Here is a 144,179-nt window from a genome sequence, read left to right on the forward strand (position 1 = left end):
GCGATAATCTCCAAGAGGACTTGGGTAGTGACCACTACGTTCTCGATATCGCGGTGCGGGTCAAACCCAAACCTCCGGTCAAATACGAATACGTCGATTGGGACCTTTTCCGCAAAATTCGAGCCGAAACTGCCCCCTCAGGCGAATCCTTCAAAGAACTAATTACCAATCTTAAACATGCCGTCAAAAACGCGACCAAAGAAATTAGCACAGAACTTGAAGTCCCCAAAATGGACTCGTGGTTAGCGCATCTTCTGGAGGCTAAATACGCTCTTGGAGAGAGGTGGAAAATACAGAAATTAAATCGCCGACTACGAGCAAAACTAACGTCACTAAACAAGGAAATAGAGTGCTATTCCAAGCAACTGGCCCTGCAACAGTGGGACGAAACGTGCAACGAAACGGACGGTCGCATGAGAAGAGGTAGTAAGTGGAATCTGCTTAAAAGCCTCCTAAACGATAAACAGCCCCGGAATGCGCTAAATCTCGCCGTCGATAGGCTCATTCATAAGCAGGTTAACTCGGGCCTGACAAACGAAGTAGTTTTCGACGACCTGGCGCCAACTTACCTACCCGTCAAGGAAGGAGATTCGCAAGGCATAAGCATTAAAGAGGTTTACACGGGGCTAGACAGGCCAGAATTAGACAAACCTTTTACGATTTCAGAAATCAGAGACGTACCCTTGAACCTAAATGGAAGATCGGCCCCGGGGCCAGACGGGTTCACCAACAAGCTCCTCCGGAACCTGGACGAAAAGGCCATCGAAATCCTAACGGCAGAGATAAACGAGGTGTGGAGCTCGGGGCAGGTCCCGTCGGAAATGCGCACCGCCAAGGTGGTGCTCATCCCCAAACTAGGGAAACCTCCGCACATAAATAACCTGCGTCCCATCTCTCTAACATCGTGCATTTGCAAAGTGGCAGAACATGCAGTACACAATCGAATCGACGAACCCGTAGAGAACCACGAACTATTTAGGCATAATCTAATAGGTTTTAGAAAGGGACTCTCCACACAGGACGCAATGCTCCTCCTGAAAAGCTCTATATTCGATAACGAGACGCGGGACGTACGAGGTATCATTGCACTCGACCTCGCTAAGGCCTTTGATAAGGTGGCTCACGAACACATCTTGAACGAAATTTCTCATCTCAACCTAGGGCGGAAATTCTTTAATTTCACTCTCTCGTTCCTATCGGAAAGGAAAGCGTTCCTTCGACTGGGCACGATCTCGGGTGGTCCTTACGAACTGGGCAACTGCGGAACCCCTCATGGCTCGGTCCTATCCCCGCTACTATTTAATATCGCCATGCATAAACTCTCCGAAAGGCTGGCCGCACTCCCAAAAATGGGCCACGCAATCTATGTAGACGATATCACAATCTGGTCCCCGGGGGGATCTCTGGCCGATCTAGAGCAATCTCTCCAACCGGCCATAGATGTAACGGAAGAATTTCTTACATGCACGGGTCTCAAGCTGTCACCGACCAAATCCGAACTCCTCCTCTACAGACAGCCGAGGCAGGGCGTTAGGAACCTCGAGCCTCTGGAAACGCTGCCAGTCGAAATTACAACACGAGAAGGGCACCCCATTCCGAGGGTGAACTCCATCAAAATTTTAGAACATTTAATCAACGTCAAAGGCTGTAATGCAGAAGCTCTAAGCAAGCTAGGTGCGCAGGCGAAAAACATACTAAGACTCATTACTAGAATCGCAAGCAAAAGGGGGGGGGGGGGGGGGGGACTCAAGGAGGACAACCTACTCAGGGTCTTCCAAGCTTTCTTCATCAGTCACATTACTTACATGGCACCGCACCTCAAATGGAGCAAAATTGAAAAGAACAAACTCGACACGCTCATCAGACCCGGCGTCAAAAGAATGCTCTGTATTCCGCAATCCGCTAGCACAGTAAAACTACTTGAACTCGGAATTCACAATACCACAGACGAATTAATTGAAGCGCAGTTTATTGCACAGATCTCCAGGCTTTCGTCAACTAAGTCGGGAATCAAAATTCTTGATGAAGCTGGTCAACTCCCTATACAGGCACCGCTCGATAGACACCCCCTGTCTAAATTAGCCCGTAGAGGTATAAAGGTTGAGCCTGTACCGAGGAACATCCACCCAATATATAACGAAGGTCGCAGAAGAGCGCGGGCTAGAACCATCCTTCGACGAATCGATCCTTACGGGGCAGATGCATTTTGTCGACGCCGCCAAACATGGCAGCGAAGACAGGTTTGCAATCACGGTCGTTGACGCGCGCGGTACACTTATCAGCGCCGCATCAATTTGCGCTAAACACGCGAACGAGGCGGAGGAAACCGCGATAGCCTTGGCTCTTCAAGCCGCAAAAGGCCCGGCGACCATTTTCTCCGACTCGCGCACGGCGGTCAGGGCTTTCTCGTCCGCACTATAGTTTGTAAACACGCAGCCGACATCGTCAACAGATCCTTTCGTATTACTACGCGAGAAGACACTGGAGGTCATACCATAGCGTGGTTCCCGGCACACGTGAACGATGTAACTAACCAAGCAGGTTGCAACCCTATCGAGCGGGCCAACTGCCTGGCGCGTGAATTCACGAACCGCGCCCGAGCTAACGGTCCGGCTCCCCCGCAGGATTCCCCCTTCAAAGATAATCTTACGACCTTTCACGAAATTACGTCACATTACAGACACAGCAGGAGGAAATTCCCTCCCCCTAGCCCGAACTGAACAGGGCTCAGGCTGTTACTTTCAGGCTTTTACAGACGAGATCCTACCTCACCCCGAGAGCGCTTAGTTGGAAAGACCCGAACTACCCGCAGTCGTGCTCCAAATGCGGTCACGCGTGCTGCTCCTTCGACCACATGCTCTGGCTGTGCCCGTACAACGCGGGCTCAGACTTTCATAACAAGTCCAAGTGGGACGCCTTGCTGAAGAGCTCGGATTTCACAAACCAACTACAGGCCGTCCAGAGGGCCCGCGACGTCGCGGAGAATCACCACCTCCCTGTCCCGTCGTGGGCGGAGCCACCAACTTGACCGGGGAGCCTTCGGTTCCCCCCAATCGAGTTCCTCAGGACACTCTAATAAAGTTCTTGTCACTGTCACTGTTATTTGTGATTAGGTGCTTAGTAGAATAATTTTGTCATGATATTTCTTGCGGTTATGAAATCTTCATGCGTGTGATTTTCTCGTCCCAAATCTTTCGTGATGTCTTTTCGCTGAGTCATTCAGAGTAGAGGAAGAGCGGCTTTCTATTAACTGAGCTCTTCGTTCTCCGTCTCTCTATTACGTTGCCAACAAAGACAGGATACTAGCGTTTTGGGACACCAATATCTGGAAAAAGCTCAAGCGGCGCAAGTCGGGTGGCTGTGCCGCTTCTCAGCTCCATGTCGAGGGTTCAATTACAGCCGCGGCAGTCGCACTCCGATAACGGCCGAAATGCAAAAACGCTCGTGTACTTAGTTTTAGATGCGCGTGCAAGAACCCCAGGTGGTCAAAATTAGCCCGCTAGTGCCCCTGCTACGGCGTGCCTCATAATAAGATAGGGTTGTTCGGGCAAGCAATTGAAGGCCTAGAATTTCAATGTTTATTTTTCGGGGAGAAACGGTGCGGCAGGAGCAGACGACTGCGTGTACAGACAACGCGCAACATGTCACGACGCGCGCTCACGAGTTGCAAGTCATGCTCGCTGCCGGAGCCCAACGCGAATGCGAAGGCGGCCACGGCATTTATGACGGAACCGCGAAGACTCCGTCGACGGGTTATAATATCGCTAAAACTACGGCGACAACGCGTATACGCCATTACGTGTCCAAGAACCCAGTGGAAGCATGTGGAAGCTTCTAGAACATTCCGAGCTCGGCAACTGTACGCAGCCTCTAACTTTTTTTTTTTGTTCCTTTGTCTTTACCATCACCCTCGCGCCGATCACGGTGATAACAGCGGCACGGCGGCTAGCGAACCGGTGACGTAGTTCGACATTAGACCAATGAGACAAGAAAGAAAATTGACCGGACGTATCAACGCCTGCGCCGAAGAGCAAGGCATCGCGGTCGTCGTGGCCATATAGAGAGCATCCGATGGCTTGGGTCGCCATTTTGCCTTTTCTGTCCACTTCGGCGTGCCTCGTCTCGGCTGCCTTCTGCGTCGCACCGTACCTCGAGCCTCTGCTGGTCTTAATTACGCGCTAACAGTGGCAGCGCTTGTCAAAGTTGCATGCTGCGCACCTTCCCGCCTTCGGCCGACTCTGGAAGCACTGGCTTGAAGCCCCGGGCCTGCAAAACGTGAGGCACGCCTCGAGAGACTTGTAGCCCGACCCGCCTGCCGCCTCGGAAATTCCTGGCCCGGCTTTCGAGCTCCCGGAGTGTAAGTGACCGCCAGCCGGCATAACTACGTTACGCGAACGACACTCCGGTCGAGCCAGCGCAGCGTATAAGCCGCAAGTCGTTCCTGCCGAGTACTCCTTCTTTCGTTTGTGCGCGTTCCCACCCCCCGACGGCGCCTGGACTATTGAACTGTGGATGAACTCTGAGCGTGGCCACTGACCCCAGGACCTGCGCGGCAACCCCTCGTCGCGGCGAGCGTCGTCTCTACGAGCTTCGCATCGAGCGTCCTAAACGCTCAAAAGGCCTGTGTGTGCACTTTGTGCATTTTTTCTAGATGGTCTAGCTGGCGAGGGTGGCGCATGCCTTAGAGAAGTTAACTGTTTGTTCAGTTGCACCAGCTAGCTCTCACTGAGATGCATGGCAAAATAACGCGAAGTTAGTTTTGTTGCTTAGCTGTAAGCCCGAGGTTTCGTGGGCATGGCTTGCGGCCACACGGGTCTTCTCCGTGCCGGAATCGAAGAGGACGGGCCACGTGTTGCGGGGTGGCAGTGTATAGCTTCAGGTATTAGCTGGCACAGAGGGTTAGCTAACACTACGCAGGCAACAGCTGATAGCCGTCCTCTTACGACTGCGTCAGGGACATGGACCCATCCGAACGGCCTTGCGACCCGACCCCACTATTTCGTGACGTAGGTAGCCCGCGCGCGTGAGTGCGCGTGCTATCGAGCGAAATGTGGAATGACGGAAGCAAACGGCCTTCGGACACAACCTCGCCAGCTATTAGGCACTAACCCGCTCTACGCAGCACCTCGACGCCGGACGTGGCCTGCTGTTTTCGTCGGAGCTGGGCCGGGCAGCAGCTACAGTAAGCGGCCTGTTTCGTTGCCGCTGTTGCTGTTCGTTTTTCGATGTGGGCTTACTGTCCTCGCTATTTTCCAGAGCATCACTCGTACCGCGTACGGCCTACAGTGTTCCCTCGTCGGTGTGGCCTTGTGGCCCTGCACCGGGTAAATACCGCGTACAGATGAATAGCAGTACTACATCTGTGTTCTCGAGTGCTTAAAAAAACCTCGTTGTCGTTTCAGGATCCCGAGGTCAGCTTTCCAGATTGCGGACCACGAGTCGGAAGGATATCCAGTGTGCTGCTCCACGTTTGCCATCCTCCCAACGTCCCCCACAGGAGATGGCCTTGAGCACCTCTTACCGTGGCTGACCGCCTTGGCTCCTTTGCATTTCCACGTCAATGGCGTCCTTCTGCTACGGGGGACTTCGTTTGCTACTACTGGTAAATATCGCTTAAACACGATTCGTACTGTCGCTGTGTCCTATTATTATTATTATTATTATTATTATTATTATTATTATTATTATTATTATTATTATTATTATTATTCATTGTTATTAATATGGTTGTTAGTGCTTTTCCCAAAACTGCCGCTCTTGACTCGGAGCACAGCAGGTGGGACTACTTCAGGCACAAACGCCCTTAGTAGGAGCTGCAACGTGCGGTCGCTTTGCCAGTTGCTCGCATGTCGTAGGTGATACTGAACGCCATAGCGCATAAAAAATACGCGGCTCCCACGCGCTGTTCGAATCCATGTAAGCGAAGCTTTCTGTACTGTTTGCGTTAATTGACGGCAATTGGTGGCGATTTTTCACGTCGTATGCACTCTAGCGCCGAGTTAGTGTGGTGTTGCCTAGCGTACACGACAGTAGCACCTATTTACTTGAGATATTCGCGATGCCATCTCATCAACCAAGCTTTTCCGAGTTCGCATCTGCTTCGCCGTGTTTCTTCGTCTCCGTTGTATGGCCTTGTTTGTCCACTTTGAAGCTGTTCGTGTCCGCCTATGTTGGCAGGTATCAGTGGCATGGGCTCATTAGGTTAGCCATGCACGTATGTTAACGGTCAATTGTTGAGCGCTCCTTCAACTTCTGCTACAATTGTGCGTGGCTGCTCCCCAGTAGTTGTGCTTCTTGAGATTATTTTTCGCATCGATGACTTCAGGCTTCGTGTGAGGCACTCGAAAAATCCCCCCACACCTCCACGGGGCGCACTCAGCTATTTTCCATTGATGTATACTGCAGTAATCCTTCGCTCATTCGTGCCCAACAGCTTCAAGCATTTCCTTCTCGGCCTTAGTTAAGGTACTGGCGTTGTACGAACAAATTACGGCAGGTATACCCCGTCGTGCGGTGAATTGCCGAAAAGCTTGAAAAAAAAACTGGATATCGACATGTCATTGGTCATCTCCAAGTGTACTCCTCTCGCTACCGCCCAGGTGAAAATTACTACATATTGTTCCACAATGTCGTATTTGTTTTTCGCATGAAGTGTTCCGGTGAAGTCAGCTCCTGCGACTTGCAATGACCCCGGTTTGTTGGCTCTGTCGGCCGGGAGGGGAGGCAGCAGTTAATTGGCCGGTCTTGTTACGCCTCTTGCAGATTATGCATTTATTTAAAACACTTTTTACAGCTTGGCGACCTTGCAATATTCATAACTTAACGCGCAGTTGCGCTAGCATTCCTTGAAATCCGCCGTGCAATATTTGATGAACGTGACGTATTGGCGGTTCCATGAAATACCCGTCCTTTGGAAATACGATGACGTGCCAGCTTTGATTCTTGGCTGTAGTGCAAACGTCCTTTCTGTCTTGCGAATCCTTTGTTTTATCGATAGACTTGTCCATTTATTTTAAACAATTTAGCGCTTGAATCAGCATTGCCACTTGGCTGCCTGAGTACTTTCGTCGTATCCAATATGTCTCTGCAAATCTCTTTTCCTGTAAACGGCCTTTGTCATCTTGCGTTGTCTATGAACCTGAATACCCATGCTGTTACTCTTAGATGCCGCCTGTAGGACGAATTTGCCGCCTGTAGGACGTGGTGCAGTTTGCACCGTCATCGCCAGCGCCTCACGGGCGAATCTACCTTGTGATGACGGTGCAAACTGCACCACGCGCACCGCTGTTCTCGCCGACAGCACTTGCGGCGATCTGTGCGATAAGACTCGCCCTAAACTGCAATATTTTAGCTTAATTTTTATTTTCTCCCTTTCAAATGTAATAACCAGAACAGAAGCGCAATTATCTCACTACTGGGGGATCGCGCAGTGTGGCCAAACTGGGTGTGCGCGCACTATATCTTCACTTATGCTTGGGCCACGCGCTCCGCTGTTCAACTTTCATTTGACGCTGATAGTACATTCGTGTGAATCACGCTTGCTCTTTCCGGCTCCACGGATGTAACTCATTCGGGTCCATGCCACCCTATTTTTCGAGTCCGTCAACGTCTTTGCGCTTATACCACGTGTGTGTAGATCGGCCAGATTGTTTGAACCTTGAATGAACGACTCGCTCGTTTGTGGTGTTTACTCTTCTGCGACTATATTAACAAATGTACCCATTTTGCTTGTCCATCTGATACAATGAAGTACTATCATTAAGCCGATCAAGCAGGCTGCTTCTTCAATTCTTGCGGTGAAGTGACTTCTGATGTCGACGCCTAGTCATGATGCTATCACCGCTGCCATTAGCTCAAGTCTTGCTAAACCTGGCTTTCTGATTGGAGCTACGTCGCTTTTCGCTGTCGGTACGCTTGACTTCCATCGGTTTGCACGACTGCCAAGTGTACTGCCGCTTCGCATGCTGTTGCACTCGCGTCGACATAACAGCGTCTATGCTTGTTCAATTTGATCTTTGATTGCGTAGTATCGGAGAACTAGAACTAGCAGCTTCTTTTTTAGACATCAGGTCCCTCCACTTGTCGCCTTCTTTAAGGAGTGGCTCATCTCACGCGATCGTCCCCTCTTTAATTTTTTGAAAGCCTCTCTGCGCGTATCGTAAAAGGGGATGGCAAACCAAGCGCATCAAATCTTTCCTGCTGCTTGTGTAGCGTGGTTTTTTTTTGGTTAAGTACGCTGTTGCTGGTAAGGATGCACACTTGTCCACAGGAAAGGATGGCACGTCTTTTGAATACTTCCATAAAATGGCAAGTAGCATTGTGTATCCTTCCAATCGAATCTCTGCGTGATCGTCGCCCCTTCTGTTTTCATCTATTTTACTTAGCATCTGTTCCTTAGGTGTCCATTTTCTGAAGTTCATCGCCGCCTCTTTGATCAGTTGTTTGCCGTTTTGTACCACTTGACAGCACCTTAAAACGTTTCGGCCCGTAGGATTACATCATCCACGTAAATCTTTCTGTGCTGGTTCTTGCATCTCCAGATTGCTCGGCCACTTGTTTCAAATGGTGCTTGATTGTAGCTGCTACAAAAAACGGGCTCAGGCTTTTACCGGAAGTTACTCGTCATGCGGCAGGTTCGTACTTCATTCCGCAGCTTTTCCTCGTATCGTCATGCTCCCACCAGAGAAATCTCATGGCATATGTCCTCTTAGTGTATCTGTTGCATAGGTTGTCAAACGCGAGCGACGCTTTCTCGTTTCTCTTACGGATTCATTAGTCCCGTCCCAAGCTTCCGTGTTTTCGTGCTTTTCCTGCCGTCTTCCTCGATAAACCATATCCGTATTTTTCAATTTGTAACCTCATTGAAATATCCTTAGAGAATTCGGGAGCTTACGTATAGCACGGTTTGTTTTGCCTTTCGTCTTTTACCTTGCATTAACCGTGGATGCGTTCAGTAGTGACCGCTTCCTGACCGAGCATGTCCCGATTGTGTAAGCCGAAGAGAGCTCGTGTGTCACTCTTGCCTCTTTACTGCAGAGATGATGGAAGGTTCGGCGCTGCAATTCGCGCTTGCGTCTGTCGGGAATGGCTCGGCTGTTCTGCGCACGATTCCACGTAACTTGGCTTCCCGCTGTCAATAAACCTCGTAGCAACGGGATCTTCTACTTGCGTACTCGTTTGCCATAGACTCCTTGTGCCACAAGCGATAAAATTTGACAACCTACTGACATTTTCTAGATGGTCCATTATTTTGTTTCAATCATTCCATTCATACTAATAACCTAGATTTCGCAAGCATTAAATTTTCTTGCAAAATCGTTAATGCATTTCTCTTATTCAACCAGTCTCTTTTCCTTAATGTCCTTAATATCGACAGCCGTTTCCTTGAGTTCCTTAGCTATCTGCTTAAGGTCTAGTCCTGGGTTGGTTTCAATGTATACCCTCGCATAAGAAGTCAGCTGAAGTACAGAACCGTGTCGATCACAAAGAATGGTCGTGGGGAGCCAGCGCTAAAAAGGTATTGCTCGCGCTAACACACGTACCACAACGTTTACCCATTTTGGGCTAAGGGTTCATTTGAGACCCGAGTGCAGGTCGCGCTGCCATTCCGGGTCACCGCGGCGTTGACGGTGCGAAGTTTTCAAATTCGCAGGTATGGTTGCGCTATGTCGATATATGCAGAGGCGGTCCACACGTGTAGCCGTTCAGAGTCGTACCACTTAATCCGACAAAAGGTGTAGGAGGGAGCAGCATGTGGCGATGTGCTCCTGCGCAGCCAAATTCGCATCGAACCGCACCGCTTGTTCCACAGGCACCAGCACATCCGGCGCGAACATCCTTTCTCATCTTTCCTTTTCCTTTCTCATCGGTCACAATTCGTATGTTATAATTCAACTAATTCTTCTTCTGTTGACGTGTCATCTGGTGTACCCCAAGGGTCGGCTCTTGGTCCTTTACTATTTCTGCTATACATTAATGACTTACCTCGAAACGTCACTTCACACACACGCCTTTATGCGGGCGACTGTGTTTTGTATCGCGTGATTAACACACCAGAAGATCATCTCGCACTAAATTCCTCATTTGTCAGCTTCTGTACTTGGTGCAACATTTGGCAAATGAAAATAAATTTTACTAAAACTGTGATGTCATTTTCTAATAGTGCCTCTCCTTCATTGACCAATTACACTTTCAACGACTTATCCTTGCACAGGGTCTCAGAATACAAGTATCTTGGCGTCATATTTACCACTAACATGTCCTGATCAAAACACATTAATTTCATTTGCACTAAAGCACTCCGGAAGCTCGGGTATTTGAGGCGCAATTTTAACAATTCGCCAAAGGAAACTATGTTACGAATGTATAAAACTTTAATTCGCCCAATCCTAGATTATGCTTCTCCTGTCTGGAACCCTCATAAGCAGTGCGACATTAACTCCATTGAGCGCATACAACGAAAATCTATTCGGTTCATATATCGTCGCTATGATCACTATTTTTCACCCTCTCGTGCCTTCTTTGAACCTAACCCCTTTATCCATATATGCCGTCACATTCAGTCATTGAAGTTTCTGCATGGCATCGTCAATTTTTCTTACCGTATCTCACATCCCATATATATTCCTTCAGACATTCCTCGGTCAAGTAGGAGTCACCATAACCTTAATATTAAGCCTTACTTTGCTCGACCTAATAAATTTAGGTACAGCTTTTTCCCACGTACTATTGAATTTCGGAACTTAATTCCCGGAACCATTAGGTCACTGTCATTAAACGATTTCCTTTTAAAAATTAACCACACCTGATTTTATGTATTTTCTTGCTGTTACAGTGTATTGATTCATCCTCGTTTTTGTACTGACTCTTAGTATTGCTGTTATTTTGAGTTTCATTTGTGTCATCTGCCTTATTCTTGTGAATTTTTAATATGTTGTTGTTTACTTGTTTTTTGTATGACTTATTTTTGTCTAACCCACTCCTGCAATAGCCCCATAAAGGGGCTTCAGTATGTATAAATAAATAAAATAAACATTAGCTGCAGAACGTAGAACTTGGCAATTACGAGGTGAGTGCTGGTAGCAATGCAATGTCCATGCCTTATTGAACAAGCAACTAAACCAGCCGTCAAGATGCATACACAGTGCAAATAAGTGCACAGGACGATGCTAGTTGAGTCGCTTGATAGAAAAAAGAGCACAGTCCTATGCTCTGCTTTGGTGTGTATGCGCCTGTTTAACTGGTTTAATTCCTCGTTCGGTATGCAGCAACTCGCCCCAGCACTTAGCCTTACTGCATCCTTTCCTTATTGTTCCGGAATCTTGACCTGTGCTTTCGATTGCAGCCCACGTGTAAGATGGATATCCAGTGCGCTGCTCCACGTTTGCCATCCTCCCAACGTCCCCCTCAGGAGATGGCCTAGAGCACCGCTCGTACCCTGACCGACCGTTCCCCTTCGCCGGTGCGGTCTCGCTGGCAGACGAGATTGCTCGTCGCCCTGCTTTGCTACGGGCAAGTACCATGCGCAGACCACTCGTACTACGGCTGTGTCCTCGAGTGGTCGAAAAATGAGCCTTGTTGCTTCAGTTCGTTTTAGATTCGCCTTCCCTTTCGTTACATAAAGTTGTTTGATCGCTTGGACAAGTGTACGACGAAGGAAATAGAATGAGGAAAACCAGGGAATACAAGTGCTTGTCGGTAGCTAAGTCCCTGTCCTCAATATTTTGCATTCGAGCAAAAGCGCTAACATATCATTGTCACCAAAATAAAAATAAACGTAAATTTTTATGCACTCCATCAAAATTCACTTATCTGGGCTACCATTTCATAAGCAAGCATGAAATGCATTTACTATGTAGTAATTAAACACATCACAACACTAAACAAAGCTTAACGTTCTGTCGGCCATTACTTACTTATTTATTGATTCAGTTACCTCACAGGCTCCCGAAGGAGTATCGCGTGGGAGGAGGATACAGGGAATTAGCAAAAAAGAAAGGAGTACGAAGAAAGTATGCATCGTTAGCGAGTAAACATGAAAGAACAATTCTCTAACAATGTTAAGGCAATACAAAACATTTTTTTAGGCGAAGAAAACCCTACTAACCGTTTGTTGCGTAAACTTGGATAGCCCAGAAAAACCTGGCATCTAAAAAGCAAAGAGAAAAAAAAACTTTGTACTACCTAAGCGTACGGGAAAAAATGATTGGTAGCTTGCTGAAATGTCTCTAGGACTTGGCTTGCTGAATTTCAGTTTCAATATTACAACCATTCCCGACAGCGGGGTTCAAGAGGTCAAGGCTGTCTGCCGTAATTTGTCCTTGGTTTTACATCTCCTAACCTCAGCATTAATGTCGTCAGTATGCACGTGCGTGGTTAGATTGCGAATAGCAATTTATAACCATCTCGGGAATCCCTAGTAGTCAGTTTTTCGGCAATTTAAAGCGAAAGGAAATGCTTTATTTCGTCGTTCGCCTTTTAATTTTAGTAATAGAAGTTGTGCCCCACATGGCAATACATACTGCATCTGTGACCGTATTGAAGATGGGCTTGACCTGCATTTAAGTGGCATTTGGTCTCGTCCTTCCCAAAGCACCTATTCTACCAGATCGCTTCACGTTTAAATTGCCAACGTGGTCATTCGAAGGTAGTGATGAAAAGCATCCAATATTATACTGTTTGTCCGCTCTATATGATCAATGTCGCTAGACCTTAAGGGTTTACTCACATGCTTCGAAACCTTAAAAAAATGGTCACGTTGCTTTGCTTTATGTGCTTCCATTCAATTGAAGCTCGTTCACATCTGGCAACTTTGACAACTCCCTTAACCACTGGTTTGATTTTATCCGTCAAGTCGGCGCTAGACGAAACAATTCATGTCATCCGCGTACAAAACCTTTTTTTCTATTGGTGGAATAGTAACGATATTTACTTATAAAGCAAAAATAAAAGCTGCCGTAAAATACCCTTGTGATACACCTTTAGCCATTGACATTAGCTTGGAGATATATGCACCCATGAAATCCATTGCTACTATTTTGTAGACAGTTTCTAATTAAGCCCCCACCCACTAATTCTGTAAGAAAACTCCCTGAAAAGCGCTTAGTATTTGACTTCATCAAAGGCCCATCTTAGGTACAGAAATATTCATGCTGCATTCAACTACCGTTGCAAGTTTTATTATTGCTTCCTTTGCAACATTCGTAGCTCAGTTAACATGTCCCGTTCAAAACTCCACCGGTGTCGCGAGATCACTTTCATGCTTTTTCAAGAAACCGAGAAATCTTTTTTTTTTTTTCGTGCAAAACTCTTTCGGATGTTCTAGTGAAAATGCTCAGTGCGGAAACTGTCTTTTCAGGATCCCGAAGTCTGCGTTCCATTGAGGTCCATGATAAGTTAACCAGTGGGCTGCTCCCCGTTTGCCATCCTCCCAACGTCTCTTTCGGGAGATAGCCTAGAGCACCACTCGTACTCTGGCCGACCGTGTTTAATTACCATCCCTCACCCATGGCGTCCTGCTGGCAGTCCGAACCTTGCTCCTCGCCCGCCACTACTGGTTAGTATCGCGTACTGACCTCTTGTACTTTGGCTCTGTCTTCGAGTGGTCAACAATAAGCACGCTGCTGTTTTCGTTTTGCAGATGACCGTTTTGGATGGCGGTGAGCGAGGAGGACGTCCGAGGCAGTTTTGCCAAAAGGTGGGCAATTTTACGTATTGTGGACAATTTGTCCGAGATCTCGAGGGAAATGTTATTCTGGCAATGAAAAACGTGTTAAATTTGTTTGACGTCAGAAGTTATTTTTTCGCGTAATTGTGCTGCAGTGTACAAAGGCGTGGCAGTTTGGGCGAGTTGGTATGTCATGACTTTTTAGGCTTGTAGCGCAGCTCAAAAAGGGCAAAAAAGATGGAAGGGGTAATGAAAGGGAACGTTCACTCTATTCTCCGTTCCCTTTCTTACCCCTTCCACCTCCCTTTTTGCTCTTTCTGAGCTGCGCTACAAGCATAAAAATTGTAGTGTACAAATATGGACAATAGTAGTTGTTTATCTTAGGAGACAACTTAAGTCCATGAGGCATGCCTGCATTATTACACGGACGCTATTTTGCGACATTTCTAATGTCATCTTACGGGTGGCCAGCTTCGGTTGCTCTTTCTGCAGCCGACTGCAAGTTACAATGACGCGCATTACCAAAGGCTCACGTAAGCGAGCTCGGCCACTTTTTATTGAGTCTCCGGTGCGAGTAAGACTAAATTTTGGAAGCGGTTTCAGCAAAGCAGGTTAGAGCGTTCGTTAAGGCGCTGAATTGCTCCACTACGCAGTTATGACCACCAGTTTCATACGTTTTGGGTCATCATGTGTTCAGACAAAACGTGGCCATGTATAACCAACTGAACATCGTGTAATTTTTATTTTCTAAGCCAAGTATGACGCTTCAAACATGCCGATGAGGAGCGTGAAGTGTAGCTTCTTATTTACAGATAGCTTTCTTGATTGATATATATTGCTTGGACGCGTGAATAGCTCACTACAACTCGATGTCCGAGGTGTGAAAGGCATTTTATCAAGGCGCTGTACTTAGGTTCGAAACTCCTCCCCCCCCCCTTTTTTTTAACTGCCGGCCATTCAGACGCACATATCTTAGACTCCATCGTGCTTGTTTAGCGTTTCCTTGTCGAATGGGTTTTAGTTGAGTCAGCTCCAGTGAATTTGGCCACAGGTTCTCAGCAAGCGACTTCCTCACAGCGTATAGATGCTTTTCTGAATAAATTTGGTCCTGGCGTGTGGAAAATTTTCGCCCGCATATGTGGCAAAATTACACGTGACAATTTGGCAGCACTGGTTTTTTCTCAAAATTCCAAGTATTTTCTTGCCTACGTTCCAGATCAGATGCTTCTGAGCAACAATCCCTTCCACGGCTGTGGCCGTTTGGACATCCAAGTCTGAGTGTGGCCACTAACCCCAGGACCTGCGCAGCAATCCCTTGTCACGGCGAGCGTCGTCTCTGCGAGCTTCGCATCGAGCGTCCGAAACGCTCATCAGGTGGTCTTTGTGCATATTCTAGATGGTCTAGCTGGCGAGGGTGGCGCACGCCTTAGGGAAGTTAAATGTTTGTTCAGTTGCACTAGCTAGCGGTCACTACGATCGTATAGCTACATAAAAAAATTGCTTAGCTGTAAGCCTGAGGTTTCGTGGGCATGGCTTGCGGCCACACGGGTCTTCTCCGTGCCGGAATCGAAGAGGACGGGCCACGTGTTGCGGGGTGGCGGCGTATAGCTTCAGGTTTTAGCTGGCACTGCGCAGGCTACAGCTGATAGCCGTCCTCTACGAGTGCGTCAGGGACATGGACCCTTCTGAATGGCCTTGCGACCCGACCCCACTATTTCGTGACAGGGTAGCCCGGGCGCGTCAGTGCTATCGAGCGAAATGTGGAATCACGGAAGCAAACGCCATTCAGAAATTGCCTCGCCAGCTTTTAGCTATTGCGGCGACCTTAAGTCGCGTACGGTCTGGAGCGGAGCCCGGCCGTGCAGCAGCTACGGTGAGTGGTCCATTTCTTTGCGGTTCCAGCTGTTCTTTTCTGGTTGTTTACTTTCCTCCTTGCGTCGCAGACGATGACCTTGATCACCACTCGTGCTGTCACCGACCGTCTTAACTCTCTTGCATTCCCTCGGCGGGGAAGTGTTGCTGGTGGACTACACTTTGTTCCTCGCCCGGCACTACTACTGGCAAGTACCGTGAATAGTAGAATCGTAGTATGGCTGTGCTCTCGAGTGTAACTTGCCCTGCCTGATTTCAGGTTCCTACCGTCTGCTTTCCATTGCGGCTATCCACAAGCATAACCGGCGGGCGGTTCTGCACATCTAGTCTCCGGCCGTGTTACGTCTATTTTTCTCGCCGGTGGCTTTCAGCTGGGAGATGGAGATTCGTTCAACTCGCTGCACTTCTGACAAGTACCATGTATATACACTCCTATGGTACTACGGATGTTTTCTCGTGTGGTGTGTAAGTCATGTGGCATTTAAGGTTCCGAACGTCGGCTTGTGAATGAAGCCGTGTTTTCCTCTGACGGCTATGGTTCGTGGTCTCTCAGTGATCCTTTTCTTAATCCTGTTGCTACACCTTGCCGGTACCGCAAGTACACATACTTTGTGGGCTTACGATGAAATTTGCTGTCAGTTGTATTTACTATGCAGACCTTCGAGGTTAGGTTTGTGCTTCGGAAAACTTCGCCACAATGTTTCCGAAAGGCTTTTGTATGTCGCTCTCGGAGTACAACGACGTGGAATTTCTTCCGTTCCTGGTTATATTTCTTAGCCGATTTAATTTCCTTATCCGTAATTTATTTCGTCTAGTCAGAGCGCCATATTTTTCCCAATGCTTTTGTAACACTACGTAGTCTTTTGTCGAAGGTTGCCGTCCTATTCTTTAATGTTTCCTCCCAATTGTCTGGTTGCACTCGTCGGGTCCGCAGAAGTTACAGGAACAGGTTCACCAGGTCCATCGTGAACTTGTGTGAACGATTGTTTCTTAATGATGCCACCTACTTCGTATACTCGGGTATATAGTTCTCCATTATGCAGTACACATCCACCGATCGCTTTCCGCAGTAGACTTGAAAACTACGAATGAGCCTTTCACAGAAACCGCCCCCACACGGTGTTTTGTGGAGGAAATTTCCACTTGGTGATAGGTCATAAATTGTTCAGTTGTTTATCGACTTCATGTTGCTGTGACCGCATTCAATCCCTTATTCGTTCTCCTGAAAGTCTTGCATTGTTGCTGAGCACATTTATGTTCGAGCTAAGAAACGCCGAATATACTGTAGAAAACCGATGTGAAGCGTCTCAAATAGTTTCGCAGTGTACACCTCTTGTCATGGCACTTGCGAAAGTTGCTACACAAAGTTTGGCTATGTCTCCTTACTTTTTTTGTAGTTGCTCCCAGTCCACCGTTGAAACGTAAACCAGCTATTTCCGACAATGTGGTCTTCGTTACTCTATCCTCAACAGGAAGTGCATCCTCTTACGACGATCTGGAATGGTATCTTAGCCACATAACGCACTGTCGTATTATTTCTTTCACGTATATGCGCCAGTGTAGCGCGTACTCCACCGTGAAGTTGGTCCATATAGGCGTCGCACTAATAATCAACGAATTTCTTCACATTTACATGTGATCAGGTGCTGCTCGTCTTGTGATACGGGCCCTACCGAAAGCGCCCTCGAAGTCTCATTTGGTCTTAATATATCGGGTATTCACCTACTGTCTGCACATTCGCTTGCTTGCTGAATTTCTGCACTTTTTTCAATATACACACTTCGTTCTAGCCAAATGAAGCAGGTGTCGGCAATATTTATTACTTCTGCTTTTAGTGGACCGTTGAAATTGCCCTTTAATATTATTCACGGAACGAAACATTCACGTTGTTACTCTCCAAATATTCAAGTAACTGCCTAACTCGTCAACTTCAATGCCTCGTCTCGAGATCCTTTTCGACGTATACCTTACGAGAATCATCTCCTTTCCTTTCATTATTATCCGGCATTTTGTATCGGCTATTTGGCCTGTAGCAACTGGGATCCCTTCTACAAAATTGTTACTGCGACTTCTTTTCTACGGTGACTCCTGGTTATACCTGCTCGATTTTTCACTACTATTCACGTATCCTCATTCTTCTACTGAGCAATTCTTTTTCTTGTGTGTTCAACGGGTGCTTTATACATTTTCTTTCTCCAATGCAGCACGATTGCACAAGTGATCCGATACTTTACTGTTGCTCGCAAGTTCTAATTTGCGAGACTGACGACGGTGTTCATTAGAGCTACTGTTCTTTGCCAGGACCAGCAGTATCTCCGCTCTGATATAACAGTACCATGAATGCTGCACTTGAATACACCTCAGGGCTTGCATCCGATAAGTGTTGGTGCTTACGTTCCGTTTTCTTGTCGATGCGTTCTTGAGGCATCTGGTCCTTTATGTTGCTCGGTATATTTATCCATAGATCATTTATGTTCGTCTGGGAGAAGGTTGTCCCAAGATTCCGGTTTTTCCCGTCATTGAATACCGATATTAGCTGTTACAGTGCAGGAAGTTAGAAATTCCAGCCAACCGAATATTTTTTTCCTGGCTTGAAGTACTCTTCCCTTCGTGAGCATTTCACTCGAGTCGGCCGTTTCCCAGTTCATTCCTAGAATACCGATCTGGCTTGACCACCCAAGAACGGCACCTTGATGCGCATTTAAATTCTTATTTCTTCACTGTTTGGTGTCCCTTTGCAAATTATCATTGCAGCTCGGCGTATTTTTTTCTTGCTTCTATGTACACGCCTTCTGCCTGGTTTCTTATGATGTTCCAACCATAACTTCATCAACGCAAACTTATTTGTTTGCTGTCATTGCAAGACTTCCTTCGAAAATTCCTTAAGTGTTGGTACATCGGCATTCAAATTTTCTCCTGTCTGAAGATAATTCAGAACATTCCTGATCTTAACCGCGAGGCGTCAAATACTATGCTTACTTCTTGCTAGTCAGTCTTTTCGAATTGCTTGATGGCGCGATATGCTAGTTATTGTTCAGGTTATACCGGGCAGGCTCGTTCTTTCATTCCAAGCATGAGCGATCCCGCATTGAACAGCCGTATTTTTATCTATTTACTGAATTTGAATGTGCCTTCGAGATCGTCTTCTGATTGCTATTTAGTTGATTTCCACGTTAACTTGCTCTCTCCATCCTTCTGAACGTACAAGTCCTTGTGACTACATAGTCCACTTCATGCATCGTTACTTTCTGAGGAACTAAGCCAGTATATTCCGCCATCAAAAAGTTCAAAATGCAAGTCGTCAGTTTCTGCGGCGTCAAGAACCATGGCGAGTTTCGCGTTTCGCACTTCTACACCACATGGGTCAGGCACGATCCAGTCGGGCATTTTCTATTTTCCATTGTATCTTCGTTTCGTCTTTCTACTGGGCTTTCCTCCTCACCTACACTACTACTGGTAAGTGTCGTTTAAACGGGACTCGTATTACGGCTGTGTCCTCCATTGTTTAACAAATACGCACTGTGTCGTTACAGGTTCTAAAATCCTGTTTCCAACTGCGGTCTTCAAGCGTATCCAGCGTGCCCCTGCACTACTCTACGGTCTGCGCTCCAAAAGGTTACTTCGGCCACGAGCATCAGCTGTTCCAGGAGCGACCACTACTGCTTCTACATTGCCTCGCCAGTGGCGTCCTGCTGGTAGACTGGACTTGTCTCCTCGCCCTGCACTACTACTGGTAAGTGTCGTTTAAACGGGACTCGTATTACGGCTGTGTCCTCCACTGTTTACAAATACGCACTGTGTCGTTACAGGTTCTGCAATCCTGTTTCCAACTGCGGTCCTTAAGCGTACCCAGCGTGCCCCCCTGCACTACTCTACGGTCCGCGCTTCAAAAGGTTACTTCGGCCACGAGCATCACCTGTTCCAGGAGCGACCACTACTGCTTCTACATTCCCTCGCCAGTGGCGTGCGTCCTGCTGGACACTGGACTTGTCTCCTCGCCCTGCACTACTACAGGTAAGTGTCGTTTAAACGGGACTCGCATTACGGCTGTGTCCTCCACTGTTTAATACGCACTGTGTCGTTACAGGTTCTAAAATCCTGTTTCCAACTGCGGTCTTCAAGCGTATCCAGCGTGCCCCCGTGCACTGCTCTACGGACTGCTCTCCAAAAGGCTACTTCGACCACGAGCATCACCTGTTCCAGGAGCGACCACTACTGCTTCTACATTCCCTCGCCAGTGGCGTGCGTCCTGCTGGTACACTGGACTTGTCTCCTCGCCCTGCACTACTACTGGTAAGTGTCGTTTAAACGGGACTCGCATTACGGCTGTGTCCTCCACTGTTTAATACGCACTGTGTCGTTACAGGTTCTAAAATCCTGTTTCCAACTGCGGTCTTCAAGCGTATCCAGCGTGCCCCCGTGCACTGCTCTACGGACTGCTCTCCAAAAGGCTACTTCGACCACGAGCATCACCTGTTCCAGGAGCGACCACTACTGCTTCTACATTCCCTCGCCAGTGGCGTCCTGCTGGTAGACTGGATTTGTCTCCTCGCCCTGCACTACTACTTGTAAGTGTCGTTTAAACGGGACTCTTATTACGGCTGTGTCCTCCACTGTTTAACAAATACGCACTGTGTCGTTACAGGTTCTAAAATCCTGTTTCCAACTGCGGTCTTCAAGCGTATCCAGCGTGCCCCTGCACTACTCTACGGTCTGCGCTCCAAAAGGTTACTTCGGCCACGAGCATCAGCTGTTCCAGGAGCGACCACTACTGCTTCTACATTGCCTCGCCAGTGGCGTCCTGCTGGTAGACTGGACTTGTCTCCTCGCCCTGCACTACTACTGGTAAGTGTCGTTTAAACGGGACTCGCATTGCGGCTGTGTCCTCCACTGTTTAATACGCACTGTGTCGTTACGGGTTCTAAAATCCTGTTTCCAACTGCGGTCTTCAAGCGTATCCAGCGTGCCCCTGCACTACTCTACGGTCTGCGCTGCAAAAGGCTACTTCGACCACGAGCATCACCTGTTCCAGGAGCGACCACTACTGCTTCTACATTCCCTCGCCAGTGGCGTCCTGCTGGTAGACTAGATTTGTCTCCTCGCCCTGCACTACTACTGGTAAGTGTCGTTTAAACGGAACTCGTATTACGGCTGTGTGCCCCACTGTTTAACAAATACGCACTGTGTCGTTACAGGTTCTGCAATCCTGTTTCCAACTGCGGTCTTCATGCGTATCCAGCGTGCCCCCGTGCACTGCTCTACGGACTGCTCTCCAAAAGGCTACTTCGGCCATGAGCATCACCTGTTCCAGGAGCGACCACTGTTGCTTCTACATTGCCTCGCTAGTGGCGTCCTGCTGGGAGACTGGACTTGTCTCCTCGCCCTGCACTACTACTGGTAAGTGTTGTTTAAACGGGACTCGTATTACGGCTGTGTCCTCCACTGTTTAACAAATACGCACTGTGTCGTTACAGGTTCTGCAATCCTGTTTCCAACTGCGGTGCTTAAGCGTACCCAGCGTGCCCCCCTGCACTACTCTACGGTCTGCGCTCCAAAAGGTTACTTCGGCCACGAGCATCAGCTGTTCCAGGAGCGACCACTACTGCTTCTACATTCCCTCGCCAGTGGCGTCCTGCTGGTAGACTGAACTTGTCTCCTCGCCCTGCACTATACTACTGGTAAGTGTCGTTTAAACGGGACTCGTATTGCGGCTGTGTCCTCCACTGTTTAACAAATACGCACTGTGTCGTTACAGGTTCTGCACTCCCGTTTTCGACTGCGGTCGGTACCTAGCAGGCTCCTGCACATCGAGTCTCCTTTCTGCACTCCAAAAGAGATTACTTCGGGCACCCAGCATCACCCATTCCATGAGCGACTGCTTTTGCTTCCACGTTTTCTCGCGGACGGCGTCTTGCTGTAAGACTGGACTTAGCGTGGCGTCCTTGCACTTAATTCTGGTAAATATCGCGTACACACGACTGTACTGCACCTGCGTGTTTTTGCATGACCAACAAACTGGGCTTGTATCGTTTCAGGTTCCCAGTGTTTGCTGTAGCTTGCGGCACAAGAGAAATGTCCCAGACGCTCATTTACAAGAACATCCCTGACCTTGCCTCACGAGCAACCACCTTCAGCTCGGTCGTCCTGCCGTGTCCTCTATTCAAGATTCCTCATACTCGTGAACGCGTCGCACGTCTCATGGCTGTGTCCTGCACTGTGTGGACGGCGTGTTCCTGCTCTGAAGGACTGCGTGTCGTCACCGTCCCATCAGCATCGGATGTGCTCCTACACTTCGGTGTTGCCTTTTTGGACAGGCATATTTAAGTTTAGCGTAGCAAGCTTTTCTGCTTTGGAAGAGGGGTACGTTGCTCTGCGAATGGACGGCGCTTCTAGGAATCGGGGTAATACGAAGCAGAACAGTAAAAAGGTCTGGTTACGTGGACACCACTCGGTCCTTAATAAGGGATGTCAATGTTTTCATGACCCGATCGGTAAATTTTTGGTGGCGAGAGTAATGGACATTCATTGACGTTGTGCACTTTTATATTAACACGTGCGTGTGCGTGTGTGCGTGTGCGTGTGCGTGTGCGTGTGCGTGTGCGTGTGTGCGTGTGCGTGTGCGTGTGCGTGTGCGTGTGCGCGTGTGCGTGTGCGTGTGCGCGTAACCTATTCAATGCTCCCTTTTTCTTCGATCGACAGCGTATGATATGGGCTCCGCTGCTAGCTGGCGCACTTCGAATTCTTTATGTTGGTAGCGTTTCCAGCGTCACAGTTGCTTCACTTTTCCCGGTTCATTCCTGTTGAGAGGTTCCTGGTTTGATGGTTTACTATCGTCTATGGACATGCGCTTTTGGATTGGTCGAACCGCTGGTTTCCTTGACTTTGGCCATCGGTTGATCTCTATGGTCGTTTCAGCATTCAGCGGTATTGTTCAGGCGCCTTTCTCGTGCCAGAAACGGTCTTGACACATTCTCGGTTCTTCCCCGTTGCTCATCACTGGCTCGAAAAGATTAACATGCCACTACAAAAGGACACAATGTCAGTGAATGGGAAAGGGGAGGGTAGTTATTCTCGCCAACAAAGATTTCCCGATTTGCTCATGATGATAATGACGTCCATCTTTAAGACTGGTTGGTGGCAAAGGTCACCGGGCTCGCTGTTTCTAGTTTCCGGTGTCCTTGACTCGTCAAATGCTCTTATGGATCTACATGGTCCAACTTATGTATTACCTGTCGTTTATCAGACAGTGCTACCCGCTGTCGTCGCTTGTTCACCGTTTACACAGTGCCGTAGTTTGATATTCGTGTCCACAACTATCGCGTACTCTGCAAGATAGGTAAGAATACTGAAGCGCCATGGCGCCCTTCACGCTCCTGTGACGTCGTTGCCTGCTGACTTGATCAGATTACGCACACTTGTGTAATCTCGTGATTAATGTGCACCGCGTGAGCCATTGTCAAACAGCTACTTCGAAGGGGCTACATGTACTACGCTTATGCGAAGTCGTGTGTAAACGTCTAGAGAAGTCACGAGCACGCTCAAAGAAATCTTGATTAGAAAACGGGATGAATAGTGATTGAATTTGATTGATTGATAGTGATGAATAGTGATTGAATTTGCACATGCTACCACTGTTGTCCTAATTTCGATATAAGAAATCACACTTGATTTATTACGAATTCCATTGTTCTCAACCTGTAATAACCTTAACTCTGCGTTGCTCGATGACCAAATATAAAATGAGCACTGTCCGTGGTAAATGGTTACGTATGCCGCATTGCTCTGCCTTTTTTCTCGCTGGTTTCATACGCTGTAATGAAAGTCGAGCAACCACGCATGCGCGGTTGTGCTCAGTCGAATGCATTTTTTTAACCTAACATCCACACAGCGTAGTGGAGCCTTACTGTAGAAGGTGTACTTCTATTTTTCGTCTTCAGTTAGACGACAGTCCTGCAATTGCGCCGCAATACTCGCAATCGGTTTACGATACGACCAGTGTGGCGATTTGGACTTCGTATGCATCCGCCGTGGTTGCTTTGGGGCTATAGTGTTGGGCTGCTAAGCACGAGGTTACGTTATCAAATCCCGGCCATGGCGGCCGCATTTCTATCGGGGCGAAATGCGAAAACACCCGTTTACTTAATTTGGGTGCACGTTCAGCACCCCCCGTGGTCCAAATTACCAGAGTGTCCCACTGCGGCATGCATCATCAGATCGTGGTTTTCGCACGTAAAACCTCATAATTTTTGTTGGTATGTGTCATTGGAGGCTTTCTTTTTTCTGTGTGTAACACAACTGGCACGTGTTCAAAGAATTTTTCTTATTGCTCTGTTTGCTATTGTATGAGACACTCAAAGAACTTACAAAAGCAAGCGCAATGAACCACGTAATTGCATTCCAGTGGATACCTGGGCACTGCAGTATTCCTGGTAATACTGCAGCGGACGCAGTTGTGAATCGGGTGCACAATAACGCGGAGACAACCAATCTTCCTCTATTGCGTAGTGAAGTCCGTCTGCTCCTGAGACGGATTTCTTGTCGCCTCAGCAAAACTACCTGGTTTGATCAGCAAACTAAAAACTGAGTTATACTTTATAGACCCATGTATAAACTTAACAATGCCGGAAAATCTAAGAGAACAGAAAATTTGAAACATTGGTACACCGCCTGCGTCTTGGTACTGCATTCACTAAACGCTTCTTGTACAGGATAAAACGTCTCTAGTCCAGTGTTCTTGTGGCCATGCAGACGAAGATGTGCATCATCTTCTCCTCGAGTGCACTAAATACAATCCACAAAGGATACTGCAAGCAAATTTGTTATTAGACAGAAGACCATTCACTCTAAAAAAAAAAAGTACTTGGCCCATGGCCAACTGCGGGCCTTCAAGAAAGAGCGCTTCTTGCTCTGAAGTTTTTAGAGGAGACCAACATTTTGGGAAAATATTAGGTATCAGATGATCCGAATGCGCTAAATGAGTAACATAAACGTTGTTCGTGATTCCTAATTGGTTTGTGGCGATCGCAACTTTTATGCAATATGTATAATTATGTTCTGTACTTGCAGTGCATTACATGTGTTGTGTGTTATGGCTGTTCTAAATATCTGACTATATATGCATACGTGGACTGAACTTGTGCACAGAACTTTGCGACTCATGTACTGTTGGCATGTATATTTTTCATTCATCTAGTGTTCTACTGAGTGCCATATTTCGTGTCGCTATTCTCCCTTTTTACGCAAATTTGTTTCCTTTGCCAAGTGACAAGGAGTAGCCGGTGCCACCATAAAGGCGCCAACCTCTCATAATATTCATTTCAATAAAAAAAAAAACTGGCACGTGGACGCAGAGAAAAAACAAGAAACCCACACAGCGCTCAATAGTTCGCAATACGACAGCGATGCACGAAATAACTGCACATTGAGGTCATGATATTGGTAGATGCGACGCGGTACATATAAATCGTTGTCTAAAAATGTTTTAGTCCCTTCTGTGCGTTTCGCATCCAACTGGGAAAGTTCGAATACTTGCGCGCTTTCTCGTTTACTGAAAACATGCCGGAATCGTTTTTTTTTTTCATCTCCCAACGAAGGTGCTCTACTACGCTTACTCATTTCAGACAAGTTTTGCAGCTTGCAGCTATTTGAGCTTTAATGTATGCAAATAAGTCTGTTACTGCACATTGACTTATGCTGTTATTTTCGGTTTATTGATCTAAGAAAACTGTTGTCGGTGTACATTGTTATATGGCAAAGTATTGGGAAGCTGAGAAATTATCTGTGCTATGTAAATTTCGGTATGTATTTGACATGTATTCCTGTACAAATGCATAAATGTATGTCATGCACTGTATATATGCTGCTGTTTGCAGCATCTGGGATTAAGTCCAGTCGTGTAGCATTAAATCGCTTTTAATTCCGTTTAGTCGTGTTTTGCACTGATTGTACTGAGTATGCATTGCATTAAACTGCACCTTGCCCAAATCATCTGTCAAAATAAAACTTCTTCTTCTTGTTGCCCGTCTCACTAACTCCATGTAGTGAAAAGACTCTGCCATACCAGCCAACCGTAATGGCACATCCGCTGTCTGCAACTGGTCAAGCGACACCGACTGAATGGAAGCATCACTGGGAGCCATTCAGAGTATAGGAAGACTGGCTTTCTATGAACTCTCTTCGTTCTGCACCTTTCCGTTGCGTTGCTAGCAAAGGCAGAATGCTGGCGTTTTCGGACGTTAATATCCGGAATAAAAAAAAAAGCAAATCTGGCGTAAGTGATAGAGATCGAAACGTTTGTTATGCGTATTTCTTTAATGGACGGCAAAACCCGTGTCACTATAACAGTCCGAAGCAGCTAACCCGTCGTAGTAGCAAAGTGGCTCTGGTCTTCCGCTGCTCAGGTCAAGAGTTCGACAACGACCGCGGCGGTAGCATGTCGATAACGGCCGAAATGGGGGAGGAAAAAACGCTCGTTTCCTTAGTTTCGGATGCGCCCGAATGAACCACAGGTGGTCAAAATTGACCCGGAGTCCCCTGCTACGGCGCGTCTGATAATGTGGTTCAGGCACGCAATTGAACGCCTAGATCAAGTTTTTTTCAGGGAGATACGGTTAGGCAGGAGCAGGCGACGACGTGTGCAGACAACTCAAAACATGTTGCGACGGGCGCTCACGAGTTGCAGGTCATGCGCGCTGCCGGAGCCCAACGCGAATACGAAGGCGGCCACGGAACCGCGAGGGTTCCGTCGGTGGGCTGTGATTTAAAACCGCGGCGACAGGACTAACACCATTGCTGTCCAAAAACGCAGTGGAGGCATGTGCAAGCTTGTAGAATTTTGCAGAGTTCGACCACTGTATGCAGGCTACGACTTCTTTTCCCCCTTGTTTTACGATGAACACTAGCGCCAATTGCGGTGATAACAGCGGTGCCACGGCTATAGCGAGCGAGCCAGTGACGTAGTTCGACATTAGACCAATGAGAGAAGAAAAATTCCCGGGCGTATCAACGCATGTGCCGAGGAGCTTAGCATCGTGGCCGTCGATGGCATATATGGGCGTGTAGCGAGCATCCGGCCTCCATTTTGCATTTTCTGTCCACTTCGGCGGCCCTCGCGTCGGCTACCGTCTGCGTCGCACCATACCTCGAGCTCCTGCTGCTCCTAATTACGCGCTAAAAGTGGCAGCGCTTGTCGAAGTTGCACGCTACGCATGTTCCCGCCTTCGGCCGACTCTGGAAGCACTGGATTCATGGCCCGGGCCTGCAAAATGCGAGGCACGCCTCGAGAGAGTCATTGCCCGAGCCGTCTCCATTTCGGCGATTCCTGGCCCCGCTTTCGAGCTCCCGTAGTGTGACGGCCAGCCGGCGTTCCACTCCTTGTGCTGTATGCCACGTTGCTATATGCCCACGACACTCTGGTCTAGCCGGCTCGGCGCATAAGTCGCAAGTCGTTCCTGCCGAGTACTCGTTTCGTTGTTTGTGCGCGTTCCTGCGGCCTCGTCGGGATGGGTACGTGCTCCGCTGGATGTCAATTGTTCGACCTCTGTGCTCTCTGAAGTGTACAGGTTCTGTATCACTCTGGAAATGACCACATAATCTGGTGGTCGTCTGTAGTGTCTACAACGTATGCATCGAAATGCTCATCAAAGCATATGGTACGGAATACCGTTCCCACCACCACAAGAATCTTGTTTACAAGAAGTATCTCGCGTATTCGCAAAAACTGTGGACGGGAATCATCATGGACCCTGCTAACAATGGCACACCCTCTTGCACAGCCCGCAGAGACCTGCTGAAACTAAGGCTTCCTGATAGCTGTGTGTAGGTTTTTTTATTATGACATACCCGGGAACTGCAGTAAGTCCTACCACTCAGATGTCTAACACGGAGCAGTACTCATATCTAAAAGGAAACGCAGCTGGTAATTGGCGCTGTCTAAAGTGAGTGGCCCGGGGGCAGCCAGGTAGCGTGCGTTTCACGTATAGTCAATATAAATGCGTAACCTACCAATATTCATTTATCACACTATAGCCTTGTTAATTTAAGCTCATAAAATTAGGGTGTAAATTATGACTGGTGCTCTAAGGGTGTTTTCTTGTGGAACACCCTTTTCTGAAAGAAAGGGCGTTTCATAGGTGTTTACAAGGGTTAAAAAACCGAAACACTCCTATTACACCCACAAGGTTGTGAAAATTTTCAGTGATAGACCTGCCATACCTAGGGATACGGCCACACCACAACCAAGGGCAAACAGTTATGGCAGGACTCGCAAGACTTGGAATACGCGCTCATCACGGATTCCAGCGCCCGAACGCGAATGGGCAATTCGGTCGCAAGAGATACCACACCCGACTTAACAATGATCAAAAACATCGAGAGGGCTACTTGGAGAAACACCCTAGAAGACCTAGGTAGCGACCACATGATGATCGAGATCACGATCCCTCGAGCGGGAACCACCCCCCTGGTCAAAAGCTTCAAATGGACAGACTGGGACAAGTTCCGCAAGCACCGGGATATCAGGCTGGACGACGAGCCGATCGGTGACATTGACAGATGGATCGCGGACCTGACCAGGGATGTCGGGGAGGCCACGCAAACCATCACTCCCGAATTCCTGATGGAGAAGACGGACAGTCGCCTCGCGCACCTCTGGGAAGCCAAGAAATCCATACAAAACCGATGGCAAGGCCAGCGGCTCAATGGAAAGCTGAGAAAAAAGATAGCCGAACTAAACAAACAAATCGAAGAGCACTGCGATACCTTGAGCAAGCAACAGTTGGACGAAGTCTGCAACGCCGCGGATGGCCAACTCCACAACGGAAGTACGTGGCGACTGCTGAGGCACCTGCTGGGCGAAACCCAAAGCAAATCCAAGCAAAGAGCCGACATGCAGAGACTTCTGCACAAAGAGAAAGGGGCGGCGAACGAGAAGCAAATCGTCATGAAACTGCGACAAGTGCCTCCCGCAACGACCGACGGTCGAGCACGGTCACTACACTGGCAGTCCTAGTCCCAAGTTAGATGAAGACTTTAATGAGGCGGAAATCAGAACGGAGCTCCAAGGACTCAACGGCAAGTCTTTCTTCTTTTCTTTATTAATACTGTTAACCCTCGCTTGAGGGCTGTCACAGGGAGGGAAAATAGAACACAAGCAAATTTGACATTTCATAGCATCAGGTTGGGTGCTCACGATGGAAAATATCAAGCATTCAAATTTATGCACATCCGTCTGATCTACAACATCAGGTAAGGCATTCCACATTTCAATTACATCCGGGGAAAAAATAACGAAAAACATTAACACGTGTGTTATAAGGCTTGACGGCTCTGCTGTGGTTTATTCTCTCGCTACGATTAGTAGGGAACTCGGCATATTTTTTGCTTTCTTCAAAACCCGTTGAAGTATGTGAAAAAAAAATAAGTCTGGCTTTTTTTCTTTGGGTTTACAGCAACTCAAGCCCACACGAACGCAGAATTGTTGTTATCGAGTCCGTCCTTCGGTACCTTGAAGCAATAAAACGAGCGGCCATTCTCTGAATTCTTTCTAGTTATTCTATTACAACTTTTTGATAAGGGCTCCAGAGAACGCAAGCGTATTCTAGTAATGGACGTATGAGAGTTTTATAAGCAATTAATTTGGCATCCTTCGTTGCTTATTCCAGCTTTCTCTTCAGTTAATACAGTTGCTGTGAAGCCGTTGAGCACAGGTTATGGATATGTTTACGCCAGTATAAATTATGTGAAATTGTGACCCCTAAATACTTGAATGTATGTATATTTCTTAGTTTGTTGCTTGCACTATTATAAAGGAGTGGTTCCACACTTTTTTGTTAGTAACATGTGTAAAATTTGTTGTGATCTCCATGTCTCGTTTTTCGCACCAAAGGTAAAGGGATGAAGAACTCGGTTAATTCTGATTTGGTCGTCAATGTGTGTTACCGTACAGTAAATTAAACAGTCGTCAGCAAAAAGCTTCAATTTCACAGGGAACTCTACAATCTCTGTAACGTCGTTAATATAAACCAAGAACAGCAACGGGGCAAAACAGACCCCTGTGGAACCCCAGAAAGCACTTCTGACGCAGGGGACAAGCACTCGCCCACACGCATAACCTGCCTGCGATTGTGTAGGTAAGCTTCAATCCATTTTAGAATAGTGTCATTTATTCCTGCTTTATGCAACTTGAAAAGTAATTTATTGTGTGAAACTTTGGCGAAGGCTTTCGCAAAGTCTACGCAGATGACGTCAATTTGTTCTTGGGCGTCTATAGCTGAAGTAAAATCATGAATAGTTTCTATGAGCTCGGTTACTGTAGAGAGTCCCTTTCGGAAACCATGTTGGTGCTGATAAAAAAAAAAAGTCGTTATTTTCAAGAAAAACGAGAATGTGCTTACTTATGATATGCTCTAAGATTTTACAACAAACGCTAGTCAGGGAAACTGGGCGATAGTTATTTATTAGCAATCGGTTACCGCTTTTAAGACCAGGAGTTATGACTGCACTACGCCAGTCTTGTGGCAACGAGTGAGTTTGCAATGACTTAACAAAGATTTTATTTAAGGAAAATGACACCCACTCCGCGTATGGCTTTAGAAATTGGGTTGGTATTCCATCCGGCCTGCTAGCCTTCTTAGAAACTAAAAGCAGCAGTTGGTTAAACACGCCTGCTTGAGTGACAAGATTTTCCATCCCACATGAAAACGAAGACGGCAGGCAGGCGCTGCTAGGCACTGAAAAAAACTGATTGAAAGAAATTATTAAAATGACTCGCAATATTTGCTTTTTGCGTTAATATTACATTGTTAACTTGAATCTTGTTTATTTGTTCTTTTTTGTCATTAAGATAAAGTTCTCGCATACATTAGGCGCGAGCAGCGCATCCATGTTTCATGAAACCTTGCCCTATTACATTCAGGATGGGTGAGCGAGCACGCCATGGCGTGAGGCTATTATGTTTCATCATGTGTGGTGTCCTGAATGATGGTCCGCTTCAAGTTCTTGAGTCCCAAGAAATTCGAGTAGAAGTTCACTACGAGGCAGTAGAAGAGATCGGTCCCGACCACTTTCCATGGGTTTTTCGGGAGTATTGGGCAGCATGGTAGTAGTGTCAGGCTTACGGTGCAAGCTGCTGACAAACTCGACATTTAAAACATGGCTCTCGATGTGTTGGTTGATGCCTGGCCACCAGACTGATTTGGTGGGCATTGTGAAACATAGTTCCAGCGCACAATTGAACAAGGACGAGGAGAGAAAGACAACACGAACGCCGGACTTCAACTGAGTGCCGGACTTCCGTGCGCTGGAACGATGTTTCACAATGCTAATCATAACCAACTAGCCCAGCTGTCCATACTTAGTGATTTGGTGGTTTCAGCTCTTAATTCTCTGATCTCCTGCTAACAATCATTCCTGACCATTGCTAATGCGGGATCGTTCTGTGTTTCCTTTATTCTATCAACAATGCCTTAGGAGACAGGGAGTTCTGCTGCGAGCACTTCGTACTCTTCGATGACCTCGTTGAACTTGAGCTGCTGCTCTCTGTATCTATTTGTGGTTTCTTTAAAAGCACATCAGTCGTGTGTACTTTTTTTTCAATCATATGATATATAGATGGCGTAATCAAATTCTAGTAGTATGATGCTGAATCGTTGCAGGCGTATTAGCAGCTGCATTAGTAGCTTGTGGTCGCTTTCGACGTGGAACTGCAAAAATGGCAAGTAAGAGTTGAAGTCATAGTGAAACGTTTAGCGCGCACAATCGACAAGGACACAGTGAAGGGGGACACACGAGCGCTTACAACTGTTTATTTTCGGAAAGATACAAAACATAAATACCACAGCTATCAGCGCTGAGCATGTGCAACAAGAGTCGTCAGTATAAACAGCAACAGATTAAAAACAGAATGAAAGGGTTCAACCAGTACTTAAAAATGCAAATTCATTGTCAGTGATTGCAACTGATGGTTGGCTTATGCATTCTTCAGCACACTTTTTGATATGAAACGCTTCTGTAATTTCACATGTTAGTTTGTTTTAATTACAGAAGTGTTGTACTTTTACATGCAATGTACTTTTTTTTTGCGGGCACTTCTGCTTTTTTAGTGCATTGTGGTCAGCGTAAAGCTTCAACCATGTCAACGCAGAAGGTAAAACAGTTACTTTTCTACGCAGCGTGGTTACAGAAACTTCAGACTTCGTAAGTGAGTGGAACTCTGAATTGCGCGAAAGGTGAGTCTAAAGAAAGCTTTAAAATGTCTGAAGGCATTTGCTGAATTTTTCATACTTGGAGCCAGGAGGATGTGCTTCCGAAGCTTAAACATACGTATTTGTGCGCTACATTTCGCATTTTTCGGTAAAAAAGGAATTTATAGATATGCGGAAACATTGGATGTTTCTCAACGTTCTACGAACTGAAGCCTCGTTTTCTTTAAATCTTGTTCCCTGGTTCCCCACGCCTCCATGGAAAGAAGAGGGCTATCGCTACCCGCAGAATCCGTATATGCACCAATGCATATACGTTTCTGATTGGAATGACAGATAGCGCCGACTGTAATGCCTGCGCTGTCGAGGAAACTATAGAACATCTACTGTACTACTGCCCATCTTTTCAAAACGAAAGACATGACCTCTGCACAGCTCTCGATCAGCTAGATAGAACACCGTTCACCTTGAAGAAGATCTTGGGACCATGGCCTCGCATATCGCAGCTACAGAAGGCCACAAAAGCTCTGCTGCGATATTTGAAGGCTACTGGATTGAGTCAGCGTCTGGGATCCGGACTGAGTGACCGAACGATATACCCAGTAGACTTTCTCTTCTTCTTTTAATCTTTCCGTCCCCTTTTCCCTTTCCCCAGTGTAGGGTAGTCAACCGGGCTCAGTCCTGGTTAACCTCCCTAGCTTTCCTTTATCACTTGCTCTCTCTCTCTCTATCCACGCCAAGTGACCTAATAACAGGAACCCGATGACCTCGCATATGGTGTGGCGGTTCGCTATACAAAAGAGACAATGAGGAAGTCAGGCACGACGAATCACTTCCGCGTTTAATAAGCGGAAGCGCGGCCACACGCGTGCGGCGCGATTTCCCTTCCCCATTTTGTACCACCGCGCAGAACCTGGGGTGCAGAGCCTGTACGCTGTTATACGAAACGACGTATATACCGAACGTACTTGGACGGGGCCCTCAGGAATACGGAACCCGAAGGAAAACTGGGCGGCTTACGACAACAAAGGCGTGCACGTCGGTGTCATTTACATGCACGCGAAGCTCTGTGCGACAAGCATACGCAAAGAAGAAAAATTGGGGGAAGGAAGAATGGAGAAAACTTCGGCGCGGGCGGGCCGGGTAACGGTGCCCGTCTAGGGAAGGTGCGACAAAAGGAGCTCAGGCCCCCGTGCCACTGCGACCCACTTTTTTTTATTGTTACCAACAGCGCCAGTGACCGGGACACCGAAGTATACGGGCGCGTCCTTTGTGACGGGACCTCGCACACCGGTGCGCCGCGTCGCTCTCCTGTTCTCGAAGGAAGGAGAGCCGAGCGGATTCCTTTCCATCCCGGCTGGCCGCTATTGTGCGTGCATGTAACCTCCGCACACGGAAGTCCGGGCGCTCGATTTGCCGGCCGTCGACCTCGTTTGGCTGGGGGAGCATGAGGCCACGGAATATGTCGCTCCTGTCGATTCGCCGACGCGGTTTTTTTTTTTTTGCCTGTTTTCCAGTTGCAGGCTGTGTTACGCGCTTAGACCCCGATTTTCCACCGTATAGTGTTTCTATGGATGAATGAATAAAGTATCTGAATTATTGAAAAAAAAAGAAAAGCTGCGCAGTACAGGTAACAGTCTTTTCTTTTTGTTTGAGACGTTATTTGCCCCGACGCACAACAAGGAATGGTCAGAAAATTTTGAATTAAGTATTCAGTTTACTAAAGCTTAAAGTAACTATGCGTGTATTTTTCTTAATTAAGGTACAAATTGCAACTGTGGCATTGGAAACAGTCGCTGCCCAAGCCTTCAGTAAGAATCAGGTTGATGTCCCGTGAATGTATACGTTGGTCTCTGTGGGACAAAATACGTGGGCGCTCCAGCTACTCTTGTGCTTCAACGCATAAAACAGCATTTTGTTAAAAAAATCACCGCCCTAGCACTCCGTACAGATGGTTAACCAGCGAAGCTGAAACATTCGGCCCCGGTGTTTATCACTGGGTTAATCCCGATAGTTTATTAAACGACGGCTTGGTAGGCTGCCGGATCCTCGGTACGCAGTTGCTGCTTGCGCTCGGCTGCACGAGCCTGTTGCCGTGCCCGGGCTGCAGCATCGGCACGGCATAGGCGAGCTCGTTCCCGGTTAGGTTCGCGGCGTTGCTGATCTAAAGCTGCCTGCTCCTCAGGAGTACGTATGACGCATTGCCTACCGTTTTCGGAGCCGGAGGGAAATTCCTGCGCGCGCGCTCGGCTGCGACGTAGAGCAACGACGTCACTATTGGCGCAGCCAATCGCGCGTCTCTCTCTCTCTCTCTTTTTTTTCCCGCATGCGCATGCTGTTGCGCCGGAGGAGGTTTCGGCGTACACGTGACAGACGGACGGACGAGTCGGCTAGCCATATACAGCTTCGCTTGAAATAGAGCCAGTGGATTCTGAGTGTAACAGTAGTGCATTTATTCCGGCAAGTTTGATGGCGCACACCTCTAAACTGGTGTCATTCTGGAAATTCATGCCAAGTTGATACTCCTTGGAAACTAATCGCTTCAATTCGTAAATTGCAATATGTACCGTAAAGTAAATCATTAAAAAGTAAATTAGTGTTTTTTTGTTAATTGGTTGAATATGTGTTTCAATTTCTCGTGCTCGTAATGTCCGCCTCTTTGAATAATCCAGCTTAAGGACTAGAATGATGTTATCTGCAACAATCGGTTTTTAAGGATTCTGGAAAACTAAAAAATGATGACCGCGTATATAAGCTGAGCATGGTTCGCTCCTTAGTGAGACGAAACAAGCTTACTGAGCGAGATTGCTTCCAAGAAATGAAAAAAACAATATATATATATATATATATATATATATATATATATATATATATATATATATATATATATATATTGAGAGAGAGAGAAGACAGTGGTGAAAAATCTGCTCAAAGATATTATCTTCTTATTATTCCATATGCCATCGAATCTGATCCGTTAGAAAATTAACTTTCTTTTGAGGTTCACATCAAAATTTCGCTTTCTTTTACTATTGTTATCATCACTATCTACTACAAAGTCACTTATACGAGTTTGTATGCCTTCTTAACCAATCTCCCGCATTGGTTGTATGTGATATCTTTAGCAGGTATAGGTCCAAGAAAACAACGGCGAAGGAGGAGGTCAACAAGAAGGAAGAAAAAGTTCGTTGTCAGCTATATTCGGGTTTCCTTGGCAGCTGTGCGTCCGCCCCTTTCTGCTAACAAGTAATATTATTCATAGCTTAAATTGGTACTACGTCTATAAGCAAAATACAAGGTGACCTGGTTTGATTGTGCATTGGGTGATTAAGACGACTTATTATAGGCCAGGCCGGTTTTAGTACTGCACTTAAGATGCACGCTCACGTCAGCAACAAGTACACCGCGCTTTTTACAAATAAATGTTTACGTTACTTTATTTATTTATTTTTTATTATACTTTTTTTTACAAAGAGGTATTCAGATTTTTTGCATCATGATCGAACTCCACTTGTTATGCCGAACAGTTTCGGTGACACCCTCTTCCTGTAGTCGTCCGCGTTGGAACTTTCTTTTACTCTGATTTCCTAGCATACAGGGAACTGAACAGAAAAGCGCACAGACGAGAAATGCATACCTAAGTACCTTCTCTTGTTCTCTTGAGTCCCTGTCAATACCGGCAATATGAGAGCAATACGTGCACGTCCCGTTTTTACACCCACTTCTTGGCTGTAATATCAATAGCGTTACAAACAAAGGACATTTTAAATCAAACAAGTAATAAATGGATAAACGAGTAAACGAGAGAGTGCCCTCAACCCGTGTGAACGCCACATATGCATTCGCACGTGCGCGTGCTTTTTTTTTTTTTCGTCGGCATTATCCGCCTGTCTTCGTATGTATAGGGCGCTTCGCTTCTCCTCTCTGACGAATGTCAAAGGCGTAAATGACAGCATCGAAAGCCTTAGCACGCATGTCGTTTCAGCAGGGCTTGCTTGGCAGCGTCACCTCGTAGTGATTGTCGTGTATATGAAATAATGATTTATCGAGCACGTATTCGGAGTGTTAAAACAATCTGTAAAATGAATATTTCGAATACTCAGCTGTGATATCACGTTATCCTTGTGCAACGCAGGAAGTTTTCAAAACAACCGGCTGCACAACCTAGGCTCCTCTCCACGCTTTTGCATTCCAGCTGGACTCTGCCATCGCGAAGCTACCCTGCTTTGTCGAATATGGCTAGTGGTGGCCTTCACCAAGTCTTTTGCTTTCCGAATCGGATGGGCCGATGACGCCTAGTGTGATGACTGTGGTAACGAGCAGACTCTTCAACACCTTTGTGACTGCGCTCGCTATAATTTACAGAGACGATCGCTAGCAATCGCGAAAGCGCGCTTGCAACGAAGACCTCTAACAGAGGAATTTATTCTAAAATGCCGCCATCACAAGCCATCGCAGCAGAGGGCGATGAGGGCACTGTTGCAGTTATTAAAGGCAACAGAATTGGACAAGTGGTTGTAGCCTGAACAGATGTTTATAGTGCTGTAAGTGCTACTGTGCTGTGCTGTGACAGTATGCGGCGACGGTGACCGACTGTGATTGTATGTCTGTGCTCCTTTTTTTCTTTATCTCTGCTTTGTTATCACTTTAGCTCCCCCTCCCCTCTCTCCCCAGCGTAGGGTAGCAAGCCGGATCTTCCCCTCTGGTTAACCACTGCCTTTCCCCTTTCCTCTGTATCTCTATCTGTAAAATGACTATCTATAGCATCACGATGGTTTACTAATGTGTACTCTTTAATGCACTATTGATGGCTTTGCAGTTGTTGGCTAGCGATATTACCAAATGTTTTGGGATAAGCGACAATCAGTAACACTCAATGCATTTTTGAAACTCTCTCTCTCTTCTTTTCCGAATGAAATAAATTTTTGTCTTCAAAGTATATTTCATAGCCACTTCATATAATGGCTTTGTGGCTTGGCCTACAGAATTCTAAGAAGTTGCTGTTCCCTGCTCCTGTGGTTGCAACCCGAGGCACTGGTGAATTATGTCAGGTGTCACGAATTCGTGAATTCCACTGTGTCTGCGGCAAACGAGGGAACAATTCTCAGCGTTCGCAGGCACCGGCGCGCCGCGCTTCTCGTCTCGGAGGCCATACGCGGACTTCTCAACAGTGCCACTAGATGGCGCAGCGTCTCCAGAAAGACGCGCAAGAGGGGAGTCCGGTAGCCGCATGGCGCGTTTTTCAGACACTCATTTTAAACAGCGCCAAAGAAACACACGGACAAGGAAGATCACAGGACCAGCGCTGACTTCCAACGCCATCTTTATTGAAGCCCGCACAAATATATACTATCTACAATAGCCTGAAAGAGAGAGAGAGAGGGGAAGAAAGGGAAGGCGGAGTCATCGTCAATCAACTACCGCTTCGCATGGGTCACAAACGTAAAACTATACAAATGTATAATACACAATATGGAACTTAAGTTTCTTATCGCAAAGAGCTATGGAAGGGGCGCTTACGCAAGTGGCTCCTAACTCAAAAATTGAGAAAGCCGCGTGGGAGCGCTTGAGTAGTGGCGTGCGAGCGTGTATCTACTTCGTATTTTGGATGCTTCGAGTGCTTTCTTTTTTTTTCGGAAAAGCCAACGAGGCAAAGCTGAGCATGAAACAAATGCGTTATTCGGAGGTTATTCGAGGTGCCCTGCAACGTTGTATTTGATACGTTTGTGATTCAAGCAATCATTAAAGAGTTCACCAATTAAAATCAATTCATTAATTAATACTTCGTGATTTAAAAAATACTGGCTGTAAGTACACACGGCTACGGCTGCTATGCAGTCGGTATGATTTCTCTAGAGCTCTCGGTCCTTTTTTTTTTAAATCTTGGTCCAAGTTAATCCGGGCACCCGGTATACCAATCTTTCGTGGGAACGTGTGTGTGTGTATATATATATATATATATATATATATATATATATATATATATATATATATATATATATATATATATATATATATATATATATACACACACACACACACACACACACACACACGTTCCCACAGAAATTTGATCGGTTGTTTCTAATCCCCTCTACAACATAACGTAAGCACTCGTCCCTAAGTTGAATAATAAAAATATTGCATAATTGATCTCAGTTTACTAATTAAGCGGAATATAATGGATGGATGGATGTAAGGTAGGTAGGAGCGTCCCCTTTGAAACAAGGTGATGGCAGTTGCCACAATGCCCAGCTTTTTATTTTTGTTTACCTGTGTTGTGTGTTATTCAAATTCGCCATTTTCTTTAAATACGTCTTCCTACCCTTTTAACCTTATGTCACCTCTCTGCTTTTGAGCCACCAATCCTCCGATCGCCTTTTGCTAATTTCCACCGCATATTTATTTACATGACTATTGTTATCTCTGAACCCTAGGGCCTCGGGAAGCGTGACTGTGGCCGCATCGACATCGGGATTGATACCATCAAATTTTAGTATGAGGTGTTCTATTGTTTTTACATATTTACCACACACAGTACATGTGCCTTCTTCCTCATTAAATTTCTTTTTATAGCTCCGCGTTCCAAGACACCCTGACCTAGCTTCAAAGAGTAAGGCACTGCCCTTGAGTTATCATAAAACGCTTCCTTCCTGATCTGCTGTTTCCAGTATCGATATAGTTCCACACTATGCTTCTTTTCCATTGAATTTATCCAATTTTCACCTTCCGCGTTTTTAACCTGTCGTTTAATGCTTTGTCCTTCTTCGTCCTCCTGTCTGGCATACTTACTGGTTAGCTTCCTAGTTCTTATCCGCCATTGTGAGTCAACGCTCTTTCTGTATAGGTATTTAAATACCTTAGCTGCCCACCTCTTATCGTCCAATTTCCTCAGGTGTTTTTCGTATAGGATTTTACTCTGAGCTTCCCGTGCTTCGAACGATGCCCAGCCCATATCCCCCTGTACTGCTTCGTTTGTGGTTTTCTCGTGGGCACCTAGTGCTAATCTTCCCACAGCTCTCTGATTTACTTCTAGTCTCGATGAACCTCTGCCCTTAAACACAGGACCGCATTCCCGAAAGTAAGCCCCGGCACTATTACTCCCTTCCAAATACCTCTCAGTACCTCATACCTGTTGGACCCCCCCAATTCCCTATGTTTCATTATCCCGGCATCTCTTAGCCCTTTTGCTATGAGAGACTGTTCGTGCTTTTCCGTGTACATCTGCCCTTTGTTTATCCATACCCCGAGATATTTGTATTCGGCGACTCGGGGTATTTCATGGCCTTGTATCGTCGAAAAACATCCCACCGGACTTAGCTGCATTTAAACTGAAACCTAAACTGTCTCCGTCTCCACAGTAATTAACCAGAGTTTGCAAATCTTCCTGGCTATCTGCTAACAGCACAATATCGTCCGCATAAATTAAACGCGGTAGTCGTTGCTCAACAACCTTTCCGCCTAATCTGTACGACAGATTATACGCTAGATTGCTTCCTTGTAACCTTCTTCCCATACTTATCATATAAAGCATGAACAGCAGTGGTGATAGAGGACAACCTTGCCTTAATCCTTTGTGTACCTCGACAGTTGTCATATTCTTAATTCCTTCCCATGTTATTTCAACATTATTTTCTCGATATATTTCCTGTAGAAAATCAATTACATCATGACCGATACCTTCATCTTTTAATATGTTCTACAAGAGTTCCCTGTTCACGTTGTCGTATGTACCGCTTATGTCCAGGAAGGCTAAATACAGAGGCCTATTTTCCGCCCTAGCTATTTCTATGCACTACTGGGTAAGAACGAACAGGCTATCATCTAAGCGCCTACCACTTCTGAACCCGTTCTGAAGTTCTCCGAGTATTGTATTACTTTCTACTCATGACTACATATTTAATTTCACCGCCTGCATCGCCAGCCTATATATAACTGGTGTCATCGTAATTGGTCGGAACAATTTTAGGTTGTTCTTATCCCCTTTCCCTTTATAAATTAAATTCATTTTACTCTGTTTCCTACTGTGCGGAATTTGCTTATTTGTTATGACTGCCTCCAATGCTTTTATCAGCGTTTCCTTGCTTCTTGGGCCAAGTTCATTAATTAACTTGATTTGAATTTCGTCTATCCCTGCGGACGTGCATTTCGGAACATTTGCTGCCGCCTTTTTCCAGTTAAGTTATATAAAGATGCACTAAGGAGCGCCACATGACGGCAAATCATATGTCGTCGGTTTTATTCAGCTACGCTTAACCACAGCTTTTTTAAAAACCTTGGTTCAAGTTACGTGAACCACTATATATATATATATATATATATATATATATATATATATATATATATATATATATATATATATATATATATATATATATATATATATATATATATATATATATATATATATATATATATATATAATCAGTGAAGCGTTGAATCACATGATCCGGCAATGAAATACGACAACGCATAAAAACACACTGCAAGGTCTGACTACACGAGCTATAGTGTTGGGTCGCCAGCCTTTAGCCGCTTAGCTAACGTGAGCTGGGGCAACCTACATAACTCACATGAGAAGCAAAAATGAGTTTGGGAGATGTTTAGACCTCGGTCTTTTCGATCATTTTATTTTACATTCATGATATAGCTAAGTTCTTCAAGGACTAAAAATCAAGCACATACAAAAGTTGGCATTTTGGAAACTTTTTGTTTTGTCAAAAATAACTCAGGAGGTAAAGGGTTAATGACCTTTGAACTCAAACCAATTAAGCATAGCTCCGACACAGAACAACAGTCACCTTTGTTCACTGACAACCTCAGGCAGTACAACAATATATTTTATGATTTTGCACCTACTTACAAACGCGGACAAAATGCATGCGTCTTTGATATGACGCAGCATTCATAATGCACAACTAAACGAATGAAAATGAAGTGGTAACCTAAGGTGGCTCAAGAAGCATTGTCCGGTGCCAAGAATCTTAGTCGAACAATGCTGGTGACAGTCATGTGCAGTGACTCGGGCATATGCATGCATCAGTACGGCAATACCTGCTTTCCTGTTTTTGCTCGTGTCACATGAACAGAGCAATCGCAATTAAATAATTAATGGGAAAGTTGGACAATTCGGATTGTCCCGCACAAGGCATTACTGGCAATAAAATCACCTCCAGCGCTTGTCCAATAGGTGCCACAGTGCTACATTTGACCTACCGCTCCTTATAACATGAAAGAGGGGGAGGGGGTATCCGGTTCCCGCTGACTTTAAGCACAGGAAAGCGTTTATGTCCAATTGAACGCCGCTGAGCGGTCCTTCGTGTTTTGCGCTTCGAGTAATGTACCATTAGCCCCGAGAAAGAGGAATGGCGCCGCCTGGCGGCGGCTTCAGATGACGTCACGGCCAGGACTCGAGTTTCGGCGGCCGCCCAGATAACGCGCGATCGCTTCGTCGCACCGCGTAGCACCGTGTTTGCGTTCGCTTTTTGCTTGCAGCAAGCTTCCGATGATCGACGAAAACAGCAGGGATCGTGTTTCAGGTAAGCAAACAACATTTGTGTGTACAATCGTCCTCAATGCGCGAACGAGAAACGCACGCGCTCCGTCGTGCACGCTTGGAAAGCGGTGCTCGGGCGATCGCTTTCGGATATAGTTTCACTTTCACAAGAGTTCTCCGCATGCGTCCGCGTATCTGTCCGACAGCGTTTTCTTTGGCACTGCGCCAAGCTTTCTATCTAAGCACAGTGCCAAGAGCGCTGTCAAGTCTCGGGAAATCTAGCGAAAGTGACACTACATCCGAAAGTGATCACCATAGAAAATTCCACCCTAGCTGTTGTGTCAGTTTTCTTGTACGCTCACTGACGCACCTTGTTTAATTTCATGTTTACCTCGTAATAGCTAGCTGTTATCGTTTCTGTTTATGTACACGAACGAGGTGAAGGTGGTTATTGCTGGAGTTTCTTTGCTGCTGGCGGCTCGTCTCAATTCGTGCAGCGCCGCAGCAGCCGCGCTGTCACATGTATTAGTTTACATAAATCAATAAAACTTGGTGCTGGGCTAGTTGGTGATGCATTCTTTAAACTGATGGTAGCGCTAAAAAGGACGGACACACGACCGTTCTTTTTAGCGCTACCATCAGTTTTAAAGAATAGTTTCCATAACCTGCTTGTAAATTATTTTTGTTCGCAGTTGCATTACCGCTGAGCAGCATCAACCGGTATGTGGACAAGGCGTGCGAGACGAGCCGGTGCCTCACTGAGGCGGAGGAGGTTTATTATGCGGGCCACGTCTTTGAGTGCGCCGTCGAAACAGCTGAGAACGCTCGTTTCGACTTTCTGGCGTTCGTCTTGCAAACGACTGCTATCAACAGTGCTCCTCATGAAGTGAAGATTACTGTTTGCGACGCGGTGGTAGATCGAGCCAGCTGTTCGTGCAAAGCAGGGTATGACTACTCGATTACTGGCCGGCTGCTGGGAAGAAACCTTGTCCAAGTATGCGTAAGCATACCCCCTAATTTAAGTTGGCCTACCCCTAAACTTTATTTGGCCCACCCTCAAATTTAAGCTGGCTCTCTTAAAAATTTAAAGTTGGCCTACCCCCAAATTATAAGTTGGTCAACCCCCAAATTTCAAATTGGCCCACGTCCAAATTTAAGTTGTCCCAGCTTTACTATAAGCTTCCCCGTGCATTTTCCATGAATCCCTGTATCCTTACCTTCCTTATATCCCCATCTCTCTCCTGTATACTTAGGGTATTATTTTATTTGCTTTAAATTGTTCTTTATTAAGTAAATGTCATAATTTTGCATATTACGCATTTTTGAGCACACAAAAGGCATTACACTTTTCTCGTGACGGCACAGGGTACTCGCAAAGAATGCTTATGCCCTAATACTTAAGTTTCAATTTGACATCCAAAAGCACATGTTGCACTGTGTGAATGGTACTGTTTTGTTTGATATTTAGATATCCTAGGTGATTTTTTTATTGCAAACAAATCTGTTTATGTCTTCTATGGCAGATAGCGCTATTCTGTCAGATCAACCGTATTATTGGAAAGGTGCGCATTACTTGCACGATAAATTGCAACGTGGTTAGGTAACATCAATGATTCGCTAATTTTCTTCATCATTATTAACTTTGGGGCATATGTTCCAATTGCATAATTCAAGCCAAGCAGTATTCAAGTCATCCATTCAGCAGAAATATTTGCCTAGCACCAATTTTCTTTTGTATATGTGGTGAAAACTACCTATATAAACATGTTTTTAAATGCATTCCTGTTCCATTTAAACTTGTAACTTTCTTTTTTTGCAGCGAAGCTGTTTTTGAAGTGTCTCTTTTTACTAAAAAGTCACCTGTTGTAGGCTTCAAGGAGCATTAGTCGTGGCAGAAAAGTTATTCCTTCAGACAAACTTCACATCAGTCATTGTTCTAATGCATGGTTACAAGTTTAACGAATGTATGATTAGGCATTATTTATCGAAAAATATTATGCTTAAAGACTAAGACCAATTTGTGAGGTTTAATGTCTTTGGAATTGATATATCCTAACCATTTTTATTTTGCAGAAAATACAAGTGTAAACACATTGTAGCTGTACTGCTGCATATTAATGCTGCCAGGACTTTCGACAAACTCTCGCCAACTGACCAGCCACAGAAGTGGGGCAAGGAGCACAAAGAGCGTGTTAAACAAAAGTATGAGCCAAGAGCTATAGTCGACCTTCCATGTGCAAAGAAGGTTTGTATATATATTATTCTTTTAAAACAGAGAGGAATGAGAGGGAAAACAGCAAGTCCAATGCTGAAATGAAGCGCAGCTCACAATTTCTACTTTCAATGTTGGTTTGGTGAAAATGCTCTTGTAGATAGTCTTGCTGTTTGCATTTTCTTAAGCTGCAAGAACAGTTTCATGACTTCAACAAATGCACTAGCTTTACTGTAAACTATGTACTGCAAATGCTATTTACAGATGCCTTTGTCATAGGCACAGAGTACGAATGAAGTCATTAGTGCTAGCTGTTGAGTATAGTTAACAATATGCACACCTTAGGTGAATGCTTGACATCTCTTATTCTAAACAGAAGTAGGATGTAGTGCTCTTTGATGATGCGAAAATATGAATTTTTTGCTTGCTTATTAAGTTTGAGAGGTGGGGAAATGAATGCACAAACTTTAATGATAAATGCTCAACTATCGAATGGGTGCCGTGTTTACAACTAAGAAGTTTTCATCTAGAACAGAAGATTGGTGCTTCTCTTGTTGCTACGTCTTCCAGGCAAAAATCAAAAAGACTCCCCAGCTGGAAGGCAACATACTTGAAAGACTTCTGGAAAATGTCAGCTATCAATCTGCAGCAAAAATGCACTTAGACAGAGGTACTGAATTAGGTATGCATTCAAATTTGGTTTGGCTTTTTGAATCTGAGTCTCATAAAGGACTGGCCAGCAGCAGCTGCTTGGCCCCTCGGCATAATCTCCATATCAAGTGGCAGTAATGCAGTGCGCAAACATGTCCCAATACTGCAAAAATTTAATTTTGCATGTCTTTACTATATTGAGTATTTGCAATGTAGTCGATGACACGCCTAATGAGCTGCACTGCAACATATTGCTTAGTCAGGCAGTGTGCAGTGTTCGTTGTTGTGGTTGCAACATAATGATTTTAAAGGGAAGCACGTCATCAATAACCACAGTAGCAAATAACCAGTTTTAAGATGTGCTAGCTGTATTTATGTGAAGCTTTAGGCAGTTCACTGAGTTTAGCTAAGCCTGAAAAATATTAACCATATTTTTAATCACACATCTGAGGCTGTGTGCGATGTAAGGCTCATGCCTTCCAATATCCTTCATAGGCAGCTACATGTAGCAAAATGTAATGTTTATTGCACCAAACCTTGCGACTCTTTTGAATAGACTTCAACGTGTCTTCAAGGCATTTCTCCAGCTACAAACATTTGCTGCTAAGGATATGTTGCTTTGAAACCTTTAAATAGTGTCCGCTGTTCAAACGTAGGTGTCATGACTACCACAGCAATTAATTATCCAAGCATCTGTGTACTTTGCATCCAAGACAAAAAAGATTTTATCTGCTTCATCATATTTCTTGTGCATACCAATTTTCTCCATGCTACTGTGAATGTTAATTGCTCATTATTTCTGGAAAAATGTATTTCAGCAACAGAAGCCATGTTGGAGCCAACCATAGAACCAGGATGTTCTACGTCTGAGCCAGCACCCAGAGACTTAACACTCATTGGTTCTTTGAAGGAGTTAAGAAGTTTTCTTGGCATCAGTGGTGAAGTGACAACAGAAGAGCTACTTCAACACTTGCAGGAAAGCAAGAGTCACGAAGACATTTTAATGATTGAAAAGTTAACACGAGATCAGGCAAAATCTAGTCTCTGGTTGCGCCACAGGGTAGGCATGATCACAGCTTCTATTGCCTACAGCATATTTACCCGTGTAAAGACGCTGAGGACAAAGATGGGCCCGCATGATTTGAGGCCCTTGCTAAAAAAAGTGATGCGGCAGAATAATGTCCGTACAGCAACAATGCGTCGTGGCAGTGCACTCGAAGGCAGTGCAAGAAAATGTTATCAAAGCCAGCGAGCCACTCATGAAAATTTGGTTGTGAGGCAGTGTGGACTTTTCATTATGGAAGGCCGTCCTTACATGGGTGCAAGTCCAGATGGATTAGTAAAGTGCAACTGTTGTCCTGAGCGGGTATTGGAAATCAAATGCCCTGAATCCATCAAAAAATTCTTGGAAGAGAATATGGAGAAAAACAAAGAAAAGGCTTTGACTCAGAACCTAAAGCGTGCAACCACATATTTCTGCCAAGTGCAGGTACAAATGGGCATCACGGCAGTTCAGCATGCAGATTTGTTTGTGTTTGTCAATGAAGAAGATAATATTTGCATTCCAGTGCTATTTGATGAGGCATATTTCAGGGATGTGGTTGAAAGATCTTCCTATTTCTTTGAGCAGTACATACTGCCACATGTTCTTTCTACATGAACAGCCTTGTTTCAGTTGCATATGCAATTTTTTATGCATTGCACATAACCAAACTACATCCTCCCCTTTTAAGGCACAAAATGACTGATATATGAGGTTTAACATTCCAACGTAACAAAAGGCTTATTAGGGATGATGTCGGGGGACCTTTTACATCAATATTAGGTTTGCTATAACGTGACTAAAGCTTGGTATATAAGCATTTTGCTTATTTTTTTGCTCTCTCAGTAGGAACAGAACCAAGAAAGAACCTGTGACTTCATGTTCAGCAACAGAATGCCATTGCCAAGTTAACTCAATACATAAAAAAAATTGTATGTGCAATCAGAGAAAGCACTCCTAGAAAGTTTGGAGACATCTGCAGTTTGAGTGCTTTTACTGATGTTCAGTGCAGTTCACTGTTAAAGGGAACAATGAAATGTGCGGCCCTTGCTTGGCTGGCAACCTAGCTGCATGTGGCTGCGGAAGCAATCTTAGTGCACTGCACAGGCATGTCGAAAGGGGTGAGAGCTAACAACTATAAGTTATCTGCTCCAAATATAGGTGACTGTACTGCTTCTAGAAAGGAAAATCTGGACATGCTGTGCGCTAAAGTGTTTCCTTTAACAGTGGACCCCTCTGTACAGTGAGCAAGAAAATGCAAACACGGTAGCATGCTGTAGCACACAAAAAATTAGCATTATGTCACTATTAAAACACATTTGTGTGTAAACAGCTGAGTCGTGCAGTGGCTAGAGCAATTTGTGATGCAACCCCGAACCATAACAGACACTCGAATGACAGACTAGGAATCACAGGCAATGCATTTGTTTATGTGGCATTCTATGCATTTAATTTTTGGGTCACTGCATTATGCGATGCGACTGTGATATCGTAAATATAATTGTGATATCAGAAACTCATCCTGGGGAATAACAGTAGTCATTTTTGGTTTAAGTTCCATGCCCAGCTTTCTACAAGGGTATCCAATCATGCTCGTATTTGCATTTTGTGTTAATTCACATGGGCTTCCATTGATACACTGATAAGTGCAAAGGCACCGTGTTATATGCTCTCATTTTTTTGTCTACTGCTTATGTGGTCATGTCTGTGAGATATTTGGCTGATACTGTGATACTATATGGTAGCCAGGCAATTGCTGATCATTACAGCAGGTGTAAAAAATTGAGTTTTACGTGCCAAAACCACTTTCTGATTATGAGGCACGCCTACAGTAGGCGACTGTAATTTCAATATTTTTTTTTGTTTTCGGCTGGTGTTTGTTTTGTGATATAGTTGGTATGGCACTAGCACGACTGTGTTGTGAAGGCAAACAAGTGCCTCATGTAATTAAATTTTTGGCTGACTGTGTTTTGTGAAGCAATTGTGATGTTAGAATGCTATAACTGTGATATCAGAAAGTCATCTCAGGGAATGACAGTAGTCACTTGTGGTTTATAGTCCATGCCTAGCTTTCTACGTGGGTATCCAATTATGCTTGTATGTACTTTTCGTGTTAACTCACATGGGCTTCCAATGATACAACGATAAGTGCAAAGATGCTTTCATTCTTTTGTCTACTGCTTATGTGCTCATGTTTGTGGGATATTTGGCTGACATTGTGATACTATGGTATCCAGACAACTGCTGCTCATTACAGTAGGCGTCTGTAGTTATCAAGTTTTTTTTCATTTTCGGCTGGTGTTTGTTTTGTGATATAGTTGGTATGGCACTAGCACGACTGTGTTGTGAAGGCAAACAAGTGCCTCATGTAATTAAATTTTTGGCTGACTGTGTTTTGTGAAGCAATTGTGATGTTAGAATGCTATAACTGTGTTATCAGAAAGTCATCCCAGGGAATGACAGTAGTCACTTGTGGTTTATGTTCCATGCCCAGCTTTCTACGTGGGTATCCAATCATGCGTGTATGTGCATTTCGTGTTAACTTGCATGGGCTTCCATTGATACAAGGATGATAATTGCAAAGGCACCATGTTACAAAGATGTTCTCATTTTTTTGTCTGCTGCTCATGTGGTTATGTTTGTGGTATATTTGGTTGTTACTGCAATACGAATATTAGGGCAGCCAGACAACTGCGGCACAGTACAGCAAGCATATGTAGTCTTACTTGTTTCGTTTCTGGCTGTTGTTTGTTTTCTAATTGGCATTAACTGGCATTACTGTGTTGTGAAGACAAAGAAGTGCCTCATCCAGTTAAAGTTTTAGTTAGCTGCACACTTTAACACCTCTGTGATAGTGTTAGGGATTAAATCAGAATGACACCAGAAAAACAGTTTCCATGAACAGTTCCTTTCTGGTTTGGCAATTGCTTGGCTTGCTTCTGGCACTCGGGCCGTTTGTTTCCTGTGGCATATAGTGTTTCTGTTATTGTGGTAGAGAAAGAATGCAATTTTCAGGAGCACTACATTTTCTAGTTCTGATGTATTGCCGTCTATTTTGTCCAACTGTTATACTAAAACAAAGATATGCTGCAAACATTACTGTGATATGTAGTGATGTAACTGCATTATGAAACAGGACAACAGTGAAGAATGCAGGCACACTGTTTTACGCGTTGCATTTCTCATAAAATGCACAAATTGAGATTGGAATTATTGAAATAAATGCAAGAGTCGTGCATTTCTGGTGCTCAGGAAAACTAAAAGTGGTGCTTCTTGACAAGAAGCACAAAATCTGTTCTTCCAGTTTGCTTTACTAACCTATTAGTAGTGGGCAGTTTTGAAATAAAACTAGTTAAAAGGTAGCAATTGGAAAAGGTAAAAGTAATATTCTTGCATGCATATTATTTTTCAAAGCATACACCATGAGTACTGCATTTAAAGGCCTTCAGCTGCTGAAGGTTTTATAGTAGCTACAAAAATTAGGTGTTTGCACATCGAAAAGTATGCCACGAAGCAAAGGCTGAAAGGCAGTCCATGCTAGATGGTGTTTACTGTATACTAGTATCTTGTTGTACACTTTCTGCAAGCTCGTTGCCCATTTTATTGACAAGGTCACTGCATTATTGTATCTTTAAAACATAAGGAGAGGTTGCTACCAGAATGTGCCCTACCATGCAGTCTTTTTTACATGAACAAGTGTGCTGCTTTTTGCCATTAATGTAACTGGCCAAGGTCTTTTTTACAGGGTTGACAGCGCATGTTATTGGTCCTGCTCTTCCTTTCGTGTTCTTGGCAGGGAATAAAAATATTTCCAAGCTAGCAGTAGTACTTACTATGCCAAATTCAATGAACAACCTGAAAGCAGGTCACTTTTGGTACTTAGCTGTGCATATGTACTGCTACAACAACAATACAGTATGACAGACATTTCCGTGTGTGCCTGTAAAAGCCTAAATGACTACAGTCTCCACAAAACTTGTGCAGAATGGCTCTCGTGAAAAAGAAATGCTTTTTTTAGTACTCTAAATCATACAAACTAGAACTACAGACACTGCTGATGGTATTTTGTGGATATTTGGTGTTTGAGGACCACCACACTTGTTACAGCCAGAAATTTTCCTTCCACTCAGACTATCCACAGTGTAAGTGTGCACATTGACAAAAACTTGACACATTGAGCGGCTCCTTGGATAGATTTTTTTATTTTTAGACAATTTGTTCATCACATTTGTTAAATATCACACTTTGCCTGGCAGCTTGCAAACCTAATTGGTAAGAGCCAGTAATCGCTGCAGAATTACTTCGGAGAGAGTTAACCTGATAAATACGCGCACCGACATTATCAGTTGAAAAGGAACTTGTTGTTACTGAACAATGGCCTTGAGAGATTCACAGTTCCAGCAATTATTTTGAATATGCTGTCAATGTATGGCACAAAATCGAGATCAAACCGATTTTTTAAAATGCGGTACAGTTTCATCCTTTGAAAGGCCCTTTCCACATGTACTCGGGCACTTGCTATGGATTGGTTTCTCCTAGCTTCCTCTGCAGTGAGCTGTTTTTCCATGAGGAATGGAGGTCTGATCATTTTGATATTTTTTTCTTTGCAAAGTTCACCGATTAGGAAGCCTTTATCTACCATCACACTGTCAACATGGGGAATACACTTGTCAAGAACTTTGCACTCCTTTGTGATGTATGTGTCAGATGCTTTCCCTCCATATGCCTTACTTACATAGCTAATTAAGCCTCCTGGTGTCTCACTCACCAGGACCTTTGCAGTGTACGTGCGCTTATAGTGGCTGTATGTTAGGAGCCTTGACACTAGATCTTTTGGGCGCTCAATTTCTATTTCAGTGCAGTCAAGCACCATCCTCGTGTCTTTGTATTCTTTGAAATACATTGTGAGACAGTTCACAACTGCAGTCTTCGTTGGCCAGAAAATTGCATGCTCAAGAATGCTTGCTAGAATTACAATTGAATCCTTGAAAATGTTCGACACAGTTGTACGGTGGACACTAAACAACACCGCCAACGGAGAAAATGTTAAGTCATGATAGAGCTTCATGTATGTGAGGAGCACAGCATCATCATCACTTAAGGATAAGCTTCGCGTTCCTTGACGCAACCGCATTTCTGTGTAAAGTTCTGTTATGTTGTAGAACAACTCGAAAGAGCCTATGCCTGTGAGGACAACAAGACCATGCTCATCGGGTACTTTTGCAATTGGGATAAGCTGTTCTCTTGCAAATAGGTTGTTTCTAGTGTCGACCTGAATTCCAATTTCTTTAGACAGCTCCTCAGCCTCGGCACTTATCTCTGAAAAAAGAAAGGACAAATTGAGTGTAACAATAACATAAATTATAGCAGTCTCAAGTATTAATTAGTATTACGAACAGCAGTAAAAGTGATGCACTGTTTGCTGGATACCTTCTGATATTGGAGTGCAATCACCTGGACTCGCAGCCAGAGCTTCTGGAGGATGGAAATCTAAAATAAAATGAAACCAACTAAAAAGAGCAAAGTACTCTACACTACAGTTAATGACGTGGGTGCCCGAATGCAACACAAATTTGGCACATCAATTTAGTATTACTTAAGGGATAAACATACCATCGCACTCTACTGGTTCACTCTCTTCGGCCAGTGGTGCATCAAGTTCCAACAACGCGCTGCTCGAGCTTTCCTCTGCGCCTTCTTGGTATTTTTCTCCAGCATCAGTGCAAATGGAAGATGTCTGTGGCAGCTGGTAAGAGCGTATGGGAATGCCTCTTTCCCCTGAAATTGAAATCCAAGCTTTTCTGGACATTTTATTAATAGATAACATTAATGCCACTTGCGACCGCTATTGAGGCCGGTCGGGATCGAAATTATCGATCACGATTGACTCCCTTCGGTAGCTTGCGCCAGGGGCCAATCGCGATCGATAATTTCCGATTCCGATCAGGCTGGATCGCGGTAGAAAGTGCCCAATGTGGCACACGTTTAAGATAGCTGCGGAGCTCTTTTAATACGTATACAGTAATGACTCGTTGCTACAGTGAATTAAACAACGGAGGAAGCGCTCGTGCGGGTACATATGCGCGATCAACATTGCTTCTGCATAATCAAACGCGGGCGATAGGAGTTCCTCCGTGAGTCAATGTGTTACCCTGCTCGCTCCTACACCGAGCAACGCCGGAGCAAGCGACAGCACATTTCGCCTATTCTGGCTATCACAGATCGTTTTCGATTATTTCTGGCATCTACATATATGAGTAAACGACTTGTTATTGCTAACAGCACAGAGAATCAATATCGATACACTTACGCCGCCTTATCGCCGCTCGCACAGGCGGCCGCCTCGCATCGTGTGGACGTACAGGCAGGTTGACGGACGGAACTGCTTCCGGCGACAACCTTCGGTACTTGTAACCTGGTAATAAAGTGACAGACACGTTGACTGCATGCAACGAACCGAAAAGTACACCCGAAATGGCCTTACCTAGCGTCTTGTATACGGGATATACAAAATCCTCTTCTCTGAAGTGCTTGCTGCAGACGACGGCATGTTTTGACGGCAGCTTGCCCATTCTAAGCTTTATTAACCAAACTTTCTTAAGCTTCGTCGACTTCGGATAGAAGTGAAAACTTGCACCATCGCCCTTGCGAGATTTACATTGCGGAACTGAGCAGTAAGTCACCATCGTATCGCACAAAAGCGGGCGCGGCCGGTGCAGATCTAGGAGATCGTCGGCGGCGTAGCAGGCGAGTCCTTGCCGTGACGTCACATCGCTGCGATTGCAGCGGCGCCAGTGTTCGTTCTCGGGGCTAATAGCGGTACAGGCCTGCTGCCCGAGCCAGCGGCAATGCCCATCGGGAGACGTGTCGCGGACGCCCTCTCCCCTCAGCCAGTACCTGGCGCGCTACTGCAGCGGCATGTGTGCCCTTCCGCCCACTCTGCTCCATCGAGGCGCGCTCGAGCCATGGCGTCGCAGCGAATGGGAATTTACGTGCCGTGTCGCTGCTACAGACGCCGGACGCCGGCTTTTTCGCTCAACGAGCCATTTCACGCTTTCGCATCAATAAGTAATATCGATAGTTTGCATGCATAACAAACAAGCGTCACCAGGTGAGTGTTTGTCACGATAGCTGTAAACCTGCCGTGCCGATGGAAGGCCGCGCTTTATAAGGCCGCGATATGGTGAGGGCGAAGATGTGTCTTGATTGAATGCATGCCGGAACCACGAGGACATGCGCGAACGGGGGCGACAGCTGTCTTTGCGCAGTTGGGCACTGGAACATTGTGGTAATGCTCCTGTATAGGACACTGGAAGGCGTGCGTTGTGGCTGGACAGGTGGTGAAGGCAGCAGGAGTTGTCCACCGGACAGAAGGTACGAGACTTTCCGGGTCGTCGACAGGACGTCGGCCAGGCGTTTCGCTCGCTTGCAATACTATGCAGGAATCCTGGGGCAGAATGCACTGCGCTGAACGGTGGAGAGTGGGCCAGTTAGCGGAGAAGACTCTGTCGACAGACGGCCAGGACATGGAACCAGCGGATCCCTCAATGCCACTAGGGAATCTCTCGCTGTGGTACGGTAAACAAGAAAGCAAGAACATCTGATTAATAAGCTATCGTCGCAGGTGAGCGTCTGTCACCATAGCTGTAGTATTCGTGCCGAGCCCATGAAGTAAACTCAGATATACGCTGTGCGATCGGCGGTTTTCCAGAGCCCCTTTAGAACGAAAGATTGGTCTGCGCGGCCACCCTAAAGCAGCTAAGCGTCTTATTTTGCGTGCGAGTTTTGCAATAGCGCAGCATTAAGCTTCAGGTTACGCATTGGATAGGTTGACACGTGGTATATGGAACACAATAATTCTTGCAAACAATTCACAAGCGCACGTTTCTACGGGGCAGTAAACGGGCCTGAACGAAAACGGCATAGAAAGATCGCAACAAGTTTAAGATGGGCGTAACTTCAGGAGGCGTTAAAGTAAAGCTTTCTGCGCCGCTGAACAAGTATCTGACTTTTACTTTCAGCCTGTCACACGAAGAAACGACCGATCACGCAACAGCGGAGCCACGTAAGTTAGCCTGCCAACTATCGTTACCCGTGCTCAGCCATTCCACAGACATTTTAGAAAGATAAGCTTGAAAAATATGCAGGCGTTCTCGCCAAACGCGCAAAACTTGGAAAAACATAGGCAACTTTCGAAAAACATTGTGCCACAGTGGGAAAAGTGAGCCACAAAATGTAGCACTAAATATTACATTAACGGCATGGCTAGCGGCGGAGAAAATGACGTCACAAATATAGACAAACGGTCTGGTGCATCGGCGCGATACTGAGAAAGTCAGTTATGGAACTGTATCGAGCAACAAATAATAAAATAGAGAGACATTATATTCTTATTTATTTTTTACCCTTTCATGTGTTGTATGCGTACACCAAAATATTGCGCACACCAAGATAGCGCACCATCAGCGAAAGCATTGATGAAAGTAATGACAGTTAAATACGTTGCATACATCGTTAGAGACTTCAGATTGGAATAGTGCTGCAAGTTCTTGTTAAATCTTGTTAAATATTTTAGCAGAACGAATGGGAAGGTAGACTGTTGGGTGCTTATATGCTCGGTGTCAGTATGTCGCTGTATATGCAGTGGCTTCACTTCTTCCATCGTCTTCAACAATGTTTTGTGCGAGGCGTTATATTCGGAGGCTGGATAGGTGCTTTTCGAGGCTGCTGGAGATGAAATAATTGATGTTATCATATTTGATGTTCCGGTAGTGAGTTTTTGAACGGAGACAATAGTAATACATGGCAGGAGTAATGTTTGTGCACGGGCCCCGAAGTGAATTAAACAGAGATTTCGTGTTCCACCCTCTCAAGGTGTTGACTAATTGTGACGGCAGCCTCGCTCTTGTGACTTGTAGTATCAAAAACATTTTCGGTAGAAAACTTGTGTCCGAATTCAGTGCGGCTGCCGCGAAATTCATCTGACAGGAATTATCCTTCCATAGAACACGTTACGCCAAACAGCATGGCGGCGCTCAGTTATAACACATACGATGGCGAACTGACTAGGGCGGCGAGCAGACTAATACCCGTGTCACACGGGCGTTTGGAAGGCCTTCGAACCGATAGTCAGTTGACTCAAAGGTCAAGTTCGAGCTGCTACACGGGCAGTTTCGACGGCCGCTGAGTCAATAGTCTATCGAGTCAACGGAGCACCTTACAACTCTATCGAAATCTCGAGGGCCTTTGAGCAACGGAAACGGAAACGGCGCGAACATGCCCTCTCGTTCACAGTGTGCTCCAACTCACGGTTAGAAAGAACAAATCAAACCAAAATGCTCTAAAAATACTATATATGAGTGTTATCAATTATTCAATAAAGTATTTTTGCCACTTGATATGCGCGAACTACACACACTCTCGACAACAGCGACGTGCAGCGACGCAAACGTTGCCGCAGTTTCGCTACTCAACAACTTAAAAACTAAACATATATGTAAGGCAATGTATAAACAATTGTTTTAATGTATAAACAAACATAAAAGAAATTATAGTGCTGTTAAGTGGTTTTAATGTTGTTTAACTTTTTGTGACATGAATCGAAGGCCGTCGACTGGAAGGCCTTCCAAATGTGCCCGTGTGACACGGGTATAAGTTAAATAGTATACATCTTTCTAATGTCTAACGCCTGCTTTTGCATCTTCTGAGTGCATTGCGGAGATATATAATAATAATAATATTTGGGGTTTTACGTGCCAAAACCACTTTCTGATTATGAGGCACGCCGTAGTGGAGGACTCCGGAAATTTTGACCACCTGGGGTTCTTTAACGTGCACCTAAATCTAAGCACACGGGTGTTTTCGCATTTCGCCCCCATCGAAATGCGGCCGCCGTGGCCGGGATTCGATCCCGCGACCTCGTGCTCAGCAGCCCAACACCATAGCCACTGAGCAACCACGGCGGGTGCGGAGATATATATATATATATATATATATATATATATATATATATATATATATATATATAGCAAAGAGAGGAAAGGCAGGGAGGTCAACCAGGCGAGCGTCCGGTTTGCTACCCTACACTGGGGGAAGGGAAAGGGGGAACAGAAAGAGGAAAGCGGGATAGAAGGCACACTGTCTGTGCACGCAGCAAAGTGCTTGGAAATCAGTCAAGTCAAAGCAGGTGCTCCGTCGATACGTTTGGCTGCCGTCAATCTTGGTGGTTCATAGCTGGTGATTTGGGTATTTGATCTGGGTATTTGGGAGTGTATATGTATCCATGGGCACTCGTAAAGTGCACTCATCAATCTGCAACTTGCTGTGTTCCAATTTCAAACATATGCTCCTGCACTGCTGAAGGTGCATATTGGAAAACTATTTACCGGTACAACAATGTATTTCACGCTCAATTTCAAGTTTGTATTGCTGAAGAATAGTTGTACGATAATGTTTCTACCAATTTTGTATGGTTCGAGCACTGGCTGACTTCAATTCTACAATTACAACATGCCCCCTGAAATACTATTTAAAAGTTAATTAACAGTTTTGTTAATTAATAATGGTACAATGAATGTGCAACTCAAGCCTATTGATGATATGCTCCTCCAAAGAATAGCGATCGCATTTAGCTTTCTTTCCACCCAGCTTCCCATTCTTGAGGTATTATAGCGCAGCAGAGAATCCAATTTTCATTCTTATTTACGCGATGCTTAAATACCATCTTGCATCAATTACAGGTAAGGGAAATCGGTCTACAGTTATTACAGGGGTTCTTCATATTACTTTAGGTGTCGTTGGAGTTAAGATTTCTTTTTTTAAACCGTGTATCGCACTTCACTAGCAAGTTAAGATTTCTGAAACCTCATGAAAACGACATTTACTCTGGCAAATTCAGTACATTCGCAACAATATTGTGGCAGCCTGGACTAGGACCATTGTGTAAGCAGTCAATATCATGGTCAGCTACATCGCAGCAAATAACATTGTAACATCAGTGCAGATCACAAGGCGTCAAATAAATATACTAAAACAGCAACTATTTCTATAGTATAAGTATGTTAAAAAAATATCCTTCCATTGACTTCACTGCCCTGTAAGAGACTTCCACGTTGCAAGGTCTGGCGCTCCGCGTCGTTGTTGGTGAACTGTGCGCACTGCCGATTTCGCACCAGGTCTCGTCTGCCATCGAGTCGCGTCCATTCTGTTCTTCTCGAGCCTCCATTCGCCTACCAGGAAGGTCCGAGCACGTAACTGCGTACAACGTGGCTATACGCACGGACATTTCATTCACGCGATGATTTAGTTAATGAGAATGCCCTGCGATGACGGCCATGCGACAAGTTTGCAAAGTATACCTGACTTGTCCCTTCTCTTCTCGTCCGTAAACGTCGGTAGAGACCGGAGCTCCACAATTTTTATCAGTGGCTTCGCGTGTGCCTCAGGCTTCGGAAGCTTCGAGCTTGTACACAACGACAGCGTGCGACGCTGCCTGCCTCCACGAGTTAAAAGCGCTTGCTCGTGAATGCCCGCGACTGAAGTTCGGAAGGTCTGCCGATGACGACGCGGTAGGGAAGCAGGGCACGGATACACGTCCGAGGGGAGGCCAAGCATGGCGGCCAGAAAAAGAACGACAAATGTCGCGCACAAGGAGAAGACCACGCTAACTGCGTTTTTTCCCCCTCTCTCGCCTGTTCCTTCTCTCCCCGCGCCCGTTCTTCCCGGTTAGCGGCGCACTATTTGGGCTACTGGGTTACGAGGCGGGGTTGCCCTCCTCTCCCCCGCCTCGATCAGCCTCCCATTGGTGCGCCGCGTTTTCGAGCTGACACGCTTCGCTGCCTATTTACTAGTTTACCCGGCCCAGTCACCCTCCTGCTCTCTTTCTTTTACTTTGTCTCCCTCTCTCTCTCTCTCTCTCTCTTGTGTCCCTGCAGCGGGCGGTCGGTGCCCACGCGGGATGTCCTTTCCCGTCTCTCTCCCGAGGCTCACCCGTTTTTTATTGTAACATCGCCCACTCCTTTCCTTATGATCCTCTCCCTTTGGCTTCGCTAGCATGGCTCCCTCTGACGCCAACTCGAAAGCCAGAAAGTGGGGAAGCGCCCGGTGGTGGCTTTTCCCCCTATCGTCTGTCTCCATCCGTTTTTCTCGTGCAACGGTTTCCTACTTTTTGTTTCTTTCGTTCGTGGCAGTGGCACAGACGTGTCATTCCCTCCCGTGTCTTCGCTCTTCTCGTCGCTTGGCGTCCGTTGCACGCCGGGAGAAGAAGATTCGTGACATTCTACTCGGACACAAGGTGGCTTGACCGTGTAGTTGACCGTGAGTTGTGGAGTGAAAGCGATTCGACTACCATCTCGGGAAAAGCTCGTTTCGTTTGGATGCCGTGCCGTGCCCCATTGATCGGATTAATCCCGTCCATGGCTGCGACTTCGGAATCGCCGGGAGCGGGAGGACTTTCCGAGAAAGTGAGTGTTCGGCTCGGAGTCGTTTTTCGACGGCAGAAGCTTCGCCGAGCACGTGTTGCATGTCGCCTCGCCGGCGTGCTACTGACACAGTCTGGGCCTCGTCGGAATGGCATCTGCTCGTGTTGTGTTAAGATTTGTATACGTTGCACTTACACAATTAAAACGATTGTCGTTGTATAGCTGTTGCTTGTGGACGCATTGTACCTTGTGCTTCAGTCTGTGAATGGTTGTTGTTGTTGTTGTCGTCGTCGTCGTCGTCGTCGTCGTCGTTGTTGTTGTTGTTGTTGTTGTTGTTGTTGCTGTTGTTGTTTATTACGCGGATGGTTTGTACAGTATTATGTGTCCAGGGTGTCGGCATTGCTGAACGTGTGCTCGTTCTGTTATGCCTGTGATCGTACTCGTTTGTTTGCGATGTTATCAATGCTTATACCCCATTGTGGATGGATGGCCGCATAGATAACTTTCGTGGTGGCTTGTTTTCTTGGAATGTTGTTGCTTAACTACATTGTTAAAGGGGTTGGTGCAGTTGCCAAGAGCATCAGCACATTAAGGCGACTGTATGCAAGGAAAGGGCCGCGGGTTGGTCCTTGTTATGACTGAGTTTGAATTTGCATTTCGTAGGAATATCACAGTGGTGTTAGGTAAGTTTAATGCAAGAGCCATAGTATGTTGAACGGAACTCTCTTTGTTCAGTGTAGAAAGAAAGAAAAAGCAGGTGAAACTTCTTGCAAGACTCTATCTTAAAACGAACTCTACTAGAGCAGGAGATTTGCTCTTCAAGCAATTTCTAAACAGCTAGGTTTTCGTTGCTGACTTCAGGCAAGCGAAACGCATTGAAGTTACATGAATTTTGAATTCAGTGCCAACTATAACTACTAAATTTATTCAACGTGAATGGTTACGGGTAAGCTGCTCCATAATTTATGGCATGGGGACGGACATTGGAAAAATCGGTTTATCGCAAGTACAATAGTGTGTTGTTATATACACTGCAGGGAAGCGTTTGGACAAGGTAGAAATGTCTGTATGATGACGGTGGTGTGCGCAACGGGTTTCCGTGTTAAAAAAGAAAGACATAAGCAAGATGATCAAATGAGACACAAAAAAGTATGAGGCATGTGCACAACATGTGGGTGCAACACGGCTTATTTTTCATACACAAGACACAAAGCAGCGATCAATGCATTCGGAGCACAAGAACCGTTTTTCACGACGTGATTGGCAAGCAGACGGATAGCATGCAGTGATCGTCTGACAAATGCTCTCAGAATGAAGTGGTTGACACTGTTTACAGCTATAAGTAGTGGCTTCGTAGGCAAGAATTAACTGTGCAACAGCGCCAAGTGTTATGTTGAACAATCCTAATCATAGAATGCGAATTTGCTACAATATATAATTAAGAAAAAGGCGGTCGGAACATCATAATTTTTTTCTAAGGTTTTTAAGGGAAAAGAAGGCCACTATATACGGCCAGACTTTGTCCTAAACACTTGTGTTATACAGTGACTTGCGACAAGATTGCTTTCCTTTTTCTCGGTTGTATCGTCTAGTAAACTACTTGAAGTTATTGTTTGCCTGGCTCATATGGATTTTAGTCGCCTAGAGGCAGTGACACAAATTCACGTTTTCTGACACGGCTGGTTTTTTCTTTTTTCCGATGGTGAGGTGTATACTTAAACGGTTTCCGTATTTTTTTTTTTTCTGAAAAGATCAGGCAAGGACATTGCCTTTTATCGTGCTATGCGGATCAAAAAGTGCAATCCTTCGGAAAAATGAGTGAAAGACAAAACAACGGTTAAGACACAGTATTGTTTTAAAATTATTTGAATTAAATTCCGCAGATCGTCGCTGCAGTGTATATGCTGGTTGTGTTAGAAGTTCGCATAAATTGGTATGGAGTATATACCTCCTACAGCTCGTTCGCAGCAAGTTATTACTGAGGTAGGTGGTCTCATGCAAATAATGTACTGTCCGTCTTATTGTTTACAATAGTCGTAACGCGCTACTTTATTATTTAGGTCCAATACGTAACTATTGGGCTATATGGCTTCCATATGAGAATCAAATTGAAGCGCGCTGAGTGGTACTGGTTGAGCTTCGGCTGCTTTAGTTTCGTTGTAGTTCGATTCAGAGCGTCTGTTTACAAAGTCTACGCTCGTTGGTAGTGGCCTCTTTGTAAAACAACATGCAGCGTCAGCACAGTCTTGTCGCCTACGCAATCATTTTCGGTCAAGTTTTACGGTACAAACGCTGACGCACCGAACACATTAACGATGATGCTCACAACATCTACGGCAGTAGCGCATGTCTATAGTAAGTGGGACTGGCCAATAATCGGCCTGCGCATTTAGAGCAAATGGTCAACTTGCTCATTCCCCTCGTTTCTTTTCTTGTACCTCATGAGTGGCACCTAATAGAGTTCATGCGGCCTGAAATGCGTACAGCGTATCGCAGCACATTAACTTTGCACAGTTTCTACGTGAGACCTGCTGGGTCTCTCTTGTGTGATCTCAAATGATTCTGTCCAGCGAAGATGCGCATGGTACCGGTGCAAAAATGCTCTCTGTCAGGATTCGAGTGACCAAAGAAGCCATACCTGCAGGGGTCTTCCCGCAAGATACTACATATATTCAGTGGTATATTCGGTGCGAGATGAATCGTCATTCATAGCCGAAATGAAGTTTTCACGTCATTGTAAGTTTACCTTCGTGGCTCGGAACTTTTACTTGGCACGATGCATGTAATTTTGCAGTACAGTGCGCAACCTCATTTGTGTTTTCGTATTTGACCCGATCGAAGTAGCGTCAAGCGCTTTCGAAAGAACAGCTCTTGTGAACACTGTCACTGCAGAAGCAAGCTTTTGTGCCGTGGCGTGGGTTTCGCTGACGGCCACAAGGCGTAGCAACTCACATACAACAGTATAGTAACTGACTGTCCTTCGACGCAACGCATACGCGAAGGAATAGAACGGCTTCAACATTTTGACGTCTACAGGTATGTACCAGCTTTTTTTCTCCAGTTTTTGTTATCGCGGCTGAGTTCTGTGATCATGGAGTGCACGTTGCGATGGTTGTCTTGCGTAAGGTCGGGAATTGTTTCAGTCCCGGCACGGCGCGCGCAGATTTTTTCTTTCATTTGTTTTTTTCATATGGAAGGACCACAGACTGCCCGTAGTCATCTGTATCCAACTTGTAAATGCCGGATTACATGCAAATAATTACTTCTAATGAATTGCAGTCTTGGTTTTTGTATTTCATCAAATATACTCTCTATACAAGGTAACGGTCACCGTAATTCAGTTGCATCTTTAGTAACCAGTTAGATGTAACTGATTACATCATAGACGAGAGAAGCTACAATTGAGGCGATCTTCTGCCGACTTAGAATAGGGCACACATATGACACACACTCTTAGCTGTTAACCGGTGATGTACCTTCTATCTGTGGCCAATGCAGCGAATACGCTGACCATTCTCCACGTCTTGTTGGAATGCCGGGAAGCAGACATTGAAAGAAAAAAGCACTTTCTATTAGTCTATCGACGTCATATATCCCAATACATCTGGAAATACTCCTTGGCAAATAGCCGTTTTATGACGGTAGAGTCATTGTAAACTTTTAACACGATGTTGACAAACTGCAAGTCATAAGGCCAAAAGATTCGCAGCACATCCTCTCACTGGAGGTTGCTGCTGCTGTGATAACATTCTTTTGTAGAGCGTATGCCTCGGGGCCCTTACGTTCAAAGGTCCTGGGGAGGCAATAGTGCTACTGACACCCATACTTTTTTAGTATATCAATCCCCCTCGTTGCATATATTTTATGTCCATAGCACATCGTGCAGTTCACGCATCATTATCATAGCTTTATCACATATATATTTTCCGTACTTTATACCGAATGCTTTTAAACCTCCATGCAGGCGTGTTACATCTATACCCTTGGAAATTTACAGTTCATGTACCATTGACAACTCACTGCCAAAGCATTTGCGCTCTGTGGCCACGATCCCGTGGTTCTTGTTCCAATAAAATCCAATAATCAATCAAGCTGCAACAGACGGCGCAGGTTTGAGCCCTTTGAAGACGGCGGGAACCACAGTAGAATGCGCACGTTCGTGTCACGCAGCAGCCTCGCAAGCGTTCGGACAGGCGAACCGGCCACTCAGTATTGGCTTCCTCATCTTAACGCTTCACGAGATTTTGGCTGAAGAACTGTAGAGGCAACGCTGTGGCTCCATAGCGATGGTCACTTAAAACGCTGATGCCGGAAAGTCACCTACGGATGATTTTTTTAAGAAGCTTTTAATAGGCCCTACCTGGAGTGCCTCCTTCGAGCACGAGCAGCAATGAAAAGCACTGCGCCTTACAGGGGACACACACGCGGTCATTTCGACATTGAGTAACCTCAATATTGTGCGGAAGCTGTACGACACCGTCCCTCACTCCAGCGCGCACATCAAGAGAGTCTTCCTTGCCTCGGCTGAGGTCTCCGCAAGAAAAAATTATATTTGTTGAAGGTAAACAACGTGTGAAGGGCTGCAGAGGACGCGCTGAAAGAGCCAGCCCAGTTAGCTTTATTTAGTGTATTTGGATAATGTTGATAAAAGTTTGGAAAAAAGAAACGTATAAGTAATCGATTACTTTTTAGTAACTTTCTCATTTTGCTTTCGTGATCAGTTGGTGGTAACTGTAAGCAATTAGATTTCAATGAATTGTAGTTGTAATAGGTTGCTTTTTATCCTGTAACGTGTACAAATATGATGTGGATTATAAAAAAGCCGTTAATTCGTACTCGTTGTGTGAGTACACTTCACCTTTGCAGCAGCCCAAACGTTGCAGCGTATACAAGCAAGATAAATTTGTTCGCAGGGGCAAACCCTCCTAATATTTATTTAGGGACTGAAGAGAGGTTGCATTACATGGCTTTAGTGTTAAGTTGTAAGGGTGTGAAAGGCCAGTGTTAAAAAATTCTGTACCATACTTTTTCTTAGTGGCATAAAATAAGTTTAGCCTTTGCAGCGTACGCGTTTTTTCGTCAAGTTTTAGTCATGTTAACTATGGTGACAAATAGCGAGATAAAGTTTCGAAGATAGCAATGTCTCCCAGAACAGAATATTCAGCCTATACGTTCTGCAGAGGAACTCTGTGAAATGGTGGTTCACAAGGAAAGAGGCCTTAATGGTTCTTATTTAGCGTTCTTGAGTCTTTTGAAGACCGGTATTGAGATCGAAGTGTCCTCAGTTTTACGTCACTCTCCGCCAAAGCCATAGTAGCTTCTCCACGTTTCTCTGCCTCAGTTTACTGTGTTTCTTGACCTGACTATCGATGAATAATAACTGAGAAGTGTCTATATAGGCCAATCTGCGATGTATTTGGCGTCCTCATCTACAACAGAGCAACAAAAGGGAGCGATTTATAGAAGTTTAAGAAGCAGTTTACAAAATCTTTCTTTCGTCAGCATGGTTATTGAGAGAGGCGAGAATAATAGCTGAATAAAAATTTATTTCCATTCTGTATGACATTGTGTATCACCGTATAAATGACCTAGCGTCGTAACAGATAGCTCGAATAATGTCTCCAATGTATCACAAATTTACCTCGAGCAATCTCCATACCCTACCTCGTTTTCCTTAGTGCGCACGCCTATAAGGCTGCTTTGCCTCACAAGGACTAATGCTGCGGAGAAGCCACCATTTGCAAATGGAATTATGCTTCTGCATTAAAAAAAGGGTAGCGAGTGCGCTGTGACCTTCGGTGCAAAAGAGTAATTGAACATCTATTATATCGTGTTAAACAATGAACAGTCGGTAGAAGACACAGCAACTTCCTTTTGCATTCGATCGAATGTGTTTTCAGACCATGTCCCTTGTCCTCGCACTGTACTTTCATGTATAATTCATAATTCATATCATTCGTACATTAGTTTGTATATTTATATATTTATTGAATACAGTATTGGGTATAGTCGTTAATTTCCTAACTAATGTGCACCCACTGTTGTGTACATTTAGGGAGTTTGGAAATGAAAAGAAACACGATATTCAAGAAATCGACCAACAGCCGTCTATACGAAATGTAGGAACACAGAGAATGCAAAGTGTGGAAAATTTGCATTTCTTGTTGTAAGAAACTGAGACATCTGCTGACAACTGCGTCATGGATGTGGAAATTGTGGAAGAGCTCGGTGGCTTCGCAAACGAAGCCTGCCGCTTGCAGTTGGGAAGCTTACAGCGCGTAAGTGCATTATTCAGTCACTATTTGCATATTTAGTGCACACAACAGCATGTATTTAGGATTTTAGCAGTGTTTAACTTGAGGACACTTTCGTGGGTGCATGGTCCAAGATTACATTATACGAAATTCGACTAATGTGCGCAGTACGACCTTTGTCACTAAGTAAACAGCGTAAAAGATGGTTTAGACGCACAAGCGTGCGAACGGGTGGCAAAAATCACTTCCATCCTTACACTGAATCAGTGGAAGGGGAATAGCTGCAAGGTTAATGAACCGTCTTATATACGTGCACCTAGTGGCTTTGAGTCTCTCTCACTAATCCGAACATGTGTCAGTGATGGTCCATTTTACACTACAGGTTTCGAGTGGAAGATTGTAAGGGACGGAGCCGAGAACATTATGTTGACTAAAATAGAGGTTTCTGGAGATAAGTTGCACCACCGGTCAAAGCGAAACCGGATGCGCGGGCGCTGTGCTAACGCAACCAACTAAGCGTTGTTTGCTGTCCTCTTGAGCAACTCGGAACCAGTCGGATTCGAGCGCTTGGAGGCGGTGTACGTAAAGGTACTTCGCTTGGCAATGGGAGTTCCTCAGGTGGTTTCAAACACGAAGGCTAGTAATGAAGCAAACTCTCTTCCACTCCGCCTATTGGCATCTCAGGCCTTGCAGCTATTAAGGCTGGGCGAGTCCTCCGCAGGCACGGCACTTCTCCAGCGGCTGAGAGCAAGAACTCGCTCCCATTTTCATGCGGCGCTGAAGACCTTCCACCTTTTAGGATTGGAATAGCTTAAACGGAGTCGCCTTGACACGCCATGGTCTCTTTAGGACGTTACTTGCAGCCTCAGTGTATCCCACCTACCGGCGAAACGCACCATTTCACCTGCCGAAGTAAAGTTTATTGTGCTGGACCACTTGAGCACAGCGTTTCAAAGCCACCTACAAGTGTACACCGACCGGTCGGTGTGTGCACAAACAGATAGCTGCGCAGCGGCGTTCTGCATATGTGTCATTGTCTGGCCACCTGGGTCGTGTGGTTTCGTTTTCAAGAGTAGAAATCGCCGCAATTACCGCGGCTTTGCGAAAACTACGGCCTATTCTGCACGAGATGTCGTGGTGTTGACGGACTCAAAGTCAGCAATACAATGATTACAGCGTGGCCTACTTGGGGAGAAGTTTACAAGGCAATCTCTGGCACTGATCAAAGTCTTAATGAGGAAGGGATTTAACGTAAAATTTCAATGGATTCCATCGTACGTAGGAATTGAAGGAAATGTAAAAGCTGACGCTCTTGCATGCACAGCACTGACATGTGTTCCAAAAGTAAGAGCGCCAACTATTTTTGAGAACTCCAAGAACGCAATCCGCATTCACTTTAGGGCGATCGACCAGGCTTCACACCTAGCCTGTGTGACCCATGGACTTACTCGGGAAGAAGCAACGCTGTTGTACCACATGCGAACCAACTCCGCGTACACCCCGGCTTGGTTATCTAAGACTGGACGACGCGCTTGCCCGCACTATGCCTTCTGTGTTGATATCGCCGACATCGAACATTTCATTTGGATATGCCAGTAGTTAGACTCAGAAAGAAAAGCGATGGTCGACAGCCTGCAAGAGAATGGTTTTTCGCACAGTACCTTTGAAGACGTCGTTTTCCTCGGAGGGCCCGCGGCTTTCATGCAGGAAGACGGCGCAACGACTGCTGATTGCCTTCAAGCGAGACACGGGACCCTTCGACACCTGGTGACACTCACAGTGACAGTCACAGGAGGCTCAGGCGGAACAGTTGCCGGATATGTATGCTAAGATAACCCCGCCTGCTGGAACACCACCACCACCACCAACTCGGATGATTCACCAGACAAGTAAAAGATACTGTAAGCCCCGCTACGGGCGGCTGCAAAACAGGCCCAAACGGACGGCGCGGGCCATCTGGGCAGGGGACATGCGTCTCGACGAGATTGTTTCCGCACTTGAGTAATGGCTGTCAACGGTTGACCCAGAGCGGGGCCTTGCAAGCAAGCAGAGTAACCACGCCGTCGGCACCCAGGGCTGCCGCACAGTTCAGGGAGCGGAGAAGACCATCAGCGCCACATTAGCGGTCGCGCATCACAGTAAAAAAGGGAGCTTCGGACCCCCGTCGCATTGTGCTTCCCGGGAATCCCCACAGGCGTTTCCCTTGCGCGCGGCCGGCTGGCGGGGGTTAACTCCTTCCCAGCTGGGGTCTCCCCGACTGCGCGTCAAACGCCGTAACGGGCGGGCGCGTCTGACTTCCGCGGTGCTCTCATCGGCACCCTTGAAGAGTGCTTGGTTCGGGTCTGGCCGCGGGCAACGGAGATAGCGCGGCCTCAAGCAGGCGCGCCAGCCTCATTGCCTTTTATGGCTTTGCACCGCGCGCTGACCGGCATAGGGATTCTTTGAGCCGCAAAAGAGCCTGCGGTTTTGTCTCGGTTCCGAGGCGCCGTGGGAACGTCTTCTTCGGCTTACGGCCCGGACACGAGGCCGACCTCGGCGGGTGGGCAATTAGCCCGGGCTCCTCTGTGACAGTTTGGCTGGCAAACAATTGCTTGTTTATGGCGCCGCATGGCCTGCGGGTTCTTGGAATCCGGTCGCGTCGCGCACGTGTTCGAGCACTGGAAAACATGGTCCCGACGTTCCCAGGCTTTTAGGTTTTGTGAATGTATTTTGTTGGGCAGTGCTTGTTGCGCCGGCTGTGCTCGAGAGCCGTTGCTCGGAACTTGCGATGTGTACAGCTGGCATGACCCTCACCCCTTTGTTGTTGTATATTGTGTATTTCGGGTGAGGATTCTACACCGTGAACTGTACTAAAAAAAGATGTTCTTTGACTTTTGGTTGTTCGACTGGCCAATCCCGCACGCAAGTTCTGCTGAACGCAGTGATTGGTGAATGGATTGTCCAGTTGAGACGCAACCCGGCGGCAATTCGCCAGTAAAGATTGTGGGCGGAGCGTTGCGTCTACAAAATGCGGCCGCAGAGCTCCGAAGGGCAGTTCTGGTCCTGGCTTCGGTGCTAAGCACCATCGGCTCTGCCGAAATAGGGTCGCCCTATGTGGTCCAAACCAGTGTAGCCATTTGTAACCGATGTACTGTTGAAACTATGCAATCTTGTAACCGAACTTTGTAATTTTATCTGTAAATACAAGTTGTTGTTCGTTCGTTACTGCAGCGGCTTTGTCCTTTCGAACCTAAGTCACCCATTGAGCCACCTGTGCAGACCGTCTCTGACGGTGCGTCTCGGACGCCGACGGTGGGGGTGAATTTCTACGAACCAATCGATCGATCGTTTTGGCATCGAATTCTTACTGGCGCAGCCGACAGGATAGGTTCGGAAGACCAGCTAAACGCTATCAAGACAGCGGTACATCTGCCAGAGTGGCATCCCAAGAGCTAGCAGCACCTCCGGTGTCTGCAATTGACTCAAGCCTTGGAGGAGGAAGCCCAACAGCGAGACATCGCTAGGCGACGCACCTCAGCGAGTAAGACGTCGAGGCGCAGACTGAACCACAGCAAGGAAGCAGCCCGAGCGAGCGCGACGCAGGAACACCTCGACCCTCGTCCACCAGTGATCCTCGTCTGAAACGTGAGTTTCCTTTCCTCTTACTGTTCAGTCACTGCGGGGCTTCGAAGCTAATCATGCAGAACCACAGGGACGATGAGGATGGTCAGAGGGAGAGGGGAAGCAGCGATGGTGAAAGCGAGACCTTTCTGTCTGAGCGGGAAATGGAGTTTAGACTAAAGATGGCTCAGGAACGTCGCCAGAGCCTAGCCCTTGAACTGGAGCTCGCCAGGGCACGGACAGCGTCGCCATCGAGTGGTCGGGACGGCAGTGGCAGAGCACTTGAGAATGATAGAAACACGGAATGGCGTAAATATTCAAAATTATTAGTTGGTGCTTTCCCCAAATTTCCCACAGATGCCGAGGTCCCCATTTGGTTCGAATCTGTAGAGCACACCTTGGATGCCTACGAGGTGCCGCGAAGGTGTTGGGGTCAGATAGTTTTTCCGCTCCTAGCGGAGCGCATTGAGTACCTGTCAACACGTCTGACTCCCGCACAGCACCGTGATTATGAAGCCTTAAAGGAAGTCGCCCTTGATGAGCTGCAGTTGTCTCCCCTTGAATATCAAAAAAGGTTTTTCGGGGTACGGAAGCGGAAGACCGAGACGTGGAAGAGTTTCACGACTCGTCTTGCCAGCTACCTAAATTTTTATGTGGCGTCAAGGGACGTGTCAAATTTTGCGGAGCTGCTAGAACTCTTGGTGGCTGACCAGCTGAAAACAGTGTTGTCGGAAGAGGCGCTCAGGTACGTCAGGCTACGAGAGGGTGCAGGGTGGTACAAGGCCTCGGAAATTGCTAGACTTTTGCAAACTTTTGAGGACGCTCACGGCCGCGTAGACATACCTAAGGGGCAACCTCGGGACACCAGCATTAAGGGCCCGGAAACTACAACTGGGAACCGCAGCAACAGTGGTTTGGTTTCACACCAAGGGCAGAGGACAAAACCGAAATCACCGTATCCACCCGCAGGACAGCAGAGGCCAACAGCTTGCTTTGAGTGTGGGTCGGCCGGGCACATTAGGCCAAATTGTCCCCGCATCCGCGAAAGGCTGGCGCAGACGGCCGCCCAGCAGGAACAACCAGAGAGGCTCACCGCTCGGGTCGCGCTAGAGAACCCAGCTGTGGGTGACCGCTTGTTGTGTGTAGCTCTTAATTGTAGGGGCCGAACAATGAAGGCAATAGTGGATACGGGTGCCGAGATAACTGTAGTTCGCGAAAGTGCCGTGCCACCGGAATTAGCACAGTCGCATGGCAGTGTAAATCTCCGCGCAGCTTTTGGCGAACGAGTTGAAGCGAAACTCGTAGCACTACCGCTGACGCTAAAACAGGGCCAACCCGCGTTTTCTAATGTGAAGAAGGCGACACCAGTGTTGTGCGCGCTCACTGATAGGCTGAGCGTGAGTGCGGACTGCCTGCTCTCAGCGGAAGATTGGAGCGCGCTCCAGGAGGGTCGGGACGAGGCTTGCGAGCCACCGCCCAACAAACTCCCGCCGAGCAGCAGCGCAGATCTGTTTACAGTCATAGGACTAGATGGCGAACGGGTTAATCCCGAACAGCCGGTTACCGGTGTGAGCAGGGGCGATGCGCTGCATCCGAACGAGGAAAGGGCAGAGGAAGAATCCCGCAGTAGCTCCGATAAAGTAAGGGGTGATGCCGGGATGTTAGGGGAGGAACAAAAAAGTGACGCGACGGTCAGCAGGGTTCTCGGCAGTAGGGCCCTCATGCCCGCAGAGAGTATATCACATTTCGAACCACCTGAGCGAGCGTTAGTGAACGAGGTGTTCGGGACACAGGCCGCCGTGTTTACCACCGAAATGGGGATAGCGCGAGTGAGCGAGCACCGCATAGAACTGATGGAAGGAGCCGAGCCAAAGCATTGCCACCCCAATCGCATTCCGTCGTCTCCTGAGGCCAGCGATGCATTCGAAGGTCTCGAGAGTGCTCTGTGCAGTGCCGTCGAGCTAGCGACTCCAGACTCAAGCAAGCCGTTTTGGCTATTCACCGATTCCTCTGCAATTTCTGGGGGCGCATGTCTAGCTCAGATGACCGACAATGGCAAAGAGTGCCACATTGCTTTTGCCAGCCCCCGCTTCACGCCCACGCAGATGCTGTGGTCTACGATTGAACGCGAGGCGTTTGGCGTCATTTCGGCTATGAAAAAGTTCGACATTGGGGTCTTGGGCATGAAATATTGGTATCCGACCATAATCCTGTGACGTACATCACTCAGTCTACGCCTCAGAAAGCAAAATTGACACGCTGGACTTTAGCGATGCAGCACTATGATATAGTGGTACGACACAGAAGGGGAATCATACATACTAACGCCGACGCACTTTCGCGTCTCACGAACCATTGTTGGAAAGAGGATGTAAAAGACAGGGAACCCGCAGTGACGGTCAGTGGAGACAAGGGAACAAGTGTGGTGTGATGTGATATGACTGCGGTAACCACACAGACGACCTTGGACGATGAACTCATGCTTCCGCATTTCTGTGTGTACCTTGTTGTTTTAGTGTTTTTTGTTTTGGCGAGTGTCGTCATCTAAGCTCAATGATGTATGTTTGTATGTTTTCCTCCCAAGCTAGAGGCTGACAGTGTCCTTTCGGCTCATATTTGTACGATACTGCATATTATAGTTTCAGGACGCGAGCCCTGTTGCATCAGGGAAGCCTTACTATTTGTTTCGTTTGTGTATTTGCTTTGTGTGTGTTTAGGTTGTACCTATTTTACGGTGAAACTTATTCATGTGTTCACACTTTCTACGGAATGTGCCGCGTAGAGTGCTCATCATATGGCGCTGGCATTTATTTGTGTTGTTTCAGTAAGCGAGCCAGCTTACTTGGGCGAACCAGCGGGCCAGCTTACTGTCATGAGCAAGGCGCGGCTCACGCATTTCCTATGTGTGCGAACTCAGACCATCGTTAAAACGCGCTGCCTAAGATTGGTTGGTAACTTTTAATTGTCATGTCCAGATGCGGCGTGTGTACAAGTTTACACGCAGCATGCTTTTGTTTTGGTTTGTTTTGGTTTCTGCTTCGACAACACTGTAAGCGAGTTGTTGTCTCGTCTTGGGTGGGGGGTGTAAGCCCCGCTACGGGCGGCTGCAAAACAGGCCCAAACGGACGGCGCGGGCCATCTGGGCAGGGGACATGCGTCTCGACGAGATTGTTTCCGCACTTGAGTAATGGCTGTCAACGGTTGACCCAGAGCGGGGCCTTGCAAGCAAGCAGAGTAACCACGCCGTCGGCACCCAGGGCTGCCGCACAGTTCAGGGAGCGGAGAAGACCATCAGCGCCACATTAGCGGTCGCGCATCACAGTAAAAAAGGGAGCTTCGGACCCCCGTCGCATTGTGCTTCCCGGGAATCCCCACAGGCGTTTCCCTTGCGCGCGGCCGGCTGGCGGGGGTTAACTCCTTCCCAGCTGGGGTCTCCCCGACTGCGCGTCAAACGCCGTAACGGGCGGGCGCGTCTGACTTCCGCGGTGCTCTCATCGGCACCCTTGAAGAGTGCTTGGTTCGGGTCTGGCCGCGGGCAACGGAGATAGCGCGGCCTCAAGCAGGCGCGCCAGCCTCATTGCCTTTTATGGCTTTGCACCGCGCGCTGACCGGCATAGGGATTCTTTGAGCCGCAAAAGAGCCTGCGGTTTTGTCTCGGTTCCGAGGCGCCGTGGGAACGTCTTCTTCGGCTTACGGCCCGGACACGAGGCCGACCTCGGCGGGTGGGCAATTAGCCCGGGCTCCTCTGTGACAGTTTGGCTGGCAAACAATTGCTTGTTTATGGCGCCGCATGGCCTGCGGGTTCTTGGAATCCGGTCGCGTCGCGCACGTGTTCGAGCACTGGAAAACATGGTCCCGACGTTCCCAGGCTTTTAGGTTTTGTGAATGTATTTTGTTGGGCAGTGCTTGTTGCGCCGGCTGTGCTCGAGAGCCGTTGCTCGGAACTTGCGATGTGTACAGCTGGCATGACCCTCACCCCTTTGTTGTTGTATATTGTGTATTTCGGGTGAGGATTCTACACCGTGAACTGTACTAAAAAAAGATGTTCTTTGACTTTTGGTTGTTCGACTGGCCAATCCCGCACGCAAGTTCTGCTGAACGCAGTGATTGGTGAATGGATTGTCCAGTTGAGACGCAACCCGGCGGCAATTCGCCAGTAAAGATTGTGGGCGGAGCGTTGCGTCTACAAAATGCGGCCGCAGAGCTCCGAAGGGCAGTTCTGGTCCTGGCTTCGGTGCTAAGCACCATCGGCTCTGCCGAAATAGGGTCGCCCTATGTGGTCCAAACCAGTGTAGCCATTTGTAACCGATGTACTGTTGAAACTATGCAATCTTGTAACCGAACTTTGTAATTTTATCTGTAAATACAAGTTGTTGTTCGTTCGTTACTGCAGCGGCTTTGTCCTTTCGAACCTAAGTCACCCATTGAGCCACCTGTGCAGACCGTCTCTGACGGTGCGTCTCGGACGCCGACGGTGGGGGTGAATTTCTACGAACCAATCGATCGATCGTTTTGGCATCGAATTCTTACTGGCGCAGCCGACAGGATAGGTTCGGAAGACCAGCTAAACGCTATCAAGACAGCGGTACATCTGCCAGAGTGGCATCCCAAGAGCTAGCAGCACCTCCGGTGTCTGCAATTGACTCAAGCCTTGGAGGAGGAAGCCCAACAGCGAGACATCGCTAGGCGACGCACCTCAGCGAGTAAGACGTCGAGGCGCAGACTGAACCACAGCAAGGAAGCAGCCCGAGCGAGCGCGACGCAGGAACACCTCGACCCTCGTCCACCAGTGATCCTCGTCTGAAACGTGAGTTTCCTTTCCTCTTACTGTTCAGTCACTGCGGGGCTTCGAAGCTAATCATGCAGAACCACAGGGACGATGAGGATGGTCAGAGGGAGAGGGGAAGCAGCGATGGTGAAAGCGAGACCTTTCTGTCTGAGCGGGAAATGGAGTTTAGACTAAAGATGGCTCAGGAACGTCGCCAGAGCCTAGCCCTTGAACTGGAGCTCGCCAGGGCACGGACAGCGTCGCCATCGAGTGGTCGGGACGGCAGTGGCAGAGCACTTGAGAATGATAGAAACACGGAATGGCGTAAATATTCAAAATTATTAGTTGGTGCTTTCCCCAAATTTCCCACAGATGCCGAGGTCCCCATTTGGTTCGAATCTGTAGAGCACACCTTGGATGCCTACGAGGTGCCGCGAAGGTGTTGGGGTCAGATAGTTTTTCCGCTCCTAGCGGAGCGCATTGAGTACCTGTCAACACGTCTGACTCCCGCACAGCACCGTGATTATGAAGCCTTAAAGGAAGTCGCCCTTGATGAGCTGCAGTTGTCTCCCCTTGAATATCAAAAAAGGTTTTTCGGGGTACGGAAGCGGAAGACCGAGACGTGGAAGAGTTTCACGACTCGTCTTGCCAGCTACCTAAATTTTTATGTGGCGTCAAGGGACGTGTCAAATTTTGCGGAGCTGCTAGAACTCTTGGTGGCTGACCAGCTGAAAACAGTGTTGTCGGAAGAGGCGCTCAGGTACGTCAGGCTACGAGAGGGTGCAGGGTGGTACAAGGCCTCGGAAATTGCTAGACTTTTGCAAACTTTTGAGGACGCTCACGGCCGCGTAGACATACCTAAGGGGCAACCTCGGGACACCAGCATTAAGGGCCCGGAAACTACAACTGGGAACCGCAGCAACAGTGGTTTGGTTTCACACCAAGGGCAGAGGACAAAACCGAAATCACCGTATCCACCCGCAGGACAGCAGAGGCCAACAGCTTGCTTTGAGTGTGGGTCGGCCGGGCACATTAGGCCAAATTGTCCCCGCATCCGCGAAAGGCTGGCGCAGACGGCCGCCCAGCAGGAACAACCAGAGAGGCTCACCGCTCGGGTCGCGCTAGAGAACCCAGCTGTGGGTGACCGCTTGTTGTGTGTAGCTCTTAATTGTAGGGGCCGAACAATGAAGGCAATAGTGGATACGGGTGCCGAGATAACTGTAGTTCGCGAAAGTGCCGTGCCACCGGAATTAGCACAGTCGCATGGCAGTGTAAATCTCCGCGCAGCTTTTGGCGAACGAGTTGAAGCGAAACTCGTAGCACTACCGCTGACGCTAAAACAGGGCCAACCCGCGTTTTCTAATGTGAAGAAGGCGACACCAGTGTTGTGCGCGCTCACTGATAGGCTGAGCGTGAGTGCGGACTGCCTGCTCTCAGCGGAAGATTGGAGCGCGCTCCAGGAGGGTCGGGACGAGGCTTGCGAGCCACCGCCCAACAAACTCCCGCCGAGCAGCAGCGCAGATCTGTTTACAGTCATAGGACTAGATGGCGAACGGGTTAATCCCGAACAGCCGGTTACCGGTGTGAGCAGGGGCGATGCGCTGCATCCGAACGAGGAAAGGGCAGAGGAAGAATCCCGCAGTAGCTCCGATAAAGTAAGGGGTGATGCCGGGATGTTAGGGGAGGAACAAAAAAGTGACGCGACGGTCAGCAGGGTTCTCGGCAGTAGGGCCCTCATGCCCGCAGAGAGTATATCACATTTCGAACCACCTGAGCGAGCGTTAGTGAACGAGGTGTTCGGGACACAGGCCGCCGTGTTTACCACCGAAATGGGGATAGCGCGAGTGAGCGAGCACCGCATAGAACTGATGGAAGGAGCCGAGCCAAAGCATTGCCACCCCAATCGCATTCCGTCGTCTCCTGAGGCCAGCGATGCATTCGAAGGTCTCGAGAGTGCTCTGTGCAGTGCCGTCGAGCTAGCGACTCCAGACTCAAGCAAGCCGTTTTGGCTATTCACCGATTCCTCTGCAATTTCTGGGGGCGCATGTCTAGCTCAGATGACCGACAATGGCAAAGAGTGCCACATTGCTTTTGCCAGCCCCCGCTTCACGCCCACGCAGATGCTGTGGTCTACGATTGAACGCGAGGCGTTTGGCGTCATTTCGGCTATGAAAAAGTTCGACATTGGGGTCTTGGGCATGAAATATTGGTATCCGACCATAATCCTGTGACGTACATCACTCAGTCTACGCCTCAGAAAGCAAAATTGACACGCTGGACTTTAGCGATGCAGCACTATGATATAGTGGTACGACACAGAAGGGGAATCATACATACTAACGCCGACGCACTTTCGCGTCTCACGAACCATTGTTGGAAAGAGGATGTAAAAGACAGGGAACCCGCAGTGACGGTCAGTGGAGACAAGGGAACAAGTGTGGTGTGATGTGATATGACTGCGGTAACCACACAGACGACCTTGGACGATGAACTCATGCTTCCGCATTTCTGTGTGTACCTTGTTGTTTTAGTGTTTTTTGTTTTGGCGAGTGTCGTCATCTAAGCTCAATGATGTATGTTTGTATGTTTTCCTCCCAAGCTAGAGGCTGACAGTGTCCTTTCGGCTCATATTTGTACGATACTGCATATTATAGTTTCAGGACGCGAGCCCTGTTGCATCGGGAAGCCTTACTATTTGTTTCGTTTGTGTATTTGCTTTGTGTGTCTTTAGGTTGTACCTATTTTACGGTGAAACTTATTCATGTGTTCACACTTTCTACGGAATGTGCCGCGTAGAGTGCTCATCATATGGCGCTGGCATTTATTTGTGTTGTTTCAGTAAGCGAGCCAGCTTACTTGGGCGAACCAGCGGGCCAGCTTACTGTCATGAGCAAGGCGCGGCTCACGCATTTCCTATGTGTGCGAACTCAGACCATCGTTAAAACGCGCTGCCTAAGATTGGTTGGTAACTTTTAATTGTCATGTCCAGATGCGGCGTGTGTACAAGTTTACACGCAGCATGCTTTTGTTTTGGTTTGTTTTGGTTTCTGCTTCGACAACACTGTAAGCGAGTTGTTGTCTCGTCTTGGGTGGGGGGTGTAAGCCCCGCTACGGGCGGCTGCAAAACAGGCCCAAACGGACGGCGCGGGCCATCTGGGCAGGGGACATGCGTCTCGACGAGATTGTTTCCGCACTTGAGTAATGGCTGTCAACGGTTGACCCAGAGCGGGGCCTTGCAAGCAAGCAGAGTAACCACGCCGTCGGCACCCAGGGCTGCCGCACAGTTCAGGGAGCGGAGAAGACCATCAGCGCCACATTAGCGGTCGCGCATCACAGTAAAAAAGGGAGCTTCGGACCCCCGTCGCATTGTGCTTCCCGGGAATCCCCACAGGCGTTTCCCTTGCGCGCGGCCGGCTGGCGGGGGTTAACTCCTTCCCAGCTGGGGTCTCCCCGACTGCGCGTCAAACGCCGTAACGGGCGGGCGCGTCTGACTTCCGCGGTGCTCTCATCGGCACCCTTGAAGAGTGCTTGGTTCGGGTCTGGCCGCGGGCAACGGAGATAGCGCGGCCTCAAGCAGGCGCGCCAGCCTCATTGCCTTTTATGGCTTTGCACCGCGCGCTGACCGGCATAGGGATTCTTTGAGCCGCAAAAGAGCCTGCGGTTTTGTCTCGGTTCCGAGGCGCCGTGGGAACGTCTTCTTCGGCTTACGGCCCGGACACGAGGCCGACCTCGGCGGGTGGGCAATTAGCCCGGGCTCCTCTGTGACAGTTTGGCTGGCAAACAATTGCTTGTTTATGGCGCCGCATGGCCTGCGGGTTCTTGGAATCCGGTCGCGTCGCGCACGTGTTCGAGCACTGGAAAACATGGTCCCGACGTTCCCAGGCTTTTAGGTTTTGTGAATGTATTTTGTTGGGCAGTGCTTGTTGCGCCGGCTGTGCTCGAGAGCCGTTGCTCGGAACTTGCGATGTGTACAGCTGGCATGACCCTCACCCCTTTGTTGTTGTATATTGTGTATTTCGGGTGAGGATTCTACACCGTGAACTGTACTAAAAAAAGATGTTCTTTGACTTTTGGTTGTTCGACTGGCCAATCCCGCACGCAAGTTCTGCTGAACGCAGTGATTGGTGAATGGATTGTCCAGTTGAGACGCAACCCGGCGGCAATTCGCCAGTAAAGATTGTGGGCGGAGCGTTGCGTCTACAAAATGCGGCCGCAGAGCTCCGAAGGGCAGTTCTGGACCTGGCTTCGGTGCTAAGCACCATCGGCTCTGCCGAAATAGGGTCGCCCTATGTGGTCCAAACCAGTGTAGCCATTTGTAACCGATGTACTGTTGAAACTATGCAATCTTGTAACCGAACTTTGTAATTTTATCTGTAAATACAAGTTGTTGTTCGTTCGTTACTGCAGCGGCTTTGTCCTTTCGAACCTAAGTCACCCATTGAGCCACCTGTGCAGACCGTCTCTTACGGTGCGTCTCGGACGCCGACGGTGGGGGTGAATTTCTACGAACCAATCGATCGATCGTTTTGGCATCGAATTCTTACTGATACCATACTCATAGCGATCGAATTTTAGAAGACTAAACCCTATCTGAAAACATTATCTTATTTGACATTTATTTGCACTTATCACAACGTTTTAAAACGCTATAAACACGTATGCATGGTTCGTGGGGCAGTCCATAATTCTTGGAAATCCTGTAATAAATCTTAGGTGCTTCCCAGCGGGTAAAGTAAAAATTTTTCTGAGCACAATTTCTTGTGAGCTTATTTTATCCTCGCATTCACACCTATTTCCTGAAATATAAATTCCATATGCTTTCCTTTTTTTGTGTTTTCAAGGTTTTATTCGAAAACAATAAATATCAGTTAAATTGCAACAGCTGCGCTTTCGAGTTGCCAGTCGTACGCATCTCCGGTATTCATACATAATGGCACGGGGCGTCGCAATGTCCGGCGTTCATTCTGTCGCTGTTTGCATAATTGCGCGCACACACACGCACACATCGTGCCCATGCGAGCACGCGCACATGCACACGATTTTAATATGTTTAGAAGACTAGCGCCATCTCTCGTCTGGCGTCTGTTTCTTCAACCGCACTCCGTTTAGGCGGCAGTTTTGAATTCAGATATTTTCCTTCATCTCTCTCCCAAGGAAGGTGCCGGGCGATGGGCGTGCAATATTCTCGTGTAAGCTGTGCATCTATTCTGCATGAGGTCAATATCCAAGTTGGATGTCTTTATGTTAGTTATTAATGTTGCCTTGCTACAACAGTAAATGTATCAGTGCTTTCGCGGTCGATTGGGGAAAATGGAAATGGAGGTAAAGGACCTTCTAATACTAAGTAAAGATCGCTTGTTTGCTGGTCAATGCCTGTTAGGAAGAGATAGAAAATACCGCTGGTTGATAGTTCTCAGCAGCTACTTGTTCTTACATCCACCAAGAAGCTTACAAAACCATGGCTGGAACATTGCAGCGCAAAGTACCAAAGGGGGGAGAGAAAAGAAAAGCACGGAGGGTTAGCGAAAGAAGGGCAAACGCCGCACCGCTCTTGGGTGCTTCTCGCTGCAAAAAATTACACTATGAATTTAGACAGGCTCACCCGAATCGCTATTGTTACAAGACCATATATGCAAGTGAAACGCGCCGAACACTGAATAAAATTATGACGCGCATGCGGTTCTTCATTGCAATCGTTCGAAAACACACCTGTTTAGGTGACCAGAAATACATTCAGTGTTATCGCGTCGGGTTCAATAGCATACAGCGCCTTGCCACTAAGCTACCGCAATATTGTACGGGGTGATAATTTTTAGGTTTCCCGGAGTTCAAAAAAAAATTGTTTGTGGCAGATAGTACAATTCTTTTCCTTGAGCTGGATTATTCAAAGAGGTGGGCATTACTAGCACGACAAATTGAAACACATATTCAGCTAATTAACAAACATTAATTAATTAACTTCCTAATTGATAGATTTACGGCAAATATTGCGATTTATGAATTGTAGCCGATGAGGTTGCAGGATGTATCCACTTGAAATGAATCTGCAGGATGACACCAATTCGAAGATATTATTTCCCAAACTGTGGGACGAGATACATGGGTGTTCCAGTTACTTTCTTCCTTCAATGCATAAAACAGCTTTTTGTTAAAAAAAGTAAGTAAAACAACAGTGCATGTTTTCGGAGAGTTTGATGGTGCATGTCTCCAAACTGGCGTCATTCTGGAAATTAATTCCAAATGGATACGCCTTGCAAACTCACCGGCGACAATACATAAATTACAATATGTGCCGTAAAGTAATTAATCAAGAAGATAATTGTGATAATTAATTAGTTTAATATGTGTTTCGATTTATCGTGCAAGTAATGTCCGGCTTACTGCATAATCCATCTCAAGGACTAGAATTGTGTTATCTGCAAACTTCCGGAGAACTTAGAAATTATCACCCCATACATAATCGACCGGAAAATGACACTTTCATACGCTAATTCTATTTGTTTCGATCGGCTTCTTTACTTGCGTATCACTTTGATGTAACGGTTCTGCTCTTGAGTACTTAGCTCTCACAAATAAAGTATGATCTATCTATCTATCTATCTATCTATCTATCTATCTATCTATCTATCTATCTATCTATCTATCTATCTATCTATCTATCTATCTATCTATCTATCTATCTATCTATCTATCTATCTATCTATCTATCTATCTATCTATCTATCTATCTATCTATCTATCTATCTATCTATCTAATCTTTTATTTCCACCGTTTCCCGCACGCAGGTCTCACCTAAGAAAGGAATTGAATGAAAGGATGGAGAGCTAACACGAATAGTTGTCTGGCTTGTCAGTTCTTAATTTGGCTGCTTAGATTATCTCAACTCCCGATTGTCTTCAGGCATTTTTTCGTCTGAACGTTGCCTAAAACAAAATACGTGTTCCTTAACATTTGGTGGGCAGCATCACCACTGTGCCCTGCCTGCAATGTGCGAGAGGACGAGGACATAGTACGCCTAATTTTCGATTATAATGTATTTGCACTTTGCAAAGAACCGTCCTAATGACCGCACTAAATGTATTTCCTCAGAGTTCTCACTTTGAGCTGCGACATGTATACTTGGACCTTGGATTGGTGCCACCTATGCGTACCGCGCTACGAAGTCGCTCCTAGCCTTTCTGCGAGGCACATGGTCTCAGTGCATGGTCACAGATAATTTAACTATGTATGTTGCGCTATGTGTGTGTTAAGTGTCGTATATGCCATGTGTGTATCATTTCGTTTAGCATTGCATTAACCTGGAGCTGCACGCTAGGTAGGCATGGTTGTAAGCTGTGCCGCCAGGTAAACCCCTCCAGTTTTCACTAAACACCATCTCTCTCTCTCTCTCTCTCTCTCTCTCTGTCTCTCTCTACTTCGAAGAGTATTTGTTTCAAATGAAGCCATAAGAGACTGCGATGGCCCGTTGGCGGTACTATTGCAGAACGCTGTGACCAAGCCATGCGGTCTTCAGCTAATGATACAAGCACAACGCGACAAAAAGTGTAAGGGTCGTCTCGCATTTCCGTTTCCGGAGAGGTACTTTTCCAGCCTGGAAAGATTAAATGCTACAACATTAATCGGGAGAAATCAGAAACACATGATAACAAGGTACGAGGTATCACCCCAAAAATTCATATGTAGTGAATCAGCAAAAATGTGGGCGAAGGGCAGCGGCGCCCCTCTCTCGCTTTCTACACTCGAAATGACCCGCTTGACCTCTAGTACGAGCTGGACTGCTGGATGACGATGCAAAATTGTATGCATGCATTTTTCGTACAACCAATTTTTTAAATGTTAGCCGAAATTGAGATCACCTAACAGACAGAACGAAGGATCCATATCAAATTTCTTGTGAAAGTGGGCAAGAATATAATGCAGAAAGTTATCAAACGTCGCGAAGGCCGTGAAGACCCCACGGACGATGCAAGATCAGGACGCCTGTCTACCTCGTGCGAAGATGAAAACATCGATCGTGTGCGTTCCCTTGTGCTGGATGACCCCCGAATGGCTGTTAGAGTATAATTCATATCATGAGAAGCCAACAAACACTGACACCAAGGACAACATAGGGGAAGTTACTTGTGCTTAATAAATGAAATAAAGAAACGATAAATTAATGGAAATGAAAGTGGATGAAGGAACAACTTGCCGCAGGTGGGGACCGAACTCATAACCTACGCATTTCGCGTGCCATGCTCTACCAATTGAGCTACCGCGGACCCGTTTCCCCCTCCACTTTCTTGGGTTTTTATGCTTTCTAGTAGAACCTTGGGAGTGTTAGCCAGCGCCATCACTCACAGACCTTGGCGGCGGATGTGGAAAATCCTTTCTGCCGCAGGCGTCACGAGAACGTGATCGTTTTGGATGAAGATAACTGGTCAATAAACCCACACATGCTACCTGAAGACATCAGTGTTGCCGGATTCGAGACCCTCATTATGTAATAAGCGAGAAGAAAGGGGGTTAGCCGAGGTGCCAGGTTTTCATTAATCATATCATACGAAGCCCACAAACAATGCGAAATGCGAAGATTGTGGGATCGTTCCCCACCTGCGGCAAGTTGTTTTCTCGTCCACTTTCATTTCCATTAATTTATCGTTTCTTTATTTAGTGTGATGGGACACCCTCCGTAATCGCCGGACTTAGAGCCCTGCTACTTTTATTTTTCGTCTTTTTTGTTCCCCAAGCGCAAACTGACACTCCAGGAACAGCATTTCTTAAATGTGACTACGATTTAAAAGGAAGTGACGTTGCTGCTGAAGCGCTTAACAGAAAAGAACTTCCAAGCCCACTTCCATCAATCGAAGGAAAGGTGGAGCCGGTGCATATATTGTGTGAGATAGGAAGTAGTTTGAAGGTGACCACATTTATGTATCTGAAAGTTTGTGAAATGTTTTTTTAAGAACATACTGGGACGGACATACTTTTGGGACGGACCTCGTACATGGGCCCATTGGAGAAGGGATTTCAGGGATATGAGGATGGCGTGTGATTAAAAAGGGGTAGGAGGGAGCGAAAGATGGTGCGAAAAGTTATGCGTAAGCCCTTGACTCGTAACTAAAAGCACCTAGCATCTACGTAAAAGCGGACTCCCAGCCTTTATTCAGTGGTGGAGGGGTGAATTGTATAATGTAATCGACGGGGAATTCAAGCGCAAGGTAATAGCTAATGGACAAATAAATCATCAGTATTTATTGACGGATCATAGGAATGAAGGGGGAAGCGCGTAGTTCATACCATGGCGACTCATTTTACATTTCTTCTCTTTACAACTTCCTGAAATTTTCTTTTTCGCAGATTTCTTAAAGTACATTTGTCGTCCAGTGAAATTAACTTTTGTACAGCTACGGCGTCCCCGTTCCGGCACTTCAAAGGCTTGTCGCAAGAACTTTGAGCTGTTCACTAAGTGCGTTAGATTAGTTTTTGAATTGTTCAACCTTTCAGTTCGTTCAAGCGAATCATTCCCCCGCTTTGTAGTAAGCGTCGAATGCAAGCTCTTCCGAGGTCCACGCCTATTCCATCTCTCCTGCGACAGATGGCGCCAGCAGGCCCTGGTTTTCTCGCGTCCTCGCTTCTGCGCTTTTACGGACGGCGTTGCGGCTTTCATTCGACTTAAGCGCTTGGCTGACGCTGAAGCATTCGAATAAGATTATTCACAGAAAAGTAAAACACCCAGAATGGCAATAAACTGCTAAAACATTTACTGAGATCTAGAAAGCACGGCCTTTATCAAGTAGTTAGTACAGTCGGAGTCCTTTTGAAGGACTCTGGTTTAGCATATGAACACGAGGTGCCACACGTCCCTAATAGTGTTTTGAGCAAGTTAGGTTAAGAGTGCTTGTTACTCCTGCTCAGCGGGGTGTACTGAAATGAAACATAGATACTAATTAAAGGCAGTACTTGTAATACAAGAGGATGAACTATGGGCGTACTTGATTCACTGTGGGAAAGAACAGCAAAAAGAAATACATCTCTGCTTGGAATTCGAAAGTATAGGTGCAAACAAGATACGCATTAACAAAGTACTTTGACGGCGCTTATCTCCTCACTGCAACGAAACGCTTATCCTGCGTCACCGCTTTCGTTTGTCATTGTTAGCAGAACGACTGCGTCTTCCCCATTTGACCGTCATCACTATCTTCTCCAGTCAGGAAAAAAAAAAAAGTGATCTCTCTCAAAAAAAAAAAAAAAGATCGTGACGCTTTCAGACATGTGACGCCTGGAAAAGACTCACAGGCTCGTTTCACTCACGGAGGCTTACCTCGTGGTATGTTAGCTACCAACAGAGAGATGGATTTGAAGCTGCGAACGCTTTGCCCTAATTATAGGCTTGGGCTACACGAAAATTTTGCGTTCGATAAAAAATTTAGAGCAAACCAATGGCGAACCTGTGAGTTGGCCCTAAGGTTTGTGCAGTGCTAAATAAATGGACGCGCCGTCGTCGAACTTATGCGAGAAATCGGCTCGATCTGCCTGTCGCGACGTTACTTCCGTGAACGCCAATTCTTTTCATTTCTGTTCCTCTTTCTCCCTTATGTTGTTTACATTTTTCTTCTTCCTCTTTGTCATCTCCTCTCTTCTTTCCAAGGTTCTTCCTTTAACTGTGCATTCCCTCTTTCTTTTCATTTCTTTGTTTTCTTTCTTTGTTTTTTTTTGCGACACCGACAAACTAACGAACCGCGTTCCGTGGGCCGCAGACTGCCGCAGTCAACGCCGTGTTCCCGCCACACACGCACGCACGTGGCATCGCGGCAGGGGCGGCGGCGTGCGCGGAGGGGGGAGCGTGGCGGCGTCTGGCCGCGCGTCGTCTTCTTCGGCGGTCGTTGCGCGCGCTCTCGCTTCGCGCCTGCATAACCTTGGAGGCAAATAAACTCGGCTGACCCCGGCCCGCCGTTGCTCGTTGCGCGCTATGCTGCCTCCCCTCTCGACCTCGCGCTCCCCGCAGCCGGTGTCTACTCTTCGTCGTCCGTGGCTCGCCCCTCTTTCCCCGCGCTCTCCGCACTCTTTCGTCGATGTTGCTGCCGTGAACGCCACGCCTCCTGTAAAGTGGGCTTCTTTGTTTCGCCGCTTGACACATGTGCTCGACGGCGAAGCACAGCGCATCTTTCACAGGGGGCACTACGGCATGTGGTGTATTAAGGTGCCACGATATCAACGCCGCCTAAAGGAGTTAATATCGAAGCTGCCTAGGGTGCATGGATCTCGCAGTTCGTATGTGTAGTGTAGTGAGCATGAACAACAAAATTTTAGGAGCGCAGGATTGAGAGAGAGTGATAAATAGGATGCGAAGCCAGGGAGGTTGACCAGAAGATAGATATCCAGCTTTTCAACCCTGCACTGGGGAAGGGGTAAGGGGAGACAGAAAGACAAAGAAAAAAGTGCACGCACGTAGACAGAGAGAGAGAGATTCAAGAAGAAAAATGAAAAAAAAATGTCCATTCTTGTCTAGTCATTTCGCGCTGCTCTCAAGCATTCTCAGGGAAAAAAAATCAAATCCCACGCAGTGTGTGAATCGATGTAAGCGAAGCTTTCGCTGCTGTTTGCGTTGACCGACGATAATTTGCGGTGATGAAGACGGCGAATGTTTAAGATCTTCAGCGTTTAGTGCAATACTATAGTGGTGAGTTGATGTTAAACCTTACTCCGCAAAGACGCAACCAAACGAGAAAAAAAAGCTTTAGGACGAGAAAGAGCCTTTCGTTGATGCTGCCGTGAACGTCACGCTCTTTGCTGTCCTAATGCTTTTTTCCGCCCTTCGCTGCGCCCTAACTTCGCGGAATATATTGAACCAACTAGCCCAGCAACAAGTATTGATACGTTAAACGTTACCTTGCGTGCACCATTGTGTTTGTCGACGTAGCACACAAAACACAGAGCGAGACGTATTTGCTTGAGGAATTGTTGTGCGCCATTGTCTATAACCGGCGAGAAGGTACGCACTGTCATCGGCTCAGAGGGAAAATCGCATCAGGCACAAGTTATGGGGCACTACGTGACAAGCCCACAACCTCATATATATGAGGCACGCGGTAGTATGGGATTATTTAACGTGCACCGAAATCTAAGTACACGAGTGTTTTTGCATTTCTTCCCCATTGAAATGCGGCTGCCACGATCGAGATCCAACCAGCGACCTCGAGCAAACCCATCGACACAAAGCTACCGCGACGCGTACAAAACTGTTGATTTGATGACAGCCGCTTCCGTAGTTTCGTCTAAACGCTGCGACACGCTCTGCATCACTTGTCCGCTTGACAAAGTGGCGGCGGCGGCGGTAATGGTAGTAGAAGTAGTAGTAGTAGTAGTAGTAGTAGTAGTAGTAGTAGTAGTAGTAGTAGTAGTAGTAGTAGTAGTAGTAGTAGTAAAGTCGAAGGAAGAGGCAAAGAAAGCTTCGCTTGAATAAACTACGTTTGCATGTAGCCTAGTAAAGAGTGTTTAAAGCGCCGAAATGCCGGCATATAGGGTGGGTAATATCGAATATTTCGAACTCTCCCAAACCTGTGGGCGGACAAGGAAAGACGAAAACGAGCTCGTATTCGGAAAGAACATCACGTAGGTTACAGTGTTGGCCTTCTTTGTCATTTAGGTCGCCAGTTAAGCTCATATTGCATGATCTTTCCGAAGTTTTATTGCGATAGCAGGCGCATTCCTGACATCGCCGTCGCCATGATGTTCCGCATAAATTTCAAGGGCGATAGCATCGTCGCCGCGCGCTGTACACTTAATGTGCGATTGAAAGAGTGCAAGGATGATCCGACAATGGCGGCTCAATCTTGCGCGCGCAAGGGAGGCAAGTGGGGAGGAAGCGCGCCATATTCCGTCGTGCTCAAGGCACCGAGAGGAGGGGAGGGAGGGGGACACTCCAGCGGCGGCTGCGCATGGGGCGGCCGCCCGGGTCCTATGTTGAAAGCGATCTGCAATGGAGACGGAGTGCGCCGAGTGCTGATAGCTTCGTGTGCGCTGTGTTCTCGCCGCTTACTTTGCGTTGAAGCGAGAGGCAGCACGAAGGTCGATTCGCTCGCTGCAGCTGCCGCGATTCCTCACTCCAGCGTTTTGACAGCGAGTGTGCGCGGTCATCGAGTGAGATGTGACATTGGTCATCGAGCGTGCGTGACATCGTGCTTGCCAATTAGCAAGCGAATGTTTACAAGTTTATATGGCCGAGAAAAGTGCGATCCTTACTTAGTATAGCTGTCGACTAATTTGCTATCGCAATCGATGCTTCGTCTTTCGGGCAGAACTGCGACTTTTTTTTTAGTTATCTCAAAGCTGAGCCTTGATGTGGCACCACCAACTCCAGTAAAAAAAAAACTTATTCCCTATTACTCCTATACCCAATAACATTATATGATATCTGGGAAAAACAGGTTTTTATATGGGATCCTATGTGCTTCATACCGGATTATTTGATATAGAAGTTATGGGGCATATGTATTTTTTTATCGACAGGGAAGGCTCATTGCTTAACCGGCATGCTTATTGCGCTGCGCGTTGGCATCGAGCTGTCTGCGTGCACACGATCGTAAAACCACCTTGACTCGACGCCTCGGAAATGGTTAGCAGCAGTGTCAAAGATACGACTTTCTCAACCAATCAGGCTTGATCAGTGCGTCCACACGAAGTACGTGCACTGGACGAGGCACAACGTACGCCGGGACGGGTGCTGCTCGGCCTTGGCAGTTAAAGGGTTAACGTCGCCCCTTCCGGCGTGCTCTCCGCGCGTTCGTACATTGTGTACTGCCACGGCAAGAGGGCGAGGGTGCGCGTATACTGCCCGCGCTCGCGTGCCCGCCGGCTGGCGAGGTTCACGCCGCCTGTCGGCATCTGTCAAACGGACGTTGCCGGAGTGTGTATTCGCCGCCCCTTGTTCGCGCGGCGCAACGACCTTTGTCAAGTTGCCAAGGAACAGCTCCGCGCGGCGTCGGCGGAGCTCGCTCGCTCGCTCGCGTGAGCGATGAGCTGTACGTGCCCGTGCTCGTGTCATCGCTCGAGTCGCGTCACTTTAGCGAAACTCGGCCGCCGCCGCCGCCCCCGTGATCTCAAGAACAAACGGAGCGTCGGAATGCGAGAGTAACCACTTCTTTCATATTCAACTCCATGTTTAAGAGTTTTCGCGCTCCCTTTTGAGGGGTACAGTTACTCTTTTCGTATTCACTCATTCAGGAACATATACTTCATGCGGGTGTACAGCAACTGTTGTCGAGAATTAAGCCAAATGGAGCTACATGTTGCACAGGCGAACACTCCCGCATAATATAGTCGCAAGCGAACCCCTTGCGCTGAAGTGTGTGCGCCTATAGCATGGATGAACCCACGCTGAGATGCGTCATCACGCACCATAGACTGCCATAAAGTAGTTCGTACCTCGCATGCTCCCACGCAGCGTTCCTTTTATGCCTGGACGTATTTGCCACATCGTACTTTATTTACACATTCCACAGCTGCCATAATTATCCACAAGAGAAGCGGGAAAATACTGATAAAAAAAGGGGGGTCGGGCAAGGAGACACAATCTCTTCACTGCGATTCTCTCCATGCTTAGTCGTCTCATCAAGGCTGTGATTTCCCTTTCTTCAGCATTTACCTCTACGTGCGTCGCATCGGACACTTACCCTACTATTGATAACATCACACGACCTGCAGTTCTTTTTAATTTTTTTTCCTTTTTTCTTCTGTCCACCTTCTTCTAGGGTTAATGACCGGGTTAATGAGAAGTTAATGACCGAGTAACGAACGATCCGGCTGGGCAGTCAATCTCCTGTAGCAATAGAGCTCGCTTTATATTCTCCTTTCCACACACATCTACGTACCACCGAGACACCACGTAGGATTTAATACGCTACGAACGATACAAGCGATGAAACGTGGAGTGGCCTTTGAACCTTTAACCCAATGAAGTGCTGATTCCACATACGGGACCCTGTGCCGTTTCCCAGCTGCTGAGACTCTCGAAAAGAATCAGGAGCATCTCTATCTTCTCCTTCGTCCCATTCCTTGCAAAGTAGCATGTAGGCGAAAATACGCTGGCTAAACACTCTGCACTTTCAGTAAAGAACTTTCTCTCTCTCTCTTCTTACATGCTTAGAATAAGTTTGCAATCTAGATGGGGAAGGATTAGGAGCGAGGATCAATGGTGTTTATCTCGGCCATATGCGGTTTGTAGATAACATTGTCCGATTCAGCAACAGTGGAGATGACTTGCAACAAATTATTGAGGACCTTAACCGAGAAATTGTAAGAGTGGGATTAAAGATTAATATGCGGAAGGCAAAGCTTTTGTTCAGTAGCATTCCAAGACAACGAGAATTCGTGAGTGACCATCAGTCTATAGACTAAATGTGTACAAGAGCGCCTTCGCCTACTTCAGTTACTCCCAAGAGATAACGATCAAGAGAGAAAAAAAAAACATTGGTTGGAACGCATACGGCAGGTGTTACCCAGTCATGCCCTGCCATTTACCACTATCCATGGAAAGAAAAGGGTACAATAGCCGCATTCAACCGATACTAACATATGGGGCAGAAACGTGGTGGTTAACAAAGCTCGAGAAGTTAATGACCTAGAAACGAACGATCCGGCTGTGCAGTCAGTCTCCTGCAGCAATAGAGGTCGCTTTATATTCTCCTTTCCACACACATCTACGTACCACCGGGACACCACGTAGGATTTAATACGCTACGAACGACACAAGCGATGAAACGTGGAGTGGCCTTTGAACCTTTAACCCAATGAAGCACTGATTCCACGTACGGGACCCTGTGCCTTTTCCCAGCTGCTGAGACTCTCGAAAAGAACCGGGAGCATCTCCAGTCTGTTTACTAGAAAACAAAGTCATATTCGTAGCTGGATGAGTCTCACACGTTTGCTGGAAACTTGAAGTTGATTTGAACTTTGAAGTATTTTCGTGCAGCGCTCTCAATTGGACGAAGGACGAAGAAGGTGGCGCTGACTCTCAACTGACATTTATTTTTCAAAACATGTAGAAAGGAAGAAATCCGTATATCTTAAAACACGTGATGAACTCCCAGGTTGCACATTCTTACGGTTTTCAGGAGCTCATCACACGTAAATGAGTAGAACAAATCTTCCGTATCAACACTGACGGCTTGGCGTTTCCTGGGTTGCTTTCAAGTAGAAACTGGATCAGAGCAAAGGAATTCGCTACCCGGTATGGGTCATCATTATTCAAAGTGTCCGGCTGCCTCTGCAGATAGCGTGACATGAAGTGCTGCCAAGTACCTTTTTTAGTGACGATAGCCTTGAAAGGCATTGTTAAGTGAGACTGGTCTGATGGACATGTGGTGAAACTCCACAGTGATTCCATAAGAGATATAAGAGACGCTCGGGCGGAGAAGTTGCCGGCCTTGATCGCCAGGATAAACACGCCTGCTGCTACAATTCAACACCACCACCACTGCCACCCTGAAATACCTCTCAGGCCTATGTGTTTTTGCTGTAAAGAATATGTGTAGAGAATCTTTGTCGGCCTTCTTTACCGCTGCTGCCATTCTGTCTTAACTTGAAGCTGCTTATCATAAACAGAGCTATTTATTTAACGTTGGACAATGTCTCCGAGAAATACGGCGTTCTTGTCAATTGTCTGCTACGGTTTCCCTTGTACAAAGCATCGGGAAGCACCACAAAGAATCTTTCTTTGTCGTTTGTGGTCAGTCTTCTAAGGTCCCCCGAGAAAGCCGGCGATTCAGGTTCCCAGCAGGCTCACAGGTGCCAAAGCCAACGCCGATGAGACGCTAACGAGACACTGACGACTTGCTTGATATGGCCCACAAAATATAAAAGAGAAGGTTTATTGTACACATAACTTGTAAGGAAAGTCGAAATAATACAATGTATGACTCACAAACAGGCACTCACTAAGGCTGTGGCACACTCTTAAAAAAGGTCATAGTAGTTACTACCTAGTGTCACGCCATTTACTACCTTACTGTAATTGTGGTTGGTAGCGATAGAGTTAGTGACATAACTGACTAAACAAGGTAGAGACTGGTACTAATGGGTCTCAGCTACCAATTCCGAACGCAGTTAGCATCACTGGATTCAATGTTTATATTGTATAACACGTGTATCGGACCCACTGTGGACAACGCAACAGCGTGTCCGATATATACAGCAGAGGGGAGAATCTTTGTTTCAAGGGGTCGGAAGTATTACCGCTCGACCACTCCACCGACATAAACACATGGAACGAAATAGTACCTAATATTGCAGTATAGTTACTCTAGCTGCTCTGGTAGGTTGGTACCACGTCCTTCATGCTTCAATTTGTCCATAAAGCAGCACTAAGGTTAATTTATTTACGCGAAGCAAGCGGTAAGATGTGAAAGGCAGGAAGGAGAGAAAATGGCGAAGTACATAGGTGCCTCTTTTCACTGTGCGATCAGGACGTGAAATTTCAGCAACAAATGCTGTGCTCGTAGTGGTAGCAGATTGCTCCGCATGTACCAGCGAATATTTCTTTCAGCCGATGCTGGATGGATCAATGCAAGACTTACTGCGCATAGTATTGCACGCACGCCGATGCTGCACCAGGAGGAGCATGCATCTGAAGAACTACGATTGGCTAACGCACTGAGTCGTTGACCCTTGACAGTTGATCTATAAAACAGCACCAAGCCTGAAATATTTAAACGAATCCAGGTGTATAACGCGAAAGGCAGGATAATAAATGAAGGAAACAGCTCGGCCTCTCCACTTTCCCGCCGAGGACACCATATACATAAGATAGCTGGATGACATCCATACAGCCTACTGTGGCCATATGACGTGTTCGAAAAATGAATTGGCGCAAACCACTGGGAAATAAAACATAGCTTTTTACTTGCTTGAAATGGAAGTGCACCCCAGCGTCCTTAAATTCTATAAGGTGCATATTTCGCAAAATAACACCCATTTAGCGTACTGAAATTAACGAATGGGTGTATTAAGGGTGTTCTGCCAATGAGTACACTTATTTTGAAATTTTTCAGGGTAGTAAGGGTGCAAAAGGGGTACTTTGGCATCCAATCCACCTTCTAGGGTGTTATTTTCCCGCGTGTGTGGCTACATTGCCCGGATGCGATACCCGCAAAATGTTCGTCGATTATAAGTCCCCCAACAGCTGACGTCCAAAGTGGAGCCGGTTGAACGCTACGTGAGGAACAAAATTACTAATTACTGACTAAGATAATAAGCCCACGAAGAAGAATGTGTTGAGTAGTATGTTGAGTAGTATTCGAGTGAGGTAAAGGCAAGCTAACGTTTATTGTATTACACTTGATAATTACGTTTCAAAACGTTTCAAAGCAAAATCGGAGCTCTCACCTAGGCTTCGTTGCTGGATAGATCTTCCTTGATTGACATTTGATGCCGAGCTCGCCGCAGCAAGCCGTCGACCTTCGTCACCGCACGAAAATTATCGCGGAAGTGTGCTTCGCTGTCAAACAAACTGGAACACAATCGCGTACCGAGTACAGAGGAAGCTCTGAGTGGGAGCCAGAGTGCATTCGATTAGCATTGAAGCGTGTGTGTTTAGAACGCGGGAGTACGCAGTCACGTAAACGCCAGGCGAAGCATCACCGAGTGACGGCGATGAGCACCAATAGGATTGCGGTGAGTATTTCGCCCAGAAACGCGAAGCAGAGCAGCGTCGGACCACGCAGAGGAGAATTTCATTTCATTTCATTTCATTTATTGAAGCCTTAAAGGCCCGGATGAATTACATAAGCACCAGAGTACCCTCACCATGCTACCCTCACCATGCCATAATGGCTTGGAACGGGAGGGCAGACGACTCGCTCGTAAACGCGAAGCCGGGTAGAGTCGATAAGCCGTGATGAGACAGCGGCGGAACGAGACCATGCCGTTTACTATAAAGCAAACTAGTACGTTGAGAGAAAAAAAAAATCGCATGGGCAAAGTGCATCCAAAGGGACGGTTTCACTCTGAGTGACAATGCGGGACTTCGTGCACTGTCCCCGCTTGGTGCAAGTATAGTCTACCTTTTCACAACGCGACATGTCTAACATACTCAGAAACTTCAAACACGTTGGGAAATTATACGTATTCGGCGCTCCGGGTCAACCGGTTTAAGCACAGCTTGTTTTTCACCTTTGCGGGGAACGCTGTGCCTGTGTGGCGACCCTTTGCAAGCGTTGAACACACGATGAGGTTGGACGCGTTTTCACTGTGAAACGCTTCGCTCAACGCGAGCTTGTGTGGCACTAACACACCACGGATACGTCGCACAAAACCCAGTGGATAGTATAGTATAGTATAGTATAGTATAGTATAGTATAGTATAGTATAGTATAGTATAGTATAGTATAGTATAGTATAGTGACACGTCGCACTAAACCCAGTGGATAGTATAGTATAGTATAGTATAGTATAGTATAGTATAGTATAGTATAGTATAGTATAGTATAGTATAGTATAGTATAGTATAGTACAGTATAGTGTAGTATAGTATAGTAGTGCACAACACAGTATAATATTTAAATTAGGGTAAGTTGGTGTTGATTCATCCTTGGAACAGCGCGAAAATATGGGACCTACAGGAGGGGAAGACAAGACAGCGCTGCATACTGCATGCACATCGTACCGCTACACGCCGAACCGAATTGGTTCGGTGCCATGGCCATGCTCGATCGCACTGCGATCTGGCGGCATTTATGCTGGCCGCCCGAATCTTTGATCGTAAAAGCCGATGCTTACGCCATTATCATACTTGGAATTACCCATGCAGAAGCATCACGATTTATTTTCTGATCACGAAAAATTGGTGGCACTTTGGCGTTCGCGTATACCTTCACCATGCCTATGCACGTAACTAGTATCTCGACGTTCATTCGTTCGATCACAGCACTAGAGGTTGGAGCTATGGTGAAACATTACGAACCATATCACACTGTCTGAAAGGGAAATTAATCAAAACATACTTAAACATGCTTTATCTTTCTATGCTGCCGCGCCACGTTCAATCATGGTCAGGTGCGTTATGTACAAAAGACCAACCACCGAGCCCTATGCAGCTATACTTGCATCGACAGCAGCTCTGCGATGATCAAGTAGAGCGCACACGAATAATCATCCCGTCTTTTCTCATATCACTGAGAGACGCCAGATATATACGTGATATATAGGCACAATTAATATCGCTCCGATGTATTTTCTTGTGGTGTTCCCAATGAGAAGTTTGCTGTAATATTATGTTTTGGCTTGCCTCACTACCTACAGCAATAAGGAGTGCGGGCTTTTTTTTTTCTTTTGTGTGTGAAGTAATATATCGATGAGCATGTGATATATGCACATAGTATTTCCAGATACTACCAGGCCGCCGGCACTGTCAGATATCCAACTGACATTATCCTAACGAATGTGCCTCTAGCAGCCGTTGATAGCAAGCGCAGAGGACTCGAACACGGATCGTGAATAGCCGTTGCTAGCGGCTGGCTTTGCCCCACCTCGACGCCAGCTTATCCGATGCATCCTTTAGGGACCTAAGGCAGCCGGTTTGGTTTTCCGGTTCGTTCTGCCCCGAAAAACTGTGGCTGTTTTGCCATAACACTTCTTGTAAATGACGCGCGCTTAAATGACAACCGGAAGGAGAGCGTTAGGAACTGAAGCCCCGAGAAGCGACCGAGCTTTTGAAGGCTCCAGACAATGGAGGGGCGTCCCCCGAGACAACGCGGAACATAACGGTCGCCCGGTTTCGAAATGAGACGCGCACGCGCAGCCGCAATAACACACATCATCGCCAGCTGCGAAACGGGGTGGAAGGGGACGACGGCGACGCCGGAACGAAAGGTCAAGAACTAGCTCCGAGAAAAGAAAACCAGTAACCAAACGACCGGAGAGGAAAGGGGTTGGTGATGGAGGGCTGGCTGCCCCTGCTGCTGCCGCAGTTCAGCTGGGTTGTTCGTCTCGGAGAAGAAGACTCGTTCCCCCTACGCAAGCCCTTGCCCGCTCCTCACGCGAAGCAGCGCGTCATCCGAGGGCAGAAGAGGAAACAGGTTTTTTTACATATCCCTCGCCCCTCCGCCGCTGTCTCGACTCTTCGTGCAGTCGCGGCGATGAATCCCTTCTGTTCCGCTTTGCATTTATTACTTTCGGTCGCGCTTCGATTTCGCGTGCGCGCAGCCCCGGCTGGCCGGACGACGGGGTCTTCTTTTTTCCTGGCCTCGCTTTTCTTCTTTCTTTTCTTTTTTTTCCGTCGGCCCTACTTGCACCTCGCTCATAAAGGGTGTGTTCCGCAGAGAAGCACCTCTCTTCCCAGTTCTCCCCCCCCAGCACCGCCACGACTTCCAATCTTAGATGGGGGCCGTCTGCATGTAGCGGACAAGTCACTGCACGCTCCTCGCCGATGCTGCCGCATCGTCCCGTCGCAGCAGCGATGGCAGCTTGGGTCCAGTTTCCGTTCGGTGCGTTGGCCTCTCACGCCAGTTGAACCCTCCCCCCCCCCCCCCCCGTCCCTGCTGCCTACGTCTGCCTATAAATCATATAACAGTGGTGGTCGAGCAAAGAGGGGCGAGCGAAGGGGTGTGCTGCGCGGGCCTTCACCACGGCGACCGGCCGCTGGGTCGCCGTCTGTTGTTTCGCGCTTATGTGGAAGGGCGAGATGTAGCGGGGAGGAAGGAGCAGGTCAGGTCCAGCGCGTCGGTTCGCCCCCCTCTGTCTCGGCCGGCGCGTTTGCTTGCGCAACACACCCAGACAAAGGGGGGCCCCCCTGAAACAGGTTGCGCGTCGGACGAGCGGGGAGCTAACAAAAGGTGTCCGTCCAGCGCCCAGCGAGTGGTCGCCGCCGGTTTATTGCGCGCAGATTGGTCCCAACGTGCGCGTCTGCGTGCGCGTATTTGTATTTGTGTTCGACGTCAAACGGCGGGCATAAAACGACGCCCTAACCTTTTGGTGCGGTCACTCTCGGCACACTCGAAGCGAGACGAGCGGAGCGGCAAGAACTTTGTGTGCGTGTGCGCTTCAGCGCGCGCGTGCGGAAGTCGCACGCCAGGTTTCTGATGTTTGTTCCGTTGCGAAGTTTGTTCCGGTGCCGTGCAGTTTTGGTTCACGCGAGTGCAGGACTCTTTTGGATGTTGCCCTTTCCTTTCTGTTTTTCCTAACTCCAATGGTTCGCGGTGATGGCAGACGCTCTGCCGAATCGGAAACGCGTGATGTCTGCGCGCCTTTCTGCCCGTCTCGACTCCATCGTCACATCGAAAGCTATATGGAACACAAGCACGGCGCCGGTGACGTCACGCCTGAGCGTTCTGTCTCGCTTTTCATCGCGCGAAAAACAAAGCAAAGGCTTGACTTACTTCTGCATTTGCACCTAACTTTTTTACTTTCCTCCGGGCGAAAACAGTGGAAGAACCCGGAAGCACTAGGGACACGCAGAAGAAACTTCGTTAACGGTAAAGGTAAATAAATAAACATACGTGAAATTGAGACATTTGCAATGAAGAATGTGAGAAAACAAACAACCCCTGACATTCGTCAAGAGTTACTCTTTCTCCGTCACCGTTGACAGAAAAGCGGCAGTTAAGGCAAAGACAGATAAGCTCGCCCGCAGACTGTGCCAAAACAGGCGCTGATTAGTCGTTTTCCATCGCGCTGTTTGACAGGTTCATCTCTCTTACAACGTATATAAACAGGAAGACCGAATGCTGTATGAGTAAGGGGGGCGTGCCGACCTCATGACAGTTTGTTGAAATCTAAAAAAAAGGAAGCGTGGAGCATACATTAAAAAAAGCAAAAAGAAATAAAAACGAAAGAAAAAGGAATGGAAAGGAGCTGAGGGCACTAATACACAAAGGATAAGTACTTCACCTTCGAAAGAGAGAGAGAGAGAAAGGCAAAGGAAAGACAGGGAGCTTAACCAGAGATTATCTCCGGTTGGCTACCCTGTACTGGGGGAGGGGAAAGGGGATGCGATAGGTGAGAGGGAGAAGGATTAAAAAAGAAGAAACTACACACACACGCACGTACACACAAACTGTTTCTGTGGGCACTGTCACGCAGCCCGCAAAGGCGTTCCTAGTGTTATGCAGTGCACCGTACAATCCTTCGTCACACAGTGAAGTCACAATCTGTCAGAAAGTCCAGTGTCTTTTAAATACCGCAGCAGCGCCTTCATAGCCGATCGCGCTGATGTTCGCGTAGGCCAGTATCCAAGGGTCTTGTTTTCGGTTAGTGGGCGCTTGTCCAGTTTGTCTAGGGTGGCCGAGAGGACTGCTCTTTGCGGGTTGAAACGAGAGCAATCACAAAGAAGGAAGTTTTCTGTAGTTTCAATAGGGCTACACATGTATAGAAATTTTGGACACCCTTCCGATATCTGTCAAAGTTCACCGCGGCGCACACGCTGAACTGAATGGGAAGCATTTTCAAGAGACTATATTTCAGAAGGCCCCCCGAATTAACAAAAAAATGATTTGGCAACGTAGAGAAGGTACGCCTTCTTATTAGTATGCTTATTTACAGCACTTAGATGCAACGTCTTTGCCGCGTTATAGCAGAATATTGATCAGGAATAATACTCCTATAACGGAGCAGGAAAGCTACGACAAAGTGCCGTAAGTATACGTGTTATTAGAAGGGCGTACCCTCTCGACGTTGCCAACTGAAAGTTGTTGATATTTAGATGGTCTTTGAAGTAATTTTTTTTAAATGCTCCCCATTGAGTTATGCTGGTGCAGTGCGGTTAAAGTGGACAGATAGATGGCCGCAGATGCAATGTCCAGAATTCCTGGCTCTGCTACAAGCTCTTAATGTTCTGCCACGCTTTTCGAAGAGGACAGTCTTATTATTTTTATTTTTCAACGTACCTTACACGTCTCTACTAGTGACATTGGGTAAGGAGGGCTAGTGCAATAAGTAAAACGCTTTAGCTGAACGCCAGGCATAGCAGGCATAGCTCCTTGAGCGCCTATGCCTGGCGGTTATGGTGTGTTATGCCTGCAGCGTGTGGCGTTAGTATTTCAAATAAGACTGTCCTCTTTGGAAAGCCTGGTAAGTCGTTAAGAGCCTCCAGTGTAGCCTATTGGTACTACAAAAAAAGTAATATTGAAGCATAATCATTGCCAGATTAAACCTAATGTCGCAAACTTATACTGTCGTCGTCTGTCAAGCAATATGTATTTAACTATTGTTAGTCTTCGACCGCACTTTACCGCGACCATAATCTGTAGGATAACGTAGCCCGCGGATTGATGCATGTACTCTATCTGTGTTTTCTCGCGAACAGTTGATCTTTCGAATTGCTTGTATGAGGATACCCGTTCCTTTTCTTAAAAGGACATCAATTCGTCCCTCTGTGATTTAATTTTTTTCTTTGAATTTTGTATTGCGCTCCGCATTTTTACCGCAGAAATGGTTTTCTTGAGGTCTCCTGCTGACTCCAGTTTCACTCCAGAAACTAGTGATCGCCCGACATGGCTCAACGCAAGACAGCAAACGCATAACAAGTCGGAGTGCATAAATTATAGCCATCTGTTAACGCGACAGCGTTAAGGAGCTCGTGTCGCAGAAAAGCCGGTGTCGGCGGCGTTGGCCGTGAGCGATAAATCCCAGCAGGCACTTTTACTCCTGCAGACGAGCCGTTTGCCACCTCTGTTCTCTACGGAATTAGGCAACGTAACAACGAGCGCAGCCTGAATACCTCCGCTACACCAAATATACGCCTTTCAGTGCACCATTCCTTTAATAAACTACATTCACTTCCTTGGCTCTTTATGCTGTTCTTGAAGCTAAAAGCTTTCTTTAACTCGTTCGCCCGTCTTCGTACTCAAACGGCCGCCTTCGCCACCGAGCGCCGAATAGCTCCTTTGAGAGAAGCGCGCTGTGTCGCTCGAGAGCTTTGTGGCGACGCTGTGTGAACAATCTCGACGCTGTGACAACAACACGGCGCCCGAAGAAAACCTGCCGTCGTCGAGTAAGAAGAGCGGGACAATGCGACGTGGCCCCGATCCGACGTTAACGACCGATGACTGCAATGCGAATCTATGAGAATCATCAGTGTGTCTAGAGGAACCCTGGCCTAAACGCTGCCACGATCCGCATCAAGCACTTTCTGCCATTCATGAGCACAGTAATGCCCTCGGCATATGCAATAAGGCTCACCGGCAACTTAGTGCAAAATATATACCTGTTAAGTAAACTAAGATGCTGCCTTCCGGCACACCTAATTTCACCAATGGGTATCAGAAAAAAAACGTCCTTGTGGGCAACAATTTGTTTGAGACGTTGAAGGCACGAACGTATTATAGACGTACTAATGCCTTTTATACCGTAGCAATTGAATTTATCTGGTAACAAGTGGTGATTGAACAAGCCAAAGGCTTTAGAGTGGACTAAATAAATTAGAACGAGAAGCTCGTTTTCAAGTGCATTCATGATTGCTTCCTGTTGCTTGAGCAGTATACCAACTCGATGGATTGTCTGGGTCTTCACGGGTCAGTACCTTTTTCTATACCTTTAGAAATCACTGGTGTAATTGAAATTGGCCTATAGTTTGAGAGTTCAAAGACATCGCCTCATTTGTGCATGACAATAACGTTTGCAATTTGCATCTGTTTCGGAAAGACGTCGCTGTATACTGAAGCATAGCTGGAATATGCTATGTGTTAAAATGAAGTCAACTACATTTTTAAATGTTTTATTTGAAAGAGGTATTCATTTAAAGCCCTGCTGTGTCTAACAATTCTGTATGTAAATATAAAGTGTGTATCAGTTTCGGTTGTAGAGGTTGTAAACAACGATGTCGGAGACCCTGGTACTCGGCAAACTGGCGCTAATGTCGAGCGAAGTGGACAACGATGCGTTTATGCGACATTGACAAAGAAATGGTTAAAGGCATTAGACGGGTCCTTTCCTGTAAGCAGGGCATTGTCAATCACAATGCGGCTTTGACACAGTACTCTTGTGGCGGCGCCCGAGGATCTAACTTAATTGATGCCACTAATCATAAGCGTTCTGGTTAGATAGCTGTTCAAGTGGTTGCGATATTTATAAGTGAACTATTTCATGAGATCTCTAGATTTAATCAATTCCGCAGATAGTTTTGGTTCTATTTCCTTCAGTAAAGCACTCGTCATAAGTATAGGTAAATAAGTTATTAACTGTGATCATGAATGCTAAGTGAGGACTGGCGTTTTACGCATCGTTCCATGAAACCACTTTGGGAGTCAGCGTAAAACTCATAATTTACGAAGGGGAAAAGTGTGCGTGCGTGTGTGTGCGCGCGTGTGCTTGTGTGCGTGTACGTGTGCGCAGGGGATGGGGGAGGGGGGGAGAGAACAGAGATTTCTGGAGCTACTTGACCTACGAAATCGCACTCTTAATTCGCCACTCACCATTCGTCATGACCTTAATTGTGCTATTTGAGACTGCTTAAGGTTCGAGACGAGACGGATTCCCGCTGGATAGCGTTCGGACAAAGCAACCAGAAAATAAAAATAAAAGAAAAAGGCCTAAAGACACTTTATGTACGACGCATGTTGTTCAGAGCAAACAAACGCAAGATGGCGCGGAAGCAAGAATAAGGAAGAAAAACTAACGCTCGACAAGCTCGCGAGCGCTCGAGCTGCGAAAAAGCGCATCTGCACGCATACATATACACGAACACGCTGACCACGCGTGAGTGCGGGCAATTTGGGAAATTGCGTGGTGATAAACATCTCGTGATTAGACCCCTGTACACACGTCTCTACCAGCGAAATGTCACGTTTTCTTTTCGGCTGACTACGAGTGTAGCTTGGCCGCGTAGAAATGCGTACGGAGACTCGCAGATGTACACAGTATACATAAATTCTAGGAGCCCTTGAAAAACAATACCGCACGATGCATGGTTGCACACGGAAGCTCACGCATTAGTGTTTGGTGCGATGACTCGGTGCTGTGCTCTGTGGCATAGCGTGGTGGCAATCAGCTGCTGCAGCGCTGCTTGGTGTTTCTGCGCAGGTAATTGTTACCACGGAGATAAGAAATGGCGCTGCCTCCACGGGGCTCTCCGCAACCATGCCAGCCGCGCAGCTTTAGAGGGTCGCGGTCCCGTGAGCTTGCCATGGGTTTCCGCACGAGCTGTACTATAACAGGTAGAATGTGGTTCCTGTCACGTCCTGTTTGCGAAACCTCGGGTTTTCATATTTTTGTAACGTGCGCGCGCCATATCTCAATTACCTCCTGTAGGGGCAGAAAGAAAAAGTGGAAGACAGCAGACTTCAGCGATTATTTCGGCTCTAAAGTCATTTACTGCGACAGCGGTCATTCTTCCGCAGAGAGGACCCCCATCCCATTTTTGCTTACCTGCAGTTTCTTCAAATAGCTTCGCTAACTCTCAGCAGGGGAATAAACAGGAAGTGGGCGGTTAAAGAGCTTTCGGTTGGGAAACTAGAAGGAGGGTAGCATGGGGGGAGGGGGGGGGTCATGATAGCGGACGTAGAACAGCGTATTAAATTGAAGGATTTCCAGAAAATGAAGTATTGAATATATTATTGAGTTGGTAATTATAACTTATGTGATATTAGAGAAACAAAAGCGTTGTTTATATAAATTGTAAATTTATCTTCTTCGTACGCAACTTCCTTTCGGTATGGCATACTTGAAACGTCAGCGCGAATATTGCAACAGACGAAAAGAAGACAGCAGAAACAAGGATTAATTACCAACACGTCCAGCATTTGGTTATTTTGTACGACTTAGTCATTGCATTTTGTGGAATTATAAACACATGGACAGGCTCCGCACATCTACGCTGGTTGCATTTATTGAGAGCAAACGTATAGCTTTGTAGAAAGAACTTCATGTTCGCAGCTGTTTGGCCGAAAGCTTAAGCTGTCTGTTCTTTTTTTTCTTTTTTTTCAAGGCGCTCCAATGTTTCAACATGCGTAGATATGTTTGATTCAGACAATCTTGCTGCATCATGTTTATTGTCGTTTATATGGTGTCCTATCATGGGGGGTATTCCGTGCTCAGGACATGTAACAAGTGCCACTCGGACAACGTCCAAGCACTTGGACGTGTCGGCAGAGTGGCACTTGAGATTACGTTGTGGAGTTTCCTTACACCTTTTGACAGCGGAGCTGTTTAAGCTTTTAGTTCCGCCGTGGAGCGTTACCAGAAAAAAAAAACAGCCCAGCTGTGCGCCGCCTCGCATTGCCTAGCAACCACCTGCGAGAGCACCGAGACACATTAACCTCCTCGTCCCCCACCCGAGTAGGGCCAACACCCTCTAGCTTATGACGTCACAGGCTAGTAAAAGCTCAGAACAGACGGCGCGGCGAAACACCTCTTGCCTTCTCTACTCCGTACGTACGTGCTGCTGCCATGGGGAGACTGAAGAAAGTCTAGGCGCCCGTAGAAGAAGCGGCTTGCCAGGAAGAGCACCGCACTGCCAAGCGAGAGGCGAAGCGCCGCCGCCGAGCTGATCCGGAACACCACGCCGAAGTTGCGGCTGATAAGAGGCGACGCCGAGTCGAGAATCCCGAATTTCAGCCCAGGGAACGCGAGAGTCGGCGCCTGAACGCTAGACATCGCCGAGAAAGCGATCCCGGTCTGCGACTGCTCGAAAACTTCCGGCGTCAAGCCCGCCGAGACAACAGCTTATCAAAACCTAGCATAACCTTGCAAAACCTAGAAACGACTTAGCCAAACCTACCAACAACTTAGCAAAACCTAGCATAACCTCACCAAACTTACAAACAACTTAGGCAAGCCACGTAATGGCTATAGGTGATCACAAGCTCCGCTGTCTACTCCGGCCTTGTACCACAAGTGCAAGCTGCGCACGTTTTTTCGAATTCATTTGATAAATCGGTGTTTAAGCGGCAGCTGAGGAGGCAGTCGCTTTGTTAAAGGCTCCTTATTTTTCAGGCGCCACGAGTCGTTTTCAATGCCCCGCATGGGGAATGATAAACTCTGAGGCCAAAACTACAATAAATGTAACCAGGGAAATGACGCAGCGAAACCAGCAAGGACTCAGCGAGCCTTTTTATTATTATTATTATTATTATTATTATTATTATTATTATTATTATTATTATTATTATTATTATTATTATTATTATTATTATTATTATTATTACCCATATATATCAGTGCCACTGTGTCGTGTACTCGGTGTCTCTAAGTCAGTGCGAGCTACTAATATACGTATAAGAAATTATATGGCACAATCGTTGCGACGCCGTCGACGCTTTCTTCGTTACTTTCCAGCAACCGCTTGGTTATTGGTGCTCCCTACGGTGTGGCTATGTGTGATATGTTTCAGGCTGACCGTCATTGCGATGAAATGGACTTTCGCGCGTTGTGTTAACGCCAAGTCGACGCCACAAAAACAAGACCGCGCTTAACCAAACGTATTCGCGGGAGCGAATTTCTTCGCGCGAAAGCGCACGCGCTCGGGCGTGGAAGCACGAGGTGACCAGCGTCGCGCGCCCTTCGGAGGAAGGAAGAGGCCACGTCGGCAGAGGCAAACGGATTGAATCAAGCGTCCTTCCTTTCCTTAGGTCACTATCATCACTATCAGAGGCAAACGGAACCGAGAAGCGGAACGAGGAAGACGTTTGCTTGTGCCGCATGGTCAACGTGTAGGCAGCTGTCGTAGGGACCCGGTAGAGCGCCAACGCCCGATGGGGGCCTCTAAAAGCGACGCGTCTTCTGCTCCCGTCGCTCGGCAGACGCACAGGAGTTTCGGAGAGTCCGCCCATGTCTGCCTGACGTCTCCTGCTCGAGCGCAGGCATTCTAGTGACGCACTCACGTGGACTTCGTGGAACGCCGAACAAACTCTGTAGGGATCCATGGTTCGCTAGCGCCTTCGTATGCCCGATGCTTTACGTTATTGCAATTGTCCCTTTTAGTCCTTTCACCGCTTTTATTCATTTACCCTCCAAGTTAATTCTAGAAAGACGTATCAAAGTTCCCAGTATTTCTTTACGTACTCATAATGTTCTCTATGTCATTCTGATTCTGAAAATATATTACTTGATTGGTTTCTTGTTAGAATTTCTGTATATATAAAAAAATATTTTAGAATGCTGCCCTTGAAGGCAGCTTTCCATCAATACCTACCATAAATTGTTTTCGGCTGTGGAAGCACCAAATCGGGCTGGACCACTGTGACTCGTCATTGACAATATTGGTGCAACCTCTCATGACGAGTACTGCTAACCAATAGGGGTTAAACGGTTAGTGTTTAACTATATGTTTGACTCGTATTTGTTGCCATTCCTTTCTTGCTGCCCTCGGAGGCGTCTCTGACGCTCACAATTAAGCCTGCTCCCCGAACCGAATCAGAACAATCGTAATTGTCACGTGCACCTTTTATATACCGACAAGGCTGTTTTCATGAGCACGACAAAAGAAGAATTACGCGCTGACTTACCGCCGTCTTGCCAAGAATAATTTATGTGCGATGCACGTATGCAATCTTCACCACGCAAGAGTGACGGACTATAACTGACGATATGTGTGCTGTGCTATGTGCTCTCTCTCTTTTCCTCATCTTTCATCGCCCCCATCCCGCTCCCATGTGTAGGGTAGCAAACCGGTTGAGCTAAACTGGTTAACCTCCCTGCCTTTCCTTCTCCACTTGTTCCTTGCTTCCTTCACCCGGTACAGTATATTGCTTGTTCAGACCTCCGAAATACATGCATAGACGCCAACGCTCTCCGAGTAGGTGTGGAGCGCGAAGCCTTGCATTAATTATCCGGCGCTTTCATTTCCCATCTTGACGATCGTCTTTGTTTGCCAGATTTGTGAACTTTCATTGGACCGCGAAGCATGTGTGCTTTTGTTTTTCTTGTGTGTGTATAAATATAATGTAAATAAAGTTCGCACGACATTACTCATTTTTTTCGTGCACTAAAGAGAAAAAAATGTTGCGCGATAGCTCGGTGGTTAGCGTGCTCGACTCCCGAATACACATTGCTTCACTTACATAGGTTCGAATCCCAGTGCCTGGAGTTGGGGACAAAGTTTTACTATTTGTTCACCTTATGGTGAAGCTGGGAATAAACGAGGTGGCCTGGCGTAGACAAAGTGACGTCGTTGTATAGGTGTTCGTTGTAGGTAAAGTGACGACACTGTATAGATGTTCAGAGAGTCGATGCGATAAAGAGGAGCATGCTGCCAATCAGAGTCGGCACGAAAACAACTTGCGTGCGCCATTACGATGTACGAGACGATCTCCCTAACTGTCCTCACGGGAAAGTGGTATCCGCGCCGTGCATAGCACAGTGTGGGCGTCCTCGGCTACGGCGTCCAACTTGATCTTTCCAATTACGCCCATGCGAACATGTTCTGGGCTGCACAGCAGCAACCAAATGCGAGGATAGTAGGCAAAACGCACCAATAGGGTACGTTGTACTCGAAATAAAGCGCCCTAAGATTATACTTGGGCACAGGAGACACCTCAGTGGCAGGCTCCGGATGATCTCTAATCAGTTTATTAATGACGTTCACGCCCCAAATTCACAAGTCGCCTCTGAAGTATATGCCGTATAGAGTGAGGGAAGGGGATGCTCTGGCGCTTAATTGGCCCAACGGGGAATCTCTAAAATGCCCCTAAATCTAAGTCGGCACTAGCGATATTGCATTGCGCGTGATCGTTAAAAATTTAGATTATGGGGTTTAACGTGCCAAAACCACTTTCTGATTATGAGGCACGCCGTAGTGGAGGACTCCGGAAATTTCGACCACCTGGGGTTCTTTAATGTGCACCTAAATCTAAGTACACGGGTGTTTTCGCATTTCGCCCCTATCGAAATGCGGCCGCCGTGGCCGGGATTCGATCCCGCGACCTCGTGCTCAGCAGCCCAACACCATAGCCACTGAGCAACCACGGCGGGTACGTGCGATCGTCACACGCAGCCCCAGCCGTGGCATTCAGCAGACTCCACTCGGGCACCCGCAGAACGGAAGAAGCTCTATTACACGAAACTCCTTAAAACCGTGCCGAAATCACTCCACGACGAGCGTTTCTGCATTCCGTCGCGCAGGAATCTAGTCGCCGGTGGCAGTAATTTAACCCGCGAACTCCTTTTTTATTAATTCGGCACCAGAAAGGGCGCAGCCACCGTGAGCCGCGCCGGCAGGTGTCGACACGCGTCTCACATTTATCACTCGCCTCGAGGCGCGCTATATTCTTTGCACGCGAGCGCCATCTTCCATTCTCCGCGGAATCCGTGCGGGGACGGCCCTGTCTGTGCGAAAAGCGACTGGCGGCGCACGCAGTAGTCAAAGGAAGGAAAAATAAAATAAACAGGAATAGGCTAACAATGGGAACGCATGCGAAGCGAGCGAGCGGTCCGCGTGCAGACACAACAGCAGACGTCGGTGCGCGCTTGCAGACGGCGTCTAGACGAGCCACCTACAGCGTGGGATTCCACCTGACCGCGACACGTGTTGTCTAATTTCGCGCAGGTTCTTTTTTTAGGCGAATGCGGCGTAAAAATCTGCAGCCGGTAAACTACCGGGAGCGTTCTGCGTGTTGCATGCGTCGTTATAGCAACAGCTATAGCCGGTGGTCTATACAGGTAACAGATTAACGGGTGCCAAGGCTGCCGGGTAACGCAGTCCAATGCTGCGAGAGGATTCGGTGGTGATAAGATTAGGGGATACACAGGGCGTACAGGATGGAGTTCGTTGTTGCAGCGAGACGATGGTGATTGGAGATCGCTAGAGGAGGGGGACTTCGTCCGCTGCATTAAACGTAAGTGGACGATGATCATTGTGATGCGTTCGGAGGTTCGCTTCAGAGCCTTGAAGTAGATTGTGTGACCGGTCAAAATGATAGCCGAGCGCTCTGAGCAGCGGCAGATCAAAGAGACCTCCTCTGACTGCACGGTGACCGGTGATATGATTCGTGCATGTGTGCGCAATTATACTCCTCTGTTTTCTCCCTATTGCTTCATCTTATTCCCTCTTTGCTGGTGCACAGGTCAGGGAAATAGAGAAATAATTGTAGACGTGGCGGCTTTTGAAATACGATTTATTCTGTGCTTCACTACATGCGCTTTGCGGTAGGTAAGTTCTTGTCTCGCTTTGATGCGGGCCTTTTGAATGAAAACAAATGCGTGACCGACGGTAGAATTGAACCTCTGTTTTCCAGCGCAGTATCCCGATGCTATAACCTTTAGTCCGCGATTTCTTTTTTTCTTCATTAGGTGATTTTGCTAATATTTAAAATTTGATAGTACAATTCGTGTCGCCAGCTAAACACTGACCGACGCGGAAGATTTAATATTCTTTCAGGCATAGAAGTAGTTCCAATTGGTTTAGCCATTTCGGTACAAGTTCTTGCGGCCTATATACAGATTTCAAGAAATCTTGGGATAAGCTCCCGGAAGTAAGATTGGGGCACGATCGCGTGCACGCTTATTTCGTGCCAGAACCAACCAGTTCTTCGAGACATTTGGCACGTGCATTACGTGCAAGTTTCTCGCATTCTTCTCTCGTGGCAGCTAGCTCATTGACGCGCTGTTCCGTAGGCTGCACCGCCTTCGGAATCAACCCAGGTCGAACGGGTTTCAACTTTTCTTTACTGGAGTATACAAATGGCCGTCGTCGCTTTAACATATATACCACATTACATAGACATAGGTTAAAAACGGTTGCATAACACTATAGTCGCAGAAGACGTCATCTGCGTTCCTATGTAGCGCCTATGTAGAACCCGGCAATCGGCAAGTCTGTAAACTTCGCGTCGAACGAGCAGACTAAAAATCATGCCGTCGCACGATCGCTGCCGTCACACGCGCGCTCGGATGCTCTCTCTCTTTCGGACTGTCGCATTAGTTGCGAATTCACCATTTGCCCCCTTTTTCCTGCGCTTGTGAAGATCTTTTGGTCGATAATCTCAGCCAACTTGTTGATGATATAGAATTAATAGAGGGTTATATAACAGGCTGGCATGGAATCTTCAGTCTACTATAGCGCTCTCGCAAACCGCTTCGCGCCCACCGAACTGTGCCAAGCATCTCTCCCTAGAAAAGAAAAAGAAAAAAAAGAAAATGGCATTTGTCGTTCTTACGCAACCGACACCCGCTTACAGATTTAAACTCGTGTGGCTTTGGGACTGATTATACAATCAACGCATTCACCAATGCGTGTGCGGTGCAATCGTTCATCTGTGCAAGTTCTCGGTTATATATGTGTTGTGCTCGATATCTCCGATATCTCGATTCTTGATATATCTATATATCTCGACTCCCGCCGCACCTCGTAGCCAGCGCAATCGTTGACGCCATATACGTTTGCTGATCACGTTATGAGCTCCACCTTGTCGTAATAAAAGTATTGTTATGCAAACAGAAGTTCGTATTTATTTATGATTATTATGGAAGCGTGACAGAGGGAAGGTCGAGGCAGTGTGTGTGTGGTCTGCGTACTTCTTTCGCTGCATCCTTGTCTCAGTGGTGTCCTCATAGTAATTACACATATTGCTTTGGGTTTGAAAGCATCTTCACGGAAAACCTGGAGCTTTGCCGTCGATCTTGCGTCTCTGGGCCTCATAACCACGGTTGTATTGAGTGTGACGATACCGGTGGCTAAGGAAGTCGACGAAGGGGCACTAGGGCACTGAGTCACGTCAGCTTGAAACCGCACTGTACCAACTTCCTGAACAAACGTAACGACATATAATGATGACCATCTATTCCGTGCTTTAATCACACTTTTACATAAGCAAATGATCCATAAACCCCGTATTTAATGATGAGAATTGGTATGTTCCTAAATGCCGTATATATGATATCATTGGGTTTGGAAAATGTGGGCGTTTTCGCTAGGGAAGCGCGAGCATCAAACGCTGTTAATTATACATAAGCCTCCATCTTTCACATCATGGCTGTCGGCCCGTCTGTGACTGCAGACGTCGATGCGTGGCTGCGATTTTAATTCGAGTAAGACGCCGCCGACGCCGACGTTGTGCGTGACCCGCACCGACTTTGGCTGCCTGTACTGCAGACTCCGCCACATCTTCCGCTCTGCAGAGTAGCCAGCTCCCATCCTCCAAATGGGGTCACCGAACTCACTGTTCTTTTTATGGGCTCGGTGCTGTTGGTTATAGTTGCCTTCTCGTACGTCATCGCTATGATGAGGATACTTTGTTTCGTAACGAGCCACCACCACCTTCACTAGTAGCCTCACAATTCCTCCAAGCAACTGCTGGCTGCGATGAGCCTACGGCTTGTCTTGCAACTTATAGCTGATAATGTTTGCGGCTGTGCCTAGTGTTCGCCCACATGAATACTATAGGGGTAGAATAAAATATTCTGCTTATCGGAAACCGTGGGAATCGTACCCACGCCACGAGGCTCATGTGTTAGAGCCAGGCACGAAATGTTCTTCGATGCGACCTTTCAAAGCAGCGCCGCCGCCTGCCAGGCGCGTTGACGAGACATTTGTGGGTCACGGTCACCGTACTATATCCACCCATGCTCTTGTTTTTCTTTTATTCAGATGAAAATAAATAGAGCTCTCGCTGGTCACGGTTTTATGACGATTGCTACACCTTTTCACTCGGTTATATATGCTAAAAAAATGAAGGGGTATAATAATTCTTGCATTAGGTAATACTTAAAATAAAAGAAAGAAAATGTATCGGCACTACTGATGCGAAGTTTCCCTCGCAACGTTTCAGTTCAAACTAAATCCACGGATATCCGAAGTACACAAGTTTGTTTCAGACTTACGGATGAGACAGTCGAAGATACCCACGCATGAATGAGACAACCACACGTCAATATTCTTAACATCTTTGCCGGATATTTCAAAGAAGCGTCGCAAGGCTCTCGTATAGCTTTATGATGTACTCATTTTGACAGCCCTGGGCCTCACATCTTAACAAGTGAAAGAGGTCTATGGGAATTAAGGGAACGAAGTTCTTGTTTGAGGCGCTGTCTGTGTATTGTGTGCTTCGGACACACTTGGACTAGGTGGTACACGTCTTCGGCATCTTGGCTGCACGAAAGTGTTGGAGAAGGCATACGCTTAAATGAAATAAGAAGCGGTTGGTGTAAGCAGTTCCGATGCACAGACGATGTAAGAGTAGCGGTGCGTTGTGAGAACTCATTATTTATACGTATACTAAAGATATGGCTCAACTGCACTTAATATTGAATCATGTTTTTTTTTTTTTCAATCGCAGTCTCCCTCCTCATTAAGATTCCGTGTCGAACAATATGCGTTTAACCCCTGAAGCAGTGGTGTGCAGTGGCCGTAGGAAAGTGCTTACGGAGAACTTATCGTATGGCAACCATTTAACCCTCCTGTCTATAGCCCCTGACCTGATGACTTGAATATGAGACATTGTCGCCTCACTCATTTAAACATCCGATTTAAGGTGCAGATAGGCGCGATTTCATGGGCGCAGAGATATGTTGCTTGCAACTGAATGCCTCTACTCGGCGGAGCTTGGATTTCTTTTTTATTCCTCCTTTGCCATTTTCATATTCATAAGGCACATATATAGGCCCCAACTGATCGTTTCATCGGCTCTCGAATCGTTTAGAGCTAAGCGCCCGCGACAAGCACATGTTCTATTGGCGAGTGAATGCATCCTTAACTCAGGCGAGGCCAGACTGGGCGTGAGCAACCTAGTTTCGGCACCCAGCGTGGCGCTAGCCGCCCCAGCGCAGCCACCCACGGTGCAGAGCGCACACAATGGCCAAGCACGCACGCACGCACGCACGCACGCACGCACGCATGCCTGCTACTGGGACCAGCTCATCGCTCCCGCACCAAAGAAATGAGCGCGTCGAGCCTAACGCCAGGAAGAGCGCAGCGAAACCGCATAGGAGCGGGATCTCGGAGAACCGCTGTGCGCGCGCGAAAAAAAAAAAAAAATGAAATGAGGAGACAGGAGCAGAAACAAAGTTTCTGGCGGAAAAGTTAGGAAATAGAAAGAAGGAAAAAAAGAAATAGAAAAGGGAGCACTGACTTCGCGATGGGGGTTTTCGCAGCGCACTCGCGAAAGGCCCTCGGATGAAAACGAGGCGCGCGGCCGACTTTGTTTATTTTGTCTCTCCGCGCTAGGCGCTCCCGGCCGCCGTACGTCGCTCGCGGGTCGCGGGCATGTAGCTACTTTCTGGCCGGGGCTTAGGTGTGTGCGTGTGCAGGCCGGGTGTCCCCGCGAGAGAGAGAGAGCGGCTATTTCGGGAGCTTCCCCGGCTGGCCGCCGAATTCACATCCACTCACGCAACGGGCTTTGCACGAAATGTACGGCGAAAGTAGCGAGCGCGCCGAACGGAGCGGGCCAAAGCCAGCAGCGTCGGGAGCGTGGGGTGCGGAGCGACTACGTCGAAACATGCACGCACGCACGCACGCACGCGCGCACGGTTGGATGAGTTGTACGCCGCGCGCGCGCGGTCGCGCTGGCTGAGGCAGTCGCGCCCAGAGGGAGGGGAGGGGGGGGGGGCATCGAGAGGAGAAAAAAGAGTGGTGTATAAACAAGAACAGAGGGAAGCGGGCATCTGAGAAAGTGGCGGACCGAGGAGCAATGAAACCTTGGCCGGGCTCGAGATAGACTGGAGGATACTGCCAAAAGGTCTCGGCGGAACGAAACAGAAAGAGAAAGTGACATTGCCTGCCGCCTGTCAGGCTGACGAGAGACGTCCAGCTGTCCGGCCGGCCGAGCTACGGGAAGGGCGCAGTCACGATTGGGTATCAGGGATGCGTGCCCCCTACCATATATATGCCCCTTGGCCAAGTGTAAGAGGCCGGGGGGGGGGAGGGGGGGGAGGATACGCAGCGGCTCGGAGATTTGCGTGCTGCATCGCGAAGGGAGGCTAGAAAGGGATGCATCAAGAGTCCGCCTAGTGGTTGCCTCTCAAGTGCGTCGCGCTGCCGACGACGGTGCTGCTGCTGCTCGTCTGCACGCAACCGCCGACAGCGGACGAAGCGACCTGGTGCAGGTGGCGGTGCATCGACACACACCCCGTGTCTTATTCCGAAGACGGCCCGCCGGCGAGGGGTTCCCTTGCTTCCCGGCGCGCATCAGGAGAGGCCGCCGTCCGTGCTTCGAGCCAGCCGTCATCGTTGGCCCCTCGCCCGACGTTGAGCGTTGGGGTGGGGACCCGCACAGCGGTTCTTTCCTTTTTCTTTCTTTCTCTTCTTCGTCTCCTCGACCCGCTTCTTCGTCCCTTCTTCGCTTCTTTTTTTTTCATTTCTTTTCATCTCGTAGAGGGGTGCCCCTCAGCGCCGACTCCTTTTGATGGCGCGAGAAGCGGCGGGAGCATCGGCATCTCCTCGGGAGCAGCAAGCTGGCGCTCAGCTGACTGCCAGCCACTCGAGTGCAGTCGGCGCGGCCGGACGACGCACCCCTGGCGGTCAGCCGCCGAACCCCGCCACGGCGCGCCGCGCTCGCTTGTTGCTGTTCGGCACGTGCGCGCTGATGCCGCTACGCCGCTCTGCCGACGCCGCGCCAGCGCCGACTGCGTGCCGCGCGCGACGGCGTGTTCGCTGGGCCGCCACCACGCACTGGTGCGGATCACCGGCCGTCGCCGCCGCTAAATGCCGCCGGGATCGTGAAACAGAATTAAAAATACAAAGTGACAGGAAGAGAGAGAGAGAGGACGTCGTGCAAAAAGGGATTTGGCAAGTGAGAAGCGAGGGGAAAGAGGAAAGAGACACAGGGAAAGGCGCGGGTGTCAGTCGGACTGCGCCTGGGCAGCCGCACGAAACCGACGGTGACCGTGTGCAGAATTCGTGTGCTGTGGACGCAGGCAAGTCGACATCTTCGTCGCCGTCGTCGTCTGCTTGTCGGAGCACATCGCTGGACGTCCTGCGTACCGCTCGGTTCGACATGACGGTGCATTTTCATCGTGTGATTCTGTGTTTTGTGAAGCTTCTTCGCCGCGGAAATGAAGGAGGGACTACTTCAATGTGAGTGCTTGTCCGACTGCGGGTTCGCTGAAATGCGAAACTTAGCGCCATGCGCGTTCGACGCGCGCTGGTGAGGGAGGTTGGAACAGCACGTGCCCTCCTGGAGTCCGAACAGGTTGCGGCGGCGGTTTTGCTTCCCCAGTGGTCGTGCGTTTGACGCATTGGTAGGAAGAAGGTACTGTGTGGTATTGCGGTGTGACAAAGGTGGTGCGCAGCTCCGGTTGAGTGTGCTCGTTGGCGCCGTCTGGATAAGGTGAACCGGAGTGATTCACTGGAAAAACCACGAAGGTGAGCAGACGCATGACGTTTCTTGCTTGCGAAAGATTGGCGGCACAGTTGATGTGCATGGTTAACTTCTTGACAGTTTTCCGATAGCCAAATTTAGCCACATGACAGGGCCTGAAAGCCTCTGTCACACGAGAAAGTTTTGTTTCTCATTTAGGTCATCCTGCCTAAAACTTTTCGAGCGCGATCGTGGCGTGACATTGATTGATGATAACTGGATTGAAAGCAAGCGAGCCCGATCCGTATTGACTTAAGCATGCTATAACGTGTTCATTTGACAGATTTATTACTTTCCCTGAGGTGTTTGTAAGTGCCTTAAAATTTTGAAAGGTGCAAGAAAATAAAAAGATAAAGACGGGCACCATGGGGCGATACAAACAAAATAAGCACCGCTAGTGTAACTCTATTGTCTTAGTGCAAAACACGCATGCGCCGTACTGCCAGAGTGCAACACGCCGGTGCTCGGACGTCACATCGCGGCAGCAGGTTGATAACATTCCAGAGATATCACATCTGAAAAGAATGCAAAGGTACCGATGTATCGCTTCCACATTACTCCCCTCTTTGTTTTATTAAAGCAAATGCTTCGCCTAACTCACGTGCGGCATTCTACATGCTTTTCCCCGAAATTCACAGCCGTTTACTCTTATAAGTAAGCTGTGGTTCATACCCACATGAAGAAACGTGTGTACCTAAACGCATCTTTGTTTTTGATGAACACATGTGCCCCTGCGCGGTTGTTGACGCAGTTCCCTATATAGGTCCAACTTCGTATGTCTCTGCGGAAGAAATACCGACAGCAATGTTAACTTTTCACATGCCTCCGCCATATTGCAAAAAGGGTATCATTGCCGATATTGTTAGCCGTTGGGACGTTATCATTCTTAGTTTTTCAACGATAACCTTTCTCAAACGCTTACGTCTCACGTATACGGCGGAGTATTTTTCGAAAGCTCCAAAGCCATCGTGAATACGTACCCGTCTCAGTGGCTGCGGCGTTCTCCTGTCTTGCGTGAGGTCGCGGTTCGATTCTCAGGTAGGCGGTCGCGTTTCGATGGGATTGCAATGAGAAAACGTTCGTGTACCTAGTTTTGGGTGCTCGTTAGAGAACCCCAGGTTGTAAAAATTGATCCGGTGCCCCCACTCCGGCGTGCTTCATAGGCATGCAAGGAGCGCGATTTATAACGATTGATTTCATTTTCTTTTTTTCGTCGTCCGTCATTATATCAGACGATAACGCCACGATTGCCCGCCCAGTCGACCCACCAGATAACACATTGTGGGTTTGGGGTGTAAAACCCCGCAAATTCATAGTTTGTTTCTCTGTGCGCGTCGCTAAATCTGTCCTCAGGTTATAGCAGTTATAAGCATTTATTAGGTAGCCTATAAATTGTATGCAGACTTTACATATTTTGATTTTCTTACTTTTAGACGCGCTCTTTTGCACGCCGAAAGGATACAGACCCGCCAACATCAAAAGATGCAGTCGGCTTGCTTTGGTCGTATGTGTGATACACAAACTTCTAAGCGAGCTTGAAGAGTGTTATATACAGCAGAAGAGAATAAGCGTACGGTCTTAAGTACACATATGGTGCTTTAGTCATTATTTCGGCTTTACACTAAAATGTCTATATCTATATCCAAATAATATTTTTTGCGGAGGACGGACTTAGTGCGGACCCTGATAACCTTGCTGCTTCACAGAGGCACCGATTAGAGGTACGCACCCACCAGTAATATAGAAGAAAACGCCGAAAGTGTTTTTCTAACGGTCGCTCGGAACGAGCGATTTTTTGTTGTTGTTTTTCGACAATGACATGTAAGTGCGTATACCGAGTATCTTTAGCGTTGAACGTTTTCTCTCATGTGAAGCCTTCACGCTCGGCGTATATGTTGAGCTGCTATGGAAGTTTGAACGCGAATTTGTGCGTACCCTGTCAGGTCACTCATGAGAACACTGTGCTTCTCAAACGTCTGAGCTTCAGGTGTGCGGCCGTGGGAATTTTCAGCGAATTCACTTATATACATATCGTTATCAGTGGCCGAGTATACAGCCTCGAAACTGTCGGCAAAACGTGTTCTAGATCACCACAGTCCACAGCGGTCAACGGCTCATATTCTCCTTACGCGGACGCAGTAACATGGCCACGCATGCCTTGAAAGTAGCGGGAATATCTGACATATAGAGAAATAATATAAAGTGAGGAACCTGGAGACGTTGACTGGAATATCGTCCGGTTGGCTACAGTACACTAGGAAATAGTGATAAGGGAATACAGAGATGAAATAAAAAATGGCTGTGGCTTAGGTAAGGTTAAGCCCTGGATGCGAAGCATACTAGCCTTTATTTTAGTTGTTGAACCACTGTTTAGCCTGGTGAACTGCTGTTGCTTGGCTATATTTGGTTCGGCTAGACGAAGAAACAACTCATGCATTACTGCTTCGCCTTCAAGAGTGGAACGCGACAGCGTTCCCGTCGACCCGCCAAGGGGTGTAAGACAATGGGCTACAGGGCAGCGACTACGCGCCCCGCATTGGACGCGGTGAGCGTCGAGCAAAGCAGCGTTCGGCGCGGCAACGAAATGTGCGCCTGAGCAAGAGACGCACGCCTTAGAAACAGCTCGTTTCTAAGGCAACACCGCATTCACTAGAGGCGCTTTTGTACCGCTTTGAAGCATCGTACTCGTGGCTCAGTGTAGAGCCACTGTCTGCAACCTCTTTTTAGTATCTAAGATATGGTACGTTATGAATGTGTTGTGTGCTGCGAGGGTAAGCGTACAAAAAATTCATCGAGTTTTCGCTACATTTATTTGGGCGTCTACCTGGGAGAGGATGAGTCGAACGAACTTGTTCCTCCCTGTCAAGAAAGGTGGGCTTGGTCTAGCTCATTTGTTTCTGCGACAAGTCGTGTCACGTTTTGTGTTTTTACGGGATCAAAAAGATCCGTTTCTCCGAACAGTGATACAGGTACGGCTGTGTAGACAAATTCCAGGATTCATTGTTTCGACTGTTCACAACATGCCAGGAGCTGTGACTGGTTACCTGCGTGAAGTGGTATGGTCATATAGGATGTTGAATGTACGTTTTTCACAGCTATACCTGTCAACCGTTACAAGGAAAAAACTATACAGAGATCTCGTGGACACGATGTTCCCTATACCTTTGTACCGTCTTCCACACCGTGGAGGCCCAGGACAAGATGTCTTAAAGAGAGTGAAAAAAATGCCAATACGGCCATCAGCTAAATCTTTCTTCTTCAAATTACACACAAACACACTTCCCGTTAAGACCTGGCTTCATGAAAAGGGTATATTCATCCCCTGGACCACCGACTGCTTATTATGCAAAAAACCGGAAACAATAGAACATGCATTCCTAGACTGCTGGGACGCCATCTTTCACTGGGATGTTCTGCAGAGAACATTGAAAAAACACTTACCCTTAGACCCATATGGAATACGCTTCTTACCGATTGATAACACCGAGGATGTCCCGTATGACCTTATTATGGTCCTGAGCCTCCACGCAATGTGGAAAACTAGACTGCAATTCCAAAACGGAGACATTATTGCTCGACCGACTCGGGAAAATTTCATTGAGAGTGTTGTGTGTGTGAGAGACGGTTTCAAAGCGCTGCCTGATCCACCGCAATGGATCTCTGTATTTGATGAATTAGCGATGTTGAAAAGATTTTAGTACCGTGTTGACCGAAGTGTGGCTCACATGTTTTATCCTTTGTAAACCATGATTTAGAACGTCGAAGTCGGCAATAAAGAAAAAAAAAAATACTCGTGGCTCAGTGGTAGCGTCTCCGTCCCACACTCCGGAGACCCTGGTTCGATTCCCACCCAGCCCGTCTTGCAAGAGTTGAGCCAAAGCCACTTCTCCTCTGTCGTGACGTCACGGTGTCACGTGGTTTCAAGGCGACACCGCCGCGCCTGAGGAGCTGGGTTGAGCTCTCGTAATATGCTTCGCATAAAAGAGTAAGTTCCTTGAACACCCGCACTCACAAGGAATGTGTCATGTGATCAATGGTGAGCGCAGAAGCCTATCGATCGCTAAATGTAAAATGAAGGAAATAGTGCCTTGTGTGGGTGAATGGCATAATCGACGTTCCAGTATTTCATCCCCAGACAAGCACCGGTCGTCCAATCGTGCTGTATATATATATATATATATATATATATATATATATATATATATATATATATATATATATATATATATATATATATGCGATAGAGAGTGATTGCCTCTGCGCATCAGTCTACAGGCGGTTTAACGGCCTACGAGGAGGCGCGGACCGACTGGTGATGTCTGAACATCCTGACCTGTTCGTAACAAAGAGCGATGTCCGGTACTTTTTCATTGTTTTCCTGGCGTACGTCTCCTGCCTTGAGGTTTCCTGTTTAATAGCATAAACTTTGCTATCCTAAGGATACACATTCAAAATGTTGCCTATTCAACTATAAGCATTCGGGCATTTTGGATGGCATGAAAGTTCACTTGCTTAGAAAGACATGGGAAAAATAAAAATTTGTCCGGTTCTTCTAAATCTGGATGAAGACTCAGCACACAGTAAAGTTAAATTTTCACAAAATGAAGGAAGTAATAAATAATCATTCATGAAAATCTGACCCGTCGTTAAAGCTCTGCAGTGCAGTATTGCTGTCTATAATGCACTGGGGTGTAGTGTCAGTGTTCTTTGGCGTTGAAACTTTAGTGGTAAAGTAGCTACTCTCTTTAAATTCGAGTCAACTTGAAGCAATGTCAAACTCGATGTATAATTTGCAAATGTTATTACGAGGCTCTTGCTTGCGCACTCTTCTTTTTATAGCAATAAAGACTTGCCCTTAAGGCATAATTCTTGGTGCGTATATGTGTACTATATGTGAGCTGTGAGGCCTGTGTTGTGTATGAATTGAAGCAGTGTTTTGTGGAATCTGTTGTCATGTATCCAGCGGTCATAGCTGGTTGCCACACTGTAGTGGAGGCCGGCTAGCAGTAGGAGGCGCGAGCGTTCCGATTTTAAACCAGTACATGTCATGACGTTACATGGCTTGTTGGTGATGTGCGCATACTGCCCCGTTGACATTTTTTCTGACCTCGTAGCTGGAAACGACAACTTCGATATACTTACGATAACGAACGGCTCGCCGACGAGCCTGTATAGGAAAGTGCCACAAACGACGAGAAGCTGCCGTTCTTCGCATAGCTAGCTGTTCGTGAGCGCGCCGTGGCATTTCCGGAGTTTATTCTCAACCGCGGTGGGGCGATCCTCCCGACAGGCGTCCGTGCCCACATTGTGTCTACTATATATAGATATATAACGACGCCATTAATTGACACAGCTCTGCGCGCGCACGAAAGCTCCGTGAAACCGCGTGACTGCTTTCTTTTTTTCACCGCTGGTATATACGTCACGTTTCGACCACTCTATCCTTTTTCTTATTTCATTTCTTGCCCATTCTCTGGCTTTCCCTGCGCGTGTGTATTCGGCCACGGGACATTACGTTGCCCGCGTTCGCACGCGCACACCCAGGTATTCTTTTTTTTTTTTTTAAAGAAGAGAAGCACTCTCGCTTCGCTGCTGCTGCTGTTGTACAGAGGGAGGAAAACGTTCTAGCTGTGCGGGGCGCTGGATTTTATGACGCGTAGAGCCTGCCTAGCTCGCCACGGGTGGACCGCCGGACGGATCCGCGGCGAAAGCTGACACATCGTGCCACGCCACACGCAAACTCTGGACGCATGGCTTGCACGCAATCTTGGCGCCTCTCTCGACCGCCCCTCATGCTCTTGTACTTTACAATAAGACTCCCCCTTCGCTCCTCTCTCTCTCTCTCTCTCTCTCTCTGTCTGTCTCTCTCTTCCTCGCTTGCGTCTCCCACTATTCATTTCCTTTGCTGCTGCACGTTTCATTTCCCGGCTTTCAGGTACGGCATTCGCTTGTGCCTTCTGCGAGTTCGTGTCATTATGCGCGCGTGTGCGTGTGTTTGTGATCAGCGTGGCTTAGCGCTGCACTCGGTCGACGCGTTGGAGATCCTCCAGGGGTCTCCGAGGCTCGGGCGCTCATCACTCTTCGTCGTCGTTACGCGTTCGCACCCGGCGACCGCTTCAGACCAGTTCCGAGAGAGTGTGCAGGATGCACGAGTCGTAGAGGTGTGAAGAGGTGCCGGATGCACTTCTGCTACTCGCTGCTGTTGATACAGATGGAAGAGAGACACGACGGGAACGGAAAGATCAGGATGCGGAGGAGGGGTGGATACGCCGAGGAGCGCGCGACACAAAAGGTGAAAAGAAAGAGTTTGTCCTTCGAAGCGGTATACGATGCGCTGCAGCGGTATACCATTGTGCTGAATTAGAGGACGCGCGAAGAAGTCCGCGGAGCGAAGACAATACACGCATATGGCGCGCGTGCTTACAATGCACAACGCGTGCCGGTGGCAGTGCGAGGGGCGCCGGCAGTTCACAACAGCTAAACCGGGGGCAACGTACGCGCGCGTTCGCGTTGCGTGCGGGATTCGAACGAGAACTCACCGTGTGGCTGCCGGCAGAACCTGCGTTTCACGCTCTGTTAGACGGCAAATTAAAGAGGTGGACAGATTTTTGACGCTTGCCTGCGCAACCGCCGCTGGCAGAAAGAGGGATTCTCCCGCGCTACCGACGAAATGATACAATGAGAAAGAAGAGCAACTGTATACACATTATATACGCGCTCCACGGGCGAGTCATGGGAGAGACAATGAGAGGTGTCGAGAGTAGCGCGCTTCCTTTTAAGTGTGCGTCAAGGGGCGTTGTTGTACGCATCAACGCTGCATAGATTATACGGGGCAACGGTGGTCGGTGGGTTCGCACGCATGCAACCTTGCCGCGCACGCGGTGTACTGGATCAGTGGGATGGAGGGGTGGATCGCTGTTCATCAAGTAGTAGCACTGCTCCCTTTTGTTTTGTCCTTGAAGCGTTCTTTTGAACTTGGTGCTAAAATGAAGAAGCAACATAGTGCAAGTGGGTCCACAGGGTAGTACTAGGCTCTGTAGCAGGTTGAAACTATGAACGCCGCGAAAAAGGTGCCACCACCTCCCGCCATCCTGCTTACGAACGCTACCGTGCCCCAGCTCCAGCGACACCCTCCTATGCAATTCGCCAGAGAACTGCTCTTGGTAGAATTCTATCGCGGGTCCACGACGTGTAATTCATCGTAATTCATCGTGATTCATTCATTCATTCATTCATTCATTCATTCATTCATTCATTCATTCATTCATTCATTCATTCATTCATTCATTCATTCATTCATTCATTCATTTGTTTTCAATGCAACACGCCAAGTATACGCAAATCAGTACTGTCGTCGTTGTCATCGATACCAGACATAGTTGTTTTGGGTGATCCCAAAACAACTATGTTTTGGGTTTTGGGGGACCTTTTACAATTTGTTTTTAGATTTTTGTACAGCTGAGTCGAATGACGCGATCTTAAGTGGGAAATCTAGCTCCAGCAAAGCTTTGTGTAAAAACTCGAACGCTTTGATATCTTGAAGGACGGGGGCTAAGGTGGAAGCTACACTTAGGGTGGGCCCCGTCTAGCAATTCAGGTAACCGGTCTCACCTGCGGATGCGGAGTGAGCACCCTGCGATCACGAACTTCAGACGGCACGGAAAATGGCTGTTGTCGCAGCGCTGGGTAAATCTACCTTGTTAGCCTCTTGCTTTAATCTCGTCGTTAAGGTGTACTACTACTATTATATACCGCCATCATTGCTTACGGTCAGTGCATGCGCACAGGTGGCAGTGACTGAGCCCGTAACAAGAGCGACACGGTGCGACCTCCTGCTAAGCAACAACCAGTGGCTTGCATTCTAATTGGTGGCCCGATTTGGGAGTGGAAGTGGCTGCGCTTCCGAATAGAACAGCGCTTGACGTATATACTTGCATTAGCCGGTTGCGGTCGGCTGAGTTTTAGGCACAGCACTTTCATGCCTATAGCTCGCCAGGGACCCGTCTTTCGGCTTCGAAATTTGTCATTTCTGTCGTTGCTTTTATAATGTGCAACGGAAAGAAGCTTTCTGAGTTTTGTGAGCGAAATGGGTCAGCATATACAGAACACACGTTTCCAGACTACAGTAATGAGCTCTAGTCCAAAGTGTGGCGTACGAGTCTAATAGCGTGTGGCCTCAATGTTGTGCGAGGTAACGCGCAGTGACTATGCCGACACTGCGGATTGCACGTCTTGCGGCTAAACGCAAAAGACAGAGAAATAGAGAAAAATAAACCAGCAGTCCTGAAGATAAAACGTGAAGCTTGCTATATAGTTGAAGAACCATGTTAGGAACGGAACGAAAACAAATATCTACCGAATAATATGGACCCATTGCTCGGTTTTTAAAACAGTACCGCGGCCCTGCATATAATATACACGTTAAACGCTCAATTCTAACTTGACCAACAGTGCAATTTTCCTTGCTTCACTGCATTCGCGAGGTACGCATATACTTCAGTTGTCCTTGTTCCTCTTGTCTATATTTACTAAACAAGTAGGGGAAGACGCTTGCTCCTGTTAGACGCTCCAGACGGTGTTCGGCTCCGACGTCTAATAAGAAAAGAAAGGGGACACCGGGCGGCGATTACGGCTAAAGTGACACACGAAAAGCGTCCGAGGAAAACGTTGACGCGATCAGCTCCAGAACCTCCGAAAAACGTTCATAAAAAGTTCCAACAGAGTTCCCGCGCTGGAACATGCAAGTGGCCGCTTGTTGCACTTGGAACTTACGGTACAATAGAGGCGGCTTGCCTCACTCCCGTGTCTGTATTTCGGCGCTGGGAAACCTTTCGAGTGTTCCTGCTGCTGCTGTTCTGTCGCCGGCGCCACCCCCTATCGACACTTCCCGACGTGGGACTGTCGGGAGGTGCCACCGTGCGTGACTGACCAAGTCGTTCGAAATTAAAACGGAGACTATGAGACACTCCGTATTGCGAAGGCTTCGGCCTTATCGTGTCTACCCGAGGTTCTTTAAAACACTGCTCCTTTAAAACACTATACTCGTGGATGACTCGCCGGTTTGAAACCGTGCCCGCGATAAAGTGCTTTCGAACACTTTGTTATAACTTTTTTTTTCTTTTGCAAGAACGGTATTTGGCCCACAAGTGTGTCATAGCGTTCTCTGTATTTTCGATAAATTTCATATCGATGGCGTTTGTAGTTCTCCCAGGATAGTGTGGGCAATTTAACTCTGCACCACACGAAAAAAAAAAAAAAAACACTATAACGCTCCGGGTCACTTGAATACGTAATTTACCACAAAGGCTGTAATTAATCCACTCACTTTGAACTTAGCCTACACATTATCCATAACCTGCCTTGTTTCAAGCGCATAAACCAAAGTTTAGTTCATCGAGAGCAACAGCCCTGGGGAAACCAACTACGAACCTCCTATACTTAAGCATGAATATAGAAAAGTAAGATGGTTCGGTAATTATTTCCAAGGCTCCTAATTAAAATAGAAACAATAGATTCCATCAAACATTACACTTAGCGTTCTCGCATTTTCACGGAACTTGAACTTGGACTCACGTACGGTAATATTAGGACTCTGAGAAAGATTGCTGATGATGACAGTATCGCACTCAGGAACGTTTCAATAAGTAATTTTCTACAAAGGCTATCATTAAAATATACAGATTAAACATTTATCGTAATTGACACATAACATGCTTCGTACATCAATGAAATATTAATAACATACCTCGCATAGTTAACCGAGGATATCGGGAAAACCAACTACGTGCACATGCCCCGTATAACAGATCGAAATTGGGTGAAAATAAGTATACAACTGCTATTTTCAAAGCGCGTAATTAACCAACACATCTTCATTCAGTAAGTGTCACTGATAACTTGGCCCCCATTTTCTCTTAATGTAATATTGCTGCCGTATTTGACGTTTGTGACAGTGGAGATTCCACTGCGACTGACTGTGAATGATTGACTATCCCTTTAATTTTACTTCCTTATCTGTTCTTCCCTATTTCCTCTCCCCAAATGTAGGGTAGACGACCGGACACGTCCTTGGTTAACTTCCCTGCCATTCCCTATAGGTATCTCTCTCTCTCTCTCTCTCTCTCTCTCTCTTTACGTAAGCGTTTCATATAGCGCCTCTAAAGAGGCCGAGAGGGATGGTTTAGCAATTTTTGTTTAGCCTCTAATGAACGCATGCATTTCGAAATCGGCCTGCACATTACTTCTAATAGCTCCCACATTTACTCAAAATATAAACTTCGTGAGTGACTTAGCTTTTTTCAGAAAACAGTGAAAACATGCGTATAACGCTTTTGAACACCTCTATTTGCACCAACAGCTTCGCGGTAGTATTATGAAGACATTCTTAAAAATTGCAGAAACATTTTCCTATAATCTGTAAATCTAGCATGTAAACAGCAGGGGGACATTTTAACCTAATTTGAGCGAGAAAGACAGGCGTTGGCGCACCAATGGGGTGCCGGCTATTCTTTGTCTCGTGAAGAGGTAGTTTTACGCATGCTGTAATGCACGTTGAAGTATCCAGGATCAATCGCCTCCATACAAGACATTGTTCGTTTTCGTGAATCGTTAGCTCACATTGCATAACCAGGAATTTTCATGTACAACCATGAACTTCGTGCAAGACATCGCTATAGTTGTGAATAATTAGCTAATACTGTATGACGAAGAATTTCAATTGTTTATTTTATTCTATACTACCACTCTCCTCTGTAATGACCTCGGAGCTTGAGGGTATTAGTAAATGAAATAAATGAAATGAAAAATAACTCTGATGTTCATTTACCGCGCTCTTTTTGCTTGGAATATACACATGTCTTTAACAAATCACTTATGGCAGATACCACCATTCTACTCCATGAACTGGATTACTCGAAGAGGCGGACATTACTTGCAGAAGATATCAAAATGCGTAATCGACTAATTCACAAATTTGCTCTAATTATATTTTAATCAATTACTTTATGGCACATGTTGCAATCTACGAATTACATGCAACCGGTGATTTCTCAAGGAGTGTCCACTTGGAACTAAGTCTCAGGATGACACTAGTTTTGAGATATTCATTTACAAAATGTTCGACAAGATGCGTTGGCGTTCCCGCTACTTCTTGCGCTTCAATACATAAAACAGCATTTTCCTAAGAAGTAAGTGCAACAACAGTGCATTTTTATCGTAAGTTTGACAGCGCGTATCTCTAAGCCGGTGCCAACCCCAGAATCAGATCCAAGTCGATATGCCTTGCTAACTGACCGGATACTCTTCGTAAATTGCAGTATTTTTGTAAAGTAAATAGAGAGTACTTAATTAGTAAAACTTGTTAATTTGTCAAAGGTGATCGTCAAAAATAGTGTATAGTCTAAATAACACCCCCCCCCCCCCCTCTTATATATAACATATACAGGTAACATAACGTACATGTGGACTTGTAACCTTACAATATTTCCGTTGTAATGTTTTCATTGCAATAAACGTTAATGTAGCGAAAAAGGCATCTCTCTGGTGCACACACGCACACACACGCACACACACGCACACACACGCACACACACGCACGCACACGGACCCATGTATATATATATATATATATATATATATATATATATATATATATATATATATAGGCAGGTAGGTAGTGACTGCGGATCCGGATCATGAAACAGAAATAATCAGAAGAATAAGAATGGGCTGGGGTGCGTTTGGCAAGCATTCTCAGATCATGAACAGCAGGTTGCCATTATCCCTCAAAAGAAAAGTGTATAATAGGTGTGTCTTACTAGTACTCACCTACGGGGCAGAAACCTGGAGGCTTACGAAAAGGGTTCTACTCAAATTGAGGACGACGCAACGAGCTATGGAAAGAAGAATGATAGGTGTAACGTTAAGGGATAAGAAAAGAGCAGATTGGGTGAGGGAACAAACGCGAGTTAATGACATCTTAGTTGAAATCAAGAAAAAGAAATGGGCATGGGCAGGACATGTAATGAGGAGGGAAGATAACCGATGGTCATTAAGGGTTACGGACTGGATTCCAAGGGAAGGGAAGCGTAGCAGGGGACGGCAGAAAGTTAGGTGGGCGGATGAGATTAAGAAATTTGCAGGGACGGCATGGCCACAATTAGTACATGACCGGGGTTGTTGGAGAAATATGGGAGAGGCCTTTGCCCATGCAGTGGGCGTAACCAGGCTGATGATGATGATATATATATATATATATATATATATATATATATATATATATATATATATATATATATATATATATATATATATATATATATATATATATATATATATATATATATATATATGCGACAAAGCAGTCTATACACGCAGCCCGTAGCAACATAGATAGTCTATACATTCATAATTTAATGCTTTTATTTAACGCCGTCTCACCCGCCGTGGTTACTCAATAACTTTGCATGGTGTTGCGCTGCTAAGCACGGTGTCGCCAGATCAAATCCCGGGCACGGGGGCCGCATTTCGATGGGGGTGAAGTGCAAAAACGCCCGTGTACTTATACTTAGGGGCACGTTAAAGAAACCCACGTGATCAAAAATTAATCCGGAGTCCCCCACTACGGCGCGCCTCATAATCAGATCGTGGTTTTGGCACGTACAACCCCATAACGAATGCCGTCTCGTCTCCTCGCTCGTGAGGGAACGCCGCAAGCTCGATATGGCTGAGTACTGATAGCATGGTCTGCTATAAAATTTGCGAAAACTTTTTCAACTTTCAGCCTAAAACCAGTGACACAAGAACGCACGTCGAACAGGATCAACATAAGGCGAAATTATGCGTTTTAAGCTTCCAGAAAGCAAACAGAAAGCGCTTCGTATTCTGCAGTACACGCTAATATCTACCTTTTATTATTATTATTATTATTAGTAGTAGTAGTAGTAGTAGTAGTAGTAGTAGTAGTAGTAGTAGTAGTAGTAGTAGTAGTAGTAGTGCCCATGGTAAGATGGCGGTGGTCTGCCCTCTCCGCTGCGTAGCAGACGCGGGCGAGCCCCGGGGGCGCCGCGGGAAGTCACCGCTGCTCACTTTTTTAAGCGAGGGAGCTCATCGGCGACGGCCGTGTGTGTAGGGCCGGCTTGCGGCGTCCCATGTCCGCCCCCGGTAATGAGTGGCTCTCCAATGGGCTCCGGCCATCGATCGGTCTGCCGCGGCGCTGACCAGCGGCTCGCGGCAGCGGGAGGTCCGCGCTCGAGCCCCGCTGTCCACTCCCGCCGCTCGCGGGCTCTAATTGATTGACCGCGCGCTCGCCCGCTTGCGGGGCGCGGCGCGCGCGTTTATATATACGCGCGTTTTTATATACGCGCGCTTTTATATACCCGCGTTTTTATATACGCGCGTTTTTATGTACGCACGTTTTTATGTACGCACGTTTTTATATGTGCACGTCGACTGGAGCAGGGGCACGATCGCGCGGAACGTTCCGGCGTCGACCGCATCCTTGCTTTATCGTCATACGTCTTGTTGTATTGGCAGTCGTTGATCCATCCGCTTCTATCCACCGCGGTAGCTCAGTGCATGTGGCGTTCTGCTGCTTAAGCACGAGGTCGTAGGTTCGCTTCCCGATCGCGGCAGTCGTATTTCGATAGTTCCGCCACGTATGGAAGGAAGGAAGGAAGGAAGGAAAAAGTGGAGAAGGAAAGGTAGGGAGGTTAACCAGTTTAGCTTAACCGGTTTGATACCCTACACATGGGAGAGGGATGGGCGAGATTAAAGATGGGGAAGGGGGAGAGGGAGAGAGAGCACATAGCACAGCACACACACATCGTCCGTTGGAGTTCATCAATCTGGCATGGTACGTGACATCACTCTCACAGCCGCTTGTCCAATCCCGTCTCTTTCAAAAACCGAAGTATTCCCTTTGTCGCCTTCACCTGCGATGCCTTCTGTCGGCGTACAGTTTCCGAGCTATATAGCAGGGCCGTTCTGCCAGCGTGAGAATGATCGTTAGCATGCGGATTTGTCTAAGCTTAGTCCTTTCTCGCTTCGGGCGACTTTGCGATTTGGCGAAGTTGCTCGCGTTCAACAAAATATTGCGTATAACAAATGCGGGAATTTCCGACGACTATATTCGTGAGAGCGTTGTTACGTTCGTGCTTTCAGAAAACTACAAGTGCTCGGAAATTCAGGTCGATAAAGGCACGTAGAGCGCAGTACATAATGGCATGAGCACGAAGACCAGACACATCCCCATATTATCCATAATTCCCATGACAGCTGAATGATCGAAGCGCCATAGTTCCCTCTATAGTGATCTTGGTAGAAAACTCCATGGGGTCTGAAGATGGTCCGTAACCGGTGACCATCGCCACACTACTTTGGCTAAACCAAGTTTGTCCACGGCAGCCTTCACAGAAAGGTTGGAAGAAGGTTCCATCGCGGCACAAGTATTCATCGGTTTCCGTCGACGATGCTTCACAGTGTCACTTGCCCGTACTGGTCACATCATTACGCCTTTATCCACCGTTGCATTATCTCAATAAACGCACGTACGTGCGACGATTTATTGCTCTCGCTGACCAAGCATTTCGATGCGAAGCGAATACCGCGCCCGCACTTTATTTTCCGAATTTGTATTTTCCCCAGAAACCTCGGGCTTTGGAGTATTTTTAGCCATCGCTCTTTCATTTTCAATTGTCTTACGCCCGGCATCTCCGCTAAGTGTAGAAGCGACTTGGCTTTTTTATTTCGCACATAGTAGAGGAAAGGAGAGTTTGAAATATGGGCCAAGTGCAAAAATGCTTTTCGCCTGCTTTGATAACCTTCTTAAATAGTTTCTGAGACAGTTTCCTCTTCTTTTCTGACTAAAAGATAAGGTTGAGCAGCAAGGGCTACAATAACCGTTGCTGTCCAGTTTTGTTGCAACTAGGAGGCAGTTTAAAAATCCGACGTTAATATCAGAGGGACGTAGCGAAGCAGTGTCTGTCCGCTGATGCATTCACACATGCGATTCGCAGAGGTCGCGCGATCAAGTGTGGTCGCAAATGGTCGCTTTGGTCGAAAATTGACCAATTTCGCTGGAGTCACTCACTGAGTGATTTTTCAGGAAAGCTGCTAAACTGTAAACATCGGTACAGGAGCAGGACGTCGGAATACGCAGGTATAGTTATTTTACATGGCAATGTGAAACACCGCCAATCGCGAGATATCGCGAGCCGGACGTCGGAATACGCTGGTATAGCTATTTTACATGGCAGTGTAAAACAGCGCCATCCGGCGAGCAGGTCACGCTTGCCAGTGCGAACATCTGTTGCCGTGAGTAGCTTGTTGGCCACCGCTCGCAGTCGGTCGCATGACAGCTGTCAGTCATCAGTGAAACCGCATAACAGCTAAACCGCTGTAAAACAAGACGGCGCACGAAACCGCCAGCAAGGACTCGAAGAACCTTCTACATGCATGTGCACAATATACTGGACTAAGTGGTGGAAGCACTATAGGGACAACTAATTCCGCGTATGATTGATGCCCAGGATGGCCGCAAACATAGGTGATCCGCACAGTTTTGTGCAAAGATTGCTATCGGCTATGGTTCAGCTACTGATGGAAATAGCGGGCAGTACATGAATTTGTCAAGTAGAAGTGCTTCTGGAAACCTAATACGTACTTGCGGTGTTATTTATAACAATTTATCTTTCTAAATTCCCAAATAAATTATTAATGCAATAAGTCTTATCGCACATGTGTATATAATCACTGCGAATCGTTGCACGTACAATGCAGCATTTGGTTTAACAATAATGAATTCGCGTAAACCCGCCGTGCTTGCTTAGTGGCTATGGTGTTTTGCTGCTAAGCATGGAGGTCACGGGATCGAATCCCCGCCACGGCGACCGCATTTCGAGGGGACGGAAATGCGAAAACACCCGTATACATAGATTTAGGTGCTTGTTAAAGAACCCCAGGTGGTCCAAATTTCCGGAGTGTCCCACTACGGCGTGCCTCATAATCAGATCGTGGTTCTAGCTTGTAAAACCCTATAATTTAATAATAAAATCAACTCCCGCATTCACAAAGTCGTTTGAAGGCAGAAAGACCACGTTTAGGCAAGTCCACGCATTTTACCCGCCATTCTCATGCCCGGTAATATTCGCCACACACGCAGTTCTAGTAGACTGGACGCCAGGGTTCCCTCGAGTAATTTTTTGCAGGAAACTCTAGCATCGTAGGCAAAAAAAAATGAAGAAAAGAACGCGCCCATCTTCGGGGTATACATATTTAACGACGCATCAGTGGGCGCTGTCATTGGAGGACCCAGTATATTCACCGCCACTGGTGCACCGTGCACGCAAGACAAGCAGTGTAGAGAAGGCAGAGAGAGAGAGCAGCGCGGGGTCTCCCGGGCGCGGCAGCATTAGCGACGGCAGCAGCAGCAGGAAGCCCCGGACGACGAAGCACGCGCGCCTTATAGTGGCGGCAAAACCCCTTCTTCTCGTCGTCGTCGGCGCACTTGTTCCGCGCGCGCTCACAGACGCCCTCCGCCAGCCTTCGTTATACGGAGGGCGCAGCGGCGAGGTCGTTCCCCGTCTGTGCGCGCCTCCGCCATGTAGTCCGCCGGCTTGCGATGCCGCCGCTGTTATTTCCAAGACGTGCCCCGCCGCGCCGCGTTTCTCGGGCGCGCGCGCGCGCACATAAATGATACGGGCTGCCCCGTTGCCATCCTCGCTCTCCTGGCTCCCTCGCTGCACCCGGCGCGCACGCGCGTACTGGGGGGGGAGCAAGGAACCCCGCGCGGTAGCGGAGCGCTGACTGAGAGAGGCGCGCCGTTGCTCTCCTGCGTCCCTGTCCCTTTAACCACTCTTTTCTACCCCATCCCCCCGGTGCAGTGCGGTTGAGGTGTCCTCATCTGAGAGACAGTTACTGCACTGCACTTTAACCCAATTATTTCCTTCCCCAACAAGAACCTCTCTCTCTCCTGCGTCTCGACTTGAGTGCCCGACTATAGACATCCTACACCTAAGTTCTCTCTCTCCCTCTTTCACTCCCCATTCCCCTCCCCACGTGTAGGGTAGCAAACTGGACTCAGTCTGGTTAACCGCGCCTGCCGTTAACTGCCTTTCCGTCTTTCCTTCTCTCTCTCTCTCTCTCTGCGGCCGCCGCTCGGCGCAGGGCTGGAAGGCGCGGGGATGGGTTCGCAGTTGTACTACATGCCGCTCGTATGCCACGCGGGTTGAGCGGTGCGAGAGGAGAACAACTGTGCGGGGGGAAATGTTTCGGGGCTCCTACCGGTTCCCACTTTGACGGTGGGCCCCCTTGACACTGTTGGGCACCGTATTCTAATTGCGCCGCTCGGCTGTCGAGGTCTAGGTCTGCGGGCTTGTTTCGTGTGTCGTTTATTTGTTATTGCCGTTAGTTTTCGGTCGCCATGCGTGAGTTCTTTTCGAATGTGTCAGTTCTACCTGTACTTTGCTTGCGTTCGGTTTGTGTCCTTCTGGAGATATTCTGTTACCTCTACTTTTTCTTACTCTTGCTATAGCCCCAATATAAAGCTGCAGGGTAAATAAATAAATAAGACATTAATCTACAAATAATTAAATTAAGTAAGACATCTTAAGACATATTTAAATAAATAAAGAAATAATAGTTAGATTGGAGTGCAGGAATCATGGGTAGCCGAAACGAATGCGCGAGTTAAAACACTGCAGCGTCCCTCCTGACTTAGGTGCAGGTTTGAGGCATGAAACACAATGAATCGATCGATTCGTCGTGCTCTGTGAGCGCAACTCAGCAGATAGTTAGTGCAATGCTACATCGAAATCTGCAGGATCAGAAAAATGTTCCCCGAACGCTTTCAGCCATCCGTGTGCACGATTCAGCGCTGTTGGTGCGACCAGCCGCCGACTATAGCGGTACACTATCAGACATGTTAGCACTGAACTGTCGTCATCTATCGATCAACATTTTGTCTTGTTATCTGTTAACAACCTTCCTAGTTACGGTGACTTACTTTCGCGCTTTACTCGTGGAGCAGAAGTCTTCGTTGCGCATCTAGAAATCGTCTCCGCTATATATATGAGAGGAAGCAAGGAATATAGTCACGTGACATTGATGGTGGAAAGAAGGGACAGACCGCCGGAGTTAACCAAGGGGGGCATTCTGTAAGGGTCCACCTAGTGGACTGTCCATTACGGCCGCTGCTGCTTGAATGCAGCTCTACGAGCGAAGTGGAGGCGAGCTGCTCCAGCCAATCAGCAGTGGCCGAAATGGACAGTCCACTAAGTGGACTCCTACAGAATACCTCCATAGCTTTCTGCGAGAACGCTGCTGAAGCGAGCCGACGGCGTACTTATTACCGGCAGTGCACATTGTGACGAACGTACTAAGGAATTTTAGACATTGCTTCTACTGCAATTTGTTGAACTTCACTGCAATACACCAGCGTTATGTAACGGGCAGTATTTAAAAAAAAGGTTTATTTAGAAAATCGGCCGAGTTTCAACAATTCTCAAATGGCAACGACGAATTACTATTTCCTGTTAATAACGGGCTCACTTACAGCGCTAAGCGCCGAATAAGTACCGCAAATGCGTATGGTATTAGAACGATTTACACGTTCTCGACACTGTTAGGAAAAACTTGTTGAAGATTACGAAAACATTATTTTTTTTCATTTGGCCGCAGAATTTCGCACATTAATGCAATAACAAAGGAAAGTCAAACTTTCTTTTCTTGGGTTTACGATGGCACCTCAGAGTCCAGCACTTTGTCGGAACTCGCAAAGTTCACTCATTGATTCCTTTGGAACACAATGCAGCCCATTTTTAACCTCAAGAAAGTTAACTAAGCCCGAGCTTGACGTGACATTGTGGCGAGTCGGTGGAAAGAGTCGGCGCCGTCGTCACCCGTCTCCCATTCATTGCAATTATTTTCTGATCTTACCACGCCTCCCTTCACTGTAAGAGTAGGCGTTGTGGTTTTTTATAAAGCGTAATTTACCGCCAACGCAACTCAACTTAATTTTCTTTCTTTCGAGTCATTCTTTAATGATTCCAATGTCGTTCTATAATAAAGGGATGCTAGACGCATCCAGTTGCCGATGCAGCCGCGTCTCTCTGCCGGCATCTTCGATTCGTGCAGGCCCTCGCGAACCAGGTTCGAAGTCCGGGCACGTATTGCTCGGGGGAAAAAAAGGCCCGGCGCACTCTGGGCGGGTTCCGAAAGTCTGCTCGCGTTTTTTCCTGTGCCGACACGCGGGATCTCAGAGGCGGTTGCTGTCACCGCCCCACTGGAGCTCCACGGCAACGAAAACAGAGTAAGCTGAAGAGGTTGGCGGGCGGTGAGAAAGACGTAACAAGTTGACTTTGAGGCACCAGACCGTTTGGTGCTAATCTGCTGTTTTCCTCTTCTTCCTATATATATATTTTTTTTCTTTTAGTCATCGTAAGCAAACATAAAGAAGATAACTTTTGCTTCTCCGGACGTAAGAGACGGACAGTGTCGCTGACTGAAAGAGCGAAGCTTCAACGTGTGAATTGTTTTTTTTTTTATCCGCCAGGGTTGTTTGGCTGTCTTTTCATTTGCTTCAGCGTTTAATTGGTGCATGGATGGTGGTTAATGATACACCATTCTGAGAAGCTAGTGGTTCTGTGAATAATGGCCATATATTGTTACGATAAGGATTTTGCGTATTTCGAAACTAAGAAACTTATACGCTGAGTGCTTTATAAATCTAAGACGCGTATATTACTTCGATGAATGTTTTTTTTTTCAGAATTTAGAAGATATAGAAACACTGCGAATGAAAGACTGCCCACACTGTATAGTGTCATCCCACTCGTTGACTTTTAAAGTGTGCAAATGGGTACCTTTCTTTTTATTTCTAGGCCGTAGAGATCAAGCGCGATTAGTTTCTTTTTTTCCTTTTTTATTTACTTGTCTATAGCCATTCGTTTTCTGAAGCTAATGTGGAGCCAGCGCATGTATAATTAGAAGAAACATAATGACCCAACTACGACGACAAAGCCACTTAAGTACAGTCTCGCCGCAAATCGCCCCAGCTACGCGCAACCAGGAGCGTGGAGCTCCCACCCCTTCGCTTAGGGCGCCAGCGGTGGTCCACGCGGTCGTCCATTACGATTGTCAACGACGTTCCCTTGCACGTGCGCCGAAGTTCGGTGCTCTAACGCGAAGGGAAGGTCAGGGGCATTCACTGTGACGAACAATGACGAGGAGTCACGACGACAAAACGCTTACGCGTGTTCACTGTTCCCAGCCTGGCTGTAGTACGGTGCAGCAACGGCCTGCTTGCAGGTGGTTGTAATAATCTCAAGTTTCGCGAGTGTAGTGAGCTTCGGCGACATTATTTTACCAATCTTTGTACAGACTATAGGCGCATCTCCTTTGTCAATGCATGCATATATTACACATGCAGCTTCAATGTGTAGTGTCTATACGCCACTAAAGCACCTGTGGGTAACTCGCAGACTATGTATTGCTCATAGCGCTGCGTACGTACTGTAGACTGGCTGTAGTGAATATATAGATCGAATGACTGACTAGTGATCACAGGCTCTGTGGTCAGTAGACAGTGACGGACACAAGAAAGCGATTATCTACTGATTAGCGTCTGTCTCTAGTTTGTAAACAGCCCACGGTGAAAATGTACGCGCTGCCTGTAGAGTGTAAAAAAACGCATGGCTTTCGGTCTGCCGACTGTCGGCGACAGTCGGCAGACCGAAGTCGGTGTCGGGTCACCTAGTATGAGTGAGCATTTAGCGTTCAAAACAAACACTCGCACAAGCTGTTGAGTTAGAGCTATACTGAATTTCATGACACTCTTCTTTCAGCGCCGCTACACTCAGTTTCTTTTACTTAAATTCACAGCGCACCGACAGGCTCGATGTTCAGATGTATCAGATTTTGCTCTCCTATATAGGTCGCCTTTATTCCTGATAAAATTGAAAACGTTGTTTTCTTTTGTAAGAGAGAGTTTATAGTTTCCCCGGCGCTGCATGGCACAAGTGAGAGAGCTTTACAGGAGAACACGTTCGCTGTTAAGCCACTTAAAAAGCAGATCCACGTAGCGCCGACAGTCACCGCAACGCGCCCGGGCACGTCCGCTGCTGTAGCGCTTTCTTTAGGCGTGCGGGAGTTTCGTACAAGGAGGTCGCGCACACCTCGCGTGCCGGGCGGCTTGCCTCACGGTCTCCGCCTTGCGTGTAATTACTGCCGAAGCGGTGACCTCCGTGGCCCTCATTAGGGTTCACTCTGGGGTATACCTATCCCTCCCGCGGGCACACGTCCTCCTGCTGCCCGGAGGCACAGTGATGTACGACCGAGGACGTGCTTGCCGCCGGTGTGGGACCACCTCGGGGCTCCCCCTTGTATGCGGAACACGCATGCGCGGCGGTTCCTCTATATGGGACGGCCTGCGTGAGGGCGAGCGAATTTGCACGTATGTGTGTGTGCGCATGCGTGCGTGAACAAAAGTGTATCTGGCAAATTTGTGTGTACGGCGTGTGCGTGCGTGAGTGCGCCACTTTGCACGCGTGAATGCGTGTGTGTGTGTGTGTGCGTGTGTGTGCGTGTGTGTGCGCGTGTGTGTGTGTGTGCGTGCGTGCGTGTGTGTGTGTGTGTGTGTGTGTGTGTGTGTGCGTGCGTGCGTGCGTGTGTGTGTGTTAGTACCGACATGCACCGACCTATGTCTTCCTGTTCGTCTTTACCCTAATCCTTCCGTGTTTTGTCTTCATTTTCTTTCTCCTTCTTTTTTTACTTTTCCGTTCGAGCCGCATGGTATTCCAATATCGCACGTGTACCCTTTTTGCGGGTTCATTTTGTTTTCATTCTGCCGGCCCCTCAGTTTCACCCTTGCCGTGTGTCTGTGTTAGAAACTATAATTCGTCGCGAAAGCGGGAAGCGGGCTCCGAGGCGCGTAACGCTTCTCGGACCGTGACCGCACGTCGCCGCGGAAATGATTTCACGTCGTCACGACTCCCTGCAGACGTGGGAAAGAGACAACGGTTCGCCGGCAATTAAAATGCGCTCATGTCGTCTTCGGGAGATTCATTTTCGGTAAGAAAAGGAAGAACAATGCAGACAATTTAATGACGGGTAATCTACGGTGTTTCCTTTCGGCATCGGGCAGAACTCCCGAGGCAGGTGGAGTCGCGTGGTAGTTTTGAAAGCCTATACATAGCAGAACACGTTGTCTTTTTGTTTAGTTCCATTGGCCAGAGGGAGTGCCGAGAGAGACCTGCTTGTAGCAATGTCTGCGAGCAAGTGCGCCTGAAGGCATCGGGTTATACACGGGTAATCATTACGCTGTGCGCCGGATTCTGAAGAATGCCCGCGTTTCCTGGTGCGTAAATTTAATGAATGCAGCATGGAGGGCAAGTATTTCCTTTTTCTAAGTTCATTGTCCGTTGCTGTAGTCTCCAGCGAGTACATCCCCATAGTGAACTGCCTCGAGAGACAGCTTGGAGTGGTGGCGAAATGGGAGAGGGCTTCCAACCGATACGTTCGCCCTTTTGCCCCGCATCTGCTCGGAGCTTTCCAGTCGACGTCCTCGTGTAGGCTTCGTAGGTTCGCGTCTCCGGCTTTACATTGTGACCCTGAAATCACGCAATGAATGGCAGAAACACGACGCCTAAGCTCAACTTGAAGGTATATGTTCAGAACTGCAATTGAGTAGCAGAAAGCAATCGTTTGAAACCTCTTCAGCCGATCCCACAGATCGCCTTATCTATGGCAGTAGCTCTTTTGAGTAAGGTTTACCAGTATTGTCCGGATAGCTTATATTGGTATTACTTATATTTCTAAGATGACTGTTAATGGATATAGATTTGATCAATGAATCAGCATGCGAGAAAGTGCCGCAGATTTGTGCACGTGTCGGTGCGCACACAGCAGCCGAGACGCCATGCAAAAGGAAGAGTTTGTACGAACAACAAAGACCATGAGCACACACACACTAACGATGACAGGGTGACTAATTCAGATTACTCGACGCGGTCCGACAGCTAGCCCGGGCGAGCCCCTTACCTGTATAGACACTCGGCAGTTACCCTATCCATGTGTTATAAGTGATGTGCGTTGACAAAAAAACGCGACCTTTAATCGTATGCTCCAATGACTCCTGGACCATTAATTGTCTTCGATACGTAACTCCTTCTAAAGGAAACTCTATGGGTGTGCGAATAGGAAGAAATTTTCGAGACCGAAGAGAATAGGAATCGAATAGATGCCAGAAATGAATCGAATCGAATATCGCATACTTTTCGACTAGCTTTCAAATCATGAAAAGCCTTTTTACCATTTCAATATAACAATGTTCGCGTCTTTGTATCTCTCATTACAATGCACATTGGGAAGCACGCTTTACCGGAAGCAAAAATGTAGCATTACGAACAATTAAGGAGTTTTTGTGTATAAGAACGCGACAAGCTTTCTTATGAAGCTGTTCGACTTTGATGCACGCCACCCCCCACCCCCCCCCCCCCTTATGTAATGCCTTCGGGCCCTTAAGGTTGAATAAATGAAAGGAAATGAAATGAAATGAAGAACTGTTCGGAGAGTACGTGGTCATGCAACGCCATGCTGAAGTTGTAAAAGATAGCCTTGCGATCTCGTTTGCATCTGTGTATACCTACGAGGCAAATTCTGAAATAGCCATCGAATGTGGCAAATGGAAAAGCGAAGAAAGCACGATTTCTCCGGTCGGAATGTTGGCTAGACATAGTGTCACTATCATATCGTATCGTAGATAATGTTGCAATCGCTAGTACTGAGCTTTAATGTGAAGAAAGCTCGCGAGCGCATCACTGATAATTAGTGCCCACAGGTAGTGAGAGGCTGGCTGCTGTCGCGCAGTACATTTGACGACGGGGTACATATACTACAGCCGCGCCATTTCTGGAGTAAGGGCGAAGCCAGCTTGCAGGCTGTGGAGTACGACGTGGCCCAGGAGGGACAATCCTTGGGGTACACAGTGGGTCCGGGTTTGTTGGTGGTATCAGACGGGCTAGCTCGCGTCGTGCTACATACATATGGCATCGAGCCAAACACTGTAAGATATAACACGAAGCGTCAACACCCACCGCAGCGCGGTGACGGAGGAGGCTCGGCAGTGTTGTGGCATCGAGGACGCTGCCGTTGATATCCGCGACGCTGTGTTCTCACTCGTCGACTTACGAGGGGATGAAGCAGAGGACGAGCTACAAAAATAAAGACGGGCAAGAGAGGGGAACCCGGTTCCCTTTCGCGGTCCTGGTTTCTGCCAGTGGAGTGTCTGTAAACTTTTATGAGGTACAAGCGCCGGGCCTTACGTAAGGCCCAAGAGTTGGAGGAGTTTTCCGGGACTGTGCCATCGACGCAGACGCCCGTTCGACTGCGGACGGTCCGCATGTGACCAGGCCACGGTTGTAAATATTGGTGAACAGCATATGCGCACCTGATGCGGCAGTGCCGTTATTCATGTGCAGATCAGATGAAGTAGAAAAAAAAGAAAAAAGAAGAAACACGCCTGAGCCGAGAATTTATAATTAGGTAAGGCTTCCGTATAACTATTTATGGAGAGCCCAGAGAAACAATTCTGCCTACGTGGATGTCGTTCAGTAGGTATACAGATGGAAAAGTCATTGAATGCTTCTGCGCGGAGACGACCCCATTTTAATGAAGCACAGAAATCGAGAATCACATCGTATGCGAGCGCGCTATACTAGCAAATCCAGTGTTCTGCAAATGGAGATTTTGACTTTCTGTGCCGTATATTCATTTTCTTATCCATTTTTCTTTACCACGGCTATGAACAAAAACGCAGAATTAGCGCTCTCTTCCCCCATCTCGTCTCCAGTAAACGAAAAAGAGGACCTTTTAGCATTCTCGTAGTGGGTGATAGCCCCGTAGATAACAGTATGCTGTCTAATGATAGCTCAGGCATTTGCGCTGAAAATCAACTTATTTATTCTAAATGTTCTTTTTGTAGCACTTTGTGTTATAAAATCAGACCATGCTATTAGTGTGCGATCGTTCTCGTATTGCGATGAGCGCCGCCATCTGTGCTAACAGAACCGGTATCGCCGAAGTTTCAACTTGGGTGGTCAAGTCCATAAGTACGCTTCAACAATGGGAGGGAAGACTGCCACTGTTCTAAGACAGGCGCCTCGATAACAATCCCATCTCTGCCATATCGCCCTCACCATTACCTCCCCCCCCCCCCCCGTCCTCAACCCAGACGCGGTGACCCCTGCTTCAAGCTATAGTGCGTCAAGCTTACTCTCTTCAGAACTACGTCTTCGAATACTCACTGCACAAACACAAACATCGAGCACTCTGCAGCAGCCTCTGAATTGAAGGCCAGTAGATATAACCGAATCTCGTGGAGAGAAAGCAAATCAAAGAAAATAAGAGTGGCGAAAAAGAAATAAGGAGAAGCGGAGTCAACGGTGCTTAAAAAAAAAAAAATAAGGAGTCGCGGGGGGGGGGGGGGGGGGGGCGTCGTAAGAGAGGAGTTGACGGTGGCGATGCTGTCTTCGCCGCTGTCTGGGTTTTTGACAACTCTTGAGAGCATTAAAGTCCGGTCATTGGTGGGTTCTCCGCGCCTCTGTTTTTCGTCGCGGTTCGTGCTCCATTTCGTTCACGGTGGGCGACGGAAGCCCTCCCCCCCCCCTTCTCCACCCATCCCCCTTCCTCCGATCTTTCTGCTACATCTCGCTCTTCTTGTTCACAGCAGCTCTCCAGCGATCGGAAATGAGAGTGCACCGTGGAGGCCAACTCCATTTTGGAGCCCATACTGCGTAGCACCGTGTGGCACGATGGGAGCAGGACGAAGTAAACAAAGAAGAAAGAAAGAAGACGGTAGTTAGGGGGAAAACTTCCCCAGCTTCTCCCTCGCGCTGACACTTGCGACGAACTTTGGCGTTCTCTTTATTGCGAACAGGCAGTGCTATGCTTTTCGGAAGGGCTAACTTTTTTTTATCTCTCTCTCTCTCTTTTCTTTACGTGTCGAGCTAGGAGTACAAAAGAGAGTTGAGACGAAGAAGACCTTTCGAAGACCCAGGAGGAAACTCGCTGTGAAAAAAGAATATATATATACGTATATATCAAGGTGGGAGAAAAAGGCATGAAGACAGTTCCGACGACAGTTGCGTTAACGATGTTGCGGCGTTGCCCAATAGCGCCGCCGTACTCTGATGGCTTCGGGGAGTTGATTGGTCAGCCGCTGTCGCGGTTCGTTCTGGCGGATAGCGGTTTGCGGGAAAGTTATATTCTTCAGACTTTCTATACTATCACCTTCTTTTTTTTTATCTGGCTGATAGAGTTCATCCTCTTTTACTTTTTTAATCTGAGCTTGAAGTTAAGAGTACGGATCACGGAGCAAAGAGAGCTACCTCCGCTTCCGTTCGGATGTCCCTTAGGACACAGACTCAGAGCCAGCAGGAAACTTCCTGCTTCTCTCTCTCTCTCTCCTTCATAATTTTCGGCTTGATGTACTGAACTTCATGTGCATTATTTTGATGTCTACCCTCGATAGAAAATGATGGCTGCGTCAAGCATTTTGGTGGCTGCTAGAAAGAGACGTCGCTTCGCTAGTTAAATTCCTTTTGTCGGCGAGGTTTGCACGAAGAGGCCTGTGGCTGACGTTGACGAAACGCCTAAATGTATATTCACGTTGTAGTGCCGCTGTGAACTGCCAAAAGCGCCAGCTAAACATTTATCTCTCGTTTGGGCAAAAGGCGCAACATGGGTGGATTATTTACTCTTTCCCGGTGACCATTTTTCGCCGGCTAACCGCGGTTACAGTATATTCCACTTTGCCTTGTTTTACTCAGGAACGTCAACGCACGTTTTAATCCTGGTCTTCGTTTGACGAGTAAACGGTTGCTTTGACAGTGATCGCCAAGGTGGGGGTGTTTTCTCGTTGAACTGAATGTCCAGAGACAAGCGCTGATTAGCACGATAAAGTTGAGTAAATGAGTGATGAATTTAAGAGATGGATGAAGCGATCCCTTTATTTGCGTTTGATAGGCAGGAACATCTCAGAACAGTCTCCGAAGCAGATAGAAAACGATGAGCAAAATTTGTGGCTTGGTGTTTGCGCCGTGCCAAAATTATGAGAATCGGGCAGTCTACTGAGGATCCGCGAGGTGTCTCTTTAAGTGGCATTGTATAGAGACAGACGAAATCAGTTTCTACTGATAAAGTATTTTTTTTAAAACTCTGTATTCATTAATTTCGCGAAAATAGCTTCCTTACTACAAGAGAAAATGAAGGTCAAAGTTTCATTTTTTAATTGCGCACCAAAGCGCCAGCGCCGGTATACGTCGGTGTGACGTCACGTTCTTCAAGATATTTTCTCGTATTTGCGCCATAAATTGGCTCAATAAATGTTCCTCAAATTTGTGATGTTCAATCGTTGGTTCCTATAGAACACAATGCAGCCTATCCTTACGGACAAGGAGGAAAGAGAAAAGAAGAAGGCAGGGAGGTTAACCAGAATAACGTCCGGTTGGCTACCCTACACTGGGGGAATGGGAAAGGGGAAAGCAAAGATCACAGGGAGAGAGAGGAGGGACAAAAAAATAAAATTACCTAGGCCCTAGCTGACGATGTCAAAATCTATGACGTCACGCCCAGCTGGTGCTGGAACTTTGACGCGGCGTCGCCACCCGTCTTTGCGCCTTTTGTGGCTTAGTAAGCCTCTTATCGCTATTGTAGTGGTGTTATTTCGTATTTATGAAAAGTAATTTACTAATACAAGTGAAATCATTTTTATCTTTAGTGTACCTTTCGCTTAACCTGACGCAATTAGCTCGTCGGTATTGCAGAAGGTCTGCACTCACTCGATCACGTGAGTGCAGATCCTCTCCGTGTACTTGTACTCACGTGCTCTATTGGCGCTGAGCCGTGCTCCCCCGTGGGCTGTGGAAGGTAGCGCCAACCTTTCCCTTTCACATCGAACCACTTCTCTCAACGAAGACACGGGCTTAGTAATGTAATTCATTTCGGCTCGAGCTCAAACGGACAAGATTACGCGCATTCAGACTAACTTGGACTCATTCACACTGTGGCTTATGTGAATGTGGATTCGGGGAAGCTCGTTCAGGCTCTAGATTAGGTTAGGCTAGGTTCTGAGAGAAAAACCCGAGAAAAACCTGAGAAAAACCCCGTATTCCCCATGACTCCTATATGCAATAACATCATATGACGTGTGAAGAATACGGGTTTTTATATAGAATCCTGTACTTTTTGCATCAGATTATTGGATATGAGAGTTATGGGACAGATTCGTGTTTTTCATTAGGATGTGAGCAAGACGAGCTCGACTTCAGCAAATCCTTGAGTCAACCTTCCGTCGCGCGCTGTGATCTAACATTGCCAGGTTATTTCCCGGCCACTGCCCTATACGCCAGTGCAAAAGCCGTCTCTTTCGATGCGGCACAAACGGCCGATCACTCGTGCTGCAAACCGGGAGTCGTCTAAACTTTGAGGCGCGCCAGCAACGCGTCACACAGAATGCCGCTTACGCGTAACCGATTGAGAAATTCATTGTGACGCAAACGGGGCCCGTCGAGGCGAACGGCATCTGTTGTCGACTTCTCCTCAATGCCTGTTCTTGTTCAACAAATAACCTCGGCGCGATGACGCAGAAAGCAAAAAAACTAGGCCACCGGCCCAGCGAGCAAGTAACTGATCGTTATGCAACAGACGGACAGTTTTCGTCTCGTTCTCGACAGCGTCGGCTTTCTCTATTCCCGCATCGCACTTGGGCGAAAAAAAAATAAAATTGTGCAAGCATGACGCGCGGAGCACCCCGCGCTCTGTTTTCTTTGCCTCCCTGCTCCTAGACGTCGGAAGAACGTATCCCGCTTAACGCGTGTACCAAGCGTCTCGGCTTGTGCTTCCAGCTATTTCCCACGTTCTCTCTCCCTCCTTGCTGCACCCCCGCCGCTCTCTGCCCCCCTCCCTCCCCCACCTCACCGTGCGGGCTCCGATCGTGACAGACGTCGCGGTTCGTTACGACCCGTATAGCAGCAACAGCAGCCCATAGCAGCGCCTGCAAGATGGATGGACGCGATCGCATTGTTGTCTGGCGCGCGCGAGCGCGTCGAGGCGGCGGAATGCAAGCAAGGAAAGCAAGAAGGATCCGTGACGCGATCACGGTAGATCGCTCGCTCGCATGCATGAGGATCGCGGGCGAAGACAGGTCGTCGTCAGTGGGGGAAAGAAAAAAAGAAAAGAACGTGTAGAAAATGGCGGGAAACCGCTCTGGGAGGCCCCCCCCCGGTAAATCCCCTCTTTCGATCGACCGCCACCGCTGCCCGCGCAGGCAAAGTTTCGGCCGACCCCTGGTTGACCCCAAAATGCGTATAGGAGCGCTGCAGCGATTCCGTCCCCCGAACGCCGTGATGCGCGGTCGCCTCCCTTATTCCTTTTTCTTTCTTTTTTTTTGTATCCCAAGTTCCGCGAGTGTGACACGAGGAAGCCGTCGCTCCATCATGCATTCAAGGTGGTGTTTATGATGTGGAGAATGCATTAGCCGCGCTCATTGTGCGTGTGGTTAGCACGCGACGAACGGAGCGCGCGCCGCCGCCTATACGTCGTTCTGACGCGGCGCGACGCTTCTTTCATTGCGCGCAGGAAGGGAGGGTTGCGGCGGCTGCGAGGCGACGCTGTGGGCCTCGACCGGAGCGTGGTTGTCGAGTACGGTGACCCACTCAATGTGATGACCGTATCTCACATTTCGTATTCTTAGCCAGACCATGCGTATGCTTGTAGAGTGGCCCATAGCTGGAACGCCACCACGGCTGAACGCAGGAACTCGGGCCTTCATTATCGACGCGCACATACTAACTGTCATATATATATGAGACGTGTCTTAAGATATAGTTTTCTGGATTGGACTTTTGAATACCTGTGATGACATGTCTACAAGGTTACGCGGGAGACTGGTTCCTGCCAGTGCGCACGCCATACGTAGATATCCCAGAGTGAATAAGCTAATAAAAAATTGAGGCATGGCACCGTATACGTTGCATACGTCGGGTGCGCTGGACTTATGTGGCTTACCGGAAAGTAATACTGATAAAAATTACATCACCGCCCAATCCACTCATGGGAAAGTGGTTGGTCAACGAAGTTGTAGATTTGCTGCGCATAATTTAGTGCAACCTTGTCAAACAACGATCCGATGGTGTGCGCCCATTTGCGCACATGTCTCGCAAGGCCAAAGGTTAAATTAAAAAACATTATGGGGTTTCGCGTGCCAAAACCACGATCTGATGGTGAGGCATGCTGTACTGGGGGTCTCCGGAAATTTGAACCACCTGGGGCTCTTTAACGTGCACCTAACTCTAAGTACACGGGTTTTTTCGCATTTGGCCCCCATCTAAATTCGGTCGCCGTGGCCGGGATTCGATCCCGCGACCTCGTGTTTAGCAGCCCAACACCATAACCACTTAGCAACCACGGTGGGTAAAGGTTAAATTAACCACTTCCGCGAGCGAGGCGCCTAATGCTCATGAACGGAATTCGAGGAGCAACCAGACGCTCTTCTACGACGTTCAACTTTGGCAATTGTTCCGGGATCGGAGGGTATTATGCGTATCCGTGCGTCTTTGCGAGCAATGGAATTTTACCTCTTATCAGAGAGTCTTTGCACGTACCGCAAAAATTTGAAGCTTGCGACACCTTCGCAGCGAGACGGCTCAGCTAACACTTCTAGTGCCCGCTCTTTGCTTCGTCTCTGACGTTTGCGATCGGCGACAGGTCGTTCTCGAACCACAAGCGATCGCACACGTACGTTACACGTGAATCCAAACTCTTGGTTCAGAAACTGCCTCTTGAATTTAGAAGTGGCCCTGCTGATGTTTGAAACTTTGCTTTAAGCCTCTTTTGGCAGTCATAACAGTGCGTGGTCTACCCTTGGAACAGTCTTGCAAGTGTAAGACTAATACACTCCTGTGTAGCTGTGTAGGCGTGAAGGTGTCATCCACCTTCACGGGAGTAGCCTTTGCCTTACGGAGCTATGGGCCATTGCTCTGCCCGTCACGATCGCCGGGATCGGCCCACCGTTGTTTTTTACCGACGTTACTCCACAAAGAAATCCCGGGATCCTAGCCAGGGAGAGCTTCGCTTTAAGAAAAAAATTTTAAAAAATCAAACGACAATGCGATGGCTTGCTATGGTACGAAATCGGTATGCGCGGTCGACTGGCTTTGCCCATGCAATTTGTTTTTGGACGCATACTCGGGCAGATTAAATAGCCGGCGATATGCACACTGCATTGGCAATAAATGGTGGCTTGTGAGACGTTCGTAATTGTACAGCACACTCTTCTCATTCGAAGATCGATGCCGCACCTCAATAGCGTTCTCACGCCCAGTTATCCATGCCAGGCGTGTTCGATGACAGAAGTTCAAGTGACAAGGAACGTACAGTTGTGTTGAAGAGGTTGCTATTTACCTTTGTGCTTGGGCTAAGTCAGAGAATGTACGCGACGAGGGAAGTTATTAATCAATGAATGTAGCACACTGCAGCCACTATTACCAGAGGTTCGAACTTATCGTCTGAGATGTAGTACCTCAGTCTGGTAATTGGTAGTTCTTAACGTACAAAGTATATATGTATAAACGTGTGTGTTTGATGGGAATTGACCGCTTTGAAGCTCCGCTGCGGCTACCTACACCAGCCGCCCTGTAGTTTCTCTGCATTGAAACTCAATGTTCTCTGTAACACGTGAACAGGCTATACCTATTGTCAGGATCCACGAGACGAGTCTCCCAAAACGTCCGTGACAATAAATGCGACCTTTCGCTATGATTTATATTATGGATCACCTCACCAACGTTAGCGCGAATTGCCCTACGTTTGTGCCCGCGTATACCGACTAGGACTGTATATCTCCCCATGGCTATCACTGCCTCTCTGAATTTTAGGCTGTTGAAAGTGGAAGATAGGTCACCTTTCCTTCAAATGCGCATTCCTCACGGTCCACAGGCAAGAAGAAGAAGGAGAAGAGGCATACGGTGATTTACATGTGCCTTAAGTGCGTAGCCGAGTGTAGCCGCAATTCGTCAATTTCCGCGTCAGCAGGCCAACATTCAAGAAGAGCGGCAGCGCACGCGTCATAACTCCCGTCGAAGTAGGACGTACAACAGAACTCTGCGTGGTACTGTTTTCGCTCCGACGTGCGCGGCGGCTCCATGACGGATGGCCATCGATACACAAACGGATCGAATGCTGATGGTAGTTATGGGAAGAATTCGAAGGGGGGGGGGGGGAGACAGATAGATAGATAGATAGATAGATAGATAGATAGATAGATAGATAGATAGATAGATAGATAGATAGATAGATAGATAGATAGATAGATAGATAGATAGATAGATAGATAGATAGATAGATAGATAGATAGATAGATAGATAGATAGATAGATAGATAGATAGATAGATAGATAGATAGATAGATAGATAGATAGATAGATAGATAGATAGATAGATAGATAGATAGATAGATAGATAGATAGATAGATAGATAGATAGATAGATAGATAGATAGATAGATAGATAGAGAGAGAGAGAGAGAGAGAGTATCACGAGAAGATGCAGAGAGGTCCTCCAACATGCCTACTCTGCTCAGGCTGAAAGGGAAGACGAGAAAAATAGGGGACTGTGAAGTAATGAAGAGGATAGGCACTTGTGTTTGAAGGGTTCATTCACAGCCTTGAAATATCGGTCTCTGTTAATTAAATATTCCAATAGACCCTTCATGGTTTGTTCATTGATGTGTCCGCTCGACGGCCCAACAAC

At 47.2% G+C, this 144,179-nt stretch overlaps 3 protein-coding genes across 5 annotated transcripts; 2 read left to right on the plus strand and 1 right to left on the minus strand.

Annotated features, from left to right (window-relative positions):
* The first annotated feature begins 3,712 nt into the window (after nt 1-3,712).
* On the plus strand, nt 3,713-25,554 carry LOC135914691 (uncharacterized). 3 transcript variants are annotated; one of them, XM_065447641.1, is made up of 18 exons: nt 3,714-5,182; nt 5,257-5,324; nt 5,403-5,602; nt 11,345-11,511; nt 13,358-13,555; nt 13,640-13,696; nt 14,883-15,726; nt 15,798-18,994; nt 19,072-19,271; nt 19,348-19,552; nt 19,626-19,831; nt 19,905-20,106; nt 20,184-20,383; nt 20,492-20,656; nt 20,734-20,935; nt 21,013-21,216; nt 21,294-21,495; nt 21,574-25,554. In XM_065447641.1, the coding sequence occupies exons 8-12, from the start codon at nt 18,898-18,900 to the stop codon at nt 20,070-20,072; spliced, it is 876 nt and encodes a 291-aa protein (XP_065303713.1). In that variant the 5' UTR covers nt 3,714-5,182; nt 5,257-5,324; nt 5,403-5,602; nt 11,345-11,511; nt 13,358-13,555; nt 13,640-13,696; nt 14,883-15,726; nt 15,798-18,897; the 3' UTR covers nt 20,073-20,106; nt 20,184-20,383; nt 20,492-20,656; nt 20,734-20,935; nt 21,013-21,216; nt 21,294-21,495; nt 21,574-25,554. The 3 variants fall into 3 exon arrangements, with proteins under 3 accessions (XP_065303711.1, XP_065303712.1, XP_065303713.1); XM_065447639.2 differs by lacking the exons at nt 19,348-19,552; nt 19,626-19,831; nt 19,905-20,106 and having other exon boundaries at nt 3,713-5,182; nt 20,219-20,383; XM_065447640.2 differs by lacking the exons at nt 19,348-19,552; nt 19,626-19,831; nt 19,905-20,106 and having other exon boundaries at nt 3,713-4,623; nt 20,219-20,383.
* A 2,339-nt stretch (nt 25,555-27,893) lies between these two features.
* LOC135914701 (uncharacterized) lies at nt 27,894-45,756 on the plus strand. The gene is made up of 6 exons (XM_065447644.2): nt 27,894-28,219; nt 41,233-41,276; nt 41,926-42,178; nt 43,307-43,478; nt 44,016-44,115; nt 44,915-45,756. Exons 1-6 carry the CDS (start codon nt 27,894-27,896, stop codon nt 45,754-45,756), a joined length of 1,737 nt encoding a protein of 578 aa, XP_065303716.2.
* A 3,724-nt stretch (nt 45,757-49,480) lies between these two features.
* LOC135914702 (uncharacterized) lies at nt 49,481-51,815 on the minus strand. The gene is made up of 5 exons (XM_065447645.1): nt 51,623-51,815; nt 51,449-51,553; nt 50,752-50,916; nt 50,569-50,628; nt 49,481-50,457 (listed from the first exon to the last, which is right to left on the minus strand). Exons 1-5 carry the CDS (start codon nt 51,708-51,710, stop codon nt 49,481-49,483), a joined length of 1,395 nt encoding a protein of 464 aa, XP_065303717.1. The 5' UTR covers nt 51,711-51,815.
* Nucleotides 51,816-144,179: the final 92,364 nt, after the last annotated feature.

Source organism: Dermacentor albipictus, chromosome 4 (assembly GCF_038994185.2).
Source record: "Dermacentor albipictus isolate Rhodes 1998 colony chromosome 4, USDA_Dalb.pri_finalv2, whole genome shotgun sequence".
In the NCBI taxonomy this organism is placed as follows: Eukaryota; Metazoa; Arthropoda; class Arachnida; order Ixodida; family Ixodidae; genus Dermacentor; species Dermacentor albipictus.

Bases quoted from the DNA above. Each gene is read 5' to 3' on its own strand.
- LOC135914701 (XM_065447644.2), top strand. From the start codon at position 27,894: ATGATCAAAAACATCGAGAGGGCTACTTGGAGAAACACCCTAGAAGAC. The intron at 41,277-41,925 runs GTAAGCAAACAA...TTTTGTTCGCAG, and splicing joins CAGCAGGGATCGTGTTTCAG to TTGCATTACCGCTGAGCAGC. The intron at 42,179-43,306 runs GTATGACTACTC...TTTATTTTGCAG, and splicing joins AGCTGTTCGTGCAAAGCAGG to AAAATACAAGTGTAAACACA.
- LOC135914702 (XM_065447645.1), bottom strand. From the start codon at position 51,710: ATGGGCAAGCTGCCGTCAAAACATGCCGTCGTCTGCAGCAAGCACTTC. The intron at 50,917-51,448 runs GTAAGTGTATCG...TTTCAATTTCAG, and splicing joins GCGAGCGGCGATAAGGCGGC to GGGAAAGAGGCATTCCCATA. The intron at 50,629-50,751 runs GTATGTTTATCC...ATTTTATTTTAG, and splicing joins TGAACCAGTAGAGTGCGATG to ATTTCCATCCTCCAGAAGCT.
- LOC135914691 (XM_065447639.2), top strand. From the start codon at position 18,898: ATGGGTCAGGCACGATCCAGTCGGGCATTTTCTATTTTCCATTGTATC. The intron at 18,995-19,071 runs GTAAGTGTCGTT...GTGTCGTTACAG, and splicing joins CCTCACCTACACTACTACTG to GTTCTAAAATCCTGTTTCCA. The intron at 20,936-21,012 runs GTAAGTGTTGTT...GTGTCGTTACAG, and splicing joins CTCGCCCTGCACTACTACTG to GTTCTGCAATCCTGTTTCCA.